This window comes from Glycine soja, chromosome 4 (genome assembly GCF_004193775.1).
Source record: "Glycine soja cultivar W05 chromosome 4, ASM419377v2, whole genome shotgun sequence".
NCBI lineage: Eukaryota > Viridiplantae > Streptophyta > Magnoliopsida > Fabales > Fabaceae > Glycine > Glycine soja.
Window position 1 is genome coordinate 41623789 of NC_041005.1, and position 144179 is coordinate 41767967.

The following is a 144179-nucleotide window of genomic DNA, read 5'->3' on the forward strand; positions in this document are numbered from 1 at the left end:
AATTAAAATTATATTTTATATTAAAAAATAATTTTATAATCGAATTGAATTGAATTATTATATTATTTAAATAATATTTCTTCTTAAATATTATGGGGGAAACCTAGACCTTTCAGTTTCACTTTTTCTTTTTTTTCTTCTTTTTAAAAGTTATATAAATTCTATCTATTTTCTTTTAAATATTTAACTAGAATGATTGAATTGAATTATTATATTTTTAAATAATATTTCTTATGTTTATAACAAATTCTCAAATAATATATTAATTCATAAGCTTTTTATAACTTTTAAATATAAAAATAATATGTAAAAATTTAAATAAAATAATTTTTTAAAATATTATTTGTATGAAATGTATCACTTGATAATCGTATAGTTACTTTTTTTGACATAAATATTGAAAGCAAGATCAATTGTCACAAATTTCATGGCCAGACAGATTTTGTGACGGACACCCTTGAGGGGAACACAAATTCTTCACAAAAACCCTTGGAGAACGTTCCATATTTACTTGTGACATTTTGTGACGAACAACGTTAAGAGGGGCAAAATTCTGCAACAAAATCCCTCACAAAAATAAATCTATTTATTTAGTGATGGGGCTTGTGATAAAAATTTCAAGGAAGGAAAATATTAGTTATTAATTTCTTCACAAAGTAACATAAATAAGCTTTCGTCACAAAATTCTATTATCTGTCACAGTGTGCCAGGGGAGTCATTACCAGTGAGAGAATATAGTCCATCACAAAAGTTTGTCACCAAAATTAATTTTTCAATATTCAATCACTAGAAAAAAGAATATATAAAGGAAACTAAGAAAGAATAAAGAATAGTTGTTATGTGTCTCAAATATCAAACTCTCATAATGTTTATAATGTTAGTCTAAAATGAATGATGCTTCTTGGGGTGTTTTTCTTTTAACATGATATTTTCCCTTTCATGTCTGATTTGACATGTCTAAAAGCATTCTATATCAATAAATTGTGATAATTTAAATGAGTACTTGTAACAGTTGTGACAAAATGAAAAGATTTATTTTATGTTTAAAATATAATATAAAATAAAGAAATTTAAAATTGTGTAATAGTATGTTCTTCAATTAACAAAAAAAAAAATCTTTAATTTGTGAAAAATCTATGTATATTCACATTAAGATCAAGTCTTGTTATCAGCTCTTACATGAGCGAAACTTCATAAAAAAATAACTTTTAATACTTTGGTGTATGTGGAGAAGAGAAAATAATGGGTGAGAATGACGCTAGGGTTCCTTTTAAATAAAAATCATTAATATAGTTTATAGGAAATTGATTTGATCATATGTTATTTGTTATTAATTCTTTCCACTCTATATTTAATTATAAATTAAGCAATTCATAATATAAATAAATGTATTACAGATTGAATAATTCGTAATACACACCACTTCATGCGTTGACACCGTTCTCGACCACAATCACTATGTATCCAAGCTCTTGAGACTCAAGTTGACGGTCAACCACATCATGCTCTACAACCAATGTTGTCACATTGGCAACACCGTTCTCCACGGAGTCAAGGATATTGTTGAGAACAACTTGGGGTCATGTATTCTCGCTAATGCTATCAAAAACAGGTCAACCCAAATTGTTGGGCCCAACCCACCTTATAAACGGGTTGGCCCAACTTGACCCATTTTTTTGTTGAGTCCTAACAATTTATGGCTTGACCCAACCCATTATGGGTTGGTGGATTAAACAGGCTGACCCACCTAAAACAAAAAAAATCAATTTTTTAAAAAAAAGAATAATCAAAAGACAATTAATGTTTCTAGAAAAATAAATTTGAATAATAAATTATAACATTATTTTTAAATTTCATCAAGCTAAAAAATATCAAGGTACCTTGCCATGGAATGGAATGTGAGCCAAAATAGTCATAATAGTTTAGAATAAAATAGTTTTGAACAACATTACAAAACACAAATACTAAAAGAATATCGAAGTCTAGAACTTGATGCTTTGAAGTCTAAAATAACATTACAAATTACTAAAAATAGAGTAGAAAAACACAAAAAGTAGTGACCTTGACACTAGGTTAATTCTTAAGTAGGTTAGGTGAACTAACCTGACCCAACACGGGTTCAACCCGAGTAGGCCAAGTTCAATTTCTGAACTAATTGAAAAGCTACTTTATTTTTCCAACTCTACCTCGGCCCAAACTTGTAGTGGGCCAGGTTGGCCCATGGATTCTAGCCCATTTTAACAACCATAGTTCTCATCGTGTTTGTTGAGGCCATGCTTGCTTCCTTTTGCACTCCTACTGAGTCCAACGTTTATGCTTTAATAGGACAGGCTTTATTCAGTGATGGTGCTGCCCAAGGTGAAGAGGATGATGGAGAGAATGATAAGATGGGGACTTACAAATTTTGGGAGTGCACCAAACAGAAAATGGAGTACATTAAGTATTAAGTAATTGCCTACATGCATAATCGGGTTTAATATGTAATGAGCTATCTCTGCAGTAGCTTGGTTTGGGCCTCGGGCCCTTTTGTTTGCTGTTTGTTTTTCTTCGAACATCGGGAAAAAAATGGAGTTCATTATGTGATTTGTTGTGTTACTTTCATTTAGGATCCATTTGATTCGTTAAAATTATGATATTAAACAAGATAAGAAGAACAACACAGGATAAAAACACAAGTTATTGGATAATTTTTTTTTTATCTTGTACATCGTTTGATGAATAATGAATAACACAAGTAAAATAATATAAAATTTACTAAAATACATAATATTAATTATTTTAATACAATTGATATCAAATTTAATGAGTTTATTGGAATTAAAAATAGATAGATTAGAATAAAAAAAACCAGTATTTTCTTTTTAGAAGGATTACGTTGGTTAATTACTATTTTTCGGTTATTAAAGAGTATAAATAGAGATATGTTTATCTTTTTAATACTTTGTACTTGAGGCAAAAAGTTGTTTCATGATTTTCTAAATAACAAATATTAGACATTATGTTAGTGTCTCATTTGCTTTATTTGTGTTGTTTTATGATCTTTTTTAAATCAAATGTGGAACAAAAATATTTGTTTTGTTTAGTATCGTAATTTTTAACAAATCAAATAGACTTTTAATTTCGTCTAAGTCGAGTTGGGTAGAACAAATTATTTAATCATATAAAAAATTTTTATCTCTTATTTCTTATATACAAAATTAGAATTTAAAATCTTACTAGAAAAGTCAAATTTCATATATTAAAAAAATCATATATTTTGATCTTAAATATAAGTAAATCTCAAATGATTTTATTATATTTAATAAGATAATCTCCAAATGACCCATTTTATTCTTGATTTCAAGTTTCAATGAATGATAGTTGTGGAAGGAAACTTATTTTTTAAGCGAGATTAACAAAATGAAATGATGGTAACTAAGTTTCTTAATTAATATGAAGTAATTTTTTTTATGCTTATAATAGAAACCGGAAACCGGAGAAAGAATACTCTTAACGGGTTTTTAGGAGTTTAACATATGATTGCATATATATATATATATATATATATATATATATATATATATATATATATATATATATATATATATATATATATATGGTTACTTGCTTTACAATAAATTATGTATGAGGAATCATCAAGACAAGCTCTAATTGTATCAGTAAATTAGTGTAACCGACTAGTAAAGAGAACTAACTTCGATTATAAATTTAACAAAAGCAATTAAGAGTATTTAGCAATAAACCTTCACATGCATGATTAATCGTCTGAAGATGGAGCAAGAGCGGGTGATGGTGAAGGAGGTGTTGTTTGATCAACACGCACAAACCCAAATTTCTTGATGAGCTCATTGGCAATTAGCTCATTAGCTCTGTCTGAGGGATGATACTCGTCCCAAAAAACGTACTTGCTTCTATCTTTGCACAGTTTTGATGCAGGTATACATGTAAGAGCCGGTCGAATATTTCCAAAGGAGCAACAGGGTGAGTCTGAGTTTTGAAACCCTACATTAAAATTGTGATTGCAATGGAAATAATTCTTAGTACACGAGCTAAGGAGTTTTCAATTTTGGAACCCTACTATTAGTTAGTGTACAATGTTTATAATTTTAATGTATCTTTTAAGAATTTATAGTTTGGTTGTTAAATTAAAAAAAAAATGTAATTAAATCATTGATCTTCTACCATTTTTGTAATTGGATCCTTAGAGATAATAAAACCGCCAAAAGTTGTTTTTTTAGTGGTTTCAAGTTATCATAAACTAACTTCAAGGACTTGTGTACAAATATTGTAGATCAAAATGTATTAAACAATTTTTATATTAACAGTTTAATTCTGGTAGCTAGATTGAAGTTATATCAATGAACATAACTCAATGCTATATTTATTTGTTAGTAAATGACTTTTTTTTTTGTATTGCTATAATCTCAAGATATGCATACTAACTCATTCCTTTTCCTCGGACTTTTACTCTGAATTTGGATGGAGATAAAGAAAATAGAACAAAGATATAATTAAAATTTCTATTATACATTTAATTGAAGAGAAAATGAATAAAAAGGGAAAAAATAATTTAAGAAATAAAAATTTCAAAAAATAATCATCAAATTTTCTCTGTAGTTTCGAATTTTCATTTTCTCTCTCTCTCTCTTCTCTTATTTTATTTTTTTCTCTTCTCATCCAAATAAAGAATATATCAAACTCCTTTGAATATTTATAGTAAGTGCTAATGGTTTAAGTTTCAGATAATGGTTTATGTATTATCAGGTGTACATACTAAATTACTTACCATATTTATTCGGGTTGCTAATCACATCATTAACAACGTCATATGCATCTCCAAATCTATAGCTTGAATTGGGAAGTTGCTTTCCCAAGTCAACTACTAACTTGGTTGTAGCCTTATTAAAGCTAATAGCAAGATTGTTTGTTCTATCTTGACATTCCCCAGATGTACTAAGCACCCTTTGAAGTGGAATGCATCCCATTGGGCCCAGCCCAAACACCATCAACTGCCTTGCTCCTAGACCATGCAGTAGCTAAATAGCAAAAGGGCATAATTGAAAAGATTGTTAGAAACCAAAATGGAAAAGAGGGGAAAAAAAGTGCTAATAATAATATACTCTAGCACACATTCCTTTTGAACTTGCTTTTCCAGTTAAAATTCACTAAAAACTACAAATTATGAGTGAGATTTATTAAATAAAGAGTGAGACTCGTAAGTATGTGATTTTCAACAAATTTTATTTTATAATTAAAAGTGTATTAAAAAAAGTATGTTTGAGAGGGTATTATTAGCATTTTTATAAAGAGAAATTATTTTGTTAAGAATGGATTAATAAATAAACCTTCAATTGTTCTCGTAGAGTTCCTATCAAGTAGTCTATGAAGGTTTGATCGTTATATGTCCACGAATCACTGTAAACAGGCATCAAGTAGTTGTTGATGAAGTCATTGCTGCCTAAAGCAACAACATAATGAGCTTCCTGGAAAAACGTTTCTGCCTCCTCTTTCCCAATTCTGCTTCTAATCAGTTCTTGTGTCCCCTGAAACAGCTCAATTTGCTTGTAGAGAGAAAACCTTTGAATCTGCAAGAGGAATGATTTTTCAATCAAGGATTTTGCTCCTCTAGAGTACGTAAAGTGATTAATCTCAGCTCTTGATGAGAAAATCATTAGTTAATATTCTAATACATGCATAATATCAATAGTTAATTTTCTCATGAATGATTGAAATTGTGTACTTTACCCTCTAAAGTAAATTGTTTTGCCTATATACTACATAGCTATATGACAAATAGAATTGAAGTTTACACTTAGCAACTTACAAAATAACTGCCAGTTTCATTCAAGATGCCTCCACCCCCAGAAGCATAATTCACTCCATTTTCCAATATAACATCTTCAGATAGAGAAGGATCAAGGAATGCTGGAGGCCTCGGAAGGCCCATATTGTCACCTGAACATGTCAATATCACTATGATTACAGAGTGAAACAATAGAAAAATGCTCTTAAACTTTATTTCACATATATTCACATATTGCTCAACCCAGTATCAAAAACCTTTACAAACCACAACTAAATAGACACTATTTTTTTTTTCAAAACAAAAAAGGAGCCATTTTACACATTTGGCTAAAATGAATACAAAGTTGAAACAAGCGGCCATGTATGGATTTCCTGAAAATTCAACAGCCCATATGCTGATATAAATTAAGTTAAATTCTTGTGAGCTCATTACCGAAAGTTATCTGCATGTTATATAAAAAATATAGTAACACCTCAGTTTAGTCCAAGATTGTAAACATTCATCACCATAATTAATCCTTGACTTTTCTTCACTCTCCAACTTCATAAAACATTATTTACTTTAGTACAATGAAAAGGCAAACATGAATGACCTTTTTGTAAACGTAGTGATAAAAGTGAAATTTCTGGGACTAATTTGGGGTTTAATCATATAAAGTGAAAGATTTACAATTACCTATTATATCAGCAACCGTGCGACCATTTGAGAACCTACCATTAGGTAGACCATTACCCAAATCAATACCATACCAAGGTAAACTTGCCTGAGCAAGGCTCTTAGAGAGGTACTTGTTATTTCCAACATCCGAGAGGGAGTCTCCAAAAATGAACTGCACAACCTTGCATTGGCACCCTTCAAGCCCAATTCCAAATATGGTGCCTATTAGAACAACTAGCACCAAATGGAACTTCATATTTTTTCTATCAATTGGTAATCTCTTCAAGTAATGTTATAACTTAAACCTCTTGGCTCTAAGAGAAAGGGTCTAATAATAAGGATTTAAGCACTTGGGTTGGTTTTATACTTTTATATAATAATAGCTATGAATTTGTGAAATGTGGAATGGTGAGACTATGCTACGTTTGGTAGCATTGTTAGTAGAGGGAAGGAAGTAGATCGTTTGATAAACCAACTATTACTGATTCAAACCTACTGCAACTACCCTTTTGTTCTGTTACATGGTGCAGCTTTGTAACTTACGACCACATGTGTGTAGCTGAAGTCATATTTGTATTTTTTGGAGGGGTGATCAAGACATGATTTGGTTAATGTTTGAACTTGAAATCCATTGGTGTGGAACTCTCGCTGAATACAGTTTAAGCATATTGGAAAATGATGAATAGCCCAATAGGGTGATTTGTAATAAGTCGAATTTTCAACGAACATGTATTATTCTAGTGAATTGTTAAGGTAAGTACACCTAACTCCGCCATCGCTTGCTAAAATTGTATTTCACATCTCGTTAATTACTCTGCATGTTTTATTGCTAAAAGGGTATGCATGAGTGGAATCCTTAAAAATTAAACATTTTAATAAGTTAAAAGGCTTAAATATTTATTTAGTAGGTGTAACTTCACCTTCATTTTAATTTTAATCCTTATAAGTTAGTTTGTGTTTTTTAATTTTATTTTCAATAAATTGTTTTGCATATGGATCCACCACTTCATCAAATTGTTTTCCCCATTGAATTTTTGTGCAATTCTTCCTTGGGAATCAAGACAAAAGAAGTTAGACCGTTAGGTTCAAAAGAAAAGTTTAAGAGTTAATCTGTAATCCAATTTAGAAGAAAAGATTATAGTAGTAGAAAAAGACTCATCCTTGGCTTTAAAAGTTAGTGTTGAGATATGTCTGGTATCTTTTAAGAATTTATTATATGTTTTAAATCCTTAGAATATTTTTTAAAAATTTGTTTAGAATACTTTAGGATTTATTTTCTTTTTTAAGAGTGGGTTGCTTGGTCTATAAATAAAGCTTCTAGGTATGAAAAAGTGACCCCCATTTGATCCAACCGAAAAGGAGGGGGATCACATTTGAAGAAAGGGTTTGTAAATTTCACAAAAACTTGTGAAGATCATGTCCATAATTGTAATAATAATAAAGTATATTTATAAAATTTCTCGATTAGTCAATTAGTTACATATTTTATTTCACATAAACAAAAGATAATAAAAGAAATTAAATTTTTTATTATATAAATATTTAATATATCTTCATATGATGAAATCCTTATTTAAGGAAACAAATTATATCTTATTTTTATCAAAAGGAATTAGGTAAATTCTAATAAATGATTAATATTTTTCTTTATATTTAATTACTTGTTAATTTTTTATTGGTTGTATAAGGATGAGGTGTTAGATTTGTGTCCATTCAAGAATATTTCTTGATTCGATGCGTTGCATTCCTCCTTTGGGAGCACTTGAAGGAAGGATCATCACTTGTAAAGTAGAATAAAATACTTTGTATTCTTTCTTTAGAATTACTTCTTCAATTTCCTTCAAAAAGATACTTATCAAATTAAAATAATTCATAATATTTCACTTTAATTAATAATCGAAGATAAAAATTTTAAAAAATAAAAATTAAGTGATTAATGCATGAGAAAAAAACAAAAAATGAATTGACAATACAAAATATGAAAGTTTTTATTGACTAATGATAACTTATGCTCTATAGTCTATACACTTTAATAATTTGTGCACTAATATTATTGTTGGTAGCCGAAGTTTAAATTTTCGATAACCCAAATCGATAGGCCTAAAAGATAAATGTTGTTGACTGGATTAGAGGTTAGCAAACAACAAAGTCAAAAGTCCAAAAAAAATGAATTGGCTTTAATACATACGTTATTCCTTTTAGACAATTGACATACTAAGACGGTTGGTGATATAATCATCTTAGTATGTAGCGTTTTTTTAGACTGTTATGCAATGAACCGTCTTAGATTTTCCTTTAGACAAATGACATACTAAGACGGTTATGCGCATAACCGTCTTAGTATGTCTATTTTTTTATTGGTGTTGTTTTACTTTTTGTAAGTTTTTTGTGCTATTTTATTTTTTGTAATGTGTAACGAATACACTAAACATTGATTTGAAGCAAAAATATATTTATATTATTTTCAACAATTGTAAAATCATTTAATTACATAATACAAAAATTTACATAATTAATGAAAGTCTACAATTTTTCCCTAAATTGAAATTACTATAATAAGGTGAAGAGCTAGGAGAAAGGCTGCAAAAATCTTTCGTAATTGATCAATATCACTTGAACCCTACAAAATGACAAACAAACTCATGAAACTAACAGAAGGAGGACACGCCTAAGTACTGAGAAACAAATGAATAAAATGAATTATATCAATAAAAGGCATGTACACAGTTTGAAATTATAAGTAAAACAACAACATACAAAAATATCAGAACAAAAATTAGCAATAAAAAAGGTCTATAAACACCATAGCCAACAACTTCTGAACTAACCCCAGTATTTTTTTCATTTCTGATGTGCATTTCACACACTACCTCTGCAATTAGTCAAAATTTCTCTCTCAACCACTCAAACTACCCTCCTTTTATCTTTGTATACTTGATGTTCTTAACAACCCTCCCTTTTAATCTATCAATCTACTCTCTTTTCTTTCCATGTCTAAATTAAATTTCATTAGTTATTTTATTAAAAAAAATTAAATAGATAAAAATAATCATCACAATTTAAGTCGTTCATTGTAAATAATATAATTTATAGTCAAAGTTATTTATTATGAATTTTAATTATATAAAAAATGTTCAGTTAACAAGCAGGACCCTGAAAGATTTGGGAATTTTTAATTAGGTCCACAAATAAATAAATAAAATTATAATTGGGTCATTGATCTTGTAATTTTTTTTAATTGGGTTGCTAAGGTTTGTAAGGTTTCACAAACTAACTCCGAGGAACCAATCATAAGAATTGTGACCATACACGTTTCGAAGAAGAAAGGGGTCTGAATACAGACAAAAACCAAACAAGACACATGCACAAGGCACCCATATTTTTTAACTATTTTTAATTTCATCAGTTCAGGAAGGTGGTAAATATTTGAAGAACTCCGTTGGTTATATCTACTAATCGTTGATTTTTTTTTCTCTTCTGAGTTCAAACAAGGAAAAATTCCAAACTTAGTGTTATTCTTAAACCCAGATGCATTAATTTCATTCCACAATCCAAATTACAAAAGTGAAAATTGAAATAGACAATCAGCTTGCACCGTAGAGAAGAAAACCAAGGGCTGAAAACAAAGAAACCCCTACTTACATGCATGGAAAAAATTATTAACGTCCGGTGATAAGCCGGAGGAAGGTGAGGATGACGTCAAGTCCTCATGCCCCTTATGCCCTGGGCAACACACGTGCTACAATGGACGGGACAAAGGATCGCGATCCCGCGAGGGTGAGCTAACTCCAAAAACTCGTCCTCAGTTCAGATTGTAGGCTGCAACTCGCCTGCATGAAGTCAGAATCGCTAGTAATCACCGGTCAGCTATACGACGGTGAATTCGCTCCTAGGCCTTGTACACACCGCCCATCACACTATGGGAGCTGGCAAAGGTTTGTTATTGTTCTTTCATTTCCTGTTGTTTTGTTTGGTTTATGATTTTACATACACACACACACACACACACATATATAATACACACACACACACATACATATACATGTAGCTACATAATGAAGTTACTTTTCTGCTGCTGTAGGAAGGAATAGGTATAATTGAAATTCTCAATGCAATTGTTGCAAGAATTCCCCCACCTGAAGATACATCTAAAAAACCATTGAGGGCTTTAATATTTGACAGGTACTCTTCATTTTTTTCAAATGTACTAATCCATTTGATCATATATGTTGCCAATACTCTATGGATCCACATGGATTATCATTTAAGATTTGGATAACATTGATACCACAAAATAATTTTATTAAGGTCCCTACAATGTAAAAATGATAACATAGACACTTCAACTGAGACTAGGTAGTCTTATTGCAAAGTTCAAGGATCTAATTTCTATGTCTGGGGCTCATCTTGTACTTTAGTTTATTCTTTTTCCATGTAGTTTTGTTGTTGTGTACTTAGCTTAATGCATGTTCAGAGACCTTTACTTTATGCATCCAAGTTCTATACGATTGCTCTCTCTACGTAGACATCCTTAGATGCAATAATTTCCAATGTTATTAAATAGCCCTTATAGTCCCACCATAACACTAATGTGGCATTTCTTGACCCCTCTGCCATAGGCAATTTGTGAAGGGAGGCTCTCTATGGCAGTGCCATAACTGCAATGGTGTGTTTATATGGCAGAATTTTGTCCTTCACCATATTCTGTGATCCACCTTTGATAACTTTGGTATTCACATGGATAGAATTCCTTTAGTATGTATGGCAGATTTATCCCCCTAGTATGTTGTGTCAACTAACATTCTTTTACATGTGGTATTTATACTTCATGCACTCATATTTATTATTTCTTTACATGCAGCTACTATGATCCATATAGAGGTGTTATTGTATACTTTCGAGTTGTAGATGGGACTATAAAGAAAGGTGACAGAGTTTATTTTATGGCTAGTGGGAAGATACAATACCTTTCCTATTTTTTGATCCCCTATTTTTTCCAACAAAGATTTAGTTTGGTGGTGACAAACTGTCAGTATAGTTGCCGGTTCATAATTTCATTCAACATTTGTTAAATCTTTAATATGACTGCAAACAAATTCAAACAAGCTCTAGTCTATCATTGGTGAAAACTTGGTCATTATGGTGACCACTGACTACTAATATTCTCTGAACTAATCTGATTACTAAATTACAGGATTATTTTGCTAATGAAATTGGAGTTTTGTCTCCTAGTCAACTACAAGTTGAAGAATTGTATGCTGGTGTGGTAAAATACTTCTGAATGGTTTAATTAGCAGGGTGATGTATTTCACATTGCGTATGGTATTTTTGTTGTCTCTTTCCTCCTCCTTCTCATCACTTATTAATTCTCTATTTTTTTGGTCTATATATTGGTGGGAAATAAATATATGTGTGGCTATATGTAAATTTCCTGTCAATAAAACTTGATTGTGGATTCCTGAGATATATTATGGAATCATATTGGTTTGGGGAAACCATAATTAGTATTCATTTTATCTGCTTTTATTTTTTCTGAAGAAAAAAAGTATGGTAAAACATTCTTTAACTCAAATTGCAATTGTCTAAATGCAAGGGCTTAGACATTGGAAAAAAAAATTTGTGAAGTAATTTTCACTATCCAAGTGTACCAAATTATACTTTTGTAGGCATTTGAACTGAAGAGGAATGACCCATAATTCAGTAATCAGAATAGTTGGTCAGACCTGTAATTCTTATTTTATTCAATGAGAATAATAAAAGAGTTGGTATAATTGTATAAAAAAAAGAAAACTAATTGTTTTAGTCATAGAAACATTTTATTCAGAATACTTGGTCAGACCTGTAATTCTTATTTTATTCAATGAGAATAATAAAAGAGTTGGTTTAATTGTATAAAAAAGGAAAATTAATTGTTTTAGTCATAGAAACATTTTAATGAACCTAATTCCGTGTTATTAATGAAATACATATATGGAAAAAAAATCCTTGCCCTCCACTTAATCTTCCACCATCTCACTGCTAAATCTTATTTAACACACTACCATCCTACTGTTTTGTCCCTTGCATTCACATCAAGTGCTTTTGCCATGTATTGCAGAACTTGGAAGTAAAGAAATATTACAAGATACTATTTTCAATATTTAAACCTTGAAAATCATAACTTCAGTTTTGATATAATTATCAAGTTCACATTAAAAAAAGATAATTATCAAGTTAGTTGTAAATAATTCAATGTCTATATAATAATTAATGAACCATATATGGATGACGATAACGTAACTGGTGTTCTACATGACCAAATATAGCAACTCAACATTTAACACACACTACTACAATTATGGTATTCTAAGTCGGTTCTACAGGATATTCTATGACAATTTTGAACCGTCATAAAAAGCAACGTCGTAATATTTATTACGACAGTTGTGCAACCGTCTTAGAATGTAATGGTTACTAAGACGGTTATTCAATATCACCTCACATGAAGCCTATGTTATAGCTTCTTCAACATCTCTTCTATGTTGTTGAGTCAAATGAATTCATGTCAGTTTAAATATGATAATGGAATAATGGATGCTGTGGCGTCCCTAAATTAATGACTGGTTTAATAGTAATAATTTAAATAACAAAAACCATGGTAATTTTTTTTTTCTTCTTTTTCTTTTTCATTTCTTTCTCTTTTCACCATAACTAGGTTTAGAAGGAAAATCCTCACTATAAAGTCCTGAATGGCCAGTTCACAACTCTATTCGGAGTCATTTCTTTCTTACCGCTCATAATTCTCTAAATTATTTTGCTTTTTCAAAAGAAAGAACGTACCAGCCATTACTTTAGGTCGTCACGTGAAAATAAAAGAATAAAATACGGTCGATAAACTCTTTTACAAATAAAGTTACTAACGCTTTCCTTTCAAAGAACAAGATCGATCATAAATGCATTCATCATTTAAAGCTGTCCAAAATATGGGAGTTTTACAAAATATATAGTGTCATCCAGAGCAAAGGTGTCCATAGTGGTGGCTTCAGCCACATGTATACAATAATCAAATTTCTATACATCAGGTCTACCCATACAAAAACAAAAGAGTAAACCTATCAGTCAGTCCTAGATACACCCACCCTCAAAAGTATACAAAACTAATCCAAAAAGCTGTCCACTAGGATGAAGAGCCTCCGCTGATCGCCATCTCCCTCGGGCCGCTATCCTCCGTAGAGTCTGCCTCAGATGCCGACATGACTTCCTCGGGAGAATCCACCTCAAGAAGTGGATCCTCATCACCCTCTAGAAAGTCAAGGGCATCCACAGCAGGCTCAGGAGGTAGCTCCTCCAGGTCCTCCTCAGGGTCTTCCTCGGATGACGTTACCTCGATCACTTGAACGGGCTCCACTAGACGATATGGTGTAGGCGTGGGTAGTATCCACTCCACAGTGCGCTGAAGCGTCCGTGCAGGTTCATCTGGATGCACCAAAGAAGTAGCCGTGAATCGAATGGTGCCCCGAAATCGGCACCTCGTGTTGCCTTCGAGGGTCTCCCAAGCTCCCTCTAGGCACTCCATCTCTACTCGATCACGGATTAGCTGCGCCGCCATCACGATCTACAAGAAAGAAGAGAAAGGGGTAGACTCTTTCACAAGAATCTAACTGTGCTGCACACGATGCGTCTCATAAACACTACATGCAATAAAAGGGGTATTTTAAGGCTTTCCATCTCTGGTAATCGATTACACAGCCTTGGTAATCGATTACCAGAGGCTAAACTTGAATTACACAGCCTCAGGACATGAAATATGCAATAATACACTGTGTAATCGATTACACATGCCTGGTAATCGATTACCAGTGACCCATTCCTCTGTGTAATCGATTACACAGGCTGGTAATCGATTACCAGAGGCTTCCATCAACTCCCAGTTCCCTTTTTAAGCCTGGTAATCGATTACACCACTTGGTAATCGATTACCAGAGGCTTCCTTAGCTTCCTGACCTCGTTTTCAAGCCTGGTAATCGATTACACCCCGTGGTAATCGATTACCAGAGACCATCTTAGCCTCCTGTCTTCATTTTTAAGCCTTGTAATCGATTACCCACCCTTGGTAATCGATTACCAGAGGCCATATCTCACATATAACACAAAATTCACAGCTGGCCAGCCACCACAAGCCTCCTTGCTTTGTGGTCTTGTTTTCCTTTTATCTGTTGACTGCCAGGAGCTCGCCTGCTTAGGTACATCACAGGTTCTCACTGACCGACTATGCCCGGGTTGGGTCGGGATTGGTCAAGCTTGGTTTTGGGCAATAGCACCCCACCTGACGTCCCCAAGGTCTCCTGACCCCCGCGACATATCTCCAGGTACCACTCTGTGGTCAACAATAAAAGCAGGAAGTTTCACCCTTCAACACTTCCTCATCTCAAGCTTGTAGGATTATGGGGTACCCATCACATGTGGTACTAGGTGGCGGTCGGGCGATGGTGCACAACAAGTTTTTCACATCCACAAAGCGCGCATAAACCCACCATCCCCTGTTGCCCACCTCCATCTGAGCTCACGTACTCCCACGTAGCCCATATCCTCGTTTCTCTCAACACCGGGTCCCCATCAATCCTCTCAAGCTTCCACAACATCCAAGCAAAACAACATTCAAACAGCACAAGCTATCACAGCCAAGCAAAACAGAGCAAAGGCAGAAAACTCTGCTCAACACATCAACCAAAATCACAGCTTTTCTCACTTAAAGACCCCAGTAACAATTCCTTCGATCCAATTCGTTAACCGTTGGATCGACTCCAAAATTTTACTGGAAGTCTATAGTGCATAAGCCTACATTGTGACCGTTGGGATCGACTAGCAAACATCCAGAACTCATTCTGTACTACTCTTTCCACAGCCAACCACACACAAGCATTTTCTGCACCAAGCTAAAATTCTGCTGCACCTATTTTGACAGCAAAATTCTGCATAAGTGCAGATTTCGAAAATCACACTTCCTCTCATCCAATCTTGTTCAAATCGAATCCTACAAGTCCCAAATCATGTATCAAACATGTCTAAACCAAAGCCAAACTTCAAACCACAGTAACACAAAATCTAGGTGTCCAAAACCCCTCAAATCAATGGGTTTTCTAGGTTTGAAAAGTGAAATTTAGAATGAGGTAAATTTGAAGCAAACTCTCACCTCACACAAGTCCATAACATCAATCTAAACTTGCCCAAACTGGATTTACACCTAAAATTCCACCAAATCAAAATTTGACTCTTCAACACCCAATTTTGCCCTAGAAATGGCTCTTGGTTCACTTTGGTCATTTGTTTTTCTCTCTAGCTCAGCCTAACCTTTCTCACATGTCCTAAATGACATTTCAAGCTAGTATTAACTCACTTTAACCTCCATTTACCACAGAATTCAGACTTAGCCTTCCAACTCTCAAAGTCTCACTCTTTTTCCACTCATAACATCACATTCTCACCTTCTAACCTTGGGTTAGTTCTACCCTTCATCTCTAACAGATTTCCATCAGCAATTTCAGCATATAAACATCACAAACATCATCACAAAAACCCTAAAACAGAATGGGTATGTTTAACTCATCCAAACATGGCAATTTCAACAAGTTTTCAGCAAATGCCTTCACAAATAATCATCACACAGCAGAAAACTAACATAACCACCCATCATATCTCCCAAAACCCCATACCCACGAAATTTAAGAGAGAAAGAAGTCCACCCAAACCTGGATTTTCGAAGTCCCACTCGTAGCCACGCACTTCACGACCCCGAAAATGCTCTCCTTTCACGATTTGGGGCAAAAATGATGGCCAAAGGTTGAAGCTTTGTGTGGAGCTTCAATGGAGAATGAGGGAGAAGAAAGGCAACGTGAGGGAGAGGGAGAGAGAAGGCTTCTGCAATGTTTTCTGCTGAGTGAAGAGAGAGAGAGAGTTGCTTTTTGGTTTTTAAAAGGCTTTTTCCTCTTTTCTTATTATTTTATTCAAGCTCTGCCACATGTCCCTATTTGATTGGAGCAAAAAGGGCCCACTTTCTCTTTTTGACTGTGACCCATACTCAGTCACAAAAGTGAGAAAAATCTGACCTTTGAAACGCTAAAATCCTGCCTCGGTTTGCGTGCCATTTCTCTGGTTCCAGTTTCTCGCGTTTCTCTGCGTCCGTCGGGGCCAGTTTTCGAAAGCAAGCAATATGTATATCAAAACGCTCAGAATAAAACCCCGAGCGTGGTTCAGAGGTTGGTTTCGTTAAATTCTAAGTCGCACGCAAAACGATGATTTTTAACTAATTAATTAGGAATTAACCCATAACCTCCCAGTTATGGATTTCTCTCCCTTAATTAGTCCAACCCGCATATCTTGCCCCCACTATTCCTATTTCTACCAAGAACATATCTATACATATACACTGAATAATACTTATATATATATATATAATCATTCAAAATACATCGTTTTCGAAAATTCCGGGTAGAATTTCCAGGATGTTACAGATGCTAACTTTACTATTTTCATTGACTATAGAGATATAAGATTATAGTATGAGTTGCATGGTTTTTTCTGTTGAGTATAGTCCATAGACATATTATGTAACTTATGCTATGCAATTTAAGTTCTGCTACAGATTCATGACTTAGTGGAAGATAAGAAAGGTAGAACAGTGGCAACTCTGTTTGGGACGTGGGAAGAGAGCTTGCATTACGTAATTGGAGGGAATTCTGGGAAAGGAAAAGAGTCCTCCTATGTGTCATCAAAACCACATGTTTTGTGGAAGCGGAGCCCAACACCAGAGTACCAGACAAGATATAACCTCACACAATTTGCTATGACACTAAATGAAATCACACCTGGATTAAAGGTGAGTATTGATTCAACTGTTTTTCTTTTAACCTCACCTTTCACTAAACCCTGAGAGCATGCATATTGCTTTCATGTTCACTCATCCAAAATCACGTTGAAATATTAACTGATGTGATTTTAAGGAAATGTTTAAATATTTGGTTTTACTTTGAAGAATTGATTCTAGGTACAAATTTTGGATTGAAATAACTTAAGTTGTATTGAATAAAAAAAATTATACTGAATTCTACCGCTGACTTTCTTTTTTAGAGTAAAAAAATTCAAACATATATAATCATATTACTTTAAAATTAGTTTGAATCAAAATCAATTTTGTGCATGTTCACTCAAACATCCAAACATAAAATTGGTTCATTCAATGGCACTAAATCCTATGTGGTTTGGTTAGTATTTAGTACTGACAAATTAAGTTAACAAGCAGGAGAAGTTGCCACCAACAGATTCAAGACTAAGACCTGATCAAAGGTGTTTGGAGAATGGACAGCATGAAATGACCAATTTTGGAAAGTTGCGGTTGGAACAAAGTCAGCGGTAGGTTGCTTCTGAAATTTCATGGGACCTTGTCCTATAATATAATGAAATGCATTATGCTATTGCTGGTTAACAAAAGACTCACCATAATTGCAGGCATGAAAGGTGTAAGAGAAGGGTTGGAAACCAAGGTGGTTTGCCAAGGAAAAAGGCAGCAACTCTTACCGTTATTTTGGAGGGTACTGGGAGACCAGGGAAAAGGGGAACTGGGAATCTTGTCTTGACATTTTTGGCCAAGTCTCAACCCATACTGATTTTAACCCAACTTCATAAATTCTCAACACTGTTACCTACCTACTCCCCCTACTACCACACCCCTTTTGATCATAGCATATATTCATAACCATATTTATGATCATTACTTTTTTTAGCATTCAACGGATATGGTTGATTAATGCCTGTTATGTATACGTTACGTACAGAAAACAGTGGTTCTTACTTCTTCCTCAACAAGGTAACTTCCCATTTCCCAATTCCATCTGGCAACAACATCAATTTTTCTTGTTGTCAGATACTCATTTCAAAGTTGGGTCTATAGAATGGATGGAGTGGAGCTTTGTATGAAAGTCATAGTTGGTATACTAATCATAATCATATAAATATATCCACAATATGGAGAAAAGGAGGCAAACTCGTTAAATGAACATGCACCCTTTTTTAATGTTTAATTATGATGATCCATTGAACATGTTAAACTGTTTATACACGTTTATTCCAATTTGGTGCAACAAGTTAGGCAATGCTTTTGGTTATGTCAAATGAAATTTGGTAAATGAGTCCAGCATAAGATACAGGAAAATATGTTGTTGCATGCGCATGAGAAAACTCAATTGACCGGAATCTTGTTTGTATTTACCATTTTTATTCCGTGGATAGATGGGGTAGTTGTGGAAACTCTTGTTGACGAGTGTTAAGAAACAAGAGAGAAAGAGTTGTGGTCTTAATATAGCAGCTGCCAATAGATTAAGCGGCTATGCCCGTGATCCTCTCGAGATTGTTGTAGATAAAGATCAAAACGTATAAATTAAGGAAACAAAATGGAATTTTCACATGATTGTGGTGTGAGGACAAATAACAAGTTAACAGTGGGGGCAACAAAGCTACCACTTGTCTAGTCTATCCACCTGATTTCTTGTTTAATAACCTCATATCAAGCCTAGTCCAATCTGTTGATCCTCAAAAATAAACTCTTGTAAACTCTAGTCAAACCTGAACAATTTCCATATGAAGAAGGCCCAGAAACCCACATCTAAAGGAATTCTATCCATGTAAATACCAAGGTTATCAAAGGTGGATCACAGAATATGGTGAAGGACAAAATTCTGCCATATAAACACACCATTGCAGCTATGGCACTGCCATAGAGAGCCTCCCTTCACAAATTGCCTATGGAAGAAGGGTCAAGAAATGCCACATTAATGTTATGGTGGGACTATAAGGGCTATTTAATAACATTGGAAATTATTGCATCTAAGGATGTCTACGTGGAGAGAGCAATCGTATAGCAACTAGATGCATAAAGTAAAGGTCTCTGAACTTGCATTAAGCTAAGTACACAACAACAAAACTACATGGAAAAAGAATACACTAAAGTACAAGATGAGCCCTAGACATAGAAATTAGATCCTTGAACTTTACAATAAGACTACCTAGTCTCAGTTGAAGTGTCTGTGTTATCATTTTTACATTATAGGGACCTTAATAAAATTATTTCGTGGTATCAATGTTATCCAAATCTTAAATGATAATCCATGTGGATCCATAGAGTATTGCCAACATATATGATCAAATGGATTAGTACATTTGAAAAAAATGAAGAGTACCTGTCAAATATTAAAGCCCTGAATGGTTTTTTAGATGTATCTTCAGGTGGGGGAATTCTTGCAACAATAGCATTGAGAATTTCAATTATACCTATTCCTTCCTACAACAAAAAAGTAACTTCATTATGTAGCTACATGTATATGTATGTGTGTGTGTGTGTGTGTGTGTGTGTGTGTGTGTGTGTGTGTGTGTGTGTATGTAAAATCATAAACCAGACAAAACAACAGGAAATGAAAGAACAATAACAAACCTTTGCCAGCTCCCATAGTGTGACGGGCGGTGTGTATAAGGCCCGGGAATGAATTCACCGCCGTATGGCTGACCGGCGATTACTAGCAATTCCGACTTCATGCAGGCGAGTTGCAGCCTACAATCTGAACTGAGGACGGGTTTATGGAGTTAGGTCACCCTCGGGGGATCGCGATCCTTTGTCCCTGATGTGCCATTATTTTCTCCTATTTCTTAACCCCTTTTGTACCATTTTAAGTACTGATTAATCTTAATTGTCAAATTAATTAGGCAGTTTTATTATTTGGGCCCATTCAGCTAATTTGATGTTTTTAATCTAATTTCAGGAATTAATGAAGCATTGGGCTTGAATCTAGAATTGGGCGTGGACTTGAAGAGAGCAGACTATTCTACAAAATTAGATCTTATCTTATCTTTATCTTATCTAGATATTATTTAGATTTGATCTCATCTAGATATTATTTAATCTAGATCTTATCTTATCTTATATAGATTTGAATTTAATTTATTTATGGGCTTGGATTTAAAACAGATTTGTAAGCTTTGGCGCTGGAAAACTATATAACAGCACCAAGGTTCTAGTTTTGGTCTCTCTCTTCTCTCTCCCCTATTTTCGTTTTCTAGTCTTAGGCTTTTTCTTTGAGACATTTTTTTCGTTTTGCAATTCCAGTAGCAATAAAATTTCGTTCTTCAATTTATAAGTTCTTTATCTATTGATTAATGGAAGGCTAAGTCCCCAACGTTGCTTTCTCTTGAGGATCAAGCACAGTTCTCTTTGAGGTTCTATTATTACTGTTAAATTCTGTTCAGTTTTTCCTCTTCACTAATTACTTTAAATTCGTTGCTATTAATTCATGCATGCTTAGTGCTTGATTAATTGTCTCTACGCTTAATTTACGTTCATGCTTAATGATCGTTTATGAGTAATTGGTGTATGTGTTGCTTAATCACATAATGAATGCCTTATGTTAAATTTCTCTTAGTAATTTAATTTAGGGTTGGATTAAGTGGTTAAACTGATAAAGGATAATTTCTCGCAACCTAGGATAAGAGACCTTCTTGCAAATGAAGGGGAAGCAACGTATTTTAATTCTAATATTTTTCTAATTCAATTTTACTCGCTATTTAATTTACAAAAGCAAACAACCCCCCCCCAATTCGTTACTATTTTCCTACTATCCGTTATGAACATTTGGTTTATCATTGCTCGTTGGGAAACGACCTAGGATCACTTCCTAGATACTGCATTTTTAATGTTTATTTGATTCGAGTACGGCCTCGATCAAATTTGGCACCGTTGCCAGGGAGCAGTGTCCAAAGGTTCATAATAGCTAGTGTCGTGTTAGTGTTTAATTCTTGTGTTAGTGTTTAATTCTTTCGTGTTGTGTTAGTATTATTTAGTACCTTGTTATTTTGTTTATTGTGTGTTCTGTTTTAGTTTTTTTCTGTTCAGCGCTTCCCCTGTTTCAGTTTTGGTGTTTTGCTGTGAATAGTGTTTTGCAACGGATTTAGCAACCACTTTTGCTTAATAGAACACTTGCTCGAAAATAGGGTAGTAGTGGAAATCCCTTAGCGATGGATTTTAGAGACCACCCTTGCTGAATTAACTTGGATTTTTTGTTTTGGTAGCTATAGTTGTTATTTTTGGCTGAATTTTTTTGTGGTCACTTATTTTGATCCATATTTTGTGGGAAAAATAGTTGGAGCCCTTAGTTTGGTCAGGTTTGAAAGTTCCAAAAAAGTAGCAAATTTGATTTTTGTTAAAACTTCTAACGGCCATAACTTTTGCTCCGGTTATCAGAATCGCAATTATTATATATGTATTTGGGGTAGAAAAAAATTTCCCAAGCCGTGGCATCCGGCCATAGGTCGGCTGAGGTCTCCTTCTTCCAAAAATCTAGATTCTGTCAAAAGTTTTTTATTTTCCAAGTATTATTCTCTTATTTTTCTTAACTTATCATTTTTAGCTTCTATAGTTAGACTTTGAATTTTTGTTTGAAATTTTTTGTGCTATCTTCTCATCATTTTATAAGGTTGCTCACAAAATTTCAAGTCATTTGGATATCATTTAATGGTAGTTGTAGTTCAAACCTACACTATTACTTGCATAAGAAGGCAACTAGTTGTGCATGCTGAATATAGTGTATGACTAGAGGCAATCCATCTGACTTACAACCCTTAGATCCTGAGATAGATAGGACATTTCATAAATTAGTTAGACATCATTTAGTACCTTTTGAACATCCTGAGCATTCTGTTATTGGTGATTTTGAGCATTATAGCTTTGAACATTCTGATTTTGAACATTCTGAGAACATGGCACTACCTCCACCCCGTGAGAGAACTCTAAGGGAAATGGCTGCACCTGATTTCACCTACGAAAGCTTGTGCATTCAATACCCTGATGAGGGTGTTCCATATGTTCTCAAGACTGGACTAATACATTTGCTGCCCAAGTTTCATGGTCTTGCAGGTGAAGATCCTCTCAAGCATCTTAAGGAGTTCCATATTGTTTGTTCCACCATGAAGCCCCCTGATGTCTAGGAAGATCATATCTTTCTAAAGGATTTTCCTCATTCTCTGGAGGGAGTGGCAAAAGATTGGCTATATTACCTTGCTCTTAGGTCCATTTTTAGCTGGGATGACCTTAAGAGGGTGTTCTTGGAGAAATTCTTCCCTGCATCTAGGACCACTGCCATCAGAAAAGACATTTCAGGCATTAGGCAACTTAGTGGAGAAAGCTTGTATGAGTACTGGGAAAGATTCAAGAAATTGTGTGCAAGCTGTCCTCACCACCAGATTTCTGAGCAACTTCTTCTGCAATATTTCTATTAGGGACTTAGCAACATGGAGAGGAGTATGATTGATGCTGCCAGTGGTGGAGCCCTTGGTGATATGACTCCTGTTGAGGCTAGGAATTTGATTGAGAAGATGGCTTCTAACTCCCAACAATTCAGTGTAAGAAATGATCCTATTGTTCTTAGAGGAGTCCATGAGGTGGCCACGGATTCATCTTCATCTACTGAAAATAAAAAGCTTGAAGGAAAACTTTATGCCTTGGTCAACCTAGTAACTTAGCTTGCCATGAATTAGAAATCTACACTTGTTGCAAGAGTCTGTGGTCTATGTTCTTCTGCAAATCACCATACAGATCTTTGTCCTTCTTTGCAGCAATCTGGAGTCAATGAGCAACCTGAAGCTTATGTTGCAAACATTTATAATAGACCCCCTCAACAGCAAAACCAACAACAACAGAATAATTATGATCTTTCAAGCAACAGATACAATCCAGGTTGAAGGAATCATCCAAATCTGAGATGGAGAAGTCCTCCACAACAACAACAGCTTATCCCTCCTTTTCAGAATGCTGCTGGCCCAAGCAAGCCATATGTTCCTCCCCCAATGCAGCAACAACAACAACAACAAAGGCAACAAGCAACTAAGGCTCCTCCTCAACCTTCCATAGAAGAGTTTGTGAGGCAAATGACTATACAAAACATGCAGTTTCAACAAGAGACAAGAGCCTCCATTCAGAGCTTAACTAATCAGATGGGACAGTTGGCTACACAGTTAAATCAACAACAGTCCCAAAATTCTGATAGATTACCTTCTCAATCTATCCAGAATCCCAAAAATGTGAGTGCCATTACATTGAGGTCAGGAAAGCAGTGTCAAGGACCTCAACCAGAAGCATCTCCCTCATCCGCCAATGAACCTGCCCAACCTCACTCTACTTTAGAAAAAGATGATGACAAAAATTTAAAGAGTAAGTTACCTAACAATTTCTATGCAGGTGAATCTAAAGAGAAGCAACATATCCCTCTTCCATTCCCTCCAAGAGCAATTTCCAACAAAAAAATGGAAGATGCAGAGAAGGAGATCTTGGAAACATTTAGGAAAGTAGAGGTAAACATACTTCTGCTGGATGCAATAAAGCAAATTCCAAGATATGCTAAATTCTTGAAGGAGCTGTGCACTAATAAGCGGAAGCTTAAAGGAAGTGCAAGAATTAGTATGGGCAGAAATGTCTCCGCATTGATTGGTAAATCTGTTCCCCAAATCCCTGAAAAATGTAAAGATCCAGGTACATTCAACATACCTTGTATTATAAGGAATAGTAAGTTTGACAATGCCATGCTAGATTTAGGAGCTTCCGTTAGTGTGATGCCTCTGTCTATTTTTAATTCTCTATCTCTAGGTCCTTTGCAGTCATATGATGTGGTAATTCATTTAGCTAATACAAGTGTTACCTATCCTGCTGGTTTCATAGAGGATGTCTTAGTTAGAGTTAGTGAACTGATTTTCCCTGTTGATTTTTATATTTTGAATATGGAGGAGGGATTTTCTAAAGGATCAGTTCCCATTATTCTAGGCAGACCTTTTATGAAAACTGCTAGAACTAAGATAGATGTATATGCAGGCACACTATCTATGGAGTTTGGTGATATAACTGTTCATTTTAATATTCTTGATGCTATGAAACACCCATCTGAAGATCTTTCTGTATTTCGTGTTGAAATAATTGACCATATTGTTGATGAATACATGACTGATCTTCTTCCTAATCTGCATGCCTGTCACTCTTCATGCATTGAGTCTAAATTTGCACTTGATTATATTTCTGAATTTGATGCTGAGAGTGAATCTGAATTTGATATTGATCACATGTCTGGTGATGTTTTATCTCTTTAGATTGATTTTATAAAGTCAGATGGAACTAACCATGTTTCAGGAAGTACACATACCTCTGACTTTCTTTATGAGGTACAGGCTGAGAAACCATCCCTTTCTACCACTATCCAGCCGCCCACACCAGAATTGAAGCCTCTGCCATCAAATTTAAAATATGCTTACTTGGATGATAGCAAAAGTTTTTCAGTAATTATATCTGCCTCCCTTGCTCATGAGCAAGAGGAGAAGTTGTTATCAGTTCTCAAGAAGCATAAGAAAGCTATAGGCTGGACTCTGGCAGACATTCCTGGTATTAGCCCATCCACATGTATGCATCGAATAAATTTAGAAGATGGGGCTAAACCAGTAAGACAGCCACAGAGAAGACTCAACCCAGTGATTCTTGATGTAGTGAAGAAGGAGGTAACCAAGCTTTTGCAAGCTGTAATCATTTATCCAATCTCCGACAGCCAATGGGTGAGTCCCGTCCAGGTAGTTCCAAAGAAAACCGGCCTCACCGTGATAAAAAATGAGAAGGAGGAGCTGATTCCTACTCAGGTGCAGAACAATTGAAGAGTATGCATAGACTATAGGAGGCTGAACCAGGTTACCAAAAAGGACCATTTTCCACTGACTACCACCCCCATCATCCAGGCACCCGACTGGACAGCCCCTTTTGAGCTTATGTGTGATGCATCAAATTATGCATTGGGGGCTGTCCTTGTTCAGAAAATTGATATATTGCCTAGGGTGATATATTATGTTTCTAGGACTTAAGATGCTACCCAAGCAAATTATACTACTACTGAGACAGAGCTACTAGCCATAGTTTTTGCTCTTGAAAAATTTCGTTCTTATTTGCTTGGTACTCGCATTATTGTTTATACTGACCATGCAGCTTTAAAGTACTTGTTGTAGAAGGCTGATTCAAAGCCTAGGTTGATCCGATGGATGCTCTGGCTCCAAGAGTTTGACTTGGAGATCCGTGATAGGAGTGGAGCACAAAATTTAGTTGCTGATCATTTGAGTCAGATCAAACATGTGTCTGATGAAGACTCACCCATTCAGGATGATTTCCCGGATGATCATTTATATATATTGTATAGTATTTCTGATTCTCTTTCTACTCCCTGGTTTGCTAACATTGTCAATTATTTAATTGCTTCTGTTTTTCCTCCCTTAGCATCTAAGGCTCAAAAGGATAAAATTAAAAGTGATGCTAAGCATTTTATTTGGGATGACCCCTACTTGTGGAAATTGTGCAGTGATCAAGTCATTAGACGATGCATTCCAGATCATGAGACTGACTCAGTCCTGCGGTTCTGTCATTCTTTCGCACTGGGAGGTCATCTGGGTGTTCAAAGGACAGCTCGCAAAGTGCTTGATTGTGGCTTTTATTGGCCCACAATCTTTAAAGATGCGTGGAAGATTTGTAGCACTTGTGAGCAGTGTCAGGGAGCAGGAAGTGCACTTACATGGCGACAACAAATACTTCAGCAACCTATGCTATTCTGTGAGGTGTTTGATGTCTGGGGTATAGATTTCATGGGTCCTTTTCCTATATCTTTTGGTTATGTTTACATTCTCCTTGCAGTTGATTATGTTTCAAAATGGGTGGAAGCCAAGCCCACTAGAACTAATGATGCTAAGGTTATTGTAGATTTTGTCAGATCTAATCTATTTTGCAGGTTTGGAGTACCTAAAGCAATCGTTAGTGATCAAGAAACTCATTTTTGCAACAAATCAATGCATGCCTTGCTTAAAAAGTATAGGGTTGTCCACAGGGTATCCACACCATACCACCCCCAAACCAATGGACAGACAGAAATTTCAAACAGCGAGATCAAGAGAACCCATAGGAATGCAGCCAAGCAGGAAAGATTGGAGTATCAGGCTAGATGATGCTCTTTGGGCACATAGGACTGCCTACAAAGCACCCATAGGAATGTCTCCTTATCAGGTTGTCTTTGGAAAGACATGTCATCTTCCAGTGGAGATTGAGCACAAAGCATACTGGGTAGTGAAGACCTGCAACTTCTTTATGGATCAAGCTGGTGAGGAAAGAAAGTTGTAACTGAGTGAGTTAGATGAGATCCGCCTAGAAGCGTATGAGAATGCCAAGTTCTACAAAGAAAAGACCTAGAAGTTCCATGATAGCATGATAATTAAGAAGGACTTCATGGTTGGGCAAAAAATGTTATTGTATAATTCTAAGCTTGGACTCATGAGTGGTAAGTTGAGGTCTAAGTGGATTGGTCCTTTGGTTGTTACTAATGTTTTTCCTTATGGTACAGTTGAGATCAAAAGCGACTCCACACACAAGAGCTTCAAGGTCAATGGACACCGACTTAAGTCATTCCTCACAAACCCTTCTTTAGTGGACGTAGTGGTGGAAGAAACTTCCTTACTCCACCCTACTCTTCCTCCATCATGACTTAGGGAGTTTTTCTTTTCCTATCTCCTTCTTTACTTTTATTACATTTGTCCGATTCTATTTGATGGTTTAATTGTTTTTAATCTTTTAATTGTGCTACATTGAGGACAATGTGTTGTTTAAGTATGGGGGGAGTGTTCTTTGGTTTTGGTTTTGATAGTTGTGTTAAATTAGTTTAATTTTGTTAGTTTTGTTGGGTTCTAGTTTAATTTTGTTAGTTTTGTTGTGTTAAATTTGCATGTTTTTCTTTGAATTATAGGATATGTTTTAGTAATGGGTAATTGTTCTGAAAATAAAAGTCTCTTGACATTTTGTGATTTGAAATCCTTGTTTTTCCTCTACATGTCATGATAGTTTTGAAAGCTCAATTTCAAAGTGATAAGTTTACCTTTGTGAGAATTTGAGCCATCCATCATCATAATCTTTTGGTGTGTTTTGCCCCATTGATTGCTTGCATAATAGCCTTGGCTTGATTCTTGTTGATGCTTCCTAATTCACATGCTTATTTGGAAATGATTTAGGCAATTTTGTTCTTATAAGCTTCTAGCCAAATGGACTTACCTTGAATTAATTCCTTTGATAGCCCCTTTGAGCCTATGTTCCCCTTTCTTTGTTTTGAAGCTCATTACAAGCCTTAAGTAAAAAACCATGATATCACCTTACCCTTAAGGAATTTTGGAGCTTTGGAATTGTTTTGGGAATAAGTATGGGCGGGGGGTATGTTTCATTGGAAGATATGATTTTTGGCCATGCTTAATGTTCTATTTTGGCCATGCTTGATGTATATGTATATTGCCTAGTTCTTGCTTTAATCTTTAATTTCGTACTGTTCAATCTAAAAAAAATCAGTTTCTGCAAATTCTTCAATTTCGTACTGTTCAATCAAAAAAAAGAAGAAAAGAAGTGAAGTTGAATAAATGAGGTCTTGTTATGAGGACTTGATTTGGGAGCCTTGGTTGATTTTGTTGATATTAGAGGGTTTGGGTTTACTACTTGTGCTTAATTTCCAGTTATTCCCCATTGCTCCTCTATTCCTTTGGGATTTAGCTACTTATTCCATATTTTCCCCTACCTTGTCCTTGGCCCCATTACAACCTTAAAACACCTTTTGATCCTTATGTGCTTGTGTTTATGGGTTGATTGTCAATTTTAGAATCTTGCCAAGTCTAGGTGGTATTTGTTTTCATGGGTGCTTCGAGAGTAAACAGTAGCCTAGACACTTGAGAGATAGAGTGTATATCTTGTGAGGCTTTATCATTTTTCATTATTGAGCTGATTAACTATTTTGCCATGATTGGGTTGCTTGGATGATTTTCACGAATGTCTTGACTCTTTGGATCTCTTCATGTTAGATGTTACCCATTCCTTGATGTTCATTGAGAAATATGTAAATGTTTTGTTTGTCTCTCTTTGATATCCTTGGCTTTTGTTCTTTATTTCATTTTGCCCAGGAGTGCAAAAGGCTAAGTATGGGGGGTTTTGATGTGCCATTATTTTCTCCTATTTCTTAACCCTTTTTGCACCATTTTAAGTACTGATTAATCTTAATTGTCAAATTAATTAGGCAATTTTATTATTTGGGCCCATTCAGCTAATTTGATGTTTTTAATCTAATTTTAGGAATTAATGAAGCATTGGGCTTGAATCTAGAATTGGGCGTGGACTTGAAGAGAGCAGACTATTCTACAAAATTAGATCTTATCTTATCTTTATCTTATCTAGATATTATTTAGATTTGATCTCATCTAGATATTATTTAATCTAGATCTTATCTTATCTAGATTTGAATTTAATTTATTTATGGGCTTGGATTTAAAACAGATTTGTAAGCTTTGGCGCTGGAAAACTATATAACAGCACCAAGGTTCTAGTTTTGGTCTCTCTCTTCTCCCTCCCCTATTTTCGTTTTCTAGTCTTAGGCTTTTTCTTTGAGACATTTTTTTTCGTTTTGCAATTCCAGTAGAAATAAAATTTCGTTCTTCAATTTATAAGTTCGTTATTTATTGATTAATGGAAGGCTAAGTCCCCAGCGTTGCTTTCTCTTGAGGATCAAGCACAATTCTCTTTGAGGTTCTATTATTACTGTTAAATTCTGTTCAGTTTTTCCTCTTCACTAATTACTCTAAATTTGTTGCTATTAATTCATGCATGCTTAGTGCTTGATTAATTGTCTCTACGCTTAATTTACGTTCATGCTTAATGATCGTTTATGAGTAATTGGTGTATGTGTTGCTTAATCACATAATGAATGCCTTATGTTAAATTTCGCTTAGTAATTTAATTTAGGGTTGGATTAAGTGGTTAAACTGATAAAGGATAAATTCTCGCAACCTAGGATAAGAGACTTGCTTGCGAATCAAGGGGAAGCAACATATTTTAATTCTGATATTTTTCTAATTCAATTTTACTCGCTATTTAATTTACAAAAGCAAACAACCCCCCCCCCCCCCAATTCATTACTATTTTCCTACTATCTGTTATGAACATTTGGTTTATCATTGCTCGTTGGAAAACAACCCAATTAAAAAAAAATTACAAGATCAATGACCCAATTATAATTTTATTTATTTATTTGTGGACCTAATTAAATATTCCCAAATCTTTCAGGGTCCTGCTTGTTAACTGAACCTTTTTTATATAATTAAAATTCATAATAAATATCTTTGACTATAAATTATATTATTTACAATGAGCGACTTAAATTGTGATGATTATTTTTATCTATTTAATTTTTTTTAATAAAATAACTAATGAAATTTAATTTAGACATGGAAATAAAAGAGAGTAGATTGATAGATTAAAAGGGAGGGTTGTTAAGAACATCAAGTATACAAAGATAAAAGGAGGGTAGTTTGAGTGGTTGAGAGAGAAATTTTGACTAATTGCAGAGGTAGTGTGTGAAATGCACATCAGAAATGAAAAAAATACTGGGGTTAGTTCAAAAGTTGTTGGCTATGGTGTTTATAGACCTTTTTTATTGCTAATTTCTGTTCTGATATTTTTGTATGTTGTTGTTTTACTTATAATTTCAAACTGTGTACATGCCTTTTATTGATATAATTCATTTTATTCATTTGTTTCTCAGTACTTAGACGTGTCCTCCTTCTGTTAGTTTCATGAGTTTGTTTGTCATTTTGTAGGGTTCAAAAAGTAAAACAACAAAAAAAAATAGACATACTAAGACGGTTATGCGCATAACCATCTTAGTATGTCATTTGTCTAAAGGAAAATCTAAGATGGTTCATTGCATAACCGTCTAAAAAAGCGCTACATACTAAGATGATTATACCACCAACCGTCTTAGTATGTCAATTGTCTAAAAGGAAAATCTAAGATGGTTTTTTGTATAACCATCTTAGAAAGTACTACATACTAAGACGGTTATACAACCAACCATCTTAGTATGTCAATTGTCTAAATGAAAATCTAAGACGGTTTTTTGAATAACCGTTTTAGAAAGCGCTACATACTAAGATGATTTTTGTATAAACGTCTTAGTATCTCATTTTTCTAAATGGAAATTTAAGACGGTTTTAAGTCAAACCGTCTTAGTATGTAAAAGTTTCTAAGACGGTTGTACCAATAACTGTCTTAGAAAGACAATCATACTAAGGTGGTTTTTGTACTTAAAACTGCTTTAAAAAATAAACACATGCTAAGACAGTTATTGAATAGTTAATCTTTTTTAAAATATTTTTTTTATTTTCATTATTTATTTTCTTAAAATATAATGATTATAATGAATAGTTAATCTTAATCATTGATTCAAAAAAATCAATCATTAAGATGAAAAATAACTTGATCAATTCTCAATATATATATATATATATATATATATATATATATATATATATATATTACTTTACAAGAGATCAATAGATTGGACTAGACTTGATAGGAGGTTATTAAACAAGAAATAAGGTGGATAGACTAGACAAGTGGTAGCTTTGTTGCCCCCACTGTTAACTTGTTATTTGTCCTCACACCACAATCATGTGAAAATTCCATTTTGTTTCCTTAATTTATACGTTTTGATCTTTATCTACAACAATTTTGAGAGGATCACAGGCATAGTCGCTTAATCTTTTGGCAGTTGCTATATTAAGACCACAACTCTTTCTCTCTTGTTTCTTAACACTCGTCAACAAGAGTTTCCATAACTACCCCATCTATCCACGGAATAAAAACAGTAAATACAAACAAGATTCCTGTCAATTGAGTTTTCTCATGCGCATGCAACAACATATTTTCCTGTATCTCATGCTGGACTCATTTACCAAATTTCATTTGACATAACCAAAAGCACTGCGTAACATGTTGCACCAAATTGGAATAAACGTGTATAAATAGTTTAACATGTTCAATGGATCATCAGAATTAAACATTAAAAATAGGGTGCATGTTCATTTAATGAGTTTGCCTCCTTTTCTCCACGTTGTGGATATACTTATATGATTATGATTAGTATACCAACTATGACTTTCATACAAAGCTCCACTCCATCCATTCTATAGACCCAACTTTGAAATGAGTATCTGACAACAAGAAGAATTGTTGTTGTTGCCAGATGGAATTGGGAAATGGGAAGTTACCTTGTTGAGGAAGAAGTAAGAACCACTATTTTTTGTACGTAACCTATACATAACAGGCATTAATCAACCATATCTATTGAATGCTAAAAAAAAGTAATGATCATAAATATGGTTATGAATATATGCTATGATCAAAAGGGGTGTGGTAGTAGAGGGAGTAGGTAGGTAAAAGTGTTGAGAATTTATGAAGTTGGGTTAAAATTAGTATGTGTTGAGACTTGGCCAAAAATGTCAGGACAAGATTCCCAGTTCCCCTTTTCCCTGGTCTCCCAGTACCCTCCAACATAACGGTAAGAGTTGCTGCCTTTTTCCTTGGCAAACCACCTTGGTTTCCAACCCTTCTCTTGTACCTTTCGTGCCTGCAATTATGGTGAATCTTTTGTTAAATTAATGAATGAGAGCATATTAACTAGCAATAGCATAATGCATTTCATTATGTTATAGGACAAGGTCCAATGAAATTTCAGAAGCAACCTGTTGCTGCATTTCATTATATCTTGTCTGGTACTCTGGTGTTGGGCTCCGCTTCCACAAAACATGTGGTTTTGTTGACACATAGGAGGACCCTTTTCCTTTCCCAGAATTCCCTCCAATTACGTAATGCAAGCTCTCATCCCACGTCCCAAACAGAGTTGCCACTGTTCTACCTTTCTTATCTTCCACTACACCGTGAATCTACAACAGAACTTAAATTGCAGAGCATAAGTTACATAATATGTCTATGGACTATACTCAACAGAAAAAACCATGCAACTCATACTGTAATCTTATATCTCTATAGTCAATGAAAATAGTAAAGTTAGCATCTATTATTCCATTATCATATTTAAACTGGCATGAATTCATTTGACTCAACAACATAGAAGAGATGTTGAAGAAGTTATAACATAGGCTTCATGTGAGGTGATATTGAATAACCGTCTTAGTAACCACTACATTTTAAGACGGTTGTACAACCGTCGTAATAAATATTACGACGTTGCTTTTTATGACGGTTCAAAATCGTCGTAGAATATCCTGTAGAACCGACTTAGAATACCATAATTGTAGTAGTGTGTGTTAAATGTTGAGTTGTTGTATTTGGTCATGTAGAACACCAGTTACGTTATCGTCATCCATATATGATTCAGTAATTATTATATAGACATTGAATTATTTACAACTAACTTGATAATTATCTTTTTTTAATGTGAACTTGATAATTATATCAAAACTAAAGTTATGATTTTCAAGGTTTAAATATTGAAAATAGTATCTTGTAATATTTTTTTACTTCCAAGTTCTGCAATACGCGGAAAAAGCACTTGATGTGAATGCAAAGGACAAAACAGTAGGATGGTAGTGTGTTAAATAAGATTTAGCAGTAAGATGAGGAAGATTAAGTGGAGGGCAAAATTTTTTTTTCCATATATGTATTTCATTAATAACACAGAATTAGGTTCATTAAAATGTTTTTATGACTAAAACAATTAATTTTCTTTTTTTATACAATTAAACCAACTCTTTTAATATTCTCATTGAATAAAATAAGAATTATAGGTCCGACCAAGTATTTTGAATAAAATGTTTCTATGACTAAAACAATTAGTTTTCTTTTTTTATACAATTATACCAACTCTTTTATTATTCTCATTGAATAAAATAAGAATTACAGGTCCGACCAACTATTCTGATTACTGAATTATGGGTCATTCCTCTTCAGTTGAAATGCCTACAAAAGTATAATTTGGTATACTTGGATAGTGAAAATTACTTCACAGATTTTTTTTTCCATTGTCTAAGCCATTGCATTTAGACAATTGCAATTTGAGTTAAAGAATGTTTTACCAGACTTTTTTTCTTCAGAAAAAATAAAAGCAGATAAAATGAATACTAATTATGGTTTCCCCAAACCAGTATGATTCCATAATATATCTCAGGAATCCACAATCAAGTTCTATTGATAGGAAATTTACATATAGCCACACAAATATTTATTTCCCACCCATATATAGACCAAAAGAACAGAGAATTAATAACTTACCTTATTATTGTGCACAATTGTAGCCAATGGCTCCACACAGTCACCATTTATCCGTATGTCAAGTTTAATTAAATTACTTTCAGTGTACCTGAAAATTAATTATCAGAAAGCATCGGAACATTAAATCTTTGGAAAGACAACCTTTTTCAGTCCATACTTAATACTATGATTTTATTTAATAAAAACTTTAATTAGCATTAAAGTATTGTGTGCTTCAAATATTAAAAAAAAACAAAAGTCATCCTCTTCTGGCACAGAGTTCAAAACATGAAATAATATATTTCTGCAATTATGTGACATACTATGGCTGCATTTGCAAGATGACGATTTAGATAAATTTCTCAATAAGCACTTAGAGGAAAAGAACATAAAAGGAATTAAGGAGATGAAATGAATTACAATTCTCGTAGAGAAGTTTGTTAGGATTGGATTGTTTTGTGAGATTATAATTTTTTCCATAAAAAAATTGTTTATAATTGTTCTCTCTCATCTAACTTTTCCGTAGGTAACTATTAACTAAAGGGACCTATCATTCTTGCCTTGGAAAAGCTTTGATTTTTTTTTTGGTGACATGAAAGAGTTTCCGTGACTAGAAACTAATAAAAAATGCGGCAATGTCTGCATTAATTTACAATCCCTAAACATCAGATATGTCTTATTTATTTATGAAAATTACCCTGATTACACTACATAATCAGGGACATTTACAATAGTCAACGATATCTTGTAAGCCGACAGAATCTTATGTGAATATTATCAATAAACTATGCTCTCGGAGACATTTACCCGACAAAGGTATACTCCATACTAGCATAACCCTTACTTCTCGACTTCAACTGGTCAAAGAAATCACCAACCATCTACAAAATTGACATTAAAAAATATTCAAATACTTGAGAGCCAAAACTAGTTAAACAGAAGCACGAGTTTTTAGGGTCAATAGACAAGAACTAATGCAAGAGATTACCTCTGCTAATGGTAATTCATACGTGATTGATGCCCTATTTTCAGCAATAAATTTCATTTCTTTGAACTGCCCTTTTCTTTCTTATGCCACTTCCATAAGTGAACCAATGTAGTCCTTTGGTGTAAGCATCTCAATCTGTACACAACTACATTAATTCCAAATAAAGACAAATACACACACACACACACACAGAGGGAGAGAGAACATGTGAATTAAAATGTTTAGCCCTAACTGCTTCAACTCTTGAACAAGGTGAACAATAAACAGAACAAAGTGCAAGAAATAACCTTAACAAATGGCTCCTCAATTGATTTCCTTTTTCCAGGCTTAGGAAGTAAAGATGGATTTGAGCATTCAACCTTCAAGGATTTTGTGATTCAGACAAAATGATTGCATTAATATGATATATATTTAAAAAATAGAGGCAAATCAGTTTTAATGAATAGTTTAGTAAAATAAAGTATTACATAGAAAGGGAACTTAGGAATGAGAAGAAATTACAGTATCACCATTTACACAGTGTACCCTGTACACGACACTTGGAGCAGTTGTTATCAGGCTCAAATTGTATTCTCTCTCAAGTCTCTCCTGTAATGTAAAGAACTTGTAAGATAAGACCAGGTTTCCAAAGTTAATCAGAATGTCAATTATGCCATATATAAGAACATTCAAGCAATTCCTATGAAAGCCAAAGAGTAGATGCTCCAACATATTCGAACCTGAACAATTTCCATATGAAGAAGGCCCAGAAACCCACATATAAAGCCAAATCCCATGGCACTCGATGTCTCAGGTTCAAACTGTAAACCAGAAAAAAGAATGAAATCTTTGAATAATTAATCACTAACCCCACCATTGTCAGTTTGACTATAAGAAACATGGATATTTAAGGAAAAAAACTATGTTTGGTTCCAAAGTTAAGATAGTTAATATACATATATATATATATATTATAATCCACAAAATGTCAAAAGCAACTGTGCATGCAGATCTCACATGGCGTAGTTTACATAAACTTTATGACTGGCAGATTCATAAATAAAACTAATTCAAAAGTACAATTGGAATAATTTAATAAACATCAAAAAGTTACAAGAGAAATTGAATTGATAAAAAGCTATTATAACTAAATCAAGAAAAACTATAATTAAATAGAAAGTTACAACTAACAGGTGATAGCATATATAGAAAAAAAGCAAATTATGGTCCTTTGGCAAAAGTCTTGAAACAAAAGATGCATTATTTTTCAACATATCAGTATAACCTTAAGTGCAGCATCATTGAGTTGCAACTTCTCAAGTGCATCACACAGATCAGGGAATCTAACAACAAATGATAATAAGGATATGATTAGTTCCAGATACATTCAACAGTAACATTACAATTCTTTTGCTCAAGAAAGAAAGAAGAGGGTCAACAAGAGATAAATACTGGTCAGCATCAACAGGAAATAAGCCACAGGACACCATAGGAGTGGCTTCCTCATATCGAGGGAGTGAATTGTCAGCCTTTCTGCCATAGTGAGTAACAGTGTCACCCACTCTAGCATCAGCTACTGTTCTTATTGATGCAGATAGATAGCCCACCTATCAAAGCACGACACAAGATATCAATGTTCAAAATGAATCAAAAATGTTTATTTTGTCTTTCTTTAGAGAATAAAAATGACAATAATGAATTTAACATTGAACCGAATTGTCTTGCCAGCAAAAAATATGCAGAGACAGACACAAAGTTACTCAGGAGAAACAATACACCAATGCCATGCATTGTGTCTTGTATGTCACTTTTTTAATTCCTTTATCTCATAGTGAGTGTACATAAGATAAGTGATGAGAAGGAGGAGGAAAGAGACAAAACAATAATACCATACGCAATATGAAATACATCACCCTGCTAATTAAACCATTCAGAAGTATTTTACCTCACCAGCATACAATTCTTCAACTTGTAGTTGACTAGGAGACAAAACTCCAATTTCATCAGCAAAATAATCCTGTAATTTAGTAATCAGATTAGGTCAGAGAATATTAGTAGTCAGTAGTCACCATAATGACCAAGTTTTCACCAATGATAGACTAGAGCTTGTTTGAATTTGTTTGCAGTCATATTAAAGATTTAACAAATGTTGAATGAAATTATGAACATGCAACTATACTGACAGTTTGTCACCACCAAACTAAATCTTTGTTGGCAAAAATAGGGGATCAAAAAATAGGAAAGGTATTGTACCTTCCCACTAGCCATAAAATAAACTCTGTCACCTTTCTTCATAGTCCCATCTACAACTCAAAAGTATACAATAACACCTCTATATGGATCATAGTAGCTGCATGTAAAGAAATAATAAATATGAGTGCATGAAGTATAAATACCACATGTAAAAGAATGTTAGTTGACACAACATACTAGGGGGATTAATCTACCATTCATACTAAAGGAATTCTATCCATTTAAATACCAAGGTTATAAAAGGTGGATCACAGAATATGGTGAAGGACAAGATTCTGCCATATAAACACACCATTGCAGCTATGGCACTACCATAGAGAACCTCCCTTCACAAATTGTCTATGGCAGAGGGGTCAAGAAATGCCACATTAGTGTTATGGTGGGACTATAAGGGCTATTTAATAACATTGGAAATTATTGCATCTAAGGATGTCTACGTAGAGAGAGCAATCGTATAGCAACTAGATGCATAAAGTAAAGGTCTCTGAACTTGCATTAAGCTAAGTACACAACAACAAAACTACATGGAAAAAGAATAAACTAAAGTACAAGATGAGCCCTAAACATAGAAATTAGATCCTTGAACTTTACAATAAGACTACCTAGTCTCAGTTGAAGTGTCTATGTTATCATTTTTACATTGTAGGGACCTTAATCAAATTATTTCGGGGTATCAATGTTATCCAAATCTTAAATGATAATCCATGTGGATCCAGAGAGTATTGCCAACATATATGAATAAATGGATTAGTACATTTGAAAAAAATGAAGTGTACCTGTCAAATATTAAAGCCCTCAATGGTTTTTTAGATGTATCTTCAGGTGGGGGAATTCTTGCAACAATTGCATTGAGAATTTCAATTATACCTATTCTTTCCTACAGCAAAAAAGTAACTTCATTATGTAGCTACATGTATATGTATTTGTGTGTGTGTCTGTATTATATATATATGTGTGTGTGTGTGTGTGTGTGTATGTAAAATCATAAAACAGACAAAACAACAGGAAATGAAAGAACAATAACAAACCTTTGCCAACTCCCATAGTGTGACGGGCGGTGTGTACAAGGCCCGGGAACGAATTCACCGTCGTATGGCTGACCGACGATTACTAGCGATTCCGACTTCATGCAGGCGAGTTGCAGCCTACAATCCGAACTGAGGATGGGTTTTGGAGTTAGCTCACCCTTGCGAGATCGCGATCCTTTGTCCCGTCCATTGTAGCACGTGTGTCGCCCAGGGCATAAGGGGCATGATGACTTGACGTCATCCTCACCTTCCTCCGGCTTATCACCGGACGTTAATAATTTTTTCCATGCATGTATGTAGGGGTTTCTCTGTTTGCAGTCCTTGGTTTTCTTCTCTACGGTGGAAGGTGATTGTCTATTTCAATTTTCACTTTTGTAATTTGGATTGTGGAATAAAATTAATGCATATGGGTTTAAGAATAGCACTAAGTTTGGAATTTTGCCTTGTTTGAACTCAGAAGAGAAAAAAAATCAACTATTAGTAGATATAGCCAACAGAGTTCTTCAAATATTTACCACCTTCCTGAACTGATGAAATTAATAATAGTTAAAAAAATATGGGTGCCCTGTGCATGTGTCTTGTTTGGTTTTTGTCTGTATTCAGACCCCTTTCTTCTTCGAAACGTGTATGGTCACAATTCTTATGATTGGTTCCTTGGAGTTAGTTTGTGAAACCTTACAAACCTTCGCAACCCAATTAAAAAAAATTACAAGATCAATGACCCAATTATAATTTTATTTATTTATTTGTGGACCTAATTAAAAATTCCCAAATCTTTCAGGGTCCTGCTTGTTAACTGAACCTTTTTTATATAATTAAAATTCAAAATAAATATCTTTGACTATAAATTATATTATTTACAATGAGCGACTTAAATTGTGATGATTATTTTTATCTATTTAATTTTTTTTAATAAAATAACTAATGAAATTTAATTTAGACATGGAAATAAAAGGGAGTAGATTGATAGATTGAAAGGGTGGGTTGTTAAGAACATCAAGTATATAAAGATAAAAGGAGGGTAGTTTGAGTGGTTGAGAGAGAAATTTTGACTAATTGCAAAGTTAGTGAAATGCACATCAGAAAAGAAAAAAAAAATACTGGGGTTAGTTCAGAAGCTATTGGCTATGGTCTTTATAAACCTTTTTTATTGCTAGATCTTGTTCTGATAATTTTGTATGTTGTTGTTTTACTTATAATTTCAAACTGTGTACATGTCTTTTATTGATATAATTCATTTTATTCATTTGTTTCTCAGTACTTAGGCGTGTCCTCCTTCTGTTAGTTTCGTGAGTTTGTTTGTCATTTTGTAGGGTTCAAGTCAAGTTGATCAATTACAAAAGATTTTTGCAGTCTTTCTCCTATCTCTTCACCTTATTATAGTAATGTCAATTTAGGGAAAAATTGTAGACTCTCATTAATTATGTAAATTTTTGTATTATGTAATTAAATGATTTTACAATTGTTGAAAATGATCTAAATATATTTTTGCTTCAAATCAATGTTTAGTGTATTCGTTAAACATTACAAAAAATAAAATAGTAGAAAAAAATTACAAAAAGTAAAACAATAAAAAAATAGACATACTAAGACGGTAATGCGCATAACCGTCTTAGTATGTCATTGTTCTAAAGGAAAATCTAAGACGATTCATTGCATAACCGTCTAAAAAAGCGCTACATACTAAGATGATTATACCACCAATCGTCTTAGCATGTCAATTGTCTAAAAGAAAAATCTAAGACGATTTTTTGTATAACCATCTTAGAAAGCACTACATACTAAGACGGTATAACCGCCGTCTTAGTATGTCAATTGTCTAAATGAAAATCTAAGACGGTTTTCTGAATAACCGTTTTAGAAAGCGCTATATACTAAGACGATTTTTGTATAACCGTCTTAATATCTCATTTTTCTAAATGGAAATTTAAGACGATTTTAAGTCAAACCGTCTTAGTATATAAAAGTTTCTAAGACGGTTGGACCAATAACCGTCTTAGAAAGACAATCATACTAAGGTGGTTTTTGTGCTTAAAACTGCTTTCAAAAATAAACACATGCTAAGACGGTTATTGAATAGTTAATCTTTTTTAAAATATTTTTTTTATTTTCATTATTTATTTTCTTAAAATATAACGATTATAATGAATAGTTAATCTTAATCATTGATTCAAAAAAATCAATCGTTAAGATGAAAAATAACTTGATCAATTCTCAATATATATATATATATATATATATATATATATATATATATTACTTTACAAGAGTTTATTTTTTAGGATCAACCGATTGGACTAGACTTGATAGGAGGTTATTAAACAAGAAATCAGGTGGATAGACTAGACAAGTGGTAGCTTTGTTGCCCCCACTGCTAACTTGTTATTTGTCCTCATAGGATTTAGTGCCATTGAATGAACCAATTTTATGTTTGGATGTTTGAGTGAACATGCACAAAATTGATTTTGATTCAAACTGATTTTAAAGTAATATGATTATATATGTTTGAATTTTTTTACTCTAAAAAAGAAAGTCAGCAGTAGAATTCAGTATAATTTTTTTTATTCAATACAACTTAAGTTATTTCAATCCAAAATTTGTACCTAGAATCAATTTTTCAAAGTAAAACCAAGTATTTAAAAATTTCCTTAAAATCGCATCAGTTAATATTTCAATGTGATTTTGGATGAGTGAACATGAAAGCAATATGCATGCTCTCAAGGTTTAGTGAAATGTGAGGTTAAAAGAAAAACAGTTGAATCAATACTCACCTTTAATCCAGGTGTGATTTCATTTAGTGTAATAGCAAATTGTGTGAGGTTATATCTTGTCTGGTACTCTGGTGTTGGGCTCCACTTCCACAAAACATGTGCTCTCATTCATTAATTTAACAAAAGACTCACCATAATTGCAGGCACGAAAGGTGCAAGAGAAGGGTTGGAAACCAAGGTGGTTTGCCAAGGAAAAAGGCAGCAACTCTGATGTGCATTTCACACACTACCTCTGCAATTAGTCAAAATTTCTCTCTCAACCACTCAAACTACCCTCCTTTTATCTTTATATACTTGATGTTCTTAACAACCCACCCTTTCAATCTATCAATCTACTCTCTTTTATTTCCATGTCTAAATTAAATTTCATTAGTAATTTTATTAAAAAAAATTAAATAGATAAAAATAATCATCACAATTTAAGTTGTTCATTGTAAATAATATAATTTATAGTCAAAGATATTTATTATGAATTTTAATTATATAAAAAAGGTTCAGTTAACAAGCATGACCCTGAAAGATTTGGGAATTTTTAATTAGGTCCACAAATAAATAAATAAAATTATAATTGGGTCATTGATCTTGTAATTTTTTTTAATTGGGTTGCTAAGGTTTGTAAGGTTTCACAAACTAACTCCAAGGAACCAATCATAAGAATTGTGACCATACACATTTTGGAGAAGAAAGGGGTCTGAATACAGACAAAAACCAAACAAGACACATGCATGGGCACCCATATTTTTTAACTATTTTTAATTTCATCAGTTCAGGAAGGTGGTAAATATTTGAAGAACTTCGTTGGCTATATCTACTAATAGTTGATTTTTTTTCTCTTCTGAGTTCAAACAAGGCAAAATTCCAAACTTAGTGCTATTCTTAAACCCAGATGCATTAATTTCATTCCACAATCCAAATTACAAAAGTGAAAATTATCCAAATTACAAAAGTGAAAATTGAAATAGACAATCACATTCCACCGTAGAGAAGAAAACCAAGGGCTGCAAACAAAGAAACCCATACATACATGCATGGAAAAAATTATTAACGTCCGGTGATAAGCCGGAGGAAGATTAGGATGACGTCAAGTCATCATGCCCCTTATGCCCTGGGCGACACACGTGCATGAAGACGGAATCGCTAGTAATCGCCGGTCAGCCATACACCACTCGTCACACTATGGGAGCTGGCAAAGGTTTGTTATTGTTCTTTCATTTCCTGTTGTTTTGTCTGGTTTATGATTTTACATGCACACACACACACACACACACACACACACACACACACACACACACACACACACATATATATATATAATACACACACATACATATACATGTAGCTACATAATGAAGTTACTTTTTTTGCTGTAGGAAGGAATAGGTATAATTGAAATTCTCAATGCAATTGTTGCAAGAATACCCCCACCTGAAGATACATCTAAAAAACCATTGAGGGCTTTAATATTTGACAGGTACTCTTCATTTTTTTCAAATGTACTAATCCATTTGATCATATATGTTGGCAATACTCTATGGATCCACATGGATTATCATTTAAGATTTGGATAACATTGATACCACGAAATAATTTTATTAAGGTCCCTACAATGTAAAAAAGATAACATAGACACTTCAACTGAGACTAGGTAGTCTTATTGTAAAGTTCAAGGATCTAATTTCTATGTCTAGGGCTCATCTTGTACTTTAGTTTATTCTTTTTCCATGTAGTTTTGTTGTTGTGAACTTAGCTTAATGCAAGTTCAGAGACCTTTACTTTATGCATCTAGTTGCTATACGATTGTTCTCTCTACGTAGACATCCTTAGATACAATAATTTCCAATGTTATTAAATAGCCCTTATAGTCCCACCATAACACTAATGTGGCATTTCTTGACCCCACTGCCATAGGCAATTTGTGAAGAGAGGCTCTCTTTGGCAGTGCCATAGCTGCAATGGTGTCTTTATATGGTAGAATTTTGTCCTTCACCATATTCTGTGATCCACCTTTGATAACCTTGATATTTACATGGATAGAATTCCTTTAGTATGTATGGAAGATTAATCCCCCTAGTATGTTGTGTCAACTAACATTCTTTTACATGTGGTATTCATACTTCATGCACTCATATTTATTATTTCTTTACATGCAGCTACTATGATCCATATAGAGGTGTTATTGTATACTTTTGAGTTGTAGATGGGACTATGAAGAAAGGTGACAGAGTTTATTTTATGGCTAGTGGGAAGGTACAATACCTTTCCTATTTTTTGATCCCCTATTTTTGCCAACAAAGATTTATTTTGGTGTTGACAAACTGTCAGTATAGTTGCCAGTTCATAATTTCATTCAACATTTGTTAAATCTTTAATATAATTGCAAACAAATTCAAACAAGCTCTAGTCTATCATTGGTGAAAACTTGGTCATTATGGTGACTACTGACTACTAATATTCTTTGAACTAATCTGATTACTAAATTACATGATTATTTTGCTGATGAAATTGGAGTTTTGTCTCCTAGTCAACTACAAGTTGAAGAATTGTATGCTGGTGAGGTAAAATACTTATGAATGGTTTAATTAGCAGGGTGATGTATTTCATATTGCGTATGGTATTTTTGTTTTGTCTCTTTCCTCCTCCTTCTCATCACTTATCTTATGTACACTCACTATGAGACAAAGGAATTAAAAAAAATGACATACAAGACACAATGCATGGCATTGGTGTATTGTTTCTCTTGAGTAACTTTGTGTCTGTCTCTGCATATTTTTTGCTGGCAAGACAATTCAGTTCAATGTTAAATTCATTATTATCGTTTTTATTCTCTAAGGAAAGTCAAAATAAACATTTTTTATTCATTCTGAACATTGATATCTTGTGTCGTGCTTTGATAGGTGGGCTATCTATCTGCATCAATAAGAACAGTAGTTGATGCTAGAGTGGGTGACACTGTTACTCACTATGGCAGAAAGGCTGACAATTCACTCCTTGGATATGAGGAAGCCACTCCTATGGTGTTCTGTGGCTTGTTTCCTGTTGATGCTGACTAGTATTTATCTCTTGTTGACCCTCTTCTTTCTTTCTTGAGCAACAGAATTGTAATGTTACTCTTGAATGTATCTGGAACTAATCATATCCTTATTATCATTTGTTGTTAGATTCCCTGGTCTGCGTGACGCACTTGAGAAGCTGCAACTCAATGATGTTGCACTTAAGGTTATATTGATATGTTGAAAAATAGTGCATCTTTTGTTTCTAGACTTTTGCCAAAGGACCATAATTTGCTTTTTTCTATAGATGCTATCACCTGTTAGTTGTAATTTTCTATTTAATTATAGTTTTCTTGATTTAGTTATAATAGCTTTTTATCAATTCAATTTCTCTTGTAACTTTTTGATGTTTATTAAATTATTCAGTTGTACTTTTGAATTAGTTTTATTTAAAAATCTGTCAGTCATAAAGTTTATGTAAACTACGCCATGTGAGATTTGCATGCACAGTTGCTTTTGACATTTTGTGGATTATAATATATATATATTAACTATCTTAACTTTGGAACCAAACATAGTTTTTTTCCTTAAATATCCATGTTTCTTACAGTCAAACTGACAATGGTGGGGTTAGTGATTAATTATTCAAAGATTTCATTCTCTTTTCTGGTTTACAGTTTGAACCTGAGACATCGAGTGCCATGGGATTTGGCTTTAGATGTGGGTTTCTGGGCCTTCTTCATATGGAAATTGTTCAGGTTCGAATATGTTGGAGCATCTACTCTTTGGCTTTCATAGGAATTGCTTGAATGTTCTTATATATGGCATAATTGACATTCTGATTAACTTTGGAAACCTGGTCTTATCTTACAAGTTCTTTACATTACAGGAGAGACTTGAGAGAGAATACAATTTGAGCCTGATAACAACTGCTCCAAGTGTCGTGTACAGGGTAAACTGTGTAAATGGTGATACTGTAATTTCTTCTCATTCCTAAGTTCCCTTTCTATGTAATACTTTATTTTACTAAACTATTCATTAAAACTGATTTGCCTCTATTTTTTAAATATATATCATATTAATGCAATCATTTTGTCTGAATCACAAAATCCTTGAAGGTTGAATGCTCAAATCCATCTTTACTTCTTGAGCCTGGAAAAAGGAAATCAATTGAGGAGCCATTTGTTAAGGTTATTTCTTGCACTTTGTTCTGTTTATTGTTCACCTTGTTCAAGAGTTGAAGCAGTTAGGGCTAAACATTTTAATTCACATGTTCTCTCTCCCTCTGTGTGTGTGTATTTGTCTTTATTTGGAATTAATGTAGTTGTGTACAGATTGAGATGCTTACACCAAAGGACTACATTGGTTCACTTATGGAACTGGCACAAGAAAGAAGAAGGCAGTTCAAAGAAATGAAATTTATTGCTGAAAATAGGGCATCAATCACGTATGAATTACCATTAGCAGAGGTAATCTCTTGCATTAGTTCTTGTCTATTGACCCTAAAAACTCGTGCTTCTGTTTAACTAGTTTTGGCTCTCAAGTATCTGAATCTTTTTGAATGTCAATTTTGTAGATGGTTGGTGATTTCTTTGACCAGTTGAAGTCGAGAAGTAAGGGTTATGCTAGTATGGAGTATACCTTTGTCGGGTAAATGTCTCCGAGAGCATAGTTTATTGATAATATTCACATAAGATTCTATTGGCTTACAAGATACCGTTGACTATTGTAAATGTCCCTGATTATGTAGTGTAATCAGGGTAATTTTCATAAATAAATAAGACATATATGATGTTTAGGGATTGTAAATTAATGCAGACATTGCCGCATTTTGTATTAGTTTCTAGTCACGGGAACTCTTTCATGTCACCAAAAAAAAATCAAAGCTTTTCCAAGGCAAGAATGATAAGTTTCTTTAGTTAATAGTTACCTATGGAGAAGTTAGATGAGAGAGAACAATTATAAACATTTTTTTATGGAAAAAATTATAATCTCCCATAACAATCCAATCCTAACAAACTTCTATATGAGAATTGTAATTCATTTCATCTCCTTAATTCCTTTTATGTTCTTTTCCTCTAAGTGCATATTGAGAAATTTATCCAAATCGTCATCTTGTAAATGCAGCCATAGTATGTCACATAATTACAGAAATATATTATTTCATGTTTTGAACTCTGTGTCAAAAGAGGATGACTTTTTTTTTTTTTAATATTTGAAGCACACAATACTTTAATGCTAATTAAAGTTATCCTTGCCTTTTATTAAATAAAATCATAGTATTAAGTATGGACTGAAAAAGGTTGTCTTTCCAAAGATTTAATGTTTCGATGCTTTCTGATAATTAATTTTAAGGTACACTGAAAGTAATTTAATTAAACTTGACATACGGATAAATGTGACTGTGTGGAGCCATTGGCTACAATTGTGCACAATGATAAGGTAAGTTATCAATTCTCTGTTTTTTTGGTCTATATATGGGTGGGAAATAAATATATGTGTGGCTATAAGTAAATTTCCTGTCAATAGAACTTGATTGTGGATTCCTGAGATATATCATGGAATCATACTGGTTTGGGGAAACCATAATTAGTATTCATTTTATCTGCTTTTATTTTTTCTGAAGAAAAGAAGTCTGGTAAAGCATTCTTTAACTCAAATTGCAATTGTCTAAATGCAAGGGCTTAGACATTGTAAAAAAAAAAATTTGTGAAGTAATTTTCACTATCCAAGTATACTAAATTATACTTTTGTAGGCATTTGAACTAAAGAGGAATGACCCATAATTCAGTAATCAGAATAGTTGGTCAGACTTGTAATTCTTATTTTATTCAATGAGAATAATAAAAGAGTTGGTATAATTGTATAAAAAAAGAAAACTAATTGTTTTAGTCATAGAAACATTTTATTCAGAATACTTGGTCGGACCTGTAATTCTTATTTTATTCAATGAGAATAATAAAAGAGTTGGTTTATTTGTATAAAAAAGAAAATTAATTGTTTTAGTCATAGAAACATTTTAATGAACCTAATTCTGTGTTATTAATGAAATACATATATGAAAAAAAAATCATTGCCCTCCACTTAATCTTCCCCATCTCACTGCTAAATCTTATTTAACACACTACCATCCTACTGTTTTGTCCCTTGCATTCACATCAAGTGCTTTTGCCACCTATTGCAAAACTTGGAAGTAAAGAAATATTACAAGATACTATTTTCAATATTTAAACCTTGAAAATCATAACTTCAGTTTTGATATAATTGTCAAGTTCACATTAAAAAAAGATAATTATCAAGTTAGTTGTAAATAATTCAATGTCTATATAATAATTAATGAACCATATATGGATGACGATAACGTAACTGGTGTTCTACATGACCAAATACAGCAACTCAACATTTAGCACACACTACTACAATTATGGTATTCTAAGTCGGTTCTACAGGATATTCTACGACAATTTTGAACCGTCATAAAAAGCGACGTCGTAATATTTATTACTACGGTTGTGCAACCGTCTTAGGATGTAGTGGTTACTAAGACGGTTATTCAATATCACCTCACATGAAGCCTATGTTATAACTTCTTCAACATCTCTTCTATGTTGTTGAGTCAAATGAATTCATGCCAGTTTAAATATGATAATGGAATAATAGATGCTAACTTTACTATTTTCATTGACTATAGAGATATAAGATTACAGTATGAGTTGCATGGTTTTTTCTGTTGAGTATAGTCCATAGACATATTATGTAACTTATGCTCTGCAATTTAAGTTCTGTTGTAGATTCACGGTGTAGTGGAAGATAAGAAAGGTAGAACAGTGGCAACTCTGTTTGGGACGTGGGATGAGAGCTTGCATTACGTAATTGGAGGGAATTCTGGGAAAGGAAAAGGGTCCTCCTATGTGTCATCAAAACCACATGTTTTGTGGAAGCGGAGCCCAACACCAGAGTACCAGACAAGATATAACCTCACACAATTTGCTATTACACTAAATGAAATCACACCTGGATTAAAGGTGAGTATTGATTCAACTGTTTTTCTTTTAACCTCACCTTTCACTAAACCTTGAGAGCATGCATATTGCTTTCATGTTCACTCATCCAAAATCACGTTGAAATATTAACTGATGTGATTTTAAGGAAATGTTTAAATATTTGGTTTTACTTTGAAGAATTGATTCTAGGTACAAATTTTGGATTGAAATAACTTAAGTTGTATTGAATAAAAAAAATTATACTGAATTCTACCGTTGACTTTCTTTTTTAGAGTAAAAAAATTCAAACATATATAATCATATTACTTTAAAATGAGTTTGAATCAAAATCAATTTTGTGCATGTTCATTCAAACATCCAAACATAAAATTGGTTCATTCAATGGCACTAAATCCTATGTGGTTTGGTTAGTACTTATTACTGACAAATTAAGTTAACAAGCAAGAGAAGTTGCCACCAACAGATTCATATACTTGGAATGTCATTAAATTAAATTTAAAAAATTATGGATTTAATGAAGCATAGGAAAATGCCGATTGAAATGTCCTAGGTCTACCAAATTCATAAGTCTGTAGTATTCATTAAATTATGCATATATTTATTATTTTAAAATAAAAAATAATTTGTTAAAAATTAGTAATTATTTATTTCAGGAAAATGAATTTTATATTTAAGGTACAAAATTAACTTATTAACTTATTCAAATACAGATTTACCAATTTACATTTAATGTTGATTTAATAAGTTATCATAATAAGTCAAAATTGAAGTGAATCATTATAATAACTAAAAATTAAAGTGAACCATAAATATACTTTAAAATTACATTAAATTAAATATATATTTCTATTTGAATTAAAATAAATTCTATAAAACATGTTCTATGTCAACATCAAACATAAATATGTTAACATAATTCTTTTTACTGTACAAAACTTTTTATATAACAAATATTGACGCATAATAGATAATGCATATACAAATTTTTAATTAGTTAAATCTGCAATAGAAAATTATATCAAAAGCAATTCATAAAAATTAAGATGCTAATATTATTAGTAAACCATTTTTTCCAATGTCTCGTCAACTCTACATACCTAATAAAAAATTCATCTGTTTCTTCATATTCCTTAGTGTCAACCCGGTTCAAAGAAATAAAAAAAAAGTAAAAAAAAAAAACTATTGAGCAAGAAGAAGAATTAAAAACAGAAAAGAACAACGTTGAAATTTTCATGTGAAACACAAAGGCAAAATCATAGAGACAAATTGGTTTTTCAGTGCTCATTCCTATACTGCTCTTTGAATTCAGAGACATGTAACAATCACAAATTATAAACATTTTATAAACTTATTGTACAAAACTTTTAAAAGTAATATGTATTGCGCGCGCGCATATATATATATATATATATATATATATATAAAATAATGATTCATTATTTCAACTAATTATTTTTTTTAAGAAAATTAATCTCAACCAATAAACAAGTTTGAACTCATATAGTAATATAGTCATGTATATATGATTAATTTCTACAAGTTTAAATGTGAATAGAAAACAAGCATGTCAATTTATAAACATAATTATATCATCTATACTAAATCATATGTAATTGTCCCCAATAATTAGTTACTATCTTATGTGTATACTATTTTTTTTTTTACCAAACTATTATTGTTTTTAAATAATAGTTATATTTTATTAACTTAAACGTGCAAGCCATAGTTTTGCACCGACGAGTGAAGCGGGGTCAAGTAATAAACATGTTAGTGGCATTGTACATGGTTAGTAAAAACTGAAGATATTACAATTAGGTGATTTTTTGGATATTTATTTTAGAAAACTATGTAAGTTATTTTAAAAACTTATATAGTTAATTTCTATGCATATATGTATATATATTACATAATTTATTATTTAAACAAATTCTTTTAAAGTCATATTTTCATGTCAGTCAATAAATAATTATGCAATCCTAGGGTGTATTTATGTTTTTTTAGCACGTGGTTTGTGAAGGTAGTTATAAGGATAAAAAAAAAAAAACCTTCGCAGTTGGAGTCGAGATGGGATAACAAAAACTCAAAAATAATGTTTCGAAAAAATTAAGGAGTCATTGCCAATATTTTTTACTAGAAAAACACTGGAAAACCTTTTTAAGCAAAAAATTGTATTCGAAAAGCAAAATTGGGTTCGGAAGTCCATTAGGCCAAGGGAAGGTGTTAGCATCTTACCATGTCTGTTTCTTATTTAAATGGTTACCTATTGTTTTGATAAGGAATTTCAATATTCCTCAGAATTTGAAATATTGGAGATTTAAAATGCTCTTATTTTAAATTTCTTTCATTTTGTAAATAATTTGATTGGATAAATTAATTCAAATTTTTGAAATTTTAAAATTCTTAGTTTGGATAGAGCAATTTAATTCCTTCATGTGCAAAATTTTATTTTAAAATTAATATTTAAATATTAAAATTTCAATATTATTTAATTTTGTTTAATTTACTTTTATTAAATAATATTAGATAATATTTATAAATTATTGAATATTATTTAATTTAATTTTATTAAATCTTTAACAAAAAATACTTAATTTTTCCGAGAGTAGGAAGATTAAGTACAAATTTCTTTTCTTAAATTGTGACAAAAAAGAGACTTATATTTTATTATATTCAGCAATCAAAATAAAAATCATATATTATTTTTACGAACCACAACCAAACATGTCTATCATAGGGGATTCTAACCCAAATCCACACTTTATAAAAGATATGTCATCATTGGCAAGGGTTTTGATATAATTGTATATTAATAACAAATTGAATTTTTCATAACACATCACATATCACTCAACAATGTAAATAGAAGTCGTATTGCCAAAATGAGCACGACATGTGTGAAGTACAAATTGAAACAAAATAAACATCAGTTCAACACTATAAAGTTTTGAAAGATAGATTTAGTCATAGACTCAAGCACTCAAGTGTCAGGTACATACTAGCGCATCCTTGAAAACATCGACAAATCCTCTAGATTAATTTACACAATTACACACAACAAGATAAGTGAGAGTGAAACGTAGAAGCATGTAAGGTGCAGAACCTAATCAATCCAAGATAATGAGGAAAACAAAATAAGATAGTAAAATAAAACAGAAAAATATAAGTTACTCATCAAGTTTCAAGTTGTAGAAATATGTGTTAAAACATAATCCTTATTCTGCTCAATTGGAAGTGATAGCTAATTGTTTTGGAAGGTCAACTAACCATTTAACGAAATTAGCCCATTATTATTTATTAAGGTTTAGCATCATAACCACCTCATCTAACACTTCTAAAATATCATTTTCATCAACCTTTTCATCATATGCTTGTGTCAATCGATCAAAAGACTCCGGCACTTGTTTCATTGAAGTAGATATTCCATCTTTTTCTCCAATCTTCCTCCTTTGGGATTGTATGCTTGTTGAGCTTGAAGATTGTCCCCTTCTTTTTGAACCAGAACCTAATTCCTCTAAATCTATAGAAGCATTGGTATCCTCTGAACCCATCAATTCCACTTTATTTACTCCTGTGCTCACGACTTCATCAACATCCATAGCAGTTTTAGCTCCACAACTGGTGTCTCTATCTTTAGCACAAAAGTCCACTATATCATCCCAATTGGAATTGCCTTGAATAAAAAATTTCTAGCTTCTTTATGTGACTTGAAAATAAAATAAAAAAAGTCAACAATAGCACCAATTAAATATTATATGGAATACTAGTTACACTAACAAAATAGTAATATAGAATACTACTTACACTAACATACTCGTTCCATGCATTTTCATCACCAATAGTAATCATGTATTTGGTTCCATCCCAATCAAATCCACTCTGACTAAGGATATCACTAATAACTTTATGCCATGATCTCTAAAGTTTGATCTGATTTTTAACGTTCTCCCAAGTGACTTGGACTTTGAAATTAGAAGATAACTTTGCACTTGCAATATTGTATGATACCTTTTTCCAAGCTCCGTCACTCTTATTGCCCAAATATCTTTGATCTCTTAGTACTTCAACCAACACACGTTTAATCTCCAAATTCCATGTAAAATAACTTCTTGTTTCCTCTTTTTTTTTTCTGTCACCTTTCTTATCCATTTGATATTTCCTTTGGATGGCTCTAGTTAGTACCACTAATTAACCTGCACATAACAGATATCACATATAACACACTATTAACTTGATTAACTTGCACATAACAGATATCACATACAATGTACAATTATAGATTGTATAAATAAGTATTTTTTTCCATAGAAACACATGGCAGCCACCAAAAGTTTTTCTTAAAGCAACACATTACAATATGAAATTAAACCAAGTACATAAAAAAGTCTCTCTTCAATAAAGAATTACATAAAAAAAAACACTCCCTAAGAAAAGTTTCTTCTAACTTGATAATTAGCAAACATATTCAATGCTAATTTATCACAAAATCTTGTCCGCTCGTCAGTGACTCGAATAGTTGTGACATCATCTGTCACATTGTTTTGAACTTTTTTTGTTAGTGGAGTTAACTTTTGATCAACATCATATAAAAGCTTTGAATCTCTAGCCTCTAAAAGTTGATCAATTTGATGCTCATCTCTTATAAAATTGTGTAACACAAAACAAACATTGATAATTCTTATTTGTGTCTTTATATTGAAAAATGAAGGAGTTCTTAATATACTCCATCTTTTTTCAATATCCAAAACGACCTTTCTATTGCATTTTGTGCACTTGCATGACAGAGATTAAATAACTCCTTGTAATTTTGAGGGGTTTTTAATTCCCAATTACATGTTAGTTCCTTAACAAAAATGATTGTTATGATACCATGCTACTGTAACCATAATCATATAAATGACATAAGTAAAAGTTGTGATACCCTCTACCCGACATACATATAAATAAGAAAAACATATCAAAATGTGGAATTAACTAAAATAATTTTATTTTAAGAATAAAAGAGCTCATGTGGGTAAAAGGGTCACATCCGTTTTACTATTACCGAACAAAACTTATTAAAAACAATCCGGCTCATAACAAGACCATCAAAATTTACAAAAGAAATCTTGTTATACAGTGAAATAAAATAAAGTAAAATAACATCATGAAATTGAACTAAAAACTCATGCTCCAATGCCACATTCTAGGAAAATAGTTTTGAATCAACTTAACGAAATTATTTGGTATTTTTTAATGAATTTTAAAAATTAAAAATTCATTAAGTTGATTCAAAACTACTTTACTGTAAACCTCTAAAGATTAAAAAATACCAAATAATTTATAATTACATTTAAGTGAAATATTTATTTAATAATGGATAATAAAATGGACATAATAATTTATCAAAATATTAAAGGGCAAAAATGTGAATATATGTGTATGAATGTTATGATGATGTCAAGATGTAAGCAACACAAGATTACTTCAAGTCAAAATTCAAGATCAAGAAAACAAGATCAAGAGAAAGATAAGACAATTTATTTTTGTTTTTGTTAAAAGAATCTCTTATTGGTTAAAAAGGTTTGGCCTCAAAAAACATGATCTTCAAGAGATAATAAAAAGTTTTAAAAATGTTTTATTAGTGCTAAAATAAGTATTTTTCCACTGGTAATCGATTACCAAAGACAAATTATAAATGCTGTAATCGATTACCACTTGTATGTAATCGATTACCAGTGACGAAACTTCAAAAGTTAATTTTGAAAAGTCATGACCCTTCAAAACATAACTTTGTAATCGATTACCAAGAAGCTGAAATTGATTACCAGTGAGAGAATTTTTGAAAAATATTCCGAAAAGTCACATCTCTTCAAAAGTTTTTGAAAAGTCACTAAGGGCCTATAAATATGTGAGTTGTCTACAAAAATCTTCAGAGTTTTTCAGAACCTTATTATCTTGTTCTCTCAGAAACAAATCATTGGCCAAACATTTGCAAATCAATTGAGTATTTTTCTAAGATCTTCAACATGTATCATCTTCTCTAAAAGAGAGAAAAACTTATGTACTTTCTGAAAAGAATTGTTGAGATCAAGAGACTATTTCTCTCTTGAATTGTGAGAATCCTGAACACAAGGGAGAGGGATCCCTAGGTTGTTCAGAAATTGTAAAAGAGTTTTACAAAAATAGTGAAAAATATCAAGTGGGTTGCTTGAGGTATGGATGTAGGCATGGGAAGTGGCCGAACCAGGATAAAACGAGTTTGTATTTCTCTCTTCCCTATCTTGGTTATTTTTATCTCACATATTTTTATCTTGCGTACCTGAAAAATATAGTTGAAATAGTTTGCATCTTCATCTTCATCTTCCATATTCTGAACATAGGTTTAAAAAGGAAATTAGAACTTGATTAATCAGGAATAATTTAAAACTTAATTCACTCCCTCTTAAGTTATTCAGGTCACTTGTCCAACAAAAAATGGATAAAAAATATTTAAAATGAAATTAAGCATAGAAAAATACAAATAATTGTTTTATCAGAGCATAAAATTGAGTATGGCTTGGTGGGTAGATTCGTCGGTAATTATTATCATTAGGGAGGTTCGAATCCTAGGGGTTCGATGCTTTAGAAAATGTAGATCTAAGACCGAGCCAATGTAGAGGTTTTGGACGGTGCAACCTAACACTTGATTCTTTTTTGGGATTTTCTGATGATAATGTTGACAAAAATCCTATTTCATATGATTACTCATCTAAAATTACCCATAATGTTAATATCAACAATTTAGCTATAATTAATTTAAAAGAGAAAAGATTAAATAATAATTTCAAATTATTTTCACAAAACCTGACATGATTTCATTAAATCAAGTGTCTTCAATGTATTGGTCCATGTGAATGGGGTACCAAAACCCTTCAAAATGTAGGGGCACAAGAAAATTTTCGTTGACTTAATTAAATGATTTAAGTTGTAGTTGTATTTAATGATATTATTTATTTTTCAAGTGATAACTTTTTTCACCAATAAGTATGACTTATCTCATTAATAGTCTTTTTAATAAATAAGGATATAAAAGAAAATTAACAATTAATGCATTTGAAAGTGGTCATATATTTATTATATTTAGAAACAAAAAATGTGAGGAAGGCTAGCAACACACTTTCTAATATAGTATTTCTAACACACACCATATTATTGGTTGAAACTCATTGAAAATTGTAAAATTATGAGAGAGAGTCATTAAATATGATGTAAGACACATCATTTTTTGTAATTTTTAATAAATTTTAACCAATAAAAAATGTTTAAAAGAATAAGTCAAGGAATGTATTGCAAGTATTTTTCAAAAGATATTTTCCTTTATTTCTTATATATAATAACACAATGTAGTATAAAACTAATATGGGTGGGAAAATTTTCCACTTTCATGCAGACTATTCATATTAGTTAGTTAATTATAATATAGATAATGACTCTAATAGTTAGACCACACAAACATTTTAGAAATGCAAACTATTGTTATATGGTTCATAGTTGAAAAGCTTAACGTACCCAATTGTTCTTCTTTCACTACTAGAAAATTCACTTTTAATGATGGTTCTAATGTACATTTAAAGAAGGTTGTGGAACCGTCCTTGAAGCCAACGACGTTAAAAGATATTCACATATTACGATAGTTATGGAAAAAATTGTCTTAAAAAATGTATCTCTTCTAAGACGGTTCTTAGATGAGAAACATCTTAGAATGACAGGCATAGACGCATTCAACGATGGTTCGTAGGTTAGAACCATCTTAAAAATAGGCACATTCTAAGACGGTTCTTATATAAGAACCGTCTTAGAATGTGTCTCTTCTAAGATGGTTCTTATATAAAAACCTTCTTTGAAGAGCCACATTCTAAGATGGTCCTTATATAAGAACCGTCTTAGAAGAGACACATTCTAAGACAGTCCTTATATAAGAACCATCTTAGGAGAGCCACATTCTAAGACGGTTTTTATATAAAAATTGTCTTAAAAGAGACACATTCTAAGACGTTCCTTATATAAGAACCGTCTTAGAAGAACCACATTCTAAGACAGTTCTTATATAATAACTGTCTTAGAAGCCTCAACTGAACAGTTCAACTGGAGATTCAGTTGGCTGCAATCACAAAAGGTTCCATTAAATGGCCCTTTGTCCATTTATTGTTTAATTTCATTGCATTTACAATTCATCCTAATCGTATTATACGCCAACCAAAAGTGTCAAAAGATGACATTATTTATGAGTTGAAAAATGTTATCACATGATCATTGCTTGAAAAACACCATCCATGTTGATACTATCTCTATGACTACAAGAGAAAAACTTGATTAGGTTGCAAAATTAACTGTGTAATGCCAATACTCAACCTCAGATATACATCAAGGGCATATTCTATCATGGAATAAAACATCAAGTAGCTCCATACTGTCTAACTTACAAAGAAAAGTATCAGAAAACACAAAAGTACTCTAGTACCTAGCCAGCCAATTGGTATTCAATACTAACCAAATAACAAAGAAAAGAGTACAACCGCACCTAACTGAAAGCCTTGTTATTTTTCTAATCCAAAAATTTCATGTGTGCTTAATCAAGAATTTAGTTGAAGCATAAAAGAAGGGATAATACATAGATACTTGTAAATAATTAGAACAAAAGTTGTTTATATTTTCAAAAATGAATACGGAATCTTTGTGCATGGGAGACCAATCCAGATGGTCAAGGAGAATTTCTTGCTTGTATATATCAAAAGAACTTAGTCTTTTGATATTGTGGAAATTCAGGGCCTCCAACAAGTCCTATGACAAACTTTTCTAATTAATAGAAGTGTTGAGCAAATAACAAGAAATAGATTATTCCAAAAGGAAATGTAAATGCATCATCTAAATATTGGGAAAGAGAAACAAAAATTGTATAAGAGTATCATGGAAAGCATGCATCTTGGAAAACAGAAATTGTATCTAACAATAACAGTAGACAACACTATATGCCAACAAATAATTTTTATATTTATTGTAATAGGGACTTGGGTATTATGGGATGAGTGCCTAATTCTCACATCGAGTAGTATGGAATGCTCAGTAGAGTATTTAAGTGGGGGAAAAGGGGCAACCAAATGCTCAAGACTCCCAGTCCCACTATGCAACCTAACCCCTGCAAGAAGACACTTTCCAGTATTTGAATCTATGATTTCTAGGTTATAACACAGAAACTGAAAGTGGCAAAATGTATATCAAACATATTTTCTCTTCAAGGCACCAATTATAATTTTACACAATTTGCACAAATAAATTTTCAAAAGTTAATGTAGATTCTAATTATCTCACCTCATCACTCCATGCTTGATCTTTTAAACTCAGGACAACTAGTGCCAGCTGAAGGTCAACCATTTGAGAAACTAATGTCCCTTTTGACATCAAATTCTTAAGAGTCAAGAAAACAACTCTAACCACCTATCAAATTTTTTTAAAAAAAGTGTGCCAACATTAGACTGCTATGCTCGAGAAGTTATAAACATCTAGTTGTGACCATTACATAGACAAAAATATAATAGAAAGTTAATACAAATTCAGCAAAAATCAAATAACTATGAGTCATAATTAATAATAATATTGCAAGGAATAAAAAAAATGTGAACAACATTTTGTTTGTAACAGAAAACCAAGATGAACATAAGTTCAGCAAGTTAGCAATATATTCAATTGTTGAAGGGAACATAAGTTCAGCAAGTCAACAAGTCAGCCATATACCTTCTCTTTTGTAGAACTCTTGACAACATCAATAAGTCACGGAAGGGTTCTTGAAGTAGCCAAATATTCAATTGCTGGCTCATAATACGATAAAAGCCATATGCAGAGACGTGTTTCATAAATAAGTTGTCAAAGAGGAATTTATCAATTAATTTTTGTTCCCTACAAAAGCACCGTGAAATATGTATTGTATTAGTAATATGTAATGGCAAACCATGAATACAAAAAATATCTTTACAAGAGTTTGAATCTGTCCTAATGCCAAACCATGGAATTGAAGTATCACCTTAGATAGTACCTCCTAAGCAGCAGCAAAATTAAGCAACTCTAGTGCTTCAATGGCTCTGATGACGACTCATTTGCAAGCCCCGTCAAGAAAACTAGCTTCTGTGCTCTGGCCTTTGGTGGCTTTTGCAACTATCCCGATGACGCTTATATGCATTTATGTGAATTTAATTTGTTTCATTAGTTCAATAACCAAAAAGTGACAGCCTCAGTAAACATGAAAACTTACATATGAAATCTCTGACCACCTTTATCCCACACATAATTGCCAACACTACACTCAACTTTGAAATCATATAAGCAAGCCAAAAAACTTAACCAACGAGAAACATTATTATTTAAGTGCACAAATTAGCAAGTGGCAGAACTGCGTGGTGCCCTTCATCATGAATGTCTAAGTGTGAGAATTGGGCCAGAGGTTGAACAAGTACATAACTCAATTTTTTCAAATTATGAAGATTAGTGTGAGAGAAAATAGGCAGTAGGCACTTATAATATTTTACATTCTAGTCAGGCTTAATATATGCACTACCATGACTTTACGTTATCGCCTGTAACATGCAAAGTTCTCTCCATATAAATTCATCACAGTAATTAGAAGACACCTGAAAATGAAAGGCAAACAATAAAACAAATATTAAGAATTTGACAACTAGAGAGGAATATTAGATCCTAACCATGACCCTACTTATCGCCTACAACATGTAGAGTTACATATGAACAATTATTTTCGATCACAATATGCATTTGTGTTTGGACAACTTAAAATTGAGTTGTCAAAAGGCCCTGGAAATGTTGTCCCATGAGGTCCCTGTGGCATTTATGGTAGGGAACTGGGGATCACTTGTTATCACAATTAAAAAAATCCCTCTTTTCTCTATTTTCTCTCTATTATTTTCCTTTCATTTTATTTATAACCTGTATTGTTTTTTTTTCTTTGTTTCTTTCTTATCAAACATGTTGTTAATAACAATGTGACCACTGTGTATTCACTCAGTGTAGCATGTCTTGGACACAGTAGACAGCAGGCATACTATGCAAAGACATGTTTCATAAGCTGTCAAAGAGTAATTTATCAATTAATTTTTGCATCCCTTTAAAAACAGCACCGTGGAATCTACAAATTTTATCAGTAATATTTAATATTTTATTGATAAATCAATTTAGAAGCCAACAAATCCGAAATCCCTCTATCATTGTTTTTCCAAAAATCTATCACTTGGTCAGATGCACTAATGATATAGTTAACCATCTCTAAATTCAATATCATGCTTCCTCAAGCCCCTATCCTATTGGTATAATATATATAAGCCAACTGAAGGAAAATCCAGTAACTCGGCTTTTGGATTCTCAAAGGTAGAGTCCAACAAACTTACCTTAATAGACTATTGAGTGGATGTTGGCGAAATGAAGGGCAAAATTAACTTGACCCCACCAGCTTGAACAAACAAATACCTAAACCACAGGTTCCTTAAGTAGTGTTGCTAGGCAATTGATAACAGTTGGGACTCCACGAACAAGATGAGAAGGTTTCTTCAACTACAGATATAATAAATAGATGAAAGTAAGAATGCATGTGTATTACATACAAATGAATGTACTCACATCTTAGGATATAACATGCAATTTTTTTATTAATGTAAAACATTTCAAATACTTCCTATAGATCTCAGTGCAGATTTTTAAGCCATCTGATTTAATTGATTCCAAGGTCCAATTTAAAACTAGTTGTTCAAGTTCAATAAATAATGTGTCACTCTTGCATCTAACAAATCTTACTAACTCCCATATATGTCCAACATTTCCGGCAACTTCCTCTATAAGTTGATGTGATTAGGTGCATTGTTGGCATGTCTGTGAATATTTATATGCAATAAACAAGCTTTCCCTTCACTTTATTTGGATGTAATGTGTCTTCGTAGCAGAATCTGTCAGTGCACCAAAATGTTCCTTGTTAATGTTGAACAACTGACTAAGTGCTATTTACAATCAATGGAAAATTACCCAGCATCTTCCTTGTCTTTTGAGTCTTTGGCAGTATCAACCCCATTGATAAGAGGGTATTGTTTTCCTTTCTAATCAAAACAATTCACACCTACCCCCTGCACCTCCTCCCCTATTAGATGTATACACATGTAAATTAATGACAAAAAATTCTTAACAAAACATGGAAGGTCACATTAGTTGTTAATAGAACCACATGTGAAATGTTATGCAAATTTTGTTTAACATTCCTACAACTAATTATTTCATCTTGTATTCTGTAAAATCCTTATCAATCATAAGTTATACTTAAATGAATCATTGAATCATGCCACAAGTTACATGCATGCCACATGGTACACTGATAGAATTTGCACCACATTGAAATCTTAGTAATTACCCATTCGAATTTCCAATTTAAATTTATCTTAGTAGTATATGTAAACCTTAGTCATCATATGAAAATTTGATTAATGGGAGAGTAACAAAGTATTATAGTTTTGGTGAAGTATGGATAAAATTACATTTAGTCTTTCAGAATTTGTAAATGGCAAAGGAAAGAAACATACAAAAATTCATACCAATTTGTCTCCAAAACCAATTTTTAAACTTAGAGGCACTCAAACAGGGCTCCACATCAGCTCCTCCCATTGACATTTGTAAATTTGACACAGGATTTACATGTTAAGACATAATGAATAGTGTTACTAACTTTTTGCATTGTCAATAAATAAAATAGAAAAAATAATATCATTAGATCAACATACATGAGTGTAGCTGTCGAACCTCAAAATTGTTGACCTGCAAAATCATTACAATCCAAATCCTTAACTTCAGAATGACCTGCAAAATGTAAGGCTTGGTCGCACAAAATATATTTATCCTATCGACGCAACTATCTACTGCAAATACAATGCATTGTCCAAAGGCTTCGCTCCACACAAAATGAGATAATGAAATATGTATATTTAATCTCAAATAATTGTCAACAGTTGTATGAAATTGGAAGTTATCTTTACAGTAATCATGAAATAAAAAGTGATAGTCAACTAATAAGTTCAACTTGTGAAAGTAAATATACCATGGCCCAATCATTCTTCAAACCCCTGCTTACTATGTCCACATCCAATGCATGACATAATAGTTACACTCATAGCCTCCACTTTGAACATGGCTCTACATTCAATATGAAAAATAATACGATGTAAGAATTACGAACTTAGAAAACATCACTAATCTAAAATAAGGATGCATTAAAGGACTAACCTTTACTTCAATCCATTGAGGTGCAACTTGATCAGTTTCACCATCCACGGTAGTCTTTAAAGTCTTCATTGCACTGGTTAGAAAAAAACATTAATGTATATACACCAGAAAACTATTTAACACCCCAACTTTACAGTACATTAAATGAGTTATAATATAAAACATAACTTGTTAATTGCAACTTTGATATGAATATACGACTTCTTACGCAACAAACAAAACCAGACAACAACGACATTCATAGGACATAGAACAACCAGTTGCCAATGGGCCCTGTATTCGACAATAATTAGGTTCATATTATGCACATATTTCTATTTTCAACCATTTGCATAAATTTTACTTACTGATTCAAGTAGGCTCCCAGGTAGTCCTCTCGTTGGGATTCCTTCACCCATGTGTCAATGTATTGTTGACATTCAACACGTCTTTCCTAGGATTGTGTATGGACTGAGGCTCAAGGAATCTATACATTATTCAAGCAGGGCTCCCCGTCCCTGTTAAACATAAGTGGCAAACCATCAGCCATGACATCAGTAGCCAGGACCTTCAAGCGATAAAAGACGTTTGAGTCAAACTTAAACAACTTCTTGGACACACTATTCAAGGAAACCCAGCCAATCTTGCCAATCAGGTTCATCTAGAAGAAAAACAAGAAAACTGACACACTTGGTCGGATGTTGAAGAAGAGCCTCAAAATTTCAAAGGCCTTCACCATGGCCCAACTATTTGGGTGGAGTTGGGAAGGGGCCACATTCAAGTGCTCAAGAAAAGCACACTAGAAAGCGATCAAGGGGAGAATGAGACTCAAGACCTCAAACAGACGCTGGTACATAAAGAAGAAGGGTGGACTGTGTTGGATCGAGTGGCCTCAGAATAATTAAGAAGGGGGGGTTGAATTAATTATTCCTAAACCTTTACTAATTAAAAATTACTCTTCTAAGGATTTTACTAAATTGTTAAGAGAATGAGGAGTAGAAGAGAAATTTAACAGAAAGTAAAAGCGGAAATTAAATGCACGACGGAAAGTAAAAGAGTAGGGAAGAAGGAGACAAACACACAAGAGTTTTTATACTGGTTCGACAACAACCCGTGCCTACATCCAGTCCCCAAGCGACCTGCGGTCCTTGAGATTTCTTTCAACCTTGTAAAAATCCTTTTACAAGCAAAGATCCACAAGGGATGTACCCTCCCTTGTTCTCTTTGAAACCCTAGTGGATGTGCCCTCCACTAGAACTGATCTGCAAGAGATGTACCCTCTACTTGTACCAGAAAGGATGTACCCTCAATGTGTTAAGACAAAGATCTCAGGCTGTTAAACCTTTGATACTTTGTGAATGGGGATACAAAAGAATTCTCAGGAGGTTAGTCCTTTGAACACTTTTGTATAAGGGAATGGGAAGAATCAAAAGAATTCTCAGACTGTGTCATTTTGAATTCTTTGACAAGGGAGAAGGGAGACACAAAAGAATTCAGGCGGTTAGTCCTTTGTTCTTTTGGAAAACGGAGAAGAGAGACACAAAAAGAATTCAGGCGGTTAGTCCTTGGTGAATTCTTTTTGGCAAAGGGAGAAGAGAATGAAAAGATGAATAGCACAAGTTTTCAAGGTTTAGAAAACCAGAAAACTTCAGAAAGCTTTTGGTACAAAGAAGAAGAAGTTCAAAGAGATTCAAGGCTTGTAAAGGATTGTAAGAAATTGATTGAAAAAAGTATTCAAGATTGAAAGAATGAATTAATTGAAAGATTGCTTAGAAAAGATTGATTGAAAATACAAAACAAAGCCTTGCTTTTATAGACTCTTCATGTCTGGTCAAGAGAACCATTTTGAAGAGTTATAACTTTTGGAAAAACTTAAAACCAATTTGAAAAAGTCAAAACCTTTTTGAAGAGTTACATCTTTTGATTTATTCAGAAACAGTCACTGGTAATCGATTACCAAATAAGTGTAATCGATTACACAAAACTTTTATGTGAAAGGATGTGACTCTTCACATTTGAATTTGAATTTCAACGTTCAAAGGCACTGGTAATCAATTACCAAAACATTGTAATCGATTACAGCTTTTTGAAATTAATTGGAACGTTGTAAATTCAGTTTGAAAACTTTTTCAAATCCATTTTGCTACTGGTAATCGATTACAACAATCTGGTAATCAATTACCAGAGAGTAAAAACTCTTTGGTAAACATGTTTTGAGAAAAACCATGTGCTACTCAATTTTTGAGAAAACCTTTTCATACTTATCTTGATTAAGTCTTCTCTTGATTCTTGAATCTTGATCTTGATTATTCTTGATTCTTGATTCTTGAAACTTGAAACTTGATTCTTGAATCTTTGCTTGAAACTTTACTTAACTCTTGATTCTTTGGCATCATCAAAATAACCTTGGAAGACATTGCTTCCACAATCTCCCCCCTTTTGATGATGACAACCCTGAAATCAAGAAACACATACACATTCTTTTTACTAGTCGATCACTCACTTATTTCTCCATATTTTCCCCCTTTGTTTTTGAATTTATGCTTCACTTAAAATTAAGTTGATTAGTCATGTGAGTTCTTGATTTAGTCCCTATTTCTCTCCCCCTTTGGCATCAACAAAAAGCCAAAGTGCGTAACAAGTATAAGACAAACATATACTATTAATCATTCACAAGGCATACATTGAAGAATATAAACCAATCATGAAAAAATATAAACTAATCATGAAGCAAGAAACATGACTAGATCAAATATATAGAAAAATCACATAGTCATATAACATAATTCATAATTGTTCAATCATACCATGCAAATAAAGGAAATACTAATTTGTTCAAATGTCATAATAATATAGCCAAATACATGAGAATAGAAAACAATCAAACAAGATATCATAACCATTCATCACACTAGAAATATAATACTTCATAGAATGTCATATAATCCAAAAAGTCATTCATAATAAACAAATAAAAGTACATACCACTAGTCATATATCATCAAAATAATTGAGTTTAAAACTCATAACCATAAACAACCAAGAGCAAGTAATCATCATGTTCAGTCATATTAATCAAATAATAAAAGAAATACTAAGTATTTAAATGTCATAAAAACATACCCAAATACAAGGATTAGAAACAAAATGTAATTATTAAACAAGAAAAGAGAAGCTTATAGAAATCAAACACGATAATAAATTATCCTCACATTATAATAGAAGCATATGTGCATAAATAACAAATAAGTCATAAGTCATCAAAACACAAATCATTTGTCTAAGTTAGAAAGAGTCTTTGGTTAGTGGTTTTGTGAAAATGTCTGCAAGTTGGTTTTTAGTATCTACAATTTTTTTTTAAAAAAAATACAGTCACTTTTTTTCCTAGACTAAGTGCTAATTGACTACCAACACTTACCAAGATGAGCTTTTATTAACATAGAAGGTTCTATCATATCAAAATAATTTTATTTGAAATACAATATAATAATTTTGAAAAGCATAAAAAATATTTTGAACAATCAATCAAGTAATTCAAACATATCAAACAATAATTATACAAGGATTGAGGATATAGATCACAGGCATTATCAAACATTCAGATTTATTAAAGATAATTTAAAAACTTAGACAGTTCAAAGAACTCAATCAATCATGTAATCATTGTTTTCTCTGAAACCTATATGCTCAATATCTTTATCATGCTCATGTTTGATAAAACATTTTTTAGAATAAAAAAGATACTTTATATATGAAAATTATTATATAAAAATAAATAAATATAGCATAATGGATTTTGAAAAACTTTATGAATGAACCTTAAGCAAGTAATTCACATGTCATATTAAAAATTATGCAAGAATCATATAAGAGATATAAAACCATACATAACCATTCATAAATGACTAATCACATATCACATCAAAAATCATGCATAATCATTAAAAATATATATTATCAAAATAATCAACAGAACTTTTAAATATAAAAAAATCATAATAACTTTCAATCATCAAACATTTCAAATTAATTAAATTTAATTAACAATCAACTAACTATGCACAATACTTTTAAAAAAATTCAAATTTCAATTTTTTTTTAAATTTCAATTTCAAATTTCAACTTCCAACTTCCAATAACTTCCACTTCCAACTTTCAACTTTCATTTTCAACTTTCAACTTCTAGTAACTTCCATTTTCAACTTCTAACATCTATTTTCAACTTCCAATAAATTCCAAATTTTAATTTTCAAACTTCCAATAACTTCCAAATTTTAATTTTCAAACTTCTAAAAAGTTGGACACAATTTCCAAAGACCAAAAGAAATCAATCATGTATATTGAAATTCTTTTAAACTAAATATAGTTAATTAATCATGATAAATTTTAACATAATCAAATAACAATCATCAACGCATATCATGGTAATTATTCAATTATCTTAACATGTCAAAACATTTTTTTTATTTTTTAACAGAATCTAATCATCTTAGAAACAAAACATAAGCAATTCAAGCATTAATCAATTTAAACAAAATTCAATTTATCATATATATTCAAAATTAAAACTAAATATAGTTAATTAAACATTGTAAACACAATCAAAAAATTTCAACAATTATTTTCTATTATCCACAAAAACAACTTAACTCAAAATACTAATCATACCTTAATTCATAGAGATGGCTTAGATGTTACCTCTTTTGAGATTTTACTAATATTGTTGTCGCCGTATGTAACATGTCCACTTTTCTTGGGAGAAATGGTTGTAAATTTGGATACATCTCTCGTTATATGCTTTGAACATCTACTGTCGATGTACCACTTCTTCCTTACAGAATCTTCTTTGTTATTCTCATCAGATTTTGTCATGAGACACAAGTTGACTTGGTCTTCATCATGATCTTGGAATAACCTGTTCCTAAAAATTCTTTTGAAAGACAAAAAATCTAGAGAGGCCATTAATCTTGAAGTGATTAGACTTTCTACAAGAAACCTGCTCTGATACCACTTGTTGGATCGAGTGGCCTCAGAATAATTAAGAAGGGGGGGTTGAATTAATTATTCCTAAACCTTTACTAATTAAAAATTACTCTTCTAAGGCTTTTACTAAATAGTTAAGAGAATGAGGAGTAGAAGAGAAACTTAACAGAAAGTAAAAGCGAAAATTAAATGCACAGCGGAAAGTAAAAGAGTAGGGAAGAAGGAGACAAACACATAAGAGTTTTTATACTGGTTCGGCAACAACCCGTGCCTACATCCAGTCCCCAAGCGACCTGCGGTCCTTGAGATTTCTTTCAACCTTGTAAAAATCCTTTTACAAGCAAAGATCCACAAGGGATGTACCCTCCCTTGTTCTCTTTGAAACCCTAGTGGATGTGCCCTCCACTAGAACTGATCCATAAGAGATGTACCCTCTCTTGTTCTTAGTTAAACCCAAGTAGATGTACCCTCTACTTGTACCAGAAAGGATGTACCCTCCAATGTGTTAAGACAAAGATCTCAGGCTGTTAAACCTTTGATACTTTGTGAATGGGGATACAAAAGAATTCTCAGGCGGTTAGTCCTTTGAACACTTTTGTATAAGGGAATGGGAAGAATCAAAAGAATTCTCAGACTGTGTCGTTTTGAATTCTTTGACAAGGGAGAAGGGAGACACAAAAGAATTCAGGCGGTTAGTCCTTTGTTCTTTTGGAAAACGGAGAAGAGAGACACAAAAAGAATTCAGGCGGTTAGTCCTTGGTGAATTCTTTTTGGCAAAGGGAGAAGAGAATGAAAAGATGAATAGCACAAGTTTTCAAGGGGTTTAGAAAACCAGAAAACTTCAGAAAGCTTTTGGTACAAAGAAGAAGAAGAAGTTCAAAGAGATTCAAGGCTTGTAAAGGATTGTAAGAGATTGATTGAAAAAGTATTCAAGATTAAAAGAATGAATTAATTGAAAGATTGCTTAGAAAGATTGATTGAAAATACAAAACAAAGTCTTACTTTTATAGACTCTTCATGTCTGGTCAAGAGAACCATTTTGAAGAGTTATAACTTTTGGAAAAACTTAAAACCAATTTGAAAAAGTCAAAACCTTTTTGAAGAGTTACATCTTTTGATTTATTCAGAAACAGTCACTGGTAATCGATTACCAAATAAGTGTAATCGATTACACAAAGCTTTTATGTGAAAGGATGTGACTCTTCACATTTGAATTTGAATTTCAATGTTCAAAGGCACTGGTAATCGATTACCAAAACATTGTAATTGATTACAGCTTTTTGAAATTAATTGGAACGTTGTAAATTCAGTTTGAAAACTTTTCCAAATCCATTTTGCTACTGGTAATCGATTACAACAATCTGGTAATCAATTACCAGAGAGTAAAAACTCTTTGGTAAACATGTTTTGAGAAAAACCATGTGCTACTCAATTTTTGAGAAAACCTTTTCATACTTATCTTGATTAAGTCTTCTCTTGATTCTTGAATCTTGATCTTGATTATTCTTGATTCTTGATTCTTGAAACTTGATTCTTGAATCTTGAATCTTGAAACTTGATTCTTGAATCTTTGCTTGAAACTTTGCTTAACTCTTGATTCTTTGGCATCATCAAAATAACCTTGGAAGGCATTACTTCCATAAACTGCTCAATGCTGCCCTCAAGAGAGGGAAGTCATCATTCTCACAAGCCTAGACAACTATCTTGTAGGAGTTCTCAAGGTTTGCCAGCTTCACTGGCATTGCAGAGCAGTGACACTCATCGCAGAGGTAAAGGAGGAATTATACTTTAGAACATCGTCCCTCACCCACTCATAGCCAACAACGACAGGTGGGGATAATGGCGACCCAAAGCTATGACTACATTGCATGTGGGAGGGATGCCCTAACATCCTCACTGCTTCTCCTTGCTCCCCAGTAACAAAAATAGGGAGAATCATCGTGGCCGGGACAAGCTCCTTGGTCGGGAAGCAGTGAAAGGCCGCCCCCTCCCACGGAGGCAAGAAGTGCCTCCACCTATACGACGCGAAACTCTCAACCTCTCCGAGGAAGAGGATTCGCTGTTAGAGGCACCACTACGAGTATCCTCCAAGGAGGAACCGCCAATGGAAATGACCTCTCAATCCATGAGGGGTTACTAAATCGAACCCCTAGAATCGCTACCACCCATGTCGATGGTGAAGTTAGACAAAAAGGAAGATATGATCAGAGCAGAAAATTCCTTGAAGGATCGAAGGAGATGAAGGAAGAAGAAAGGTAATTGCAAAATCACGAGTGCAAGAGCAAAAAAGATTCAGAAAAGGAAGACAAAAATTTTGAAGTAACGGAAGCTACAAATCAAGAATCCACTCCATTTAAAAAAGAGATGGACTCTTTTGTAACTAGCGTGAGCAGAAGTAGTGCCCTAATTTTTTGCACCATGACACAACCCTACTCACCCACACATCACATCTCCAGTATGTGCCCATTCCATGAATAACACGTATGCATGAGTGTTGCGCATGCGTCGTACATGCTTGCCACAACAAACAAAGCGTAACTTTTTCCTTCAAAGCACTCTTCAACGGTCAGAAAAGGGCAGAGTTGTCAAATACAGAGGCTTCTGTCACCTGGCACATCATACCTCTCTTTCAAAACCAAAAGCATGTTCACCCTAGACAACTTGACAAAAGCAACCCGGACAACACTTTTCCAAGATAGAGGGCTTGAAAAGCTTGACAAACCTGCAATTCTCACACCTGTCAAGGTTACCACTCTCGACGCCGGACAACACTTGTTCGTGCTTGAGGGCTCGACCAACTTGTCATCCTCCTACTTGTCAAGGCTATTACCTCCAACATCAAACAATGTCCCATGACACGGGACAATCTCCTCAGACACTGGACAACCTCTTTCACCCGTAAGCTGACTTAGAGCTTAGGGGGCTTATGTACTGTTCAGGGTCCATAAAATATGCATGTTATGCTGCGTGGCACTCCGAGACACATGTCAACCGTCCATGTCCACCCAGACGCAGGAGCATGGATGCCCAACCCTTAGCAGCCAGGCCCCCCAACGGACAGTTTATCCCTAACTTTTTATTATTCGAATATAATGTCATTCATTTATCTCTTGGAAGGAATTCAGTTATCTACAAGGCTACACATTATCTGCAAGGTACAATTATTTATTAGTTTTTATCTCTAAGCTATACATTAAACTTTATCTATAAGCTACCGACTATTATATACAAACCGATAATTATCTACAAGGGTTGTAACAACCCTTACAAACAAGGACCCGCAACTTCCTCTACACACTATAAGGATCAAGTTCCCTCGTACTCTCTCAACACGCTAACACATACACACACCTGCTCACAAACTCGTGTATTTTCATACTCTCCTAATTCATATACTTACTTGAGTGTCAAAGTCCTTTGTATTGTAGGTCCTTCCTTTTTTCCTCTTAACAAAGGTCACTCTCAGTCCGAAGTGTGAAGTCCAAGAGTCTACCTTAGCTACGTTCAACCTGACGTGTGTCAGCTCCGGATTTTGGTAAGTACATTAAGATATTTAAATTTAATTCTTTTTTATTTATCCCTTAAACAAAATATGTACTAAAATAAAAGCTAAAGCACACACGCACACATATCTATAATTTTTTAAAATAAGAAAGCATCCATGCGAAATCAATCCAACTTTAATTTTGGACAAATTTATTGCACCATTCACAGTAGGAACCCTATGCGGCCCATCACACTCTACTCTGGGGCTTCACCTTTTCTCAATTTTCTATCTCTTATTTTCATTCTCATTCATTCTTAATCCTCCTCCCCTTAAGCGCCAAAAGGTTTTTTCTTTTTCCTTTTCTATTTCTTCACAGAAACCCTATTTCTCGCTCAATTGGCGTCGCTGATTTGCTCTAATTTTTTTCCCTCAGGTCGACAATGGTGCCGCCACATCAGAGAAACATTGCCAGTGGCAGAAAATTCCAAGGAGATGGGCACGCTAGAACCTCCCACTAATCTCGAAGAATGCGTCATCCAGGAGGCGTAGGACTGGATGACCCTTCTCTTAACTCTCTCGCCTTCTCTCTCTCTCTCTCTTTCTCTCTGGCAACCAATAAAGATTAGACTTGGCCGCTGTTTGAATTTGAACAAGCTTTGAGTCTTCCAATGCTCTGTTTTATTTGGATAATGCTATACAAGTCTTTTTGCATTTTGTTTGAATGATATTGTGTTTTTTTATTTGTTTTGGACTGATTTATGAGTTGCAAGCACTACAACAAATATGTTAAATAATGGAGGTTATTTTTTCGTTTAGTGGAGGTTTTTACCCTCCGCAAAATAAATTACAGAGGTTTTCAAAAACCTCCGCAGTTAGATTCACCACAAGCAATTATCGGCGGTTTTCGAAAACCTCTGGTATCGAGAACATTTTGCAGAGGTTTTTTTGTAGAGGTTTTAAACCTACGCTAACTGTGGAGGTTTTTTAAAGGAGATTTTAAACCTACGCTAACTGTGGAGGTTTATTGGAGGAGGTTTTTATACCTACACTAAATACGGAGGTTTTTTGTAGGAGGTTTTAAACCTATGCTAAATGTGGAGGTTTATTAAAAGAGGTTTTAAAACTATACTATGGAGGGGTTTTTTTAAATCATGCTAGCAATAGATGTTTTACAATTGATTTTCTAATTCTCCTTATTTTCTTGTATATAATGATTTTGTATACTTATTTTAGTTTCATAATCTACATGTATTATAATTTTTCATTTTCTTATGATATCGATAAAAAAATGTAATAAAAAACTCATAATGAGGACGTAGAAATTATATTTCAATAATCAAAATAATAGCATATAGTTCAAAGATTTATAATTCAAATTTCTATTGTAAATCAAAGTATGACATAAAATCCATGACAAAGTAATATTAGTATTGTACTAAACTTTAAATCCAAAATACATTATAAGCAAACTAAGGGTTGCTAGCACCAGAAGATCCTCTTGCATCCAAAGGTGTATTAGGAACACTTGAAGCATCATTTGGCTGAAATAAGAAAAGAAAAAACACTTAGTCACATATACTATATACAAGGGTGTATCACACATACTAAATCATAATGACCATCAATAAAAATAATCAATTTTAAACAATTGTTTTAATATTCTAAACTTATGCATGGTTATTACCTTGGTCATGTATGTTTACTTAAAGACCTAACTTGAGATAAAGAGTATTAAGAGCTAGCCAAAATGAATAAAATTCTACCTTAATATTGTTGATTAACTATAAAATCTACCTACAAAACTGTAAATTAATTAGCTTAATAAACACACGTACCAATTACAAAATATATTTCCTAACTAATATGCTTGAATAAATTAATAAACTATAGACATATGTAAAACAGTTTTAAGAGTACATTGTGTATTATACTAACAAGTTTTAGGATACCTCACATATACATAATGATGTATGCATATTAATTACTTACATGTGTTTGATCAGGAGTGAAATAACTAGCTAATTCTTCAGGGATCCCTCCTTCATTCATTATCATGTAGGCCTTAAAAGCTGATTCTAAATTGTTGTATTTCTTTTGCCATTGGTTTGAAGATGGAAAGGCAACACCAGATGAAGAAGAGCTCAGACTAGAAGCTCAAAGTCTTGTGTTCCTGAATGTATTAGAAGGAACAACTCCTAATCCCATGCATCGCACTCTCCCAGAGTGCTCTAACCCTAACACTCTACCAACAACATCAAGAGAAGAAACTTCAGATTCATCAACTATGCTTTGAGTCAATCCTACTTCAATTTGTTCCTGCAAACATGTAATAAAAGGAATTACAAAAGTTTTAAGATTAAGCACAATCCTTGAAAAAAATGTTACTAAAGAAAAACATACCGCTATAGTCTTTGCTGCTTCATTTACAAATGATCCATCTTTCCTTTTATGAGTTTCAATATATAATTGTCCACGACTTGGTAGCTTCCCAGTTTCTTACAACTAAGATAAATAAAGAGTAAGTAAACATTGAACTTCTTTAATTAGTAAAAGTTAACATTTAGTGTCATTACCAACTCATTTCTTCTTCTAGGATAAGCTTTGGATCCACCAGTGTGTGGAATAACTTGCTTGCTTCGAATTTCTTTATTTCTCCTACAAAGTTCCTATATGCAAAGCAATTTCAAGTTTACAACTTGTAATAGTAATCATATAATTAGCTATAAAAACAATTCAATAATTAAAACAATCTAATTGTACCAATGTTGATGGTTTATGACGATAATGAACAAAATGAGCCCATTGATCTTTATCTATGCCTATCGGCACATTTTTTATGATTTCATCTCTAGTTTTGGTTGGATCGTTGAATTCATTCCATAAGCTTTGCCTATTTGTAGCCCATTTTCTTCCCATACTCAATTTGCAATACCATTTTGCACCAGCTTCATTAATCTTAAAATAAAATCGAGGCTAAAAAAAAGACAAATTTATCAAATATCATATGCAAAATAATATATATATGAAAAATAGTAAAGATAGGGTTTCTAAGTGGTGTAGATATAAAAAGTTATATATAACTAATTGGCATACCTTTAAAATTGTTTCAAAGCAATCATCAAAATAAGCTTTAGGTACGCCTGAAGGTCCAGACCATCTATCATAATCCATAGGAAATAATTTGCAATCAGCTGCTAGTGTTCCAAGAAATCCTGCAAGCAAGGTTTGTGCTTCACCAATTGCTTGGCCTTGGTCATCAAAATTCACAATGATGCGTAACTCCCTAGGTAAGCTATTGACTCCCCTAACTTTCACCTTAATCTTCTTGATCGTTTCTTCAGAGTCTTTAACAATAAAAGAATTTCTCAATAAGAAAATGCAATATACTTCATATGATGATAATTACAAAAATAAAAATAAAATACAATACTTGTATACCTATTGCCTCAACAGTCCAATAGTGTGTAGACTCACGCCCAACATGACGTCTAGTTGTTTCATCTTCTTGTGGAACTTCAGATGTTGATACATGAGAAAGAGGGACATTACCAGTTGGGACTTCAGGAGCTTGTGTGGAATCACTTGGTGGGGAAGAAATTTCAAGATTCATTGCTGGAACTTCAGATGTTGATTCATGAGAAAGAGGGACATTACCAGTTGGGACTTCAGGAGCTTGTGTGGAATCACTTGGTGAGGGACATTGTGGTTGAGGTGCTGATTTTTGTGGATTTCTAAAACGCTTCACCTTTGGCATGACTACATATTCATGACAACAATATTAAGAGAAAAATAAATAAAGAATAATAAAATTTAAGATGACATACTATCAAAATTAAAACAAGATTAAAATAATTAATAAATGAAATAATAACAATATTTATAAGTCAATCAACTATATCATATTTAGGCAAGTGTGAATTTCTTACTATTTTAGGAGTTACAATTCAATCAACTATATCATCATTTAGATGGTTTGTAGCCAATTGTACATATTGATCATCAAGCCTAGAAAATTGTTCAAGTTGTTGCTCTTGGTATGGCTCATTTTCATATGCATTTTCTTCTACTTCTTCTCCCATGTCATATAAATCTCTTGGCTTTATGTGTACAACAATACTCCATCCTTCATTGACAACATCATCTACATAATACACCATTTGTGCTTGAGATGCTTCAATGTATGGTTCATGTTCTTCACGATCACCAATATGAATCAATCTATCAAAGTTAACACAATTAAAATTCCAACAATCCTTTTTATACCCTCTATCTCGTGTAGTATCAGCCCATTTACATTTAAAAAGAATAACAGAGAATCGACCATAGTAGTTAATCTCAATGATATCTTCCAACTTCCCATAATAAGGTAAATCTGCTTGCCTTAAGTTGCCATCAACGCTACTTGAAACACATGATGTGTTAGATGTTAAGAAAACACCACTGTTTTGTGTTTTTAATCCTTCTTCTCGAGCCAAGGTTTGAAATTTGAACCCATTAATATTATATGCAGTAAATCTTGTTGCATTGTCCAAGGGTCCTCGTGCTAAAAAATTTAGATCAGTAGACATTTCATTCATTGTATCTGGATTCATAATCTAAAAAAATTGGAAGTTAGAGTTTGAAACAAAGACGGTAAAAAAATCCCTATCCACTAAATGACTACTCACCCGCTTTCTAAACCAATCAACAAACTCTTTATTGACTTTTTTCTCTATCTCTGTAGACGAAGGTCTTCTTCCTCTTGAACTCCTTTTTATGAATTCTCTAAATTCACTACATAAATTAATTATTATAATCAATACATATGACTATTATTTATAAGTAGTATAACAATAAAAGTTTATGTCACTTTACTTACTCCACAAATGGTGTGACTATAGTGCAACTAAGGAGCACATATCGATGAGCTTGCAATTTTTGCATTGGAGTTAAAATGAACATTGAAAAAGCTCCTACTGGTTTTCCAATTTGTGGGAAGATAGAGGACACAAAAAAAGTCTCATTATCAATTGGGTTATCACTAACACGTTTAGGTCTATTGAACCTTGTCTCAATATCTTCAACGTACCGAGCACAAAAGGTAAGAGACTCTTCAGCTAAATACCCCTCAGCTATGGATCCTTCAGGTTGTGCCTTGTTTCTCACAAAGGATTTTAAGTGACCTAATTCCCTATAGAAATAACTAACAATTAAAGAGTGTACAAGTAAGATATTTGTAATATAACATCATAAATTTAAATTATTTAAATCTTTACCTCTCTACTGGATACATATATCGATAATGCACTGGGCCTCCAAGTTTTGCTTCCTCTATAAGATGAACAGTTAAATGAACCATAACTGTGAAGAATGATGGAGGGAATAACATTTCTAAGTGGCATAGTGTAACCACAATGTGATCTTGGAGCAACTGAAGTTCTAGAAGATTTAAAGTTTTACCACAAATTATTCTAAAAAAAGAACAGAACTCCACTAAGACAGAAGTCACATGGTTTGGCAACAAGTTACGAATTGCTAGTGGTAGCAATTGTTCGATAATAATATGGCAATCGTGACTTTTTAACCCAGATATTTTATTAAGTTTCTCATCAATTCATCTGGAAATGTTACTTGAGTAACCATCTGGTATTGTAATAGTCTTCAAAGTTTTCAAAAATAACTTTTTGGTACCACGTGTTAGTGAAAACAAAGCAAGGTGATACTTTCCATTATCATCTGGCCAAAGATCAGGCCTTAAGCCCATTTCTTTTAAGTCTTTTCGAGCATTAAGGTTGTCTTTTGATTTATCCTTCTCGTGGAGCAATGTATACATGACATTGTCGCATACATTTTTTTCAATATGCATAAAATCTAGATTATGTCGTAACAAGTTAGACTCCCAATATGGAAGTTCAAAGAATATGCTTCTTTTATTCCACTGTGACTTCTTGTCTAGATCTTTTTCTTGTTCCATTTTGAATAGCTCCAATTCCAAATGTAGTATTAATATGTTCCACTTGTCGAAAAATGTCAGATCCAGATAATTTTAATGGTGGATTTCATTCTTTTATGCTTCCATCAAAGCGAACACGGTTCAATCTAAATTTATGATTTCTACTTAGAAAACGACAATGCCCCATAAAACACCACTTGTTACAATTTTGAAGGCAACAAGGTTCCGCATCTAAATTGCAAGTTGGGCAAGCCAATCCTGTGTGTATGTTCCAACCAGATAAGATGCCTAAGCCAGGAAAGTCACTAATTGTCCACATAAGAGCTGCTAGCATTCTAAAATTTTCATTTAAGGATGAGTCATAGGTGTCCACACCACTCCATAACTCACGTAACTCCTCTACAAGGGGCTTTAGGTACACATCTATGTTATTTCCAGGAGATTGCTTGCCTGGAATGATCATTGATAGAATGAAGGAAGTGTGGTTCATACATATCCAAGGTGGAAGATTATATGGAATTAAGAAAATTGGCCAGATGCTATAGGTAGAACTCAAGGTCCTAGCAGGATTAAAACCATCAGTAGCAAGGCCTAAGCGAACATTTCGAGGATCTGAAGAAAATTCAGGATGGATTAAATCAAATGTCTTCCATGCCTCTCCATCTCTTGGATGCCTTAACAACCCATCTTTATTGTCTTCCAAAATATGTCATCTCATATCTTTTGCAGTCTTACGACATGTGAACAATCTTTGCAATCTTGGTTTCAATGGAAAGTAACGTAAAACCTTTGCAGCTATTTTCTTCTTCTTGTTGGGTTTCCATCTAGATGTACCACAATGCTTACAAGCATCCAAACTTTTTTCATCATCTCCCAAATACAACATGCAGTGTTTTGGACAAGCATCTATCTTTTTTTAATTAAGACCAAGATTGTTAATAATTTTCTTTGCCTCATAAATAGAAGGAGGAAACTTTGCTTTTTCAAATGCATCATTTAACAAATCCAATATCATAGTCATTGCCTTGTCGCTTAATCCACACAAAACTTTTATATGATATAATTTGATTATAAATTCTAGTTTTGTGTACTTGCTTTCTTCATACAATGTTTGGCTCCCATCATTTAGAAGCTCATAAAAGCCATTATGATCTTCTCTTGGTTCATCATTTACTATTTCATCTTCATTTAATGGTTGTGATGCACCTACATTAGGGTCATGTTGCCTATATTGTTCAAATCCATCATTGATCATCATTTCCATTGGGTTTTGAGGTTGAACACCACTATCTTGGAAAACATCTTCCACTTGAGAAGATTCTAATGCTTGCTTTTCACCATGAAGATCCCATATAACATAGTTTTGAGGAAATGGTTTATATAGCAAGTGATCTTCAACTATGTCTCTAGTTTTCCATTTCATAAATCCACATTTTGGACATGGACATCGAGTCGTTTCTCCTACAACTCCATTCTTAAAAGCAAAATCTAAGAATTTACTCAAACCAATGGAGTAATCAATTGAGTTTCGGGCCTTTGAAATCCATGACTTATCCATTACAAGAGATACCTAAACAATTTTATTAAAATAATTTATCACACTATGATAATATAAAATAGTATAATTTGTATTAAAAAAAAGTAAGTCCCCCACAAGATTATAATATAAATTAAGAAGAAAAACTATAATAATTATTCTAACTAAAAAGAATAATTGGTGGGGGAAGAAGCATAACCTAATATTCAATACCAATTTTTATGTTATAGCTACTACCATATATGTTATAAAATAAGAATAGGTATTTAGAATAAAAACCAATGGAACCAACAAAAAAATGAATTACAAAAAATTATAATAAATTACACTTGTTAGCTAACTAGTAGAGGTCGTAACATAAAAATACTATCATGAAAATGTAATCTACGTTGTAAACACATAAAAATAAAGATTACAATGTTTAATCAAAATAAGAGAGAGATGAAGTACCTTTGAAAGGGTGCCTCACAAAGGGAACGAGGACTCCAGTAAATGAAAGCAGGGGAATATGTCTTTTGCTATTGCCTAACCAATTTCAGCACCTCTCAAGAACTTCAGCTACAAGCTTTAAAAAAAATAAGGAAATTAAGTTAGTATTATATATGACAAGTTAGTATTATATATATATATATATATATACCAGAGATCAACGAAAAGGATACAAACGGACAGATAGGAAGTAAGAGTAATGCAATATGACAAATAAAAATGTAAAACAGTTATCAAGGGCACACCGGAATCCGGCTTACAAACCCAGGTTTTTGAAAACAAAGAAACCGAAGCGACGGCAGAGCCGCACAGGATCGGTGAAGGGAGAAGGGAGATGTGAAAAATAGAACTTTGAATTTATTGAAATCGAAAGAAAAGCTTACAAAGAGATTTTCCCTAGGCAGAGCTTCTCTCTCTAAAACCTGGTTTTGAGACTATCTGAAAGGGTGCCTCACAAAGGGAACGAGGACTCCTTTAAATAGACCCAATGTTTTACTGTTTCAACAGTATCGGTAATGTTTACCGGAACTGTTACAAAAACTTTTTCAAATTACATTATTATCGGGAACCGAATAATTAGTTACAATAATTCATGATTACTACAACTAACCATCGTCTAACGATATACCAAAACAGTCATCCTCATTTTGGTAGAATGGATCATCTTCTTGGTCATCATTATTCTCGGATGATTCGGCTTCCTTCTTGAGGGGTTCTTCTTCTTCTTCCTGTTGAAGTAGCTGGAGAACTTCCTTAAGATTCTGAGCAAGACTTTCTTTAGATTTTGAGCTTGCTAAGAATGCTGCAAGTTGAGACTTTTGATTTAGAAACAATGATGTCTCTGGATCAGCAGGCTTGAGAAGCTCAGGGTTGCTCTGAAACCAGTTCTTGACTTGTTCTGGAGCAGCCTTTGAGGTATCAAATTGTGACCACCACTTTACAAAGGCATGTCTCTGCAATGGTGGATATTGTTTGCTGTTTTCGGTTTTTCCATATCTGTATTGCCATGAAAAAATCCATGACAAGGAAAAACTGGAAAAGTACTTTAAATCTGCCGGAATTCTTGATTCCTTGCTATTGAAGAGCTTGGTGAATTGTTGGAATCCCTGTTGGACTTCTTCTGGAAATATCTGCGGAATTGGTCCGAAGTAGTTCCACCATTGGAGGAACCAATTTGGAAAATTATACACAATGTTATTCTTGAAGTAAATTAGCCATGAATGCTTAAATTTACTATTTTGATGCCAGAACATATTGGTCCAGGCGTCAATGTAGTCCCAATAATTATATCCTGCAGGATCAAAAGGTGCAGAAATTTTTTTGGGTTGGTTTAAGTTTGAGCCATAATGTCGTGGCTGCATAACCTTTAGGATTTGGATTGTGGAATGGGTATTTAGATTTGGATCTTTGGGGTCTTTGAAGTGTTTAATAGATACTGAGTTTGTATCTATTAGGATGAATTCGTAGAATTTTCTGGTTTTATTTGTGGTCGTTGGCCTATAATGGAATCATGGGGGGAATACTTTGGCGGTTGCCTTGAAAGGATTCTTGTCCCAGTATTCTGGTTCCATTTGTAAAACATTGAAAAATTTGTTTTTTGAGATATAGCTATTGCTGGGTTGTGGTGTTGATTCTTGTTGAGTCAACGGTTGGCTTGGTTTTTGGTTACAGACAGTTTTGGTCTGTTTGGCCTTTTGGATTTGTTTTTGTAGGTCTGTTTCAGAATCATCGTCTGATTCTAAGGCCATTTCTGCCCAGGTCTTTTTGGCCAATTTTGGTACTCTGGTGAGGCCTATGTCTTCTAAGGCCAGGAGAGTTTGTATTGACCAGGCATAGTCAGCCACAGTCTGTTTTGTTGTTGTTGGTTTTGGGGATTCCTGAGTTGATGACTCAGGTTTTATCTGGGTCAATGACCCTTCAAGCTTTCCTTTATGGGTTGATGACCCAGTCTGAGTAGGTGACCCAGAAGATGATGTAGTTGCCTTCTTGGTTATTGGCTCTACCGGAGCCAATATAACATCTTTTCCTTTAGTACCGGATCTTCCTCCTCTGCCGGAGGAGCTAGACACTTTAGGAGGCATCGGGAATTTTCCGTAAAAATTCACGGGTGAGGTAGTCAGGTAGAGAGTTTGAAGAGCCCTTGATATATTCTATGTTAAAATCAAAGACGCTTAAAATTGCCTGCCATCTTGCAAAAATTTGTTTTGAGGCAAGGTTTTTTACATCCTTTTGTAAAATGTCTTTGGCTGATTTGCAGTCAACCCTTACTAAAAATTTTTGATTCAATAAATCAGATTGAAATTTGGAAATGCACAAAACAATTGCTAAAACTTCCTTTTTAACAGTTGAATATTTTAATTGTGCAGGATTCCAATGTTTTGAAGTATATGCAATAACATGTTCTTGACCGTGTATTTTTTGTTTAAGGATACCACCGTAACCGATGTCTGATGCATCAATTTCGACAATTTTGAATGCCTGTGGAATGGGAAGATACAGACATTTTATGGATTGGACTTTGACTTTGATTTCTTTGACTGTTTGAGTATGGAGGTCAGACCAAGGAGGCGGATTCTTTTTCAGCCTATCATGTAATGGTTTGACAATATTGTTTAGATAGGGGACAAATTCTCCTACATAATTTAGGCACCCCAGAAATCGTTGTAACTGGGTCTTGTCTAAGATTTGGTTAGGGAATTTGCTGGCAAACTTTATTGATCTTTCTATTGGAATGATTGTGCCTTGGTATATATTGTGCCCAAGGAATCGTATCCGTGTCTGGAAAAGATTTATCTTTGATTTGGAGACTGCCAAACCATTCTGTTTAATGATATGGATGAAAGTCTGGAGGTGTTTAAAATGTTGATCAATATCTTGGGAGAAGATTAAAACATCATCAATGTAAACAATGACGAATTTTGAATAAGGATTGAAAATATCATTCATGATTTTTTGAAATTCTGAAGGGGCATTCTTCAGTCTGAATGGCATTACATTCCACTCATATTGCCCGAAAGGTATAGTAAACGTTGTTTTGTACCTATCTGATTCTTGGATTTGGATTTGCCAGAATCCGGATTTCATGTCAAATTTTGAAAATACCTTTGCAAAATTTAATCTGTTAAGTAGGTCTTTTTTGTTTGGAATAGGATACCTGATCCATTGTAATGCTTGATTTAACGGTTTGTAATTTATGACTAAGCGGGGTGTTCCTCGCTCAATCTCAGATTGTTTGTTGACGTAAAAAGCCGCACAAGACCATGGACTTTTACTTTTCCGAATTAAACCTTTATCAAGTAAATCTTTAATTTCTTTTTGGCAATATTGAAGGAGTTCTTCATTCATTTGGATTGGTCTAGCTTTTGTGGGAATTTGTTTTTCCCTAAAATATTTCTCATAAGGAAGATCAACAATATGTTTCTTTCTGTCCCAAAATGCATGTGGCAATTCAGAACAAACTGTTGATTCTATATGACTTAATAAAGATTGGATTTTCTCCTTTATTTGGGGTTTTCCTAGTTGTATTTGGATATTATTGAACGATACTTCTTCTTTTAAGAAGTTAATTTGATTAATCTTATTCTCTATAAAATTTATATTTCTGGAGATTGGTTTAGTAGAAAAATTAAATATAATTTTTCTTCCTAAATAACTTGTAGTTATTCCTTCATTAGATATTTGGATGGGAAATAAAGCTGTTATGAAGGGAGTTTCTAGGATTACTTCATTCTTAAGGTTTTTTACCATAAGAAAGTTTGTTTTAATCCTAAGACCTTGGTTTTCAATAATTGCATTTGATAACTTAAAGTTAATTTTTAATTTTGAGCCGTTTGCTGTACTAAGTTTCTCTGAGGTTTTCTCAAAGAATTTTGTAGGAATTAATCCATCTAAAATACAGTTTGAGTCAGCCCCTATGTCGAATAGGGCCATTGTTTCTAGAACAAAATCATTAATAATTATTTTTATGTTTATGTAAAATTTTTGGATTTTAATCTTGTTGATTAATCCCATAAACATATCGTCTTCCAGATTTTCTGGTTGATTTTCTTCACTGTTGGTGTTTTCAGAATCACTTTCTTCCTCAAGTTGAGAAAGAATGATCTGATGAATTTCTTGTTGTTGACGAAGTTCTTTTACTTCTCTTTTTAGATTGTTTATTTCTGTTTGGAGATCTTGGATAGTCGTTGGTTTGGTTGAAGAGTTTTCCAATCTCTTGAGTATGTTACTTACATCAAACTTGTTGTTTGTAATAAAATCTTTTTGTCTAGGTTTGACTTCTAAGGTCTTCTTGAGTTTTTCCAGAAAAACCTTCTTTTCCTGGGGGTCAGGAATGTAATTAATTGCTTCAAACAAGAGATCTTGTTCTCTTGTTAGAGTGTTGATTTGCTTATCATCATCATCCGTTGATGATAATTGATCATCTTGTTGGATTAAGTTTAGATTTTCGTCGGAAAGTACGGAGGATGAAGTTGCAGTTTCTGTTTCTTCCTCCGAAGTTTCTATGAGTAAATTGTTTATTTGTTCTTCGATTGTGGGTTCTAGGTTAAGATTTCTTAATTTTTTCTTTAATCTACAATACTTACTAATGTGGCCTTGTTTTCCACAATTTTAGCATTCTATTTTATATTTTATTTTTTGCTTAGGATTTTCTATTTCCTTACTAGTCGAGGGTTTTTGAGAGTATCTTCTTTTTGAAAATCTTCTTTTATTGGCTGGTTTATGATCCTGAATTTCTTTCCTAGAGGTTTGTTTCTTCTTTTGTTTTGGGCAGGCTGGTAAGCCAAATTGTTCACAGAAGGAACCTAAATCCCTTTTTGTTTGAGCTTTTTCTTTGGCTAATTGCCTCTGAATTTTGTCATCTTGGCATATTTTTAAGGCTACCTTTTGGACATAAGAAATTAATTGACCATAGCTTAAGTTTTCATATGGAATGTCTCCATTGGCAGATTGACTACGAATTTTATCCCTAACCTTGTCTCCTAATGATCTGGGAAGACCAGCTAGAAATTTTTCTTTCCAAAATGGTTGTTGACTATCTTCTCTGGTGAAAACTCTAGTTAGGAAAGTATCTCTGTACCACCTAAAATCTGCTAAGGTTCTACACTTAAGGTTTGATAATAATTCTGCAGACCTATCTTTCCATAAGGATGGGTCTCCAATAAAGTGTTGAGCTATTGTAAAAATTAAGGTATTGACAGCGTCAGGAATCTCTTTATCATCGTCATTAGTAATGACTTTTCCGTTGAGATTCATTTTGACTGCGCTGTAAATTTTTTATTTCTCCTCATTAGTGAGATAATTATCCCACCATCCTTTCAGTTGTCCAGAAAATCCCGCCACTAAGATGTCTATAATGGTCTCTTTTGAACATTCGTGGGAAGTTTGGTAAGCCGTAGCCACCATGGTCATATGTTGGAGTGTATTCATGATATTATACTCTGTTTGTGGATCTATGTTCCATTCATAGATGTTGTTTGCACTAAAACTCTTGAAATTGTTTTCTCCTCTTTCTTCTAATAGAAGGTCAGGGGTAGTTGGACGTTGATAATATAATTTGGAAGGTGTTTTCCAATGTTTGGAATTAATTGGATTTATATTCTTTTCTGACACTAACCCTATCTCAGTTGTGTTATTTGAGTTTTGGTCACTATCTTCATTAATAACATTAATTAATTTGGAGGTACTTCTTGTTACCATTTTGGAAGTATTTTTCGAGGTTTGAGGAGTTTCCGGAATGACCTTAAGTAAACTACCAATCTTGTTTAATAATTCACTATGATTGTCACCCACTGCTTCAACTAAGGATTTAGTTTTTCTAATTTCTCTAATCTTTCGCTTAGCTTTCTCACTAACTTTGAAAGGTTTGAACAGTGGTTTTTCAATGGGAATACTTGGAGAGGCTTCTTCAACCAATTTTTGCTTAGGAACTACCTTAGTTTTAATGGTTTCTCCTAAAATTTGTAAATATTTATTGGTGTAGTTTGCCTGTTCCATTAGGCTTTTAATATCTTCAGAGGTTACTTCCTCATTAATATCTTTTGTTTTAAATGGGGTTGCCATTACAGGTTTGTTGTTACTATCTTTGATATTCGGGAGTTGATATTTGGTTGTGGGAGGTAATTCCGATTGGATTATCTCACCATCTCTTACTTGCCAATTGGTTATGACGTTTGTTGATGGATCACCTATGATGTCTTACTTCCATGGGTAATCTATATCTTTTTTTATGGTATAAGCATGGAACCAATCAAAGAAAAGGACATTAACTTTGACCCTTCCGAAAAATTCGTAGAACTTGTCTTGGATCTGTTTTCTGTTTGTACCCTTGTAATTCTGGAAAAACCATCTCCATTGAGGCTCATTCGCCAGAGAATAAAAATCTTTCCTAAGGATTTCCTTATCAATGCTAAAGTTGTCAGATAAAATCATAAGGTTCCATAGAAGAGTATGTTGGGGATTGGATCGACTTTTGGTCGTCCTCCTGATCTTGGTTGTAGGTCGTTCTTGGTATGCTAGAAGTGGTATCTAGTCCTTGGAGGTTTACAGTAGGGAACTGGTTATGTAACTCAGATCTGGTTAGTCCTACTGGGATTGAGCGGGTTCTAACCGAAAAAGACCTTCTGGCTGACTCATATTCAGACCTAGAGGCTTCTATCCTTGATGAGAAGGAGTTTCTCCTATTGAAGGTTATTTCTACCTTTCCGGAGTTTGTTAGACAAGTGGCCTCAGATATCTTAAGAAGGGGGAGTTGAATTAAGATATTCCAAACAACTTCCCCTAATTAAAAAATCTATTTCACTTTTTATTCAAGTTATGAATTCCCTTAATGACAATCTTCTTAAATATTAATTCAAATAAAACAATTTGAATATGAATATAAAGCAATAATAAGTAAAGGAGATTAAGGGAAGAGAAAATGCAAACTCAGTTTTATACTGGTTCGGCCACACCCTTGTGCCTACGTCCAGTCCCCAAGCAACCCGCTTGAGAGTTCCACTATCTTGTAAATTCCTTTTACAAGTTCTAAACACACAAGGACAATCCTTCCTTTGTGTTTAGAATTCCTTTACAACAAGAGACTCACGGTCTCTTAATCCCTTAGAGAATGAGAAGAAGAAGAAGAATAAATCTCTCTAGAAAGAGAAGGATTTTACAGATTGAGCACTCAAATAATTCCTTAATGAATTGCAATTGAATTGGCCAAGGAATTCTTAAAAGGATAAAATGAATTTTCTCTTTGAGAGGATAAACACTTGTTGTTCTGAAAATCTCTAAGCAAATTCGTGTTTAAGTCACATATATATAGACCAATGGTGGTCATGAATAAAGCCTTTGAAAAGTTGTGACTCTTAGAATTATTTTTCTGAAAATCCTGTCTGGTAATCGATTACAGTAATTGTGTAATCGATTACAGCTTTTAAAATTTGAATTAAAACGTTTATTAACTGCTGGTAATCGATTACCAAAATTGTGTAATCGATTACACAGTCTAAAATTTCGAATTCAAATTTTTGTAGCTGTTATAAAACATATTTGGCCACTGGTAATCGATTACATCCTCTGGTAATCGATTACCAGAGAGTAAAACCTTTGTAAAACACTTTTTAACTTAAATTACTTGGCCAAACCTTTTGCTAATTCAATTAGGAATTCCCTTCCTAATATACTAGTGATCATCTTGATGATGTGACTTGTAATCTTGAAGTATCTTGAAGTATTGTCTTGAATTTAATCTTGAAAAGCCCATTTACATCATATCATCATGATCATCATCAAAACATCAAAAGCAATTGCATCTACAGAGTTATCTTGTTTAATGTCTTCAATAATTGGAGCGGGTCGGGGATCAGACGGTGTGGCCTTCTCCATGAGCCATTTTTCGGGGAGAGTTACTTCATCCCATTTTATTATTCTTTTTAAAGAGACATTGGCTTTTGTCATATCGGTAATAAACAAGGTTGTTTCTCCCTTTTGTGGTTGCAACAGGACTCTAGAGGCACAAGTGTTCATGACCTTGTACTGGATCCTATAGATTAAAGCCGCCGGGATTGATCCTTCTTTCATGTCAAGGCCATGAAAGTGGATGTTTAAGAACAAAGAGTCAAGAATGTTTCTGTCCATTAGACTCACTGTTTTGTTTGGATAGCAATTGAAATATACTGGACCTTGTCCTAGGCTGGTTTCAACTGTTCCAACTAAGGAATCTTCAAATTTATTATGCCTAATATCTCTTAGACACATTAACACTGCTGCATCTATGCCCATGTCTATTAAGGGCTTGATGGCTACTTGTACACAGCCGATGTGTAAATATTTATACTTTCGACTATGTTCATAAATTGAATTTTTTGAAAGTAAATAGAATTCTTCCCCTATGTCTTGCCCTAGAGGAATATTGTTTTCTACTGTTTTGATTATGTAGTCAAAATTGTGTTTATCTTTAATTGTTTCAGGAACGTATAGTTGATCCTGAGGGATTTCTGGGATGTTCCAATCATCCATGTTTTGATTAATATCTTCGAATCGGACTTCCTCATTGAAGAGATTTGTTTAGGGGTGACCTCTTGGGTCTGGTTATCTTGATCATTTAATAAGTTTGAATTTCTGGAAGAATTTGATGAAGAGGAATTAGACCGAAAGGAAATACGCGAAAAAGAACGTAGGAGTCTAGACATGATTATAAAATCCTCTAATATCTTCGCCCTCATTTGGTTCCATAGAAATATCTCCGTAAGTAAATATGTAACAAAATTTTTCGAATCTGAATTATTTTAAGAAAACTTTTTTTTTTTTGAAAAATAGTTTGAACGATAATCCTATAGCCACCAGTATATTATGTCTTGATATTTTGGTTAAGCAGTACACCTTAGCCTTACTGCCCTTTATCCACCACGGGTCTTACTGCTACAATACCATTCAACTAAAATATTAGACTGTTGTACTTCCAGGAAGTACTGTTCAAACATCTACTGTACAAAATAAAATATGACTCATACTATACAAGGTGTCAGATCCATAAAATTTGTTAACATACGTCCTTACGGATAGTATTCCTACTTCCCCATCAGGCTTTGATACCAGAGATCAGCGGAAAGGATACAAACAGACAGATAGGAAGTAAGAGTAATGCAATATGACAAATAAAAATGTAAAACAGTGTAAAACAGTTATCAAGGGCACCTTATATATATATATATATATATATATATATATATATATATATATATATATATATATATATCTGACCTTAATAGCCAAAAAAGAAAAAGCAAATTAACCACTTATTTTTTGGAGCAAGTGTGCTACAAATCCAAGCTGAAATTGCTTGCATCAATGCCAAATGGAATCAAAAGTATATGCTAATTCCAATGGGAGTTACTTGGCATTCAATTAAGCAATAAAAGTATATGCTTATAAGTTCCAAATGAGTTTTTCTAACTTTTGTGTTCTTATCAAGTTCAAATAGGGTTACTTTTATAATTTGTAAAAAGAAAAAATATTTAAAGTTGGAGCAAATTATTTGAAAATGGTATATCTATATTCTTTACACTATAGGTCCTGATAAAATTAGTTATTATATTGGACATAGTAATACTTTATATCAATACTATAATTAAAAAATTTAAAAAAAGTAAAATTGGAAGTACGAGATGGATGGAGTCATTTGATGACATTATTTTCTCTCAATCACTAAGTTAATTAAAAGAAAAGAAAATCATATATGTTAATCATAAATAAGCAAGGGAAAGAAAGGAATGAAGAAGAAAAGAATAAAAAAAAGAAAAAAGAAACTCATAATTATTCTTTTTAAAAAACAAGTCTTCACGCTTCTCTCTCACTCTCAAATGTTAATTATTAGTAGAAATACAATTGACAAAAATCATCCCACTTTGTAAGGAGGGAAATGCTATAAACAGATTTATAAGAGTGAGCATCACTGCAGCAATAACAGAACTGAAAGTTTGTGTCATAAAGAATACATCATGAAGGATATTGGTCACGAGGAACCGTCAAGTCATTAAGATCATGCCAATTCTCAGTCACCAACTTTTCCTAAACACACTAGCAGAGTGGTTTGCTGGAATCTATAATGAATTTCAGTTCTCAGGTGTAGTAACTGATAATTTCTCTTACTCAAAATTTAATACCAAATTACTATAGCTTCCGCAGTTTTACTTAATATGTATATATATATAAAGGCATCTTACACTATGTTGATCAACATGTATTACGCCTGGTAGGCAAACTTAACTATCTCATCATCACCAAACCTGACATCACCTTTGTTATAAGTATGGTTAGTCAATTTCTGAATGCCAATTGTTATAGTCATTTGGATGTTGTGAAATTCATTCTTCATTTCATAAAGAATACACTAGGTAAAGGATTATTACATGAGGACAAAGGCAATGAAAAGATCATTCATTACTCTGATGTTGACTGGGAAAGGTCACCCTTAGACACAAGATCCACTTAAGGATACTGTGTTCTTGCTGGAGGAAACCTAATATCATGGAAGAGCAATAAGGAAAACATAATTACTAGATCCAATGCAAAAGTTAGATTTTGTTCTATGGCAATAGCCACATGTGAGCTTATGGAACTTAGGCAACTACTCCAACAACTAAAATTGGGAGACAAACACATGAAAAGATCAAAGTCATAGAAAGATCAACTGTCACTTTGTTAGAGAAAAGGTGCTTTCCAGTGAAATTACAACCAACTTTGTTAACTCCAGCAATCAGCTGGCTGGTATGTTTGCCAAGCTTCTTTGAGGTTCAGGTTAAATATACTTGTGACAAGCTTATTACACACCATATATGTTTCACCTTGATGGGAGAGTGTGTTAAATAGCATATTATTCACAAGGTTATATTTTTTAAAATAAAGGGCATGCAGAAGCTTATTGACACTCTGAATGTAACAACCAGTCTAGTAGCTAATTGACACTTTTCAATTCTCTTCTTACCACCCAGTAAAAGGGAAGGTCGATCGCACGTTCATCCTAAGGAATGGAAATACTGATTTGGATTAGTTGCCAACTACTGACTCCTCATCTAATCCTAGAAATAAGCAGTCTAAACTCTCAAGTTTCAAGACAACCAATTCAATGAACTTGTAATTTTATCTGGAAATAAAAAATAAAATAACAAAGTCCATAAATAATTAAAAATGACCAAAGTCCCATCGAAAGAACTGTGAAGGATTTGTTCATAAACAACCAAAATACTCCACTGCACACTCACAAAAAAGAGTGTTAACAGAAAGCACTGATGTGATCGGAACCAGAACAAACAAAACTAATCGACAAAAAAAATGAGAAGACAAATTCCAAAAACTTCAATTAGATGGGGGAAAATAAGCGAATAGGAGGGAGAAAATCGAATCGAGTAGGCACCGAATCGCGTGAACAAAAGGACAAAGCAATGCACATATGCCCAAAGATGGGTCAAAAACCAAAGGCTTAGGCTTGGGCAGAGCAGAACAGCGAACAGTACACACCAACACTAACAAACACGATTCAAAGAACAGACAAAATCATAATAATAATTAAAAAAGAAAAAAAAACTGAACTGAAAATCGGAATCAGGTACGGGAATAGCCGGTAGTAGGTCAGGGATGGTGAAGAGAAGGAAGGTTTGTAGGTGAAAGGGAAAGAAAGAAATAAAGAAAGGGAAAGTTGAATGAGTACTCACAAGTGACAACGAAGGAAGTGTTAAAAGGATGAGAGTGAGAGACATAGCTGGTAGAATGGGCGAAGCGAAAGTGGCGGTGTGACACAAAATTCACTAAAAGCGCCATGGATTAGGCGAATGCCAGAATCTTAGTTCCAAATCGTTATCGGCAACGTACAACACTAAAATCGAAAACTAAACACACAAAAACTTGAAGGTATAAAAAAATGGCAGAGTAAAATCTTCGACGGTGATCGATGATGCCCAGACACACACATGCCAGAAGATAAGATATATTAAAATAAAATAAAAATAGTGCTTCTGAAGATAACTGCGCAATACCTGGCCTTATTTTCTCATTGAATCCTTCGAATCTCTTCGTCTTGTTGTATACCCTGCAAGCAAAACACATGCTTGTATCAAGTGTGTATTGATTTTGTCCGAATATATACATAAAAAAAGGGAGAGAAATAGGAAGTTGTGACTGAAAGAGGAAGTTGTGACTGAAAGAGGGGTTTTGTGATTTTTTTGAGAGGGAATTTTTTTTTTTGTCGGGAAAAAAACATGATTTATTTTATTTTAAAGAGAAAAGAGTGGAAAATAATATTTAATTAGCAGAGGTTATAAACCTCCGCAAATTAAGCACAAAAAATTGTAGTTTTTAATAAATTAAGGAGGTTTCTAAAACCTCCGCAAAATAACCTCCATTATTTAACATTTTTTTGTAGTGAAGTCATATGTTTGATCTAATCCCCAAATGAACTTTGAAATGTTTTAGCTGATCTAATGCCTAAGTTTATTTCATGTCTTTGAAAAGAAAATTGCACATGGTTAGCTCAATCAATTAATTTTTATTCTCAAGCTTTCAAATGATTGGTTTTTATTTACAATGCATCATTACATGCTTGCTGATTAAGGGGAAAAATTGCATACCTAGGCCCCCAGGACTTAACACTTCTATCTGATATTGTTGAAGTAGAGAGATTACCATGTTTTAAGCGAGAAAATGATGAAATTCAACATGCCTTTTATATTATTCGTTTTGCTGTGTGTTTGCAGTTATTGAGCATGGAAAATCGTCATGGATTGCGCTATGAGTGCTCAAGCAATTCTAAGATACAGGTGTGTCCAAGTTAAGATAATTTGATGGTAGTTATTATTTATTATATTTCAATTTTACAGTCCGGAAATTAACATTTAATTACTTAAAAGTAATTGTGTTGCCCCTTGTGATTTTTTTATTAATATATATTTAGTGGTGGATTGGACTCTCATGCCTATAAACTTTTAACACTACCAAATCATGGTCCAATTATACTAAAAATTTCCCAAATCATAATGTATATATTGTTAGAATTAATGTTTCATGTGAGAGGCATGTGATTTATGTAGGGACTAATAAATAAATAATTAATAATTAAGAACTAAATTGTAATTGGGTTAAATAGGAGAAGTTTCTAGAGGTAACTGTTACTTGATGGGAGTAGTGGTTATAAAAGGGGTTAATATCCACTAACGTGAAACAAGGTCTCCTTCCTAGCAGAAAAGTGTTCTTTCTAATCTCTAGCCATCTCAAATGTAGAGAGACAGAAAGAATAGTCAAGGAAGTGAAATCTTGTTTCTCTCCTCTTCCAAGGAATCAAAGTGCATTGGAGAGAAGTCTCACTATGGAGAAAGATATGCATTGTTTATCTATTATTTGTGAGAATCATAGGTTTCAAGATCTTGTTGATTTCCTATAATTGTTAATCTAGGAAACCCTTAAAATTTACATGTGGTATCAGAGCATGAGTCATGAAATTTATGATTCTCCAATAATGATTTATTTTCTCCCTATAATGATGAACCCCAATTATGAAATTTAGGGATTTTTATTCTGCTGCATATATTGTTTTTAACTATCAATACCTGAAACTATTAGATTCAATTTATTTGCTCCTTTCTTCACTAAACCAAAATTGAATTGAATGGATGTCTGGTACGTGAATTCATGTGACGTTTCCAATTTCTTTTGTTATATTATTTTGAACATAGAGAAAGAAAGAAAGCGAAAATGTTTGTCAGCATGTACGTTCATTCTTTGATTGAAAAGAATTCTTTGGAATTGTTATTCTCAACCCACTTTTTGCTATTCTCAATCCCTCGTGTTTTTTTTTTAAATATTATTATTAAACGTGATTAAAGGATTGAAATTTTATGCCCTGCAATTAAATTAACGTGAATGCTTTAAAATTGTCGGTAGCAGTAAATATGTATATGCTATATATTTGCTTGAATGTGATTGGATTTTTATTATTTTATTGGTCATAATGTGAATGTATTATATTTATTTGGCCTAGAATGAAATTAATAAAATGGCTATGAATTATTAATAGCAATAAATATGTGCAGGCCGTATATTTATTTGGAATTAAGTGTATGATGAATTTGTTATTCACCAAAATGGTCAAATTTATAAGGTTATTTAATTCCAAATTAATGATTATTTCAATTACTCATAGAATAATGAATGCTAAATTATATGATTATTGGTTAATGGGTAGTTGAAATTCATTGTTATAAGGCATTTGTGGATCGCCCAAAGGTTGATTGGTTGTTCTTATAATTAATGAATATAATTGTAGGCGGTTTGTATGTATCATTAGTTTTATTTATATACCCAAAGAAAATAGGTACTACTCATTGGTGCATATTTAATTGCCAAATAATGTTAAGAATTTTATTACAATCATCATGTTTGTATGTTGTGTGTTGGTGTATCACCCAAAGGAGAACATCAATATACATTGATTGTTATCTGCATGAATTATATAAATGACATGTGTTTTATGTCTCAAAACACTTATGTGAATTTTGTTATGCAGTACTTGTTCCCAATTCATTGAACTCTCGTGTATCATTTGTGCCCATTTTTAATGGGCTTAACTTCTCTAACTGGAATGAGCAAGTCCAATTTCATCTCGGTGTTTTGGATCTTTATCTTGCTATATTGGAAGAGAAGTCTACTATTATTAATGATGCTAGTAGCAATGAAGAGAAAGCCCATTATAAAGCTTGAGAAAGATCAAATAGACTCAGCCTAATGTTCATGAGAATGACTATTGCAGAAAGTATTAAGATAGCTCTCCCTGAGACCAATAATGCTAAAGAGTTTATGGGGTTAGTGGGAGAGCGCTCTCAAATAGTTGATAAGTCTCTTACTGGGACATTAATGAGTACATTGACCACCATGAAGTTTGATGGTTCGCATACTATACATGAACATGTCATTGAGACAACAAACATTGCAACAATACTTAAGACCTTGGGAATGGCTGTGAATGAGAACTTTCTTGTTCAATTTATTCTAAACTCATTACCATCTGAGTATGGCCCATTCCAAATGAGCTATAATACCATGAAAGATAAATGGAATGTGCATGAATTACACAATATGTTAGTTCAGGAAGAAATAAGGCTTAAGAATCAAATAAGTCACTCGGTCCATGACGTAAGCCACCAAGGGAATCAAGGAGTTGGAAAGAAATTTGTGAAGAAGCATGATAAAGGAAAAGGGATATTAAAGATCAATGACAGTCCTGTGCAAATCCAAAAGAAGGCATCAAAAAGAAATAATTGTCATTTCTATGGGAAATCTGAACACTTCCAGAAGGATTGCCCAAAGCGTAAGTTTTGGTTTGAAAAGAAAGGGATTCCTTACAATTCAGACCATAAGCCCAAATGAGAAGTTCGTCTTCATGGGGAATAGAATGTTGAAAGCTCTAGTGGAAGCAGTTGGGACTTATTGTTTAAAACTTGACACTAGACATCATTTAGATTTACTGAAAACTCTTTATGTACCTAGTTTATCTAGGAATTTAGTTTCATTATCTAAACTTGATGTTACTAGATACTCTTTTAATTTTGCTAATGGATGTTTTAGTTTATTTAAGCATAATCATCTCATTGATACTAGTGTTCTTTGTGATGGTTTATATAAATAGAGATTAGATGGTTTGTATGCTGAAACTATTTTAACTCTGCATCATAATGTTGACACTAAACATAGTTTAGTGAATGGACGATCTACTTTCTTGTGGCATAAAGGTTTAGGTCACATTTCTAGAGAAAGGATGGAAAGATTAATAAAGAAATAAATTATTCCTGATCTAGATTTTCTGGATCTAAATATTTGTGTGGATTGTATTAAGGTAAAACAAACAAAACATACAAAGAAAGGAGCTACAAGAAGCACTCAGCTTCTTGAAATTATGCATACTGATATTTGTGGACCATTTGATGTTAATTCTTTTGGAAAGGCAAAATACTTTATCACCTTTATTGATGACTATTCACATTATGGTTATGTCTAATTACTGCATGAAAAATCTCAGGCAGTGGATGCCTTAGAAATTTACTTGAATAAAGTAGAAAGACAATTAGACAGAAAGGTGAAACTTGTTAGGTCAGATAGAAGTGGTGAGTATTACAGAAGATACAATGAAATTGGGCATCACCCAGGTCCATTTGCTAAACTCCTTCAAAAATGTGGCATTTGTGTGCAATACACAATGCTTGGTACACGACAACAAAATGGTGTATCAGAAAGACGTAATAAAACTTTAATGGATATGGTTATGAGTATGTTAAGCAATTCAACTTTACCCGTATCTTTGTGGATGTATGCCTTGAAAACTACCATGTATTTGTTGAATAGGATTCCTAGTAAGGAAGTTCCAAAGATATCTTTTGAACTCTGAACGAATAGGACACCTAGTATAAGGCCCCTGCATGTTTGGGGTTGCCAGGCAGAAATAAGGGTTTATAATCCACAAGAAAGAAAATTGGATGCAAGAACAATCAATGGATATTTCATTGGTTATCCAGAAAAGTCAAAGGGATATATGTTTTATTGTCCTAATCATAGTATGAGAATTGTCAAAACAGGAAATACAAGGTTCATTGAAAATGATGAAATCAATAGGAGTACAGTTCCATGAGTTGTGAAAATTAAAGAAGTTATAGTGCAAGTCCTTTTAGCTTGTGCCTCTAGCAGTAAGGTGATTGCTCATTTAGTTGTTGTTCCAAACAATAATGAAGAAGAGCAACACAATAGTGATCCCATGATATATAATGAACCTATTATGAAAGAACTACAAGAAGTAGCATAAAGGAGGTCTCAAAAAGAAAAGAAACCAGCTATTTTGAATGACTATATGGTATACCTACATGAAACAAAAACAGACTTAAGCATTAATTGTGATGATCCAGTTTCATTTTCACAAGCTGTCAATTGTGATAATTTTGAGAAGTGGTTAAATGCCATGAAAGAAGAGATAAATTCCATGGAACATAATGGTGTTTAGGACCTTGTAGCATTGCCAAAGGTTTGTAAGAGAGTTGGTTGTAAGTGGGTCTTCAAGACTAAACGTCACTCTCATGGCTACCTTGAATGTTACAAGGCTAGACTTGTTGCTAAGGGATTTACTTAGAAAAATGGCATTCATTATAAAGAAACGTTTTCACAGATCTCACGAAAGGATTCTTTCAGGATTATCGTGGCATTAGTAGCCCATTATGACTTGGAGCTACATCAGATGGATGTGAAAACTGTCTTTCTTAATGGAGATTTAGAAGAGAATGTTTATATGGACCAACCAATGGGGTTCTCAGTTGAAGGAAAGGAACACATGGTGTGCAAATTAAAGAAATCAATATAGGGTCTTAAGTAAGCTTCTTGCCAATGGTATTTGAAGTTTAATGATACCATTGTTTGCTTTGGATTTAAGGAAAATATTGTTGATTGGTGTATATATTTGAAGGTCAATGGGAGAAAGGTTATTTTTCTAATTTTGTATGTTGATGTGCTTGCAACTAATGATCTTGGTCTTCTTCATGAGACTAAGAAGTTTCTTTCTAGCAACTTTGAAATGAAAGATATGGGTGAGGCAAGCTATGTGATAGGGATAGAAATATTCTGAAATAGATCATAAGGATTGTTAGGCTTCTCTTAGAAAGCATATATCAATAAAGTACTAGAAACATTTAGGATGGAAAAGTTCTTAGCATCACCTGTTCCAATTCAGAAAGGAAACAAATTTAGTCTCACGCAATGTCCTAGAAATTCTGGAACGAAAACAAATGGAAGCAATTCTGTATGCATCAGTTGTTGGGAGTATTATGTATGCTCAAATCTGTACTCGACCAGACATAAGCTTTGCAACTGGAATGTTAGGAAGATATCAAAGTAATCCGGAAATGGAACATTGGAAAGCTACAAAGAAAGTTCTGAGATACTTACAAGGAACGAAAGATCACTTGCTTACATATAAGAGGTTTAATCACCTTGAGCTGATTGGGTATTCAGACTCAGACTTTGTTGTATGTGTGGATACGAGAAAATCCACTCTTGACTTTGTATTTCTCTTAGTCAGAGGAATAGTATCATGAAAGAGTGCAAAAAAATCAGTTGTTGTTGCATCTATCATGGAAGCTGAATTTGTAGCATGTTTTAAGGCTACAATTCAGGCTAATTGGCTGTGGAACTTTATTTCAGGGTTGGAATTATCGACAGTATTGCTAGGCCGCTGAAAATGTATTGTGATAACTCTACAGTAGTATTTTTCTCTAAGAACGACAAGTACTCTAAGGGTGCTAAGCATATGGAATTGAAGTACTTTGCCATGAAAAAAGAAGTTCAAAAACAAAAAGTGTCAATAGAACATATTAGCATAAACCTTATGATAGCTTACCCTTTGACAAAGAGATTACCGCCCAAGATATTTATAGAACATGTTCAAAATATGGGCATTATTGTTATTGATGATCATTAAGTGTAATTTACCTTATGTATTTTACTGACACTCTAAGCTCATTTATGATATGTTTCTGATTACCTGCTTTTTATGTTTGCATGCATGTTTGTATTAGAGTAATGTTAACAGGTTTGTCTTGAATAAAGACATTATGTTGGACCAATTATGTACTCCTAACTAATGGTTATATTAATGAGAAGATTAATTTGTAGTACATGGAAGGGACTATGTTGATTAAGTGATGTACAACTGCCATGAGTCGAATTGGTTCTTATTCTTAATCATGAAATTGTAATGTACCCAATGTATACAACGGTTTAGTTATTTTAATGTGCATTATGTTAGTTTAATCTATTTATTTATTTAGTTCATAAGGTTTAGTAATGTCACATGAGCCAAGTAGGAGAATGTTAGAATTAATGTCTCATGTGAGAGGCATGTGACTTATGTAGGGACTAATAAATAAATAATTAATAATTAAGGACTTAATTGTAATCGGGTTAAATAAGAGAAGTTTCTAGAGGTAACTGTTACTTGATGAAAGTAGTGGTTATAAAAGGGGTTAATACCCACTAACATGAAACAAGATCCCTTTTCTGACAAAAAAGTGTTCTCTCTAATCTCTAGTCATCTCAAACATAGAGAAACAGAAAGAATAGTCAAGGGAGTGAAATCTTATTTCTCTCTTCTTCCAAGGAATCAAAGTGCACCGGAGAGAGGTCTCACTATGGAGAAAGGTACGCATTGTTTATCTTTTATTTGTGTGAATTATAGGTTTCAAGATCCTGTTGGTTTCCTATAATTGTTAATCTAGGAAACCCTTAAAATTTACATAGATATCATTAACATCTTTTCCCAATGAATTTTCTTCAAATAGGGAGATCCATATGTAAAACTATCATGACTTTTTCATTTAAGAAACATCACTTCCTGAAGATAGGCCATTGAATATGTTTATGAATTGAACTTTGGAGGTATGGAATTTTTTCACAACATCATCTTTATATACAATGCTCAATTCTGATAATTTGGTGATAATTGTGATTATTTTTAACTGAATCAATGTGTCTATCATGCTGTCAAAAGAGTTTGCTTTGATAATACAAAAGAAAATCAAAATCTAACAGGAATATGATTTGGAGATCTATTATATTTTATCATTTGAAGAGGTCACTTTGAAGTTCATTAGTGCTAATGAACAGGTACTCTTCATGTTGTTGGTCTTTAAATAAGAATTATATGGCTCCAATGTTTTTCAATGAGTGAATTTCTTGAAGAGTTTATATTGTAATTTTGTTTTTCAAGAAGAAAATCTTTTGGCTTATATGGTTCTCTATTTCATTCTTCTTTTGCATCTAAAACTTGTGTTCACGAAGTTAATCTAATCAAACACATGGTAGTAAATCAATAATGTTGATACTCATTTATGAGTTAGTTTTTTTGTTGAAAAAATGGGTAGAGCTTGGGAGCAATTTCTGATACTCTTCTAATTTTTTATATTGTTATATGGCTTTAGGCAATTAAATTACTACTTCAGTTGTATTCTTAATCTCTATCATTTGAAGAGGTCACTTTGAAGTTCATTAGTGTTGGTGAACAGGTACTCTTCATGTTATTGGTCTTTAAATAAGAATTATACAGAAACAATGTTTTTCAATGACTGAATTTCTTAAAAAGTTTATATTGTAATTTTGTTTTACAACAAGAAAATATGTTTGCTTGTACTCTTCTCTATTTCATTCTTCTTTTGTATCAAAAACTTGTGTTCACAATGTTAATCCAACCAAACACATGGTAGTAAATCAAATCAATAATGTTGATACTCATTTATGAGTTAGTTCTTTTGTTGAAAAATTGGGTAGATCTTTAGAGCAATTTCTGATACTTTTCTATGGTTTTAAGCAATTAAATTACTACTTCAATTGTATTCTTAATGACTATCAGTTGAAGAGATCATTTTGAAGTTTATTAATGCTGGTGAATAGGTACTCTTTATGTTGTTGGTCTTCAAATAAGAATTATACAACTACAATGTTTTACAATGAATGAATTTCTTGAAGAGTTTATATTGTAATTTTGTTTTTCAAACGTTAATCCAACCAAACACATGGTAGTAAATCAATAACGTTGATACTCATTTATGGTTTAGTTTTTTTGTGGAAAAAATGGGTAGGGCTTGGGAGCAATTTTTGATACTTTTCTATGGCTTTAGGCAATTAAGTTACTACTTCAATTGTATTCTTAATCTTTATCTTGTGAGTTTATAGATATTTTTGGATGCAAATTAATTTGGGTTTCCTATCTTGATCTTTTAGATAAATTGACTACTCTTGGAAGATGACATTGCATCAAAGAATAACAATTTAGAGTATAATCAATTATTAAAGAGTTTCGTGTTTTTCTGAGTGACAACAAGGATGTATTAGATGAAACGACTACAATGAAGCTTTTAGAAAGATAGTAGTTGATTATTGATATGTTCGTTGCATGTTTTTTGGCTGGACATTAATTCTTGTGCATACCTATTTTCTTCAATTTTATTTATAAAGTTCTGGTAGTTTGTGTATATGAAATTCTCTTGAGCACATGTTATTTCTTTTACAGTTAAATCCAATAAAAAATGCAGGAAAGTAAAGGATGTGCTTCTCCATTGGCTTACCTTCACATCTTCTTTGATTTATGGTTTTCTGCAAGTTGAATGTCAATAGTTAATCATATTTTTGCATTTAGGAATCAAACCTCAACTGCTAGTGGCTTGTCTTCTCGGCCTCTCCGACGGAAAACCCAAACTTGGTAAGAAATTTCTTTTTTTTTAATATATGATTTTGAATCTCTGACATCTTATATTCGCCCCCTTTCCTTCTCCTCTTTCTCGCCGAAAAATGCCTTTGTTGTGGTAACTGCTACTGGTAAGCTAAGGTTTTAGAATTTCACTTGGTATTTGAGATTTTTATCTCCTTCTCAACACTGGTAAATTTTCTTCTTCTTAGAACTGATAAAATATTGTTTGGGTGCTTTGCATTTCAAGGAAACTTCTGCCTCTGTTGTGTCATGAGCAAGTTTTGTTAGCATTGACACTTTTGATTTTTTTTTTTTATGAATATGTGTCAAGGAAACTTGTGTTGTGAGCATCTTTGTGTGTTTTGGTGCACCTCTGCAAAATAGATAGAGTGTGTTGTTAGACAAGCGGCCTCAGATATTTTTAAGAATGGGGAGTTGAATTAAGATATCAAAGACTATTCCCCAATTAAAATTTTAACTCTTTTCTTGCATTAATAATTTACCCTTAATATGAATTACTCAAAAGAATTCAAAATAAACTTCTTTAAAGCAAAAGATAAATGACAATAAATAAAAGAAGTTTAAGGGAAGAGAGAATGCAAACTCAATTTTTATACTGGTTCGACCACACCATGTGCCTACGTCCAGTCCCCTAGCAATCTGCTTGAGATTTCCACTATCTTGTAAAATGTCTTTTACAAAGTCTAAACCACACAGGGACAACCCTTCCCTTGTGTTTAGAATTCCTTACAACTCAAGAGACCATCGATCCCTTAATCAATCTCTTTGAATAAGAAGAGGAGGAAGAAGAAGAATTCTCTCTTTTAAGAGAAAGATATAACAATTGAAGATCACTCAAGATTCCTTCTTGAATTTGCAAGTGCTTGGCCAAGGAATATTTTAGAGGATAAGACAATTTAGTTTTTGAGAGGATGAGACTCTTTTGTACAGCAAAAACTTTGAGAAATTTCGTGTCCCAAGTCACCTATATATAGGCCTTTGATGGACATTCAAAAACATTTGAATAGATATGATTGTTGGGAGTTATTTTTGAAAATTCCTTACTGGTAATCGATTACCAAAATGGTGTAATCGATTACACAGTTATTTTTCTGAAGAGTTGTGACTCTTCAAACTTGAAATTTGAATTTTAAGTTCTGGTAATCGATTACACACAAGATGTAATTGATTACAGGCTTTGAAATTTAAATTCAAATTTCTAAAGACTATTATAAAATGTTTAAAACTTCTGGTAATCGATTACAAGTCTTATGTAATCGATTACAGGCTTTTAAAAAACAAATTCACAATTTTAAGAACATTTCAGAAACTACTTTGGCCACTGGTAATCGATTACATCCTTTGCTAATCGATTAACAGAGAGTAAATACTATATTTTTTAAATTTCAAAAAGCTTTTTGGAAAATGTCATTGGGCCAAACCTTTTGCATCATCAAGTAAAGAATGTTGTCCAAGACTCTAAGGACTAACTTGATCATTTATCTTGAATTTCTGAGTCCTTGACTTGGATTAAACTTGAGAATCGCTTATCTTGTGGCATCATCAAAACTTCATATTAAGTATGCTTTTACATGTGTGGCTGTTTGTGTGAAGTTTGAAGATTAAACCATAATTGTTTCACTTTCTCAATTACTTAGAAGGTTGGTGAGTCCTTATTTTTTAATAATTATTTTCAGGTTGTTGCTTTGATCTGATTTCCTACTTTTGGAAAGAAAAGTAGTGTTTTTTTCTTTTTTTAATATATTTTTTTCAATAGCTCATCAGAATAGTAAATAGAATGTACTAGTAAGAGTATGTCTTAGTTTGATTCATCTTCTTATTCGTATTCTAGGTTTTACACTAGGCTACTTTGCTTCTTTTGGAAAAATGTGAACAATAGGTTGACGAGTTTAGTCCTCTAAATTGTTCTGCTTAAGCGATTTTCAAGTTGGTGTTTGAATAATGAGAAAGTCTATGATCTTCATATTTGCGTTGGGTGTTCAGTTAGAAGTCTGCCTATAATTTTGCAGGATGCAAGTTAAAGTGTCTAGAAGAGGGATAACAGATTGTAAGAGGTCTTATATCAAGTATTTGGTGTGCTTGAGTTATGTGGAAGGAAGATATATATGTTTTGAAATGGATATTAAATTAAGATATTTTATTTGTTGATGACTAACAAATATATTTAATCCTATAGATATTAAATTAGCAAACCATGTACCTCGATCTAGAGCATTCTAAGATGTTGGGTCCTGAATGCAACCACTATGGTAGCAATATCACCAACAACTTATCTTTGAGTTGTGTTGTGAATGGTGCAGTATTTTCCTCTGCTACCTAATTATTTTTCTGAATAGATTTGACACTTACATTATTTGGTTTGATGTGTAGAATTAACTATGACCAACACAACTTGAATGCAACATCCTTCAAAGAGGGTAAAGCTTTACGTAGTAATATGTTAGTGCATATACTCTCGTTCTATTCATGAATTATATTGATCTTGGTCTGTTGTGATTTCATTAGCAAAGTTTGCACATTATCCTATTAGCATTCAAAACTCAATGTATGGGTCAAGGCTTTTTATTAACGAAGATATCAAAGAGATTAATGATTTCTTGAAAAGATATTTCTTATTTTGATAGTTGAATGATATTTTAGGATTTACTAATGCTATTAACATTGTGTGTATTTATTTAATGTAGTTTGGAACCAAGTGATAACTATGATGTTTGCTTAAGTTAGAGAATTGTTCAGATATCTCAAAGCTCTCTACTTAGTTCTGAGGATAAGTTTTTTTTAGAATTATGAGGTCATTAGTTTAAGTGAGTTGGTTGAAATCCAAAAGGTTGCCATTAGATTGTATAAATACAGCATATTATTTGAAATTTGGCCTTAATATTTGGTCCGTTGGAACTATATTGACAAATTTTTCTTGGTTCATACAGCAAATTAACTTTGTCACTGTCGAAACTAAAAAGGTTCTAGTAGCCAATGATTAGTGTTATGAAGGTTGTCCTAAGTGTAACAGGAAATGCAAAGAGAAGTTGTCCCGTTTCATTTATCCTGGAGATCAGAATGAAAATTCAAGTGCAATGCTTAGTTAATTAATTAAAATTTCTGTTATGTGTTTTCAATTTTTAGGAATTACTGATATAGGAGTGATGAGGTTCAAGTTGGTTGTCAAAGTACTTATTTACCAATATGCTACTTTGTGCATGTTCAAGTTGGAAGTCAAAGTCTCATACCAGAATGACTCTTCCCATGGAATAAAGAGTCCACCCTGCTTATTAACCAAATTGTTGCTGACATCAAGAATCAGTTGATTTAGGAGGTATGGATATGTCAAAAATGAGTTTCATTACCAAATATCACTACCATAATTTACAATGAGTGGCATACATGATTTGTCTCTCACGCAAGCAGAAAAGTCAATTTCCTCTGGGCATGACTTTGATGATACTCATATGAGTGTATGTTTCTTATAAGTAGCTTTATAAATTTATTTGGTCAACAAAATGTGATATTTATATTTTGTTTCAAAATATGTAGCAAACTGTATCTGGTAGTGCAGACTATGATCCTAAAATGTTGGAACCTTTCACACCAGCCAAAAAGTTATCCTCTAAATCAAAGTTTCATGATGTTACTATGGAAGATTTTGCTTTTGTTCAGCTTTCTAGCTTGAAGCTGTCTAGACAGATTAAAACTAAATGAATGAAGAAGTTAGTAGACGATTTTTTAGTGCAGTTGTGATTTCCAGGGGTGGAAATTTCATTATGTAGCATTTTGGTTTACCTATGATTTTGAAATGGGATTTAGATAAATGGAGAAACTATATTCTTTTTGTGTGACTTTTATGGGTACATTTAGCACATCTGTTTAAAGTTAAGGGTTTCATCCCTTTTGGTTTGTAATCATATATCTTATAATTTCAGACCAAACTACATTTTGATATTGTTTATAGTTTAATGGTCGTATATATGAAAGTTTGTTATTTATAATTTATTAAGTTCTTAAAATGAGAGTGATTATTTTTAAGTTATATATTCAAATGTATGATAACAAGTAGTAAAACAAGAGCATGTGGCTACATATAGATGTGTTAAGATTTAAACCATAAGAACCCAACTGATATAAGTTAGAGTAAGAAAAAAATTAAGAAATAACACAAGTTAGTTGCCACTTTTTAATCAAGATAGCAAATAAAAATGGTTTTCATCTTTAAAGTTATTTTTTCTTCCAAACAACATGTTGACATAATTAATCTCTTATCACTCCATATGATAAATTTTCACTTCCTGTTAACCCCAACACAAATAAAAGGTCTCAATATATGAGTATATCTTTGGATTCATAATATGACTAATTTGAATATGTCAAATTGAAACAATTGGTCTTACACCAATACTAGCTAAGGATGTTGTGAACATGAAAGCAATTGCAAGTCTTCTTATAGGTTGGTCATTTCAACTTATGTGGTCATGTTTTATTGTCAGAAAACCATTACTAACTTTATTTGTTGTTGTCTTCTAAAATTAGATGTTTTTGGATTGCTTATGGAAATCTCATTGGAAAGAACTTATATCAAAGATAGACATTCGGTCAAGAGGATTTTCATATTTCTCTATGTGATAGAAGATAAATGTGGGATCTTTATCAATCTATTATTTTGTGTGATGGAAAAAAATATTCAAATAGTGTTTATAGAATTTAAATAGTTTGGCATCCATAGTAGATGAACCAAATAATAAAGTTTATATTAAAACAATTTTGCATGTCATAATAGCTTTGTCATATAGTAAGGTAAACATTGAGTGAGATTGATTTGTGTTTGTAATTTAAGTGCATTATACTCTACCAATCTCTCTAAACTTTGTTTAGAACTTTTTCTCATGTATTTTAGCATAAATAATGCTAATTTGGTTTTGTGAACTTATTAGCTAAATAGACAACATTATTTTATAAAATATATCATATATTTCAATCTTATTAGTTTTAGTTCTCATTTATTAAGTTATGCACAATTACAACTAAATTTATACAATTATATCATACAATTAAGTTTGTAACTTACTTGTGTGTCTCCACGGGTACTAAACTAGTTTCTTTTAAAACTTCATCCCTTGACAGGGTCAACAAAAGAGTGCAATGTTCTTCTCAGAATCAGATTGTTCATCAAACTAGTGAAGGTACTGGCTCAAGGGTCAATGGTTCAACCGAGGTTGAACCTATTTTAATAAAATAATTTTTTAAAATATTTTAATATAATATTCTAGTAATATTGAACAAAAAACAACATAATGTGTATATATTGATAATAATAAAAAGTAAACATCACTTAAAAGTGTTATAAGTTATAATATTTAAAAAAAAAATGATGTCATTTTGAAAGTAAAAAAATAATAATTTTAAGCAAAAACCGGTTAACCCACCAAGTTTTATTAATTTTCAATTGGTTCAGTAGTTTTGAACCGATTTAAGGGGGTACTGATATTTAGGAAACGTTGGACTAGACTTGTGACCGATTCCCAGTCAAACCGGCTTGTCTGGTCCAGGTTTCAAAACCATAGAAGAGTGAGATAGACAAAAAAAAGAAAAGAAAAAAAAAATATATATATATATATATAATAAAAGGGTGTGGAAAATACTTTTTAAAATAAGGACTTCAGAAACCATGTTCTAAAATATAACATTGAATTCGTACACCAATGCTCAAGGCATTCATAAGGGGAAAACATGAAGTTGAAATAAACATCTTCAAGATCACCTTTGTGCACTCGCATTATATAATACAAAAATAGGGTGGCAATACTAGGTAGCAACACAATTTTTTTTTAACACTCAATTATTAAACGAGTAATAGAAAGAAATCGCATTCCAAGCAATTGAGAGTCTTTCTGGAGATCTTATATTCTTTCAATCATGCTAATTACTAAAATAACACTTAATAGTGCTAAATATGGTAATGATTACAATTGTGGAGACTTTTAAATCCTCAATACTTAGACTAGACGTCTTCTAACGTGCGTGAGTTAAGTATGTGTTGCACCATGCGAAAGTAAATTGAACTATCAGATATAAAAGAGCTTTTAACGGAAGATGGACATTGTCAGAGAATAACTGCATTAGAGCACACTTTATCTTTTTCTTAAAAATGGTTTTAATATTTGAGGTGGACCCATGCATGCTGAGTTGCCTTGGACAAAAGTCTTAAAGAGAAATGTTTCTTAAACAACTCTTTAGTTGTATACACCTTGACAAGATAAAAGAAGAGATGAGAGAGTAATAATTGATTTGATTAATGAAATAATGTGATATGAAAAGAGACATAGAGAGGGAAAAATTTGTTAATTAGATGTTTAAAACTTTTGGTGAAAAAATTGTTAATTAGATGTTTAAAACTTTTGGTTATCAAAATATAAGCACTCATGTCCTAAATTGATCCTACTCTCCTTTACCTTAAAATTTTGTTTACCTTTTTTTTCCTTTCTTCCCTTTTCTCCAGTCTCCACACATTCCATGACCTCCCTCCGCGTCATTCTCCTTCTTCACTTTCAACCTGTACTTTGTTTCTAAACACCGCCACCAATCTCCTCACTCAAGAACTTTTCCAAAAAAAGTTTACCCTCTTCAACATTGAAGTTCATTGTTGAACATTGAAGTGTTGAATTGGGGGACTCCAATGCTATAAGAGACTGTTTGACCCAAAAAAGTTTCTTAATTAGTCAATTTTGTTATTTAAATTTTAAGAACTCATCATTGATTGGGATAGAAAACACGGCCGTCTTAGTGTTTCCCAAACATACAATTTCATTCACCAAAAATTTGGCCTAATTGCTTATTTGAAAGAAATGGCAATGCAATGACACTATATTACTAACTTCAAAAAATTGTTAGTAAGAAAGTGTATATGCCGATATATATATATATATATATATATATATATATTTGAAATCTTTGGGGGCTCTTGATGGGATCATTTGGTTTCCGTGGCTTAGTCCACCTCCATTTTGAAATTCATTTTTTTGAAAAAGCTAAACTTCAATCCATTGTGGTCCGTCCCAACGGATCTCCAACGAATTCCTTCATCAAACGGTTCAAAAAACTTTGCATGCTGCAGCACCTACTCCACTCACGCACGCAACGCATGCTAGAACTCGTCCTTAGACAAATGTTATTGATATGACCACAATCGCATCACATCTCAGTTGTAAAAACTTTTCAAGTTTCAAAACATTTGGATACCTCTTACTCTCCTATAATCAATTCTGACTCTCAGTCAATATCAGTGAAAACAACCAATTATCAAATTATAGATTTAGTGTGAAACTGCAAAAAATCATCTTTAATTTTTTTTTCTTTATGAATTGCCTTACACCGGATCTTTTGAAAGGAGAAAGAATGTCAATAATGATTAACGTTAACTGAAAATCCCTGTCAATTCCTCATCGTAATTCTAAATCGTAGTAAGCAAATGCTCAGAAAGATGACATATAGTAATCTATCCATTAGCTCAAACGAGCCCAAAAAAAAAAAGAGGGAGGAAATGAACACTATGAATAGTCACAGCATACGTATATATGTATATATAATCTTGATTGAACACCTTATGATAATATTATATAACATTGTATATTAAAAGTAGAACGAGGCTAAAGATAGTTGGTGTCTAGTTTATATGCTTCAATTTCATGATAGTTTTATTCACCCCTAGCTTGTGTCAATACTTGTTAAATAGACCACTAAGAGAAGAATCGGGTTCAATGAGCCTCATCCCCATGAGTTTCCTCTTCTTGTAGTTAGCCTTAAAACAAGCTTGTCTAAGCCTTCTTGTATTATCCTCAAGTTCCAAATCCGGCATTTCCTCCACCTTCCTCTGTTCTCTCTCCAAGATCTCAATGGCAGCCCTAGTTTTTTCATCATTTTCATGGCCCCCGGTCTCTCTTTGCTCCTACACCCAATTGATAACAATAATAATACAACAAAGAAAATTCAACTTTATAAACAAGTTGAAATTATCTTCTTATATGAAACAATAATGGCTTTAAAACATGGTTGACAGTCATAATTTTGGTCACAATGATAAGATTTTTGGAGTCTCTGTGACAATAATTATAGTCACATCAATCACAATCGTAACCAAATTTTTTCCATGATACCAAAGAATATGACAAATTGGCCATAAAGACCACAATTTAAAACCTTGGACACAATGTATATATATAATTAAGCAATTCACACAACACAATAATCAGAACTTACTTGTATATTCTTTATTAGGGTTTGAAGACTCAGTAGCTTCCTATGTGGCCACCTCTGAATTCCTAACTCCCTACACCTTTTCTTCAAGTGTGTGAGGCCCACATTGAGCTCTCTTGCGGCTTGAGATATTGGCATGTAAAAGTATTGAGAAACGGTTTTCCTTGACAACATTTTCGCACTGCTACTAATTCCCTCTTCTCTGCATTTCTTACCCTTCAAATCTTCCTGCATTTCATCTACACTTTCTCCATCATTGCATGATGAAAAAGCAGGTTTATGATCCGAACCATCGGTTTCGTTCAACGCAGAAAGCACATTTTTAACATCTGAAAAGTCATAGTCTGCAATAGAAATTTATAAGGTACATTATCAAAACAAGGACAAGAACAATGGATATAGTATTATGAAGACTTGAAATGACTCATATATATACTGATACTATAACCTCTTATGCTTAGTGAGGTTGGTTCAATGGGAAGAGTACTTTCATACAAAATGTCATGAGGATAATAACACTTCATATAAGGGATAGCATCAAGATAGCTATCTTGCAAAGGAAATTCATATGGCCAATGATACCCATCATTGGCATTACCCCTGCAAAAATTAAAGGTATTAACATGTCAACTTTCTCATAAACTGGAATGTTTAGAATTAGAGAAATTATGGGGACACAGAAGATTTTACCAGCTGCAATAATCATATGAAGAAAATTGGCACGTAGGTGCAAATGGATAGTCATCAATTTCATAATTGGACTTCCAAAACGTGAGTTGCTGATTCTCCATGTCTATGTTGACAGCATAGTAGTGTACATGTGAAATGAGCAGAGAAATTGGCACTATATATTCGAAATGGCTAGTAATTTCATGATGATGAGGATGAATCAATGAAACTAGTGAGGTAATTAACTTTTGGAGAATGTACGCGCCGCATGATTTAATGTTTAACGTGTGCGCTACTATCATGAGTTACAAGATGAATTCAATTACCCAGATATACCTGGATATTAATATTCTACAAAATGTATATTTCAATTTTCATTTTTATGAACCGATAAGAAATGAAGAATAGTATCTATGTTTAAATCATCAAAAAATAGTATCTATGTTAAATATAAATAAATATATAATATTGTACTAAAATGAACAATGTTTACAATAAACTAAAATTAGTACCATTCAACAAAAGAAAATTAAAATTAGTACTCTTGATTTTTAAAATGTATTAAATGTTATTTATTTCATTCGTAACTCTCAGTAACAATAACTGTTTTCGGCCCACGTTTTCTGAGAGAGATGATGAGAATTAATAATTAGTGGCTAATGAAGTACTAGTAGTACAGTATATGATTGCAACTCTAATCTAACGAGAGACGAGGTTCTTCAATATTTTTTTTTTCAAATTATTCTGTGTCCAATGTCATTATTAAGGAATTAAAAAAAAGAAAAAAATTCATTGAGGTGTGAAAAATTATGATATTTATGATTATTTTTATATTCTCTTATGATGTTTAAAATAAATATTTTTTCTTTTAATTTTTTAATTAATATCTTAACAACACTATTAGTAAGTTTTTTTTTCTAGAAAGCTTCTTCAGCCTAAACCTAGCCTCACAGTAATATTGAATTCAAAAGGCGGTCCTACATATCAGTTACTATCAATTCATAGTTAACTTCATATCCAATATGATTGAGAAATGAGAATGCTACTGATATAAGTATGTTCACTAGGGAGTAATAATTAGCCAATTTTATATGGTTATTTTTTTCTTGATTTAATTTTTAAATAACAAAAAGTGATCAAAAACCTCTATATATTAAGCATGCAACAATTTTATTAATTGTATACGGTTTCGTTAACTATTACCTTACGGTTAATGATAAAAAATTAATAAATAAAATATTTTTATTAAAAATTAGCATAAAAATGAATTGATAATATTAAATGTTACAATTTACAATAATAATTTTTTAGTTTTTATTATTGCAAATAATAATGATTTTTTAAGGGTAGGGGTTAAAAATCTACAATGATTTTTTTTATTACTAGGTATTATTATAAAACGTAATTTTAAATATTTTTTCTATGTATTAATTTCGTAATCATTATCCTTACCAGTTAACGAAACGCTTTAGTTATCAACATTTTTCTTAAGTTAATAATTAACAAAACCCAATTACAGCAAAACGTTCAGACTGCATGTAATTAAATATTACTACCATATTTAGGGAAAGCATTTGGAAGGCTACTTGTTCCTTTTTTCTTCGGAATATAATTCCTACCGTTGATTAATTTTCTGCCATTAATTCCAACTGAAGGCTCCCTTTAATTTCAACTTAAGGCCAGAGAAATGGACTAAAACATTTTTACCATAGTGATGTGTAACGTAACGGCCATACTGATCAAATTCTCCATACTATATATCCTACGGTACACAGGTGTATGGCGTCCACCTTTTTATTTTGCTATTATATTTTTAATGTATTGAATTTGATATATATTAATGTATATATATAGTTATATATAACATATGTTGAATAAAATTTTATATATCTTAGCTAATATTAAGTGAGTGAGTAGCACGAGTTAGTGAGTTAGTGTCTTGAGTCAGTTAGGATCAGTTGTTACAAATGGTTAGCATTTCAGTTTTCTGGTATAACAACTAGCTTAGCATTGTTTTCTCTTTCCTTCGAGTGTATAAATATTTCACGTATACTATAATGAAAAGCATGCAGTCATTTGGTCACTTTACGTACGTGAACAGCGTCATCTTCTCTCTCTTCTTTATGGTCATTAAATTGTTTCAGATGGTATCAGAGCTCTTTTCATAAAGAGCTCTGCTGCGCACTCATATTCACATTTTAGCTTCCCTTTTTCTTTACTCCACTCACCATGAATGAATTAACACCAAACACAGAGAGCTACCTCTACCTTCATCCAAGCGAAAAACCTAGTTGTAGCCCTTGTCTCGCTAGTTTTAGATTCGAGCAACTATCATTCATGGAGCAGGTCCATGGTAACAGCACTAAGTGCCAAAAATAAAGTGGAGTTTATAAATGGGAATGCACCAGAACCGCTGAAAACCGATAGGACCTATGGAGCATGGAGCCGCTGCAACAACATGGTGGTATCGTGGATAGTGCATTCAATATCAGTTGCGATTAGGCAAAGCATTTTGTGGATGAACAAAGCTGAGGAAATATGGAATGATCTGAAATCCCAATACACGCAAAGAGATCTCTTGAGAATCTCTGATCTTCAACAAGAAGCTTCATCAATGAAACAAGGTACCCTCTCTATCACAGAGTATTTCACAAAGCTCAGTCCTCACTATCATTGCCCAACGAAAGTTAGAAGATCGAGCCATGCAATTTTTACGAGGATTGAATGAGCAATACAGCAATGTACGATCTCGCATGTTGCTCATGGAACCCATGCCCACAATACCAAAGATTTTCTCTTATATGGCTCAACAAGAACGTCAGCTATCAGGTACTAATTCCCTCCCAAACTTCAATCTTGAATCAAAAGAAAAAGCTTCAATCAATGTTGTCAAGATTGTTTGCGAATTTTGCGGACGAATTGGCCATACCGAGAGTGTTTGTTACAAGAAACACGGTGTGCCTTCAAGCTATGAAGGAAGAAGCAAAAGCTACAATACAAGAAACGGAAAAACCTGTACTCATTGCGGGAAAATAGGACATACCATAGATGTATGTTATAAGAAGCACGGATTTCCTCCGGGATACAAGTTTGGCAATGGCAAAGTGGTAGCAAATAACATTGTGGCAGTAGAAGGAAAAGCCGCAAGTGACCAAATGCAGCGCCATGAGTCTCACGATTTGGTTCGCTTTTCACCAGAGCAGTATCAAGCTTTGCTCGCTTTAATACAACAGCCATCTTCAGGAAGCTCAACCCCTACCCAATCCCAGGTTGCATCCATATCTTCATGTTCCACTAACACCTCACCAGGTACACTTCTCTCTTTCAAAACAGCAGATTCCATCTCCTGGATATTAGATTCAGGAGCCACTGACCACGTCTCCTCTTCCTTGGCCAATTTTCACTCATATCATCAAGTCAGTCCCAATATGGTTAAGCTACCAAACGGCCACCAAGTTCATGCTACCCACTCAGGAACAATGCACCTTACCCCTTCTATTATCTTGAATGATGTTCTATACATACCCTCCTTTACCTTTAAGCTCATATCCATATCCAAACTCGTGTCTACAACCAATTACGAACTAATCTTTTCTTCTAATACTTGTGTTTTGCAGGATACCAACACCAAAGCGAAGATTGGTACAGTTGAAGTGAGTCATGGCCTTTATCAGTTCATCTTAAAACTACCCAACTCACGAACCATATGTTCCACCATTGTTCATCCAAAATGTAACGTCATTCCTATAGACTTATGGCATTTCCGTATGGGTCATCCCTCTTTAGAAAGACTGCAAGTTATGCAATCTTACTATCCCTCTTTGCATAATAATAAGAATTTCGTATGTACTACATGTCACTATGCAAAGCATAAACGATCATCCTTTTCTTCAAGCACTTCACACGCATTAAACATTTTTTATCTCATACATGTAGATATATGGGGACCATGTTCAAAAGTTTCTATGTATGGGCATCGCTATTTTTTAACCATTGTGGACGATCACTCTGGCTTTACATGGATTTACTTAATTAATGCAAACAAAAGCTGAGGCTGGAAAGATCATTATTAACTTTGTTACATATGTTGAAACACAATTTAATAAAAACATAAAAACCATACGTAGTGATAATGGTGCTGAATTTCTTATAAATGATTTTTATGCTCAAAAGGGAATCATTCATCAAACCACTTGTGTGGAGACCCTTGAGCAAAACGGCATTGTTGAACGTAAGCACCAACACCTCTTGAATGTTACACGATCTCTCTTATTTCAAGCAAATCTTCCCCTTAATTTTTGTTGTTTTGCATTACCTCATGCAGCATATTTGATCAATTGCACTCCTACTCCCTTCTTGAATAACAAATCTCCCTACGAGCAGTTATATGCGCGTCCTTGTGATATCTTGAACCTTCGAGTCTTTGGTTGCCTATGTTACATGAGTACCCTCAAATCCCACAGACAAAAGCTTGACCCTCGTGCCCACCCATGCATCTTCATTGGTTTCAAACCACACACCAAAGGGTATCTCGTATATGACCTTCATTCCCATAACATCACTACATCCCGTAACATTGTCTTCTATGAAGACCATTTTCCTCTTTTCCCTGATAACCAAACTTTACCCACCCTTCATACTTCTATATCACCACTTCCTTTCTCAAGCAACACCGAAAACTTTGATTCTCCCATTCCACCCAGTGACAATCCATCATCTCCTCATACCACTTACCCTCCTTTACGACGTTCCACGAGACCAAAACAAGCACCCACCTACCTCCAAGATTACCACCGTGCACTCACTTCTCAAGCTAATACCACTGCGAGTAATGTTCGGTATCCTCTACACTCTGTCCTCTCTTATTCCCGCCTTTCTCCTTCCCATCGACAATTTGTTATGTCAATATCGGTAAACACTGAACCCAACTCTTATGTTGAGGCTTCAAAATTTGACTGCTGGATTAAGGCAATGCAGGCTGAAATACAAGCTCTTCAACAGAACCAAACCTGGACTCTTACACCGCTACCACCACATAAGACAGCTATTGGATGTCGATGGGTATATAAGATCAAATACAAAGCTGATGCCATTGTTGAACGATACAAGGCGCGTCTCGTAGCAAAAGGGTATACCCAATTAGAAGGGTTGGACTTCCTCGATACATTTTCTCCCGTGGCTAAGCTCACTACTGTAAGATTACTTCTTGCTCTTACTGCTCTTCACAATTGGCACCTAAGGCAACTCGACGTAAACAACGCCTTTCTTCATGGGGATCTTGACGAGGAAGTCTACATGACTCTTCCCCCTGGCCTTGCTGGGCATGATCCCAACCTCGTTTGCCGTCTTCAACGTTCATTATATGGACTCAAACAAGCTAGCCGTCAATGGTTCACTCGGCTCTCTTCTTTCCTCATCTCCCACGACTTCCGACAGTCTTCAGCTAATCATTCTCTTTTTCTACACTTCCATAATAATGATATCATTGCTATTCTTGTTTATGTTGATGACATCATTTTAGCAGGTAACAATCTCGACACTATTGCGTATATCACCAAGCTCCTTGATCAAGCTTTCAGCATCAAAGACCTTGGCACGTTAAAGTTCTTTCTCGGTCTTGAGGTTGCTCGCACTAGCCAGGGTATCCACTTATCTCAACGCAAGTACGTTCAGGACATATTATCTGACTCAAGCATGCTTGCATCTCGACCAGCTTCCACTCCCATGGACTATTCCACACGATTAACAGCTTCGATGGGCACTCCTTTATCAGAGACTTCTTCCTCCTCATATCGACATTTGATTGGACGACTCATTTACCTCACCAATACTCGTCCCGACATCACTCATGCTGTTCGACAACTCAGCCAATATATGGCTCACCCAACTTCTGCTCATTCACAAGCAGCCTTTCGTATCTTGCGGTACCTCAAGGGATCACCTGGTTCTGGTATATTCCTCGCTGCTCACGGTACTCTACAGCTCAAGGCTTTCAGTGACTCCGATTGGGCCGGTTGTCGTGATACACGGCGTTCCATCACCGGATTCTCAGTATATCTCGGTCCCTCCCTCATTTCCTGGCGTTCAAAGAAACAACCCACCGTTTCGCGAAGCTCTTCTGAGGCGGAGTATTGAGCCTTAGCATCTACCACATCGAGATTCAATGGCACACGTATCTTCTCCACAATTTTTGGGTACCCTTCATTCAGCCCGCGACTCTTTACTGCGACAATCAGTCCGTCATTCAGATAGCCTCTAACCCCGTCTTCCATGAACGAACTAAACATATAGAAATCGATTGTCATATCGTGTGCGACAAGGTCAATCAAGGACTGCTCAAACTGCTTCCCATTTCTTCGCACCTGCAGCTAGCTGATATTCTCACGAAGCCACTCTCGCCTTCTTTATTTCAAGGTCTCTGTTCCAAGCTGGGTCCATTCCCAGCTTGAGGGAGGCTCTTAGCGAATATTAAGTGAGTGAGTAGCACGAGTTAGTGAGTTAGTGTCTTGAGTTAGTTAGGATCAGTTGTTACAAACGATTAGCATTTCAGTTTTCTGGTATAACAACTAGCTTAACATTGATTTCTCTTTCCTTCAAGTGTATAAATATTTCACGTATACTATAATAAAAGCATGCGGTCATTTGGTCACTTTAGGTACGTGAATAGCATCATTTTCTCTCTCTTCTTTATGGTCATTAAATTATTTCAAAATATAATATGTATATGCAGAAAATAAACAATAATATATTGCATAAATTAATTTTATATAATACAAAATGCATTTGACAAATTTTTAAGTATCCGTGATTTTATTGTGTTAAAATATTATTATAATTTTTATATATGTGAGTGGTTGTATAATGTTTTTTAATAAAATTAATATACACGTCATATTATAAATTAAAAAATTGTAATTTATCCTAAAAAATCATAATTTCTCTTATATAGATGACACGTCAGATTATTTTAATAAAAACAAATTAAAATTAACATACAATCATATTATAAATTAAAATAAAATTATAATTTCTTTTATAAGGATGACACATCAGATTAAGAGATAGTATATCATCTAGACATATACAGAAGTTTTTTAAAAAAAGAGAGAGAGAGAGAGAAAAATTTAGGAGCTAAATTTACTAAATGTTAGATTTTTAAATCCCAAAATATTTTTACTTTAAGTGGGAGAGTATATAATTAACAAAGGGCAAGCTAATAAAATTGCCAACGGGCAGTTACAAAAAATTATATCCTAGAGACTAACTTACGCATAATAAATGTTGAGAATAGAGATAATTTGAACATGGTGATATCTCTTTAACTATTTAATCATGTATTCTTTAATTATTTAAAACATAAAAGAGGTTTTGTTGATTTTTTTCATGAAAATTTATGCACAACTATATTTTTTTAATATTTATTTTGTTATATTGATTGATATTTACTGTTAAAATAATTTTTTGATATTTGTTAATTGTTTGATTGGATTAAGTTGTTTCTTACCACTATTCCGTAAAAACTGCCTTTTTTATAAAATATGATTAGAGTCCTGCAGAGGAAGAGATGAACACTGGAACAGGAACCTATACTGATCGCTGGAAATCCATCGGAACAGTTCTTTACCAACAAATTTTGCCAGTTTCATAATGGCCACTAATTAAGCATCTATACCACAGTTCAAGATGGGAGAAAATCAATATAAGCTTCAGCATCACACACAAATCATAGGATGACTTTAAACCAAGTACCAAATAGTTACTGTACAACAACCAAACTTTAATCAAAGGACAAACAATTGAATTGAATTTATCCACCAAAGAAAAAATTACAAAACGAAATCCTAGCATTCCAATACTCAAACACAGAAAAAAAAAAAAACTAAAAATCAAAACCCAAAACTCAATCTTTAACCAATTTCGGTACCCCACTTGAAAGTAGTCACAAAATTCCGCCTCCAAACATGGTGTTATTGCAAAAAAAAGACTCACGAAGAGGAATCAGACACACACGTTCATAAAACATATAGAATTCAAGGGTTCCAATTTCAATGGCTGATAGTCAGAGAAGAAGGATATGTAGAAGCAACTAGAGGAAGTACCTGAACTAAGTTGTTCGAGCAGTGCGACATCGCAGCGACTTCGCAACGGGATGGCATAGTGGCGAGCAACGACACAACGCAGCAGCGTCGAGCAGGGGATAGCGCAACCACGGTGCAACGGGATGGTGCATCGACGGTGCAGCGGAATGGCGCTATAGTGAGCAGATGAACGATGGTGACTGGTGGTGAGTGCATCGTATAAGAGTGGGTGTGGGATGTGGGGTGTGCATTTAGGGTCGGTGAAGAAAGAAGAGAAGGGAAAACACACGGGTAATTTGTGGGAGTTGTAAAAGTATAAATTGCTTTCAAGCACAAAAAGGTGAATGAGTTGTTTATCAGTATAAATTGCTTTGGAGCAGTTAAATCTTCAAGTGTAAAATAAGAAGAAAAAAATGTGTAAAGGAGTTGTTTATCAGTTGATGATAAAACCATGAAGGAGTTAAAAAAAATGGAGAGAAAAAGATGGATATGCCTCCTGATCTTCATGTATTTGATTACATCCATATTTGTTAATATTTTGTTAATTAAGGGCATAATAGTCTAATAAAAGTGAAGACCAAAAGCAGTTAACAAAAGTAGTATCTCATTTATCTATCTTTATAGATTTAAGTGTTGAAAAGTGATGCAAACTCTTAGTTCATAATTTTCTCTTTTGAAGTGTATACTTTTTAAATTGTGCTTTTAAATCCTTCGTCCGTTAAAAAATAATCATAACATCAAATTAGTTAATAAAAAAATTAAAAACAATTTTTACTTTTATTTTGAAGTTCTTATTTTAAATTTTCACCTTTTTTAATTTAAAATATTTTTTTAGTTAAAAGAAAAATTAAGACTAACATAACCTAAATCATTGTTGACAATTAAGTAATCAAAAACAACTTGATTCACTAATGTAAATCAGCTATTAAAATAAGGTGTCCACGAAAAGGGTTCAATTGAATCTTGTGAAACCTATAACCTAATCCAATCAAAATTTTAAAGGTTGGAATGAGTCAAGTTTGTGTAATTTTTTTAAATCATACCAAACGAATTCAATCACAAATGGATTGGTTTAAGTTGGATCACACATCTAAAAATTTGAATTTTAAAATAATTGAAAAAAAGTAAAATAGAAGCAAACTATTATTCATGTTGCACAAGTCCAAGTTCACATTCTATTGCATTTCAACGCCTAAAAATCCAATAAGCACATGATAATCTAGCACGAAACATAATATATCATTCAATTAATTTGCAACATCACGCGTGACATGAATAAATCTCATCTTAAATACTTAAAAGAATTCTATAAAATTGTCTTCATCAGTAATAATAATAATAATAAACAAATCAATGAGTAGGTCAACAGATTTAAAAATTAAAATTTATTACCTAACCCTTAATAATCAAATTAGGTTGAGTTTGATACAAAAAAAAAACCGAAGCATTTGGGACAATTTGAATCTAATCAAGTTTACGGATGACCGTGCCTATGAACACCCTATACCAAAGTCATCAAGCTTTGGCTGGCCAAAAAACTTTCTAGCATGGTTAATTCTAACCAAAATTTGAGTATATCAACGAATCAAAATTAACGATTATCCATGAGTTTGCACAATTACCAAACTTGCAAATTTTTGTTGAACTGAATGCTAAAATTGTTCATTTTCGACAAAACCTTGATGAAGTGAATCTCAAAAATACATTGCAAAGGAACAGAATTGACATTTATCTATCAATGAGGCTTAACCGAATTAGCTATAAAGACTAGTTCAAGATCCACCTCATTTTTTATCTCCATGAGCCAAATGGACTGGACTAAAACTTAAAATTGCCTAAAATTGACCCTAGTCTTACTCACCCAGTTTAGCTCGTTAATGTACATTCACAATAGTATAATCATTTAATTAAATTAAGTTTCAAGCCAAGCTAATGAACCAAGTTCATAAACTAGCTTAATTGATTTGTTTTCATAGTATCATTTTAATATTTGGTTCATGTGATTCAAACATGCAAACTCGACCAAACAATTCACAAACTTGATTCGACCCAAGTTCAATCTATAAAAAACAGGTCATATTCAACTCGAGTCAAATTTTAAATTACTATCTTACAAGTCAAACCAAGCTAGACAGTATAGTTCAGTTCGTTTTGATTCATTTCCAGCCATAATCAAAATGTGTAATTATATAGCCCAAAAAGCTCCATAACTCATAAATAACTGTAACAAAAAACTTGAAATGTAAATTAGCAGGAAACATGAAATATGCGGGGCAAGTATACAAAAAACATTTTAGATATCAAAATAAAACTCAGACCAGCAGCAACTATTATATTTAATTTCTCCACTTTCCTCCTCTCCCATGGCCACCACGCCCACCTCCTCCTCTTCCACCCCTCCCCCCTCTGCCACCCTTTCCTCCTCCATAATGTTTTCCTCCACCACCACCTAATGCCTTGTTTGCATCGGATTTCAAATGCATCTCTTCCGGCAAGGGCAGAATGTGATCCACACACTTCCTGAAGCTAAAATCATCAGCAGAGTCATCCTCCCTGATGAGGAAAAAGCACCTGCTTTTGAAGGTAGGATGCTTGCGGACTTGGAAAGCACGAACCCCTCCACCAATCTTTTTGTCAGGCTCTGCATGGCCGTTCTTAAGCAACTCCAACAACATCAGATGTTCATACTGCCACACAAAACAAGTTAATATTGATTCGCAGTAAGAAGTAAATTCTAGTTGCAGCTATTGCAACATCAAGACAGAATCAAAGATTATCAAGATATAAGAACAGCATACTAAAATAGAATGTATCAAATCCCAATTTAAACATTTGGTGGCATTTAGCAACGAGTTTTTTTTCATACGGTTCAATACTTGAAACTGGGACATGCAAATATTCAGTGAACGTGTGTTATATCATAAAACACTTTGGTGGCGCTGAAAAGTGGTTCAAAAACCCGCAAATTGAAACAACTAATTCCAATGTAGTTATGAACACCTTTGCAAGGAAACTACATAAATTGATATTTGATATAACATGCAGATAAATTGCACCTAAGATGGTCAACAAATGTTCTTCTCCCAACAAGAAGGCACATTTATATACTTATATGAAATCATAATCAACCCACAAGAGATAGGGGGTTTAGGAATCACAATCATAGAAAATCATATATCAATAGTTCCCATATGAGATAAGGCCATAAGGGGTTTATGAAATCATAATCATAGAAAATTAAATATCAATCAATCCAGACGAGCTACTAGAAACTATTAAAAAAAAGATAATTTATGAAAGGGGGAAATCAGAAAATCGATTAATTACACGTTTAGCACTCAAACGAAAAAAAAACACCTTGCTAGTTACTATTAAAAAAATAAAAATAAAAAGGAAGAAAAAAGAAAAGGGGTTATTGACTTATTGGGAATACCTTGTTAACATTGAGATATTGAGGCCAGGTATGAAGAAAGTTGTAGAAGTAATGAAACATCTCCAAGGAAGAACCGAAGCTCTTGAATCCCAAGTTCACGGAACCACTTGCTTCCTTCTCTTCTTCCTCTTCTTTTTCTGCTTCTTTTTCTTCTCCTTTTTCTTCTTCTTGTTCATCGCGCTTCTCCAAGCGTTGTTCCTCTACGGACTTTTCGTTTTCCTCGTCCACCCTCTGCTTCTTCGAAACGTCGTCGTCGCCGCCCTGGGGCTCCTCTTCCTCCCTGGCGCGCTTCTGGTTCGGCTCGGCGCCGTTGCCGCCGGCCTCGACATTCTCGACGTCCATGTCCACGGCGGCGGCGGCAGCGGCGGTGTTGGGATCAACGACTTCCAGTGCTGCTTCTTCTGCCATGGAAGAGGGTTTTGGGTAAATTCTAAAACCCTAGATTGTGATGGCGAGCGGGAAGTTACAATCTATTAGAAAGGGCAGTTACCCAGCTTTTATATTCCGCTCAAGAGTTTAGCTTAGAGGTTGTGGTGTGTGTTTAGGCCTTGGAGGCAATCCGGCCCGTTAAATACTAGTCATGTTTCTCTCTTTAAAGTTGGATTTGAATTATTATAATCAGATCTGATTACTTCTATTATTTTAAAGTTTTTTTTTTCTGGTTATCTATTATTTTAAAGTTCATATATTAATTGTAAGCCTTAACGTGGCTTTTTGGTCTATTAAAATTTTCACTTATTTCGTTTTGATATATTAAGGTTTAAATTAGTGGTATTTTTAACTCAATTTGATTTGATTATTCATAATAAAGTCACTCGACCAAATTTATAAAACACATATTATTCGGTTTAACTCAGTTTTCATTCAACATAAAATTAGAACTAAACCAAATCAATATTTTTTAATTTAATTTGGTTTGATTTTTGTAGTTTTTGCTAAAATATTATTTTATTAAAATTTATATATTTTCTTTTCATCTTTCAAAGTTAATTAAATTAAAAATTATTAATAACAATCTATGAAATTTATTAATATGTTAAACCTTATACAATAATAATTCTACCAAATTTATTTTAAAACAAACATATCTTAAAAAAGTTGTTTAAAAAAAACGATATACATTATATAAGTTTTATATACATAACACTATAACTGTGAAACTCAAATAATATATACATAAAACACATAACACTAAAGTAATATAAGTATTATTATTTGATTCGATTCCAAAAACACAAATCACAAACCGTTTGAGAGAAAAATTATCCAAACAAATTCAAAAGGAATCAATTTAATTCAATTTTTGGCTTTTTTAGCAGTTTTTTGTTTTTATTTTGGATCAGTTTAAATTTGAACATCCCTAGTTTTAAAGTTTAAGATGATCAATTTAACATATTAATGACTAAAAATCGTCACTATCTTTTTGGATTTGTCATGGAGGTTTTTGGAGATGGTAGAAGGTTGAAGAAGATGGAGAGGATGATGGATGATAATATCTTTTTAGAAGTTTATAATTTTAAATAAAATAAAGATAGTGGAGGTTAAAATCCTCACTATTTTAAATTAATTATTTTAAACTTTAAAATTAGATGTAGTTTAACGTTTTTGATGGAAAATAAAAAAAAATATTAAAATCAAATTTCAAAAATATAAAAATTTAAAATTAAACATTTAAAATTTAGTGCATTAAATCGAAATAAATGTGAAATTTAATGGACAAAAAGTGACATTAAACCTACTAAAAATGTAATTATAATTAGACTATTTTAGATGACATTTTACATAATATAATAATATTTTCTATTGGTCTAGATCACAAGAATATTCAGCTAAAGGCAATCTTGATTCAGTAAGATAGAACTATTATGGACACTAAAACTTTTAACACAAATACATAGTTTTAACACAAATACATACCTATAACTCAAATTTGATATGACTAGTTAAACTATAACAATTTTGTGTCAATGTGTCTGATGGTATATAATATAATAATATATTTTATGTGGATATTATTTTTTTATCCATCAATATTAATTGTTAGTCGTTAGTTTTTTTTTATTATTGGGGTCCAATATTTACTTTCAATGTAATTTAATTAATGGTAAGATTGATATATTATGTTAGTAAAATAGGTATATTTGATTTTGCTTCATATGCTATTTTCTCATATTTAAGTTTTAAAACAATAATCTTATTAAATTTTGTATACAAAGAAATATATTTTACAAAAGAGAAAATGACAATGAAAGGAACTATTAGGATTTTTAGTGATCTCTTAATTGAATGGGAAGACAAGCTATATTGAAACATGAAAAAGGTAAAGAATAATGTAGATTCTTAAGAGACAATCATATTGGAGACACAAATGGTGGAAGAGAATGCTATTAGTAAAAAGGTGATAAAAAAATTGAATACCAAAGCGCATGCATGTCCCAAGCTCAATAACCAAAAGGTTAAAGTGTGGGGGATCAAAACCCTCAACCAATCTTAGATTGATTGACTATTTTAGGTCGCTTTTATAATAAAAATATTAATATTGGGTTCTTTTGAATCAATTTACTACTATAGTTTCTGATTTTCACTTGATTGCACAAAATATGAGTTGTTTCTTAATGATAAAGCAGTTTTTTAAAAACCCCTTGATTAGAAATCAAATTTAAGTTACAAGACATAAACACTTTTAAGAACATGACAACAGTAAATAAAAAGCAGTAAAAGAGGAAACATCACACCAATGATTTATGTTGGTTCACCTAACCTAGGCTACGTCCAGTTCCTATAACTACAGGATTTCCACTAAGACCAAGCACTTTGTGGTATTATTTCTTTCATGAAACCTCCATAAGCTCCTACAATTGAGTATTCTTTCTTTCTTGAAGTCTCCCCGAGTTTCTACAATTGGGTATTATTTCTTTCTTGAAGCCTCCCCTTAGGCTCCTACAACTAGTATTCTCTAACCTTTACTGACTTACCCAAGTATTCTTTCAACAAGCTTCTCCTGGCTTCACCCTTAGTAGCACCTACTACTAGACACACACAACAACCTACTATGTTCCTTAGGCCCTAAGAAGTCACAATCACTCGATTGTTCTTTCTAATCCTCCTCAGTAGCACCTCTGTTGGACACACACAACTACCTGTTGTGTTCTAGAACTTCAAAAACAATAATCACCTGACTACTCTTCCAAGCTCTCTTCAATAGCACATGTTATTAGCTACACACACAATTGTTGTTGTCCCTTCACACCAAGGGAGTGCTGAACAAAACACTTTCAGGTTAGACATAAAGGCTTTTCACCTAGAGTGCTTCGGGCTAAGGAAGCTCCTTCATATAAGGGTTTTTCAATTGACCTTGACCCACAACTTTGGCAATCTTCCTTGCAATTGGCTCATTTGCACTTGATCAATTTATAGACTTGATCAAGGAACTAGCCATTTCTGGATGTTGGAGGTTGAATTTCAAATGTTGCATGGGTTGTCTATGTCCATGCAGATAGTCATTTAGCTCGATTTAACCTCAACCATACAACTCATTGAGTTGTCTTCTTCATCTTTGCTTTTGCTCCATTGTCGCCAACTTTCAACTTATATCCGTTGAAGGATTTGTTGAGAAAAGTTCATTGCTACAAGCTATGACCTTGGTGACTTCCTCATGAATTCAAATTTTGAATCATGGGAAGTTTTCTGGAGATTGTTTCTGAAAAAGAGTGGTTTATTGCTTTTGGCAACCTCTCTTCTATAATTAGTTGATGGTTTTTTTACTAGAACAATTGTCTTCTTTGAGTTCCTATGACTTGGGCCATGTCAAGGATAAAAAAAAACATCAAAATTAGTGTTGTCCAATTGTGGATACATCTTTGACTAGTGTGTGCTTTTGGAGTGTGAGACACGTCTATCTTCGCGTTCCAATTACAACACAACTTCTAATGACTTTAATCCATGTGTAGCTTCTAATATCTACCCCTTGACTCATGCTATCCTCGACATCATGCCTATGATCATATACAACTTCTTATATCTGCACTTTTGACCCAAAAACATGATTGCCTTTCCAACTTCTAAATAGTTTTCCTTCTGATAGTCCTACTTCTGATTGAAGAATCTATGTCATGGAGAAGCTTTTGTTGTAGGCTTATGCTTCACAGTTGTGCTATGCTTCTAAATATGTTTCTTCTCAATAACAACACTTAAAAGCTTTTACTATAGCCTTATACTTCTTTGAAAATGCTTTGAAAGATTTTAGAGAGATGTCAATGAAAAAGAAGCCACATTCCATCTCAAAAGGCATGCCAAACTAGAAGAAACAAAAATTAGGGCATGAATTTGATAAAAAAATCATATATCATAACATCTTGGGTGCTGACGAGGGTGGGGACTGATCATCGATGCAAAAGTGATGGGGGCACAAACAAGGAACGACTTATAGCAGGCTTCTAATGGGAGAGATACATGAATGAATCAAATACACTCATGAATGAGATAGATCTAAAGACTGTGTAGGTATGAGACTATATAATTGAAGATGATCTAAAGGAATTAATTAGTATTACCTATACCAACAAGATACATCTATTTTTCAGTAGCTCATCACTTAAAAATTTCACAGTTAAACGTGTTTGACTTGAAACTTGTGGGATGAGTGACCTCATGAAAAGTTTCTTAAGAAGCGTGTGAGTTAGACCAAAACACATTGAAAAATCATTGTGTTGGTTTGTTAGGATAACCAACAATCTTGAAATCAGTTGGACTTTATAAGTTTAAGGACAAACCAAATGGAAGCTAATGAGCATATAACATCTCAAGTATTGATAAGGGTGGGGAGTGATATCCGTGCAAAAGTAATGAGACACAAATAATAAAAGACTCTTAATAAGCTTCACTAGGATGAATACATGAATGAATTGAAAACACACCTAAATAAAATGCGCATTTGAAAACAGTCTGTCAAAGGAAAAATCATATCATTTTAAGCCTTTGATGCGGAAGCTACACTTTAGAGAGTTAGCATGGACACATATATGGAGGATGAACGCAAATCCGAACATGTTATAAAAGGAAATTAGAGACCATGTAGATATTATACTATATAATTGAGAATGACCTAAAAAAAATTAAATAGTATTTTTAAATAATTCATAGACCAAGGTAATTTAACGTTTTATTTTCTCAAAAATAAATTAAAAAGAGTGATTAACAAAATGGATGTTTAGTGAATGAAAAAATAAAAATGAAGTGCCCATTGAGCACCGACTGCAGCAAGCAAGGTAAGGCATGTCAGTATCAGTGACAAGGTACTGACAAGTCACCGTCCATGTGCATTATGCCCCTCCTCTTCTCAATACGACACATCAATGAAATTTGGGTATCTTTCTATCTACGTTTCACTCATTAGTACAAGTTTACAACAGCATTTTCACCATTTTAACAATTAATTAATAAATAATAAATATATTTCTTCTTCAACTCCGCTCTCTCACTCTCACTCTCACTCTTTCGCTCGGCATCGCTTTTCTTACTCCACCGCTTCGCCACTACACTTTTCTCACTACTATCCATTAATTTCCAGGTAATTTATTCATTCATTCTTTTTATAAACAAAGAAAAATTCCCAATTTTTCCATCAATCTCATTCTCATTTTTTCGATTTTTTCATCACTTTTTCTCATAGTTCTGATTTAGCTCTAGCTTTTTTGGGTTTGAAGTATAAAGTTAGTTAATTAATTAATTAATTACAGAGTGCATGCAATGGGTTCTTTTGATTCAGGAACAATGGGGGAGCACGTGGTTTTATCTGTCCTTGACCCTCTTATAGCACCTGGAACTTTGCTACCACAACATGGTGGTGATGGTAATGCTTTAGGTTCACTCATTGAGGGTGCTACTCATGTTAATGATGTTAAGGAATGCGATACACTTGAAGAAGAAAAAGAAGACCTTATCCAAATGGTGGAATGTCGCATTTGCCAGGAGGATGATACCCTTCAAAATTTGGACATACCTTGTGCTTGCAGTGGAACCTTGAAGGTATTCTTATACTAAATATTCCTATTTAAGCAATGAGGATAGTAAGCAATGAGAACAGTAGAATGGTAGATTGCTGCTTTCTATGAGATGATGAGTTGTGCTGGTTAACAGTGAAATTCTTTGGGATAAAAGTACTAGCATGATGTTTGTAATAAGAGGGTTTCCTTTTTCTTCAATCAATGGTTCCGATATCAGAGGCATGACTGTTTCTAGCAGTTATTGTGTGTATAAGAAATTGTGGAGTGTGGACTTGATATTGATGTATCTTCATATGAAATAGTGTGAATTGCTATAGTTATATACTTTTCTCATAACTAACAACAGGTATTCTATAAAATATTTTGGATTTATTATTGTTGGTCACTTGACTATTGCTTGACAATTGCAATAATAGGGGTTTCTTTTTATACCAGTTTGCTCATACGAAATGTATTCAACTATGGTGCTACGAGAAGGGTGATACAATTTGTGAAATCTGCAATAAGGTGACTTGTTGAACTCTTAGCATTAGTATGAATGTATGATATATCTTGTGTTAAAAAGCATTTTTATTGTAATTGACATGTATCTTGATTCTTAGTTTTAATTGAATTTTAGGCATTGTATATTTTAAGGAGTTTTGTGTTGATTTTCTTGTGGCTGTGTATGGAGTAGGGGTTTGTTGGATACACTCAGAATATTGATAATTTTGCTTATAGATTATATAATGTAACTATTGAGGGAACATTGTGGGAAAGCCCTGATAGACTTTACATTAACAGTTAATTAGAGTATCTATTTGCAACTTTTAATTCTGCCATGTTGATGATTGGTTTTGGGAATCAGTGCCTGCCTATCATTGAGGCATGTATAAAGCAAAAATGCCAGTGCATTTTTTTTCCTTCCTAGATGCTTGGTGTGCAATTGCCAGTATTATGTGTGTACAATAAATTTAAGGCTTAGGACTTAACCCTAAAAAACCGGCTTGGAGAATGAAAACTGTCCAAGCCTTATAAGAACTACTTAGGTTATATCTCTACGTAATGTGCCCCCTCACACCCAACACAATGAAGGTGATGGAGGCTGCATTAAGGTGGGCTAGGGGTGGCCACTGGCCACAAATGAGATGGGTTTCCAACAAAATTAACTTTATGGAGAATCTCAATATAGGAAAAAGAGAATGCCCTGAAAGATTAGAGGAAAACAAAAAAAGACCCGGCAATAATAGATGGCTGTAAGTAATGAGGTAAAAGAGAGATCAATGGCTTTTAAGTACCAAAAGCTGATAAGTTGGAAAACAATTAAGAAGTCATATTGCATTAATTAATTGCTCACATTAAGTTATATTTTTTCACAAAAAAATTTACTTGACTTACAGCCATTCAAACCTGGTTATACTGCAAATTCACCTGTCTGCCAGCCTGGAGATACTTCAATTGGTATCAGGTAATTACACCTTTTGGCTGTTGACCTGATGTCTTTCATATGTTTTATTCTTTTTAACATACACAGGAATCTATTATGTACACGTGTTCATTCATATGTAGATATGGTGGCAATTTCTCTCTTGCTTATTTGTTTTACTTTTACACTTCATTATGTTAAGTGAGACTAAATTTAAGAGATCTCTGATGGAAAGAGTGAAGAATTTGTTGGAGGGTAGGTGGGTTTAAACTTGTTTATTGGTATCTTACTATTTATGCTAGTCAATATTCATTTCCTTTTTATGTAGTTTATACACTTGCAATATTATGAATACCTATTCTCCATGCCTAACTATCATTATCTGCCTTGTGAACTGTAGATCTATGATTTAACAATGATACTGTGTCTTCCTATATTGTAATTGCTGCTTGTGCTATGATTTCATATACGCTTTTGCAAATTGAGCAGTGATGACTGGGCAATCTCTAGTAGTCCTTTAGATTTGCACAATGCTCGACTTTTGGCTATTGCGGCATTGGAGCACCAAGTTCCGGAGACTGAGCATGAAGATTATGTCAATGCTGGCACTGGTGGAACTTCATTGTGGCACTCTGTTGGTCTAATCGTAAGCCTTTTTAATTTGTTATTGAAGTTCAATAGTATGGTTTTTAGATGTTTTATTAGGCATGGAAATTCAAAATTCTTCTATTTTTTCTTTCCTATTATCCACGGAACCACTCCACCTTTTCTGATTGTTGTCCTTCAGATATATTTATGTATATGTGGTACCTACCCATGTATTTTTGTTGGGTGTATGGTTGCAATATTTATTTTCTTGTGATTGCTTTTCTGGGATGTAGTATCTGATGCAGCGCTCTTATGTTTGCTGTTAATTCTTCTTTGGAAAGAAGTCCCAGTATTAGTAAAATCACATGTATTAAATCATTTTCATGGTACATTTCCTTAGTTTTCGTGTTTGGGTCTGTCCCAAAATTTGCAGTTAATGGCTCTTTTACTTCTGAGGCATGCTGCTCCCCTCTTCAATGCTGATGTGGAGAAAGCTTTAGCATATTTTTATGTAAGTTGCAATCAAAGTGATTAGCCATGCTGCATTTTATATAGCTGACTGATGGATTACATAGTACTTAATGTTTTCCAGTTTTTCTTTCTCCGTGCGGCTGCTGTTATCCTTCCTTGCTATCTTATGGCCTGGATGATTCGCATAATACAGCATCAAAGGCAAAGACAAGTTACTACCCTGTGCTTATTCTAATATTGAAGTATTTGTATTGTTTTCATTTCATTTTTTCCTTTTTCATATTTTGATTAATCATATGATGCCGTTTGGTAGGCCACTTAAGATGATAAGATTTAAGTGAAGGTACCAATAGGAATGCCAACAACATATGGTGCACATGGCGTGGTCTCTACTAGAAACCTTGAAAGTTGATAGTGTTTGTGGACTAAGTTTTAGAGATGGGAAATGCTTTTGTCTGGGTTCTCTTCTCAAGATGTGCTTATTTTAGTACATCTTTACTTTCTGGTTTATATTTTTCTCTTATGAACTAACAGGATCATATATTTATTTTGGATCAGCAATCAGCTGAAGAACTTGCATTTATGCTACAAGCAGAGGAACAGCAAGGTTAGCAGTTTGCAATATCACCAGGACCTGTTTTTCACCGATTAATTTCCAAGAGTATTGTGGAATGTCATCGCTAATACAAGGACCTTAGAAATTGTAGTTGGCTGATCAGTGGTGCAGCAGAATAAGATCTGATGGCTCTGCTTCTGGTTCTCCATTTGTATCTTTCTCTGGTTATATTTATATTCCCACTCTCTCTCCCCCTCTTTCTGTCTCCTGTAAATAGGTATATTGCATACATTATCTCATCAGCCCAAATACAGCTTATGCTGCTGCTAATTGGGAAATTGATGTTAAGTGAAAGTGTTCTTCACCTATGAAAATATTTGTATACAAATTTACATTTATTTGATATCCTTCATATATTTTGAAAATAAGAAAATAAATTATATTAAATTTGTCTCATAGTTAAAATTAATTTATCTACCTTAACTTTTCTTAAAAGTTCTTATCTAACTTCTCAAAATTTTGATTTATTTGATCTCATTTTCTTATTCCATAAGAGCTTATTGAAAAGCATATCAAAATTGTCTTAGTTATGTATCAGTAAATATGGAGCATTTTTTGGATATATTTTCTGATTTTGGTTTTCGGTACCTGTCGTTGGGCTGTTGTTTCTTGCACCTCCATCCTGCTTCCTACACCTCTTTTTTGGCTTCCAGAACGATCAATCCTAAATGTAAAATTATATTTTGGAATGATTATAGATTTTGGAATGGTCAATTTGGAAGGTAAAGAAAACATTCCGGAAAAGGGTGCAACTTGGAGGTGCAGGAAGCAACAACCCTGTCACTGTAACAGTTGAAAACAATGAAAACCGTTGAATAGTAATTGGTTATACCATTACTCTGTTTTTTCATGTAACAATTTGAGCTTGCTCAGTGTGTGCATCTTTTTTTATTCCTGGCCGGTGAAACTGGTCCAAACTGGTGTGAGGAGGGCACAATAAACTGATAAAGTGCAGGCACAGCCCCCTTTGTGAGATTTTATCGAAATCAAGTAATCTCCAAAAGTTATGGCTCTTGGTTTTCTGCGTTTTTCTTTCTTTTTTTCAGTGTTTGGGAAGAAATTATTATATGATCTTAGATCATGATGTGACTATAGTCTTTATCAATAGTTACTTTATACATAATTGAATTTTACAGGTTACAAGGGAGTTAGTAAAATTTGATTATGGAAAATATAGAGCTAACTTAGTGGTTGGAGAAAGATAAAAGGAGAAAAAATAGATCGTGAATTTAAATCTCTCAACTGATATTTATAATAAAATTAACAAATTAATATTTGTTAATAAAAAAAATTAATTATGTGTCACATGAAGATAGTGATCCTTGATTATGTAGTAATTTTTCACTCTCTAATATATGATTTAGTGCCTCCTTCATAAAGATATATTAGTCACGACACATATGTAACATGGAGGTTTACTGTAAAGGGATAAGCACATGCCGTTTTAAGCTTTTAATTTCTATGTGATAAGCTAGAATCATTCGGTCCAAACTATTATGATTCAGCAACTATATTACCATTGATGAATCTTAAAAGCTGTATTCGCGGAGGAAGGATTGTTTTTGAAAGCAACAGTTCATTTATTTCTTTTACTTTTTTTTTTCCTTGAGAAAACGGTCACATATTTCTTTTACTTTAATACAGCTCTAAAGTGGTCAGAAAGAATATCTTAGTCGTTAGCTATGCTCTTCAATTCACCTCCCTAAATTTCTTTCCTCTTTCATTGTTATACATCATTAAGCATATGAAGTAAGTTATATACTGGAATCACATAAATTTATAAATTAGAAAAGAAAAAACGGGGGAGAGATAGAGAATACAAATAACAAGAAGATAGTTAAGTGTGATCGTCATGGCTAAGTGGGAAAAATAAAGGGGAACATAAAGACTGGATTTAGAAGCTAAAAAAATGTGTTCTTTTAAATCTTTGAATGGAGGGAGTGGGTCTCAATGGTGATCTTTTAAAGTAAACTTGTTCTTAAAGTACATAAATAAGGATATATTCATATTTAAATTTTAGTGAAATATTTTTTAATTGTGTTTTTGATGTAAAATATTCATCAATTTTTTAATGATTAACGTTGGATAATTTAATTGATTACTTTTAATGGAATCTCTAATCTCAAAGGCATTTTTCATCTATAGAGGTCAAATTCAATACGAAATACTACTTGTCATGTATTTTATTAAATAAATATAAAAATTAAAAAATGAAAGAGAAATTGGCTGAAATCAACAGTGGTTGTGCTTTAGAGATGCTGAACATTTTGTTGAATAAATTTTTGTACCACTGAACATTTCAGTACTTAAAAGGTTTTAGAGATCACTTAACTTCGGTAGAAGTGTTTTGAATCTAGGCAATACAGGTAGATGGAAGAAAAGCATAAAGGAAATCCATTGAGCACTATAAACCAAGACTACGATTTTTATTGCATGGAGTGAAGAGCTTGGAATTCTAAAGGAATGTTAGCTTAAAGAAAGTGCTTGAACATGAAAGCCTGTTATTGGTTGGTTTGTTTTTTCCGGAGTGGCTGCTATTCCCTACCTTCGTCCAAAATTCTCTACTTTTAATGGTTTTCTTGTCCCTGTTGCATTAGCATTCTTAAATGAGTCACTTACTTCTACCTTTTTGTCTTGGTTGCCATGTCACCATTCTAGTTTGGGTGACAACACCTCTTACTTAAATAAACTTGATATTTAACAAAGAACAGGAAAACTTATACTATAAATGCTTATTGGTTTGTCGTTCTTGTTTTCTCGTTTAGATTCTTTCATTAGCGTCCTTTTATTTTATGTTTTAGTGTGTTTGTTTGAAAATTTATTTTGGATAAAATTAATTATGATTAGAATTAAGTTATAGTAAAAAGATTTGTATTTAAATATTTTTATTATTTTTTGGCGAAAATGATGGAGACATGATTTTTCAGTGAAACCGGTTCAAATTTTAATGTTAGGTAACGAAGCATGACATGCTCAAGTTAATGTTTGGGAGAAGAGAGTCTATGTAGATAATGAAAGTTAGTTAGGTTTTATACCTAAAGTAAGTATTTATACACTTGAATTTAGGTGAAAAAGTTACCGTCACATAATTCTCCTGACTTGCCTTAGGGTCACATGTATCACGCCTGCCCCCTTGTCTTTGCTTAATGTTCCACAGGAGCTTAGCTTTCGAGGCCCAAGTAACCTCCCAGTGAGAGAAAATAGAAGAGAGAGAAGGAGAATTGAGGAAATGCTTCTTATTATTTTCACAAGTGTTTTTCTTACATTTATAATGGTTACTATTACTCTGATGGGCAACAGAAAGCTAACGTCCTAACAGAAAGCTAACAGATTCCACAATAATATTCTTTATTCCCCTAAGCTTCTTCTAGAAGATACTAGCGCTGCTCCTACGTACTTGCATGCACCCAGGAACGACTATGCAGTTAATACGTAATCCTTCAAATGACTGGGAGTGTGGCTTTGCCTCTTGGGCCTTGCTGTTTGCAACTTCTTACTGCTATTCGTATCATTCCCGCGCGCTTCAAACAACACCTTGTCCTCAAGGTGATGAATATTTTTAAGGTTCGTCCAATCCTCCCAAGATGTTTCGTCAGGGTGAAGGCCCTTCCACTGAACCAATACGAGCTGTCTTGGACCTGTATCCGATGGAATGGTCTTGTGAGCCAGGATAGCTAGTGGGGTTGGAACTGGTTGATTATCCACTGCCACTGGTGGAAGGTCAACAGTCCTTTCAGCATCAAGAGGTCCCACGAAAGGCTTTAAAATAGAACAATGGAATACCGGATGAATGCGAGAGTTCTCTGGTAATGCCAGCTTATAAGCAACTGGACCCATCCGTTCAATGATCCGAAATGGCCCATAAAAACGCTTCGCAAGCTTGGATTGTGTCCCACCCCAGGCTGTGGTCTGATGATATGGCCAGAGTTTGACCAGGAACCATTCTCCAATCTGGAACTCATGATCACGGCGATGCCCGTCGGCGATAGCTTTCATACGGGCCTGGGTTTTAAGCAACTTCTGACGGAGTAAGGCAAATATGGATTCCCATTGATTGAGCAAATCATCTATTGCATCAATCTTTGAAGTGCCCGTTAGGTACTGAGGAAAGTTCGATGGTTTGCGGCCAAAGGTTACCTCGAATGGTGTCAACTCAGTGGCCAAATGAGTGGATGTATTATATGACCACTCAGTCCACAACAGGAAGCACCCCCATGATGTTGGTTGCCGGTGGACGAAGGCTCGTAAATATTGTTCAATAACTCGATTTGCTACTTCGGTCTGTCCATTCGTTTGAGGATGATAAGCAGAACTCATCCTAAGTTTAGTGCCACTTAAGGAGAATAATGCCTGCCAAAACTTACTGATGAAAAGCGGGTCTCGATCAGAAGTGGTGCTCTTGGGCATGCCATGCAGTTTGCCCACTAGTTCCATGAACAGCAGCACCACACTTTGCGATGTGTGGTGGGAAGGAAGCATGCCGAAATGAATGCCCTTGGAAAAATGGTCTACGACAACGAGGATGCAAGTGTTGCCGCGGTACGCCAGCAACCCCACTATGAAGTCCATTGAAAGGTCTTCCTATGGCTGGGATGGGACCGGTAACGGACACAGTAAGCCCCTAGGCTTTGCAAGTTCATACTTCACGAGTTGATAATCTAAACAGCTTGCAACAAATTTACGAGTATCGATAGTCATTGTGTGCCAAGTGAAGTTTTCGGCGACGCGATTCAAGGTTTTCCAAAAGCCCATGTGTCCTCCAATTGGTGATTGATGAAATTCGATGAGCAAGGTATTGATGAAAGAAAAATCTGAGGGTAGCCAAATGCAACCACGATGTAAAATGAAATGTGGAGTCAACGAATAATCAGGATATGCTACAGGATTGGCGCAAATCTTTTCCCTTAGAGTCACAAATTCAGCATGTGACTGTAGCTCCTTATGCAGGTCTTCAAGGAAAACAAAACGTGGCATCGAAAGAATGAGGAAGGAAGCAATGGGTGGCTCCGATGATCGTGATAACATGTCTGCAACCACATTGGTTTTGCCCGCCCTATACTGGATAACATAATCAAACCCTAACAAGCGTGCCAAGTACCGGTGTTGTTCAAGTGTTTGAACCGTCTAGCTCATTAATTCCTTTAAGCTACGGTGGTCAGTTAAGATGACAAAGTGATGACCTAATAGGTACTGTCGCCATTTCTTAATGGTTGTAGTGATGGCAGTAAGCTCGTGGACATACGTGGAGGATCAGAGCAGCTTGGGGCAGAATTGTTTGCTAAAGATAGCAATTGGGTGCCCTTCCTGAGAGAGTACCGCACCCATATCGGCGCCCGAAGCATCGGTTTCCACCATGAAAGGTTTAGTGAAATCGAGAAGTGCTAGCACCGGGGACTTAGTGACTGCATCATTAAGAGTTTGAAAGGTAGCATCAGCTTCCGGTGACCACACAAAGTTTTCCTTGGTCAGCAGTCGTGAAACGGGTGCAACCATGGTAGTGTAACCTCTTATGAACCTGCGATAAAATCCCGCGACACCAAGAAACCCACGCAGGGCTCGTGCAATGCGCAATTGCGACCACTGTTGAATGGATTGTACCTTGTCTGGTATGGGTTGTACCCCCTTGCCAGAAAGAGTAAATTTGGATAACTTAAGAGTAAATTTGCCATCCATTAATACCAGAAATGCAGTCTCCAAATGCTTTAAGTGCTCAACGAGAGTTCGACTGTATATCAATATATCATTGAAGAAGACGATGATATATTTGCGCAAATATGGCTGGAACAAGTGATTCATCGTTGCCTGAAAAGAAAGAGCATTACAAAGTCCAAAAGGCATCACACGAAACTCATAGTGACCATGGTGTGTGCGGAAGGCGGTTTTGCTCGTATCGGAGTCCTTCATCAGAATCTGATGATAACCTTGCATCAAATCTAGCTTGGAAAACCAGGTTACGCCTCCGAGTTCATCCAATAACTCGTCCACAGTTGGTATAGGGAAACGATCCCGAACTGTAATAGCATTGAGTGCCCTATAATCAACACAAAAATGTCATGTTCCATCACGTTTCTTCTCTAGTAAAACGGGAGAGGAGAAAGGGCTCGAGCTATGCTGTATGTGACCATGATGGAGCATGGATGCAACTTGATTCTCAATCTCTTGCTTTTGAGAGTAAGGATAGCGGTAGGGCTGAACGTTAACAGGAGTTGTGTTAGGAAGGAGGTTGATGGTGTGGTCTGTGGGTCGGGATGGGGGTAAGGTCGTGAGTGGTTGAAACAGGGAGGGACATTTAGTGAGGAGAGTCTGAATTGTTGGTATAGGATGAAACAAGGGTAATGATGTAGTGGTGTGTGGATCCATTTGAATGTGAAAATAACTGCTAGTGTTACCTGTATCCACAAGACAATGTAACTGTGATGGGGAAATTTGATCGAGAGTCATATCGCGATCCCCAATGAGTTCGATCAACTTGCCATCATAAATGAATTTCATAGTAAGAGTTGTGTAGTCCGTTAGGACAGGTCCCAGTGATTTGAGCCACTGCATTCCTAAGACTACGTCTGCACCGCGAATTGGCAGCACATGGAAATCAACCCTGAAATCATGCTTCTGAATATGCACTGAGACTCCTGGGCACACCTGATGACAATGCAATTCCTCACCATTGCCCACCATCACTTGCAGTGTTGAAGTATTCTGAGGGCACAAGTTCAGGGAGGAGACCAACTCCTCTTGCTGGAAGTTATGTGTACTTTTGCCATCAATGAAAATTTGGACCTGGTGATTTGCGATTAAGCCGGTGACACGTAAAGTTTCCGGAGCTCCATGGCCCGAGAGTGCATGAAGAATGATCTGCGCTGGTAATTTGTCTTGAGAAGTAGCAAGAGAAGTTGGCGACAAGGGCCCGGGATCGATTTCCTAGAGACACTCATCATCCTCCGTAACAAACAAGAACAAGGAAGAAGTACATTTATGACCGCGAGAGTATTTCTCTTCACAATTAAAGCATAGGCCCTTTTCCCGACGACGAGCCAACTCAGTCGGAGACAATCGTTTGAAAGGAATGGTGGATGAGTGTGGTTTGGTCACGGAGGGAAGCAGAGGTGATTCAGGAGAGTTGGTGGCTGGAGGAGGCGAGGGCCGTGAAGGTAGGGAAGTCATAGTAGTAGTAAGTGGGGGCCGAACGGAAGGTTGGCGACCATCTAACAGCTTCTCTTCATGGAGCCTCACGAAGGAAACTGCTTGAGCCAAGGAGTGAGGCTGCATGACTTGCACCTCCCTTCGAATGGTGGGCTTAATCCTGAAACAAAACAACTGAGCACGAATGGCACCGAAAGGTCGATGACGCGATTAGCAAGAGCTTCGAACTCCGAGAGGTAAGCAGAAATGGTTGAACGCTGCATCAGTTTACAAAGTACACCAATAGGATCCTCATAAGCTGAAGATGAGAATTATGTGCAGGTCCTTCCATGTAGAATGAAGCGATGGTGAGACGATCATGGTCTCGTGTAGCATGATATTCAAAGAATTGTGTGATATTGAATATCCACCCCTTTGGATCGGAACCATTGAAGCGAGGAACCTCCAGCTTCAACTGGTAAGCAGAGTCCGCGGTCGTTGTGGACGAAGGACCAGAAAATGCAGATGGAACGTGAGGATTGGCGTGCGAGGTCTCCAATTGATTCATGCGATGGAGAAGCTCGTCAATCTTCGAAGTCATGGAAGAGGAAAGCTTCGCGAAGGCATCTTCCCAACGATCGACGTTGGCTTTGGATCGAGTAGCATCGGCCATGGCAGTAGAGAATGAAAGCACCAATGTTAGAGCTTGGCTTTCGAGGCCCAAGTAACCTCCCAGTGAAAGAAAATAGAAGAGAGAGAGAGAAGGAGAATTGAGGAAATGCTTCTTATTATTTTCACAAGTGCTTTTCTTACATTTATAGTGGTTACTGTTACTTTGATGGGCAACAGAAAGCTAACGTCCTAACAGAAAGCTAATAGATTCCACAATAATATTCTTTATTCCCCTAAGCTTCTTCTAGAAGATACTAGCGTTGCTCTTACGTACTTGCATGCACCTAGGAACGACTATGTAGTTAATAAGTAATCCTTCAAATGACTGGGAGTATGGCTTTGCCTCTTGGGCCTTGTTGTTTGCAACTCCTTACTGTTATTCGTATCAATATCGATCTAGATGAATCGAGTTATACAAAAGATCTTGGTCTAAGCTAACCTGAGATGTTATTCCAGGACAATTATAAAAAGCACATTAGTAGTAAAAGTCGTATAAAATTTTTGATCCAACATAAAATACACCAAAAAAAACAAATTAGAGGATATGGTTATGTTGGATAAAATTGGTTGAAAAACTAGCTAGTAGCTAAAAGTTGAAAAACTATCTTATTAAATTATAAGTGTTTAATAAAACTAGTTGTTAAAGTAGTTAAAAAGTATAAAATAACATAAAAATAATAAAATCATAATTTATTTAAAAAAGGTAACTAAGAAATTGGATAAATATATTGAGAATAAAAATGAAAGAAAATATAAAAAAAATTAGAAGCTACAACTAACGTTTTAAAAAAAATTAGAAACTACTAAAAAAATTGTTTAACAAACAGTCAAATAAGTTTTTCAACTAATTAAAAAAGTTTGAAACTAGCTCGAAAACTTGTTTGATTGTTTAATTTAATAGCTTCTAGTGTTTTTAAAAATTCTACTTGAAGTAACATTTATTAGAACTCTAGCTTCTAACTTTTTATATTTTTTTCATTTTTATCCTCAATATATTTATCCAATTTCTTGATTGCCCTTTTAGATAAATCATGATTTAACTATTTTTTTTGTTATTTTACACTTTATGGTTACTTCAATAGTTAGGCTATGTTCGACAAAATTAATTGGAAGCTAAAAATCTAACTGAAAGATGAAAGTTGAAAAATTAGTTTATTAAAATATAAGTGTTCGGTAAAAGTAATCGTTGAAGCAACTGAAAAATATAAAATGACAGAAATAATAAGATCTTGATTTATTTAGAAAGAATAACCATGAAATTGGATAAATGTATTCAGGATAAAAATGAAAGAAAATATAAAAAGTCAGACGCTAGCATTTAAAAAAACGCAACTTCGAGTAGCATTTAAAAAAAATACTAAAAATTACTAAAAAAGTTTGTTTATTGAACAGATAAAAAAACTTCTCAACTAATAAAAAAAGATAGATAATAGTTGAAATATCTTGTCAAACATAATCTTAGTTTTAGCAAACAATTATAATTTAATAAATTAATTTTCAGTTATCAGCTAATTTTTTCAGCTTTCAATTAACTTTTAAGCTAGTTTTAGAAAATATAACCAAAATTAATTGAAGACTTAAGAATTAATTTTTCAACATGAAATTAGATAAGTAAATATTTACCTAAATCTACATGTAGTCGATATTTTAACGTGATTTTAGATGACTTAATATAAAATCATACATGCAACAAATCGAGTGCGCCTTAATTTAGAGCATACGTTACATATGATTTTAATAGAACATGATTGAAATATATTTTTTAAAATTAATCTTAACTATAGATTTGGCATTAAAGTGTGTGTTAATATGTATGTGGATTTTTTTTATTTTTTTGGCAATAAGCCAAGTGTGCCTTTAGAGCATATTAAATTGAAGTTGTTATTAAATATAAATAAGACTATTTTAACTAATTTATACCCATTAAAAAAGATATTGATTTAGTTAGTAGTATTGAATTATTAACAATTTATTTTATTTTTATGAAATTACTTTTAAAATTATTAGGATTTCTCATCTCACTCTTTTCACTTAATTATTTTTCACCTAATTAATTTATGTGTTGATAGTCATATTTTCTAATCCTTGCAAGAAAGATCATAAATTTATCTTATTAATTTATAGTATTTATGTAAAGTAATTAAAGATATTTTTGTTAAAAAAGTAATTAATAAAAAATACAATTTGAAAATAATCTTATAAAATAACACAAATAAATTTAAAAAATGTATAAGGACAGAGGTAGTAGTTTTTATACAGCTTCGCCAATGAAGCAATTGACATGACAAACTCTTACATAAGAACCGTTGCTTATATAATTAATGAAACTGTGTGATAATTATAAGACCCATTTTGAGATGTTAGGATTGCACTGTTGAAAAGAAAACTTGTTCTAGTTCTTAAAGTTAAATCCCATATAAGGAATAAGACCCACCAAAAATTAGTTGAACAACTGTACTATGATTGTACTGCACTGTGGTGGTACGTACCAATAGAGATACTCTCACAGTCTCACTAGTGAAAGAAAAATGGTTTCTTTCGGAGAGCGGTTGTTTTGGATCACAATCACCTTTTATGATTCCATTGCCTCTTCATCGGGGGTATAATTTAGAGGGTTAGGTATTTTGGAGATATAAGGTAGGCTAGATTATTAAAAAAATAAGAAGGTAAAATTGGTCTCTCATTTTATCTCTAATTACGGATTTGGTCCCCTTATAATTTAATTCACAAATTTGATCACCAGTTTTATAAATCCCTGCAAAATTAGTCCTGGAAGTCCGATTTGGACGTTGACCATTAACCTCAGACGTTGACTGTCACATGTCAATAACACGTGTCAACTAAGTGGTTTCATGTAAAAGTTTCATTTTTTGTAGGTAAAATTGCACTTTTGGTCTCCCAGTTTTACTCCAATTTCGATTTTGATCCCCCTATAGTTTAATTCACACATTTAGTCCCCCAGTTTTATAAATCTCTTTATAAATTATTCCTGCAAAATTGATCTTTTGAATGGTTTAGTCACTGGTGCTAAAGACATGGTAGGTCTTGATAAATCTTGCACTTCTTTTTCATCGCAAGTTTTTATTTCAGTTGGAACCTAGAGAAAAATTACTCTTTGTCTCTCCCACTTCCGGGGTTGTTCAACTTGGGAAAGTAGCGCATGAATCCCAACCTGGGTCTGAAATTTTCAGATCTCTTACTTTGACACGTTCTGTAATAACCCTTTTTTTTTCTTTTTTTTCCTCCCCCATGCGATATTATGTGCATACGAACTGCTTAAGTGACCTATGTATGAGAATGATATTTTTGTTTGAAATTTGAAATACAACTTCTTCCGTAATGAAATTTGGTTGAATTTATAAAAGTATTTATAAAACTGGAGGATCAAATGTGCGAATTAAATTATAAGGGACCAAAATCGAAATTGGATTAAAACTAGGGGACCAAAAGTATAATTTTACCTACAAAAATGAAGCCTTTATAGGGAACCACTCAGACGTTAACGCGTGACATTGATTGACACGTGACATTAACATGTGGCAGTCACATGTGACAGTACGTCTGAGGTTAATAGTCAACATCCAAATCGGACTTCCAAAACCAATTTTGCAGGGATTTATAAAACTGGGGATCAAATTTGTGAATTAAATTATAGGGGGACCAAATCCGAAATTGGAGATAAACTGGGAGACCAAAAGTGTAATTTTGCCAAATAAGAATAGAGGAAAAAAGTTATTGGTTCGATTATCTCTGTTATCAAAATTAACAAATTAACATTTGTTGATAAAAAAAGAAAAAAGAGGGTTAGGTTTTTCATAGAACACCTATGATAATAGACTGTTCTCCCAATAAAATAAACTCAGAAGGCTGCTGATTCAACTAAACTAAGCAATATGCAGAGAATCATTCTTCTCATTGGCATATATGTCATGTCTTCAGGATATGGTACAAGGACATGTCAGCAAGGGAAGATGACGTGGCAGACTAATAAAGAATTTGAAGACACACAAGGTCCGGTCTTTGTTTGGTGAAAAAGAGCAAGACAAATGATAGGGATGTAGGGAAACTGAATGAAAAGATACTTGGCTTCCCAAGGATATGTTGTTCCAATTAACTTTTTATTCAAACCTGTCACTGTCAGTCTTCTAAATCAGCCTTATATATTTGCTTCTATAGCATTTGCTTATGATTGGGGTGAATCTAAAACTTCCCTACATGTTCTAGGCTTCTTATGCCTTTTGCTTTTACACTTCCAAATCCCATACAAGATAAACTGCAGCATTATTCTTGTTGCAGCTATGAGCAACAAGAAATAGGAGACAAAGACATACAGTTTCAAACACACCACCACCTTCTCTTCTTTGCTTCAAACTGAAAGAGAAAGCTTTTGTTCCTCCAAGTTTTTCATAGCAATAGACATGATGAGTTTCATGACTTTGCGAGGGTTCTTTGTTTTAGTTTGTGTTGGGATTTTAGCTTCTCAACCATGCATGGTTTCTGGCCAGAGAAGCAAAGATCTTGCTCTGAGATGGGATCACAAACAATCACCACTTGCTCGAATAGCTCGTGTCGTAAAGGGTGTTGCAATGGAGGATTTGCAATCACAGCTGGAGTTGGCACCTGCACCTTCAATGACATTTGATCCTAATCAATCAAACAAAAGGACAGTTCGAAAAGGGTCAGACCCAATTCACAATAGATGTTAACAACTTAACAAGCTGTGGCTATTTCCTTTTTGCTATGCTGCTGAGAGATTATGACAAATGAGTTCCCTAATGAGAAGATTGTTCTTTGCTTCGTTGACAGTTTCTTGATGAGGTTGGTCGGTTTTCAATGTTCTTTTCCCCCTCATGTGTTTTTAGTTTTGTTGAGTCTTTCTGTCAGGTGATGAATTGCTGCTGAAGCATTGTGTAAAGAAATCATAGGTATTGAAGAATAGCTAGATAGTTTCATGATATTGTTAGTTATCAAATACAGAATATAGTGGATTTCTCTCTCACTCTCACTATATATATTTATCTATCTATTTACAAATGACTTTTGCTCTAGTGACACTTGTGCTCTTGTCTTTCCGCAACGGATATGTTGACCTTTTTCCTGCATAATACAGTAGCTATCTACTTATGGACATACAATGAGAGCTTCTCATTCTAATTACTTTTTTTTTTCTGTTCACAAGACTCAAGCTTGGTAACAACAATGTTGGTATCCATGCTTCCATTTAGTAAAATTAGGATGCAGTTTCCATGTGAAGAGTCTCTACATTTCAGCTTTATTGTACCCTGCAGATTTTCTTCTTTGCAAATTAATGATAATTAATCACCACTTGCGATAATGCAAACCATGATCATCAATGCCGTGACAAGTACACTAATATACCATCACAGCATTAGTGATAATGGTTCTTTAGGAAAAACAAATTACCCAAATTACCAATAATTTGTGATTTAATTAAGGTTTTTTAAATTTAATTTCAATATATTGTCATTATAAATGGACTAATAAAAAATTATCTTAAATATGACTTTCAAAATAATTATTATAAGAAAATAACAATTTTTAATTATACAACAATTCATGATTGAATAATAGCATAAACAACTTCTAAACTATTAGTATATTCCAATCAATTTTTTTGCTTTTAGTTTTTCCTAAGATTCATATGCCAAGAAGAGGACAAATAATGAGGTATGCTTCGACATTAAAATATAAAATCTATTTTTCATCAACAATATGTTATTCAGCAAAAAGAAAAAATTAAAAGGAAGAAAAAGAAGCCTTCTAGTGGCAAAACATGAGAGTAGGTTTGTGTCTTCCACTGGCATGTTGAACTTGACTGACCAAGGTCAGCAGATTCTAATGTAACAGAATCTCAGCATTTCAGTTAGTCTTAACACGAAGCTAAGATCTCTGGTATCTGTTCTTCCTGTGCAAATTGAACCTTATCGAAGATATCTTATGTTCAACTTGCTGCCATATCATATTCACTGCATCCCCAGGTTGGGATGGATACTGATACTCAAAGTGGTGTGTAATCTGCTTCAATCTTTCCCACATCTTGTTCCACTCGTCACGCTTGATTGAACGAAGGAGATTCAGCAGGTAGCCTTTCTTCATGGCATCAGAGGCATGGACAATTATGGAAAAGTCAGAGTAGTCCAAGTCATCTTCAAAGGGTAACTCAATTTCATCACTGATGATCACAGGAACACAGTGGCTTACTATGGCATCAAAAAGGCGATTTGAGGATGGGGTATCCCCTGCAATGTTGAGGCAGAATTTCGACAAGGCCATGCCCTGGCTAGCCTGATTAATCCCATTTCCTCCTATGCTCCCAAATGTGAAATGAACATCATTCTCATCTTTGAGGAGGTAGTACAGTTCTTGGCGAATGGCTCCTCCCTAGAGTCTCAATATGATAATTTAACTATTTAAAGTGAAGATAGACTATTTGGAACATCTAGAATTAATACAATAAAATTGATAAGGAAAGTAGTATCCATGGAAAGACTGCAGAAATTACATCATCGCAATGATTCTCATAAAGCAATCTTAGCAGGATGTGTTTTAGTATTCCCATGAATTGAACCTGAATCATGTGCCTAGTATATGTATTGTTCATAGATGTCAAAAGAAAATAATTCAATAAAACTGTTTAGAAACAAACCATCAAAGTGCTTTCTTACATTTGCCAGCATGAAAAATGTAACATTCTCTTATACCACCTCAGAATTGAAGGCTTGTATAGAAGCTATAAATGGACCTACCTGAACTGATTAAACTTCTACATGATTATATATTCAACTAATGCATTATAGTGAGCTCAGTGACGCTACTATTGACATCGTTAAAGCCTTTTGAAGTTCAATAAAAAATATGATCTATGATTGACATCTTGAGAGAGGTGCAGTTAGTGCCATTTTGCCATAGAAGGTGGAGTTGAAGTTTTTTTTTTCTTTTGTAATTGATAATTCAATACCAATGACGTGAAGGATATGGTGCTTGTGGCTAAAAGAGGCAGGGTGACAATATTTGTCATGTCACTCATGTGCCAGTTCTCAATGCTCGTATCAAATTTGCTACAAGAAGGTGCCAGGGTGAATCAGTGAATGCAAGTTCCTGGGATCAAATCCCACCTTCAAAAAGCCCCAGGTACCCAAGGTGGTGTGTGTGTGTTCTTTAGATGACATGAGTGAGTTACCTACTGGTTGAAATGTGAGGGTTTCTGAGATCTACTTTCTAAGCCAAAAAATATAAGGATGTTACAACGAGGAAGTTGTTGCTAATTCTGAATTCCACCTATTAACAAGTTAAGAAGCTAAAGCACCTTGACATCATGCCAATACTCGATACAACGGAACAGAGGCATTTTGCTAATCTTAAATGAGCATGATCAATAGCCAATTTAATCATAGATGGAGTTACCACAAAAAAAAAGGAAGGGGATCGTATCACAAGTCAGTGTGAGAATTTTTTACATAATAAGTTAACAATGCATTAAGCAGATAACATGAGTGTGGTAGAAACTCACATCTTTCCTGTATATTGCTCCCTGGAAATACACCAGTGTGGTACGTTTTTCAAATGAAGCTGATTCGGCTCTTGGTATGGTGCCTACTAGATGCCTGTAGGGAGCTATTATATCTTTCTTGATATTTGCTAATTCAACAGGATACCTTCCAAAATCAGCAAGTACAAGCATAGCAGCACCCAACCTTCTTCTTGCATCCAACAAGCTGTTAGGATGGTGGGCTACAATTAGATGATCCTTCCCTCCTGAACGTTTCCATTCTTTCCGGCCCATTAAGAACTGTACCAATCTGTCTTGCAACCTTTTGTTAAGGCTAACTTTCTCCTGTCCATTAAGCTTGGAATGCCTATTGTAACTCAGTGATGAGAAAAATGGCACAAAAATAACATCTGCTTGACTTGAATCCTGCACTCTAATTGCAGTGCAAGGCTGGCCAACTTTTGATGACAGAAGATCAAGGGTGAGCCAGTATTCCATGCTGTGCTGCAAGTTCAGACCACCTGGATAGCGGGGGATACGCTCGGGGTTATCCACCTCGGGCCATGTCTGATTCACACTTCCCTTCCAACCCAATAACCCAAAGTGAAATTCTGGAGGCAAGTCATACATGAATACTTTCAATAATGGCCGAGTTGGGTGCGATGCCATATTCATCTGCTGTCCTACAGAAGTTGTTTTCTGGCTCAAATCGGAAGCATGACAGTCAGATTCTCTGGGTTTTTGTGATTGAAAATTTGAATCCCCAGAGGGAGG

General features: G+C 33.5%; 5 protein-coding genes, 1 non-coding gene and 2 pseudogenes across 17 annotated transcripts in view; 2 read left to right on the plus strand and 6 right to left on the minus strand.

Annotated features, from left to right (window-relative positions):
* Nucleotides 1–1363: 1363 nt before the first annotated feature.
* LOC114409715 (GDSL esterase/lipase At1g74460-like) lies at nt 1364–6800 on the minus strand. 2 transcript variants are annotated; one of them, XM_028373280.1, is made up of 6 exons: nt 6482–6800; nt 5825–5955; nt 5346–5585; nt 4787–5036; nt 3744–4002; nt 1364–1747 (listed from the first exon to the last, which is right to left on the minus strand). In XM_028373280.1, exons 1-5 carry the CDS (start codon nt 6717–6719, stop codon nt 3758–3760), a joined length of 1104 nt encoding a protein of 367 aa, XP_028229081.1. In that variant the 5' UTR covers nt 6720–6800; the 3' UTR covers nt 1364–1747; nt 3744–3757. The 2 variants fall into 2 exon arrangements, with proteins under 2 accessions (XP_028229081.1, XP_028229080.1); XM_028373279.1 differs by lacking the exon at nt 1364–1747 and having other exon boundaries at nt 3624–4002.
* An 11463-nt stretch (nt 6801–18263) lies between these two features.
* LOC114410816 lies at nt 18264–38112 on the minus strand (annotated as a pseudogene).
* LOC114410936 lies at nt 22619–22725 on the minus strand. The gene has a single exon (XR_003666328.1). It is a non-coding gene; the product is annotated as a small nucleolar RNA R71 (small nucleolar RNA).
* A 3652-nt stretch (nt 38113–41764) lies between the features above and the next one.
* On the plus strand, nt 41765–68738 carry LOC114410817 (annotated as a pseudogene).
* Nucleotides 68739–106127: 37389 nt separating this feature from the next.
* Nucleotides 106128–116074, minus strand: LOC114409716 (protein RKD1-like). The gene is made up of 5 exons (XM_028373281.1): nt 115608–116074; nt 107530–107632; nt 107288–107439; nt 106843–107183; nt 106128–106531 (listed from the first exon to the last, which is right to left on the minus strand). Exons 2-5 carry the CDS (start codon nt 107628–107630, stop codon nt 106301–106303), a joined length of 825 nt encoding a protein of 274 aa, XP_028229082.1. The 5' UTR covers nt 107631–107632; nt 115608–116074; the 3' UTR covers nt 106128–106300.
* Nucleotides 116075–117714: 1640 nt separating this feature from the next.
* Nucleotides 117715–119563, minus strand: LOC114409717 (protein EMBRYO DEFECTIVE 514-like). The gene is made up of 2 exons (XM_028373283.1): nt 119020–119563; nt 117715–118273 (listed from the first exon to the last, which is right to left on the minus strand). The coding sequence occupies exons 1-2, from the start codon at nt 119425–119427 to the stop codon at nt 117923–117925; spliced, it is 759 nt and encodes a 252-aa protein (XP_028229084.1). The 5' UTR covers nt 119428–119563; the 3' UTR covers nt 117715–117922.
* Nucleotides 119564–124405: 4842 nt separating this feature from the next.
* Nucleotides 124406–128491, plus strand: LOC114409718 (E3 ubiquitin-protein ligase MARCH4-like). Of its 11 annotated transcripts, none has more exons than XM_028373290.1 (8): nt 124406–124588; nt 124758–125046; nt 125460–125531; nt 126404–126471; nt 126919–127075; nt 127451–127528; nt 127593–127699; nt 127802–128491. In XM_028373290.1, the coding sequence occupies exons 2-7, from the start codon at nt 124768–124770 to the stop codon at nt 127665–127667; spliced, it is 729 nt and encodes a 242-aa protein (XP_028229091.1). In that variant the 5' UTR covers nt 124406–124588; nt 124758–124767; the 3' UTR covers nt 127668–127699; nt 127802–128491. The 11 variants fall into 11 exon arrangements, with proteins under 11 accessions (XP_028229091.1, XP_028229093.1, XP_028229092.1 ...); XM_028373292.1 differs by having other exon boundaries at nt 128023–128136; XM_028373291.1 differs by having other exon boundaries at nt 124407–124588; nt 127593–127689; nt 128047–128182.
* Nucleotides 128492–141491: 13000 nt separating this feature from the next.
* The window catches only part of LOC114409720 (probable arabinosyltransferase ARAD1), a 3709-nt gene continuing 1021 nt past the window's right edge, over nt 141492–144179 (minus strand). Inside the window, exons 2-3 of the mRNA XM_028373295.1 lie at nt 143427–144179; nt 141492–142297 (exon numbers count right to left, since the gene is read on the minus strand). The exon at nt 143427–144179 is cut by the window's right edge and continues 602 nt beyond it. Coding sequence (XP_028229096.1) covers nt 141797–142297; nt 143427–144179 — 1254 coding nt within the window. The 3' untranslated portion in view covers nt 141492–141796. The remainder of the gene's footprint in view (nt 142298–143426) is intronic.

Coding starts and splice junctions, on each gene's coding strand:
- LOC114409715 (XM_028373280.1), bottom strand. CDS start 6,719: ATGAAGTTCCATTTGGTGCTAGTTGTTCTAATAGGCACCATATTTGGA. Junction 5,586..5,824: donor ATGAAACTGGCAGTTATTTT/GTAAGTTGCTAA, acceptor TTCCTCTTGCAG/ATTCAAAGGTTTTCTCTCTA. Junction 4,003..4,786: donor TAGCAACCCGAATAAATATG/GTAAGTAATTTA, acceptor ATTTTAATGTAG/GGTTTCAAAACTCAGACTCA.
- LOC114409716 (XM_028373281.1), bottom strand. CDS start 107,630: ATGGAGAATCAGCAACTCACGTTTTGGAAGTCCAATTATGAAATTGAT. Junction 107,440..107,529: donor TCATATGATTATTGCAGCTG/GTAAAATCTTCT, acceptor TAATTTTTGCAG/GGGTAATGCCAATGATGGGT. Junction 107,184..107,287: donor AACCTCACTAAGCATAAGAG/GTTATAGTATCA, acceptor TTTCTATTGCAG/ACTATGACTTTTCAGATGTT.
- LOC114409717 (XM_028373283.1), bottom strand. CDS start 119,427: ATGGCAGAAGAAGCAGCACTGGAAGTCGTTGATCCCAACACCGCCGCT. Junction 118,274..119,019: donor AATATCTCAATGTTAACAAG/GTATTCCCAATA, acceptor TTTGTGTGGCAG/TATGAACATCTGATGTTGTT.
- LOC114409718 (XM_028373284.1), top strand. CDS start 124,768: ATGGGTTCTTTTGATTCAGGAACAATGGGGGAGCACGTGGTTTTATCT. Junction 125,047..125,459: donor CTTGCAGTGGAACCTTGAAG/GTATTCTTATAC, acceptor TTTTTATACCAG/TTTGCTCATACGAAATGTAT. Junction 127,076..127,450: donor GGCACTCTGTTGGTCTAATC/GTAAGCCTTTTT, acceptor CAAAATTTGCAG/TTAATGGCTCTTTTACTTCT.